This window comes from Ruditapes philippinarum, unplaced genomic scaffold, assembly GCF_026571515.1.
Source record: "Ruditapes philippinarum isolate M1 unplaced genomic scaffold, ASM2657151v2 ctg1272_1_1_1_1, whole genome shotgun sequence".
NCBI classification, from domain to species: Eukaryota; Metazoa; Mollusca; class Bivalvia; order Venerida; family Veneridae; genus Ruditapes; species Ruditapes philippinarum.
The window spans coordinates 2,267-146,445 of NW_026854990.1; the positions used below are offsets into that span (position 1 = coordinate 2,267).

Genomic DNA, 144,179 nt, shown 5'->3' on the forward strand with positions numbered 1-144,179 from the left:
AGAAATAATTCCAGACGAAAATACCCAGATTGCGCAACTACACATGCTGATCAACATTCCTGTAAAGTTTCATGACTTAAGTCAAATTTAACTTTTTTGAGTTACATGCGACCACAAGTTGAAAAATTGCAAAATTTTACTAAGTCAAGGGCCATAACTCTCAAAATACTAAATCCAGACGAAAATATCCAGGTGCACAACTACACATAATGTTCAACATTCCTGTAAAGTTTCATTGCTGTTAGGTCAAATACTTCCTGATAGTTAGCATGCTTACCGACAACCAAGTTGAAAATTGCCAAAAATTCAATGGCAGTAACTCTGATAATACTAAAAATATCCAGATGAAAATACCAAGGTTAAACAAACTACACTTGCTGTGAATCAAACATTACAGTAAAGTTTCATGACTCTTGGTGAAATACGGACGGACAGACAGGGGTAAATTTAAAATGCCCGCCACTAAAGTGGGGGCACCAAAAATAAAATATTTTATCAGCCCACCTAACCTATCTAAACTGGAATGGGTATGAGGGAGTAAATAACAAAGATAATTTTGAGGCTTGCCTTGTTTGATTGAACAAGGATTTTATAATAAAATGCCCCTATGTCATTGGTCTAATAAACTAGACTGGACAACAAAACAATTCCTGGACTAATAACAACTAGATCTCCGCGAATCATGTGTTGCCTTGGGTTAAACAATATAGTTTAGGAGAAATGGCCAAGACAAAAATAAAATATGAAAAATTAACACAGGGCAATGAAGTTAAAGCCACTAATAGCAAATAACAAGCAAAGCCAAAATTTAGACATTTAACCATTGAAGGTCAAAGGTCAATTATGAATGAAGGCCAAGGTTAGGACAATACACCAAGGAACTTTAAAAGTTATGAACAAGGTTTCAAGCTTTTGCAGAAGGCAACGGCAGCAACCTCTATTTTCTTTTTTCAAAAAAAAAAAAAAAAAGCTGAGCTAAAGTGAATGACATAGTACATGTATATCAAAATATATAATTGAATAATACTTTTAACTTTTGTTACTACATTAAAGCTCATAGCAACACTTATAGTTTAATAGATTGGATAATATTTTGCACTTGTATAAAAAGTAGTCATTTTTTTCTGACAAAATATTAAAAAACAGACCTTGAGTCATGACAAATGAATCAAGAGAATTTTTTTCGAAACAAAGATAGATTACAGTGCCATCTCTAAAAAGATATTTCATAAAACTATCATGAATACCAGGTCAATGTCATCTTAAATATGTTTTGAATATTTGGGGCAATCAGTTGTAACACACTATTTATCATTCTTTTCCATAAAAAGTCAATCATATCTTGATTTATGTTCCTCATGAATGGCTCGGGTAGGCTTCGGGCTAACTTTGGGCCAAATATTTTGAAAGTCTGTGGGGGGTCATCTTCCTCTAACTTTCTATTTTATTATATCCCCTCCATGTCACTAATTCTCAGATATAGCATCATGAACAAGAGGGCCATGATGGCCCTGAGGTCGCTCACCTGTATATAGGCCCCCCACCCCCCACCCCCAATGTTGCAGGGCCAATTTAACCCAAGGGCTTTTATTTGCACAAAACTCGGTAGACACCCATAAGAAGATGTTTCCATGCTAAACATCTAAGCTCTAGCTCATTTGGGGCTTTATTGAAAGAAGATTTTTTTTAAGTTTTTACTATACACATATAGTTAAAAACAATGACACCCTGCCCAGTTTTGACCCCAGGGCTTTTATTTGAACAAACTTTGTAGACACTTACTAGAAAGCATTTCATGCTTAATATCTAAACTCTAGCATTTGGGGGTTTTTTCAAAGAAGATTTTTAAGTTTTTGCTATACACAATAAAGAAAATCAATGACCCCCCGGGGCGGGGCCAATTTTGACCCCAGGTCTTTTATTTGAACAAACTTTGTAGACACTCACTAAAAGATGTTTCATGCTTAATATCTTAACTTCTAGCTATTTGGCTTTTTTTCAAAGAAGATTTTTTTAAGTTTTTGCTATACACATATAAGGGGAAAATCAATGACCCCCAGGGCAGCGTGCCAATTTTGACCCCAGAAGCTTTATTTGAACAAAACTTGGTATACACCTATTAGAACATGTATTGATGCTAAATATTCTTAGCCATAGCTCTATTGAGTTTTTTAAAAGTAAGATTTTTTTAAGTTTTTTACTATATGCATAATAGGGAAAATCAATGACTTTCCCCCGGGGCGGGGCCAATTTTGACCCTAGGGCCTTTTATTTTGAACAAACTTGCCGTAGACACTATATTATTAGAACATGTTTCATTTTGCTAAATATCTTAGCTTTAACTCTTTTGGTTCATTTTAAAAGAAGATTTTTTAAGTTTTTACTATCTGCATATAGGGAAAATCAATGACCCCCTGGGGTGGGGCCAATTTTGACCCCAGGGCTTTTATTTGAACAAACTTGGTAGACAACCTATTAGAACATGTTTTGATGCTCAATATCTTAAGCCATAGCTCTTTTTGGTTCTTTTTTAAAAAAAGATTTTTTTAAGTTTTTTACTATATGCATATAGGAAAATCAATGACCCCCTGGGGTGGGGCCAATTTTTGGACCCAGAGTTTTTATTTGAACAAACTTGGTAGACACCCATTAGAACATGTTTCATGCTAAATATCTTAGCTCTAGCCTCTTTTAGTTTCTTTAAAAAGAAGATTTCTTAAGTTTTCACTATATGCATATAGGGAAAAATCAATGACCCCCCCCCGGGCGGGCCAACTTTTGACCCCAGGGCTTTTATTTGCACAAACTTGGTAGACACTTATTTAGAACATGTTTCATGCTAAATATCTTTAGCTTTAACTCTTTTGGTTTTCTTTAAAAGAAGATTTTTTAAGTTTTTACTATATGCATATCGGGAAAATCAAAAAAATGACCCCCTGGGGCGGGGCCAATTTTGACCCCAGGGCTTTTATTTGAACAAAACTTTGGTAGACAACCTATTTAGAAACATGTTTGATGCTAAAATATCTTTAGCCATAGCTCTTTGAGTTCATTTAAAAGAAGATTTTTTAAGTTTTTACTATTATGCATATAGGGAAAAAATCAATGACCCCCCGGTGGGCGGTGCTAATTTTGACCCCAGGGCTTTTTATTTGAACAAACTTGGTAGACACCCATTAGAACATGTTTCATGCTAAAAATATAAGCTCTCTAGCTCTTTTGGTTTTTTAAAAGAAGATTTTTTTAAGTTTTTACTATATGTATATAGGGAAAATCAATGACCCCCCGGGGCGGGGCCAATTTTGACCCCCAGGGCTTTCATTTGAACAAACTTGGTAGACACTCACTAGAAAATGTTTCATGCCAAATATCTAAGCTCTAGCTCTTATGGTTTTTTTAAAAGAAGATATTTAAAGTTTTTTTTTTCGGTTGCCATGGCAACCAGAGTTCTGCATGCGAATTAAATTCTTTGAACAATTTTTAAAGGTGACCACCAAAGGAACATTCCTGTGAAGTTTGGATGAAATTGGCTTAGTGGTTTTTGAGGAGATGTCATTTAAAGTAAAAGTTTACGGACGGCCGGACGGACGGCCGGACGCCGGACGAAAAAGCGATCACAAAAGCTCACCCTGTTCACTTTGTGACAGGTGAGCTAAAAATGGCTTATTTAATGATACTTTTTTCTTCTTCTCTTTAATTCATCCAGACTCGCTGAAGTCTGAAATGGAGATTAACAAGCCTGTTATAACAAAAATCATAAGTGTATACAATTCTCAAAATGCATTACATGTAATTATGTCCTCAAAATTTATTAGTCAGGTTATTCAGAGACTGCAAAATCTCTTTTGATTGAAATTAATATTATATAGGCAATATAAATGCATAGTGATCACACTTTCAATAAAAAATATTCTTATAATTCATAGAGGCAGGAACATTTAATACTAAGATATGCAGCATTTATATTCATATGCAAAAATGACAAAACAAATTGTTGAGAATCTATGTGCCCAAAGAAGATAAAGCTAAAACATTTTATTTAGGTTTTGCCTCTTTATATGTTTGAAGAACTGAAATCTTTTCTATTGAAATAAAACAAAGAAACATGCCTACATCCATATTAGACTCAGTACAGAGGACATCTATGTTGAACATTATTATAGTTCCAAACAATTCACTTTTATTAACACAAAACTGGACACTGTTTTCTTTCATTCTGTAAAATTGTGAAACATTACATGTTGGAGTTTTGTAAGTAGCATACCTAACAGATCCCCCTTGTTGGTGATGTATGGTCTATTTCCATGTATATTATAATCTATGGCTGCAAGAAGATTGTGCATCCTATAAACATGTGGTGTGTAAGCAAATCTTTTGGTACAATACATCAAGATGTGCTGGTTGAAACCCCTCCATGCCAGCTGTACTTCTAAAAATGAATACAAATAATGGAAAGATATTTTCATTTAAATGATTTTAGTAAGGAAAAATCCCTTAAACATTAACATATTCATATGCTAGATATAATCTCTGTATGTAAAAATAATTATCTTTGAAAAGATTTTACACAGCTCTATCCTTCAATTGATAAGTGCAATAAAGGTGCCAATTAATTTACACATAATGGTTGTAGGTCCATTTGCGTTAACATATAAAGGTGCTGTAAACATTGAACATTCTATAATCAATAGACATATGAGCTTTGTATTAATCAGGACACTATACTCCTTTCCAGTTAGGAAAATAAATCCTTTTTAAAAATTTCACTCTAAACTGCTAGCATAATCTTAACAAAGATAGACATATCTCCTTTGCAGAATTAATGCGTTCCAACATTGGAGCCATTGGCTTCAACTTTTTTGATTTGGCCAATCTGGTGGTGCCAAACTAAAATTGCTCCAGGGGAACCCTGTCAATATAAATTTCTTTTATTGTACCTGATGAGAACATACCTGCAGTTGAGATATTATGTTCATCTTATTCAGAACACCAGCCAGATCTTTCAGGACTATGTGCATTCTTTATTTCCTTTGCAAAGCCATGGTTTGTTCTGGTTCCAATGGGCTATGATTAGTTTACTAGGCTTTGGTGTATTTCCATTCATCTGAAAAAAAACAGAATCCATTTCATGCTCAATAACTATTAAGATTGATGCAGACACTAAAATATATTATTCCCTGCAAAATAAAATATCAAGACAAATAAGCATGCATTAAAAAATGGCAAAAGAAGTCAGCCTTCAACAAGTTTTATGAAACATTTACTTAGCATTTCACATTTATTTTACATATAAAATGCTTACCAATAAACCTATGAAGTATTCCACATTATGCCCATCAAAACATCTTGCATGCATTAATATTCTTTGCAACAAATGACAATTTATGTATTGCCTATCTAGAATTTTATCTAAATATTTCTTGAGCAACAGAATAATCATCATATAAAAATATCAAACATTCAAACAAAATCAAATATATACAATGTAATAATTGTTTACTTACCATGAATAGTTTATAGTCTGTATCAGTTTTATAACTAAACCAGAAATGAAATGGTTGTGTCTCAATTCAACTCCAAAAGGATTTAATTGGCTTTCTTTAGTGCGACCTGAAGATTAAACCATAACTTGCTTAAGATTTTGAAGAAAAAAAATCAATTGTGGAATTCCTTTTCATTTTAGCGAAAAATATAATAAATTATTCTACATAAGAATTGTATATATTCAGTCTTCACCAACATTTACTATAGGACATGAATTCTGCCCTTGTTATTAACAACAAATACAGCAGTATTGCATGCAGTGATAACACCAGTCTATTAAAAATTCTTAGTTTAAAAGGGATATAACTTAAAAAAATATTGCTTTCACAGTCATCATTGAATTTAAAATTTTGAATTCACTGGCCCAATTCCCATTTTTGAATTTATTCTACTATATATTTAACTACATTTTCTTAAAAATTTACACTGGGCCCAAACTAATTTTCACTGCCATGGGCCACCAGGCCAGTGCTAAATTCAAATGACTGCTTTCATAAAGAACATGTATGCTCCCCTGTTTAACAATTACACTTTGTCCTGATAAGCAAGTCTTTCAAGTTTCATGTTGATACATTTCAAAATATTTAAATAATGCAATTGCTATGCCAAACATAGCAATCTGACATAGAATGTAATAGCTTTGAAAAAAAAAAAGCTAGAAATAGTTATTTATGATGTTTGATTGTAACTAAGAAAGTATACTCCACTTTTGAGGAATCTGTAACTATTTTGTTGTATTGGTCTGAGAATTGACTATATAACAGAATCCTTTCCAAAAACCATATATGAGCCGCGTCACGACAAAACCAACATAGTGCGTTTGCGACCAGCATGGATATAGACCAGCCTGCGCATCCGCGCAGTCTGATCAGGATCCATGCTGTTCGCTATCAGTTTCTCTACTTGTTATAGGGTTTGTAAGCTAACAACATGGATCCTGATCAGACTGCGCGCGGATGCGCAGGCTGGTCTGGATCCATGCTGTGGTCGCAAAAACCATTATGTTGGTTTTGTCATGACGCGGCTCATAATATATTTTTTCACAAGTGGATTTAAGACCTACAGTATAATGACCTCTATCATTTTTCACCTCAGTGAACAATTACCTATAATAATATTATGGAGTCATACAAAATATCAAACTCATCATTTAAGATGACACCAAAATCTTTCAATTGGACCAAAAATTAACCATGTAATGCAATGTTTTTTTTTCTTCTTCTAATACAGTATTATATGCCACTTAAAAAAATGTCATAATTGTTTAATATTTAAATCATATGAATATCTGATCAATGATATATATGGATCACATTTGACATGTATATATCCATTAATTGGTTCAAAAAAACTAATAAAAAAACATGAATTCAGCAGTATTTAAGATTAATCAGTTTTTATATGAATTATATAAGTAAATTAGTTATGCAAGTATATAGTTATTTATCATGCAACTGCCTATGGTAACTGCCGATAAACACTTTGCCTGATTAATTATTTTTGATATCACGTCAGTAGCCTGATAATCAAAAGTTAGCCCCGTCCATTTTAACGGACTTTTTTTCAATTGCTTATATTCGAGCATTTTCATCAGCATGTGAATTCTACAATGTAATCTCATACCCTTACAAGTCTTCAATCAATATGCGAAATTTATTTATTTATTTATTATTTCGATTTCAATTACGAATAAATTAGATAGCGAATAGTTTTAGCACCAAAACTAAATGAAGTGACGTCATAATTTATATTGCAAATGACAATCATCGATGTTCACGTCATACTATACATGTAATCATAACACAAACAGGACTGACGATTTTATTTTGAGAACTTGTATATGTTTACTTTATTTCGCCGGATTATTATTTAATAAGTGAACAAATTGTTTCGTTTTAAAAAATAAGACGCATGTTTGTGTAGCTTGTGTTGGATTGCCGATTTGACTTTTCTTTGATTGAAATTATCGTGAACTTTTGAATTTGACAATTCAAGACAAAAATTGCAGTAAAGTTTAGTTTATGTGATTCTAAGCGGATTTTTGGTACGAAAATTACAGTGAACGAAAACTTGATACACAGACGTGGATCTGCAAGCTTAATTTCTTTATCATAAGTCAAAACCATCCTAAAAACTATAACACAATATCTGTGTTTATATATTCGTTTGGTGAATTTTTTCTATAAGTAGATCTAAGACCAAGAAAAAATTAAAATGCAAACAAAAAACGATGATCACCTCACCTGTCAATCAGATAACAACTTCACGGTCGCTTTTGGTTTTAATTACCCTTTTTAGAACTTTTCATCGCTTTGAAATCACTACCGGAGTATATCCTTGATTGAATTAAATCACAGTTTCTTCCCACTTTTCGCTTTTTTTCCTTTTTCCAATCTCAAAATTTTTTTCTCGTATACGTGACACACACCTTTCGTATTGTCCCGCCATTATTTTTTGGTTTGGTAAATCATATCACGTGACTCAGATCCGAACATTTACGGAAATAATCGAAGGGCTTCCCGCCAAAATATAAATCCTTATTTGACCTGAAACCCAGTCAAATAAGAAAATGCATTTTTTTTAGAATGGTCAGATAAATTGTTACGGAGAGAGCGTTTCTAAGTTGGGAAAAACTTGTCAATACTAGTTAAATAATGCGCATTTTGATAACAATAAGGCGTTAATTTGACAATCTGTTTTGCATGAATTTGGACCAGGAATATAAACTTTAAAGAAAACATATTGTTACCAGTAACGAAACACTCGAGGTAATTAAGAAAGATGCAAAGAAAAATACTAAATTAAAAGTATATAAACTGTATAAATGATAGTTTCATAGAATTTCAAATTGATCACTTTTCTGTTTTGAATCACATTCTTTATGCTAGAGTTTACGTCAAAGACTTAACGTTTCCCGCTTACATTTCCACATTGACCTCTTTTCGTCGAAATCTAAGCCTTTTAGAAATTTTTTTTTTTTTCATCCTTTAGAAAAACCCGAACTTGACGTTGATTTAAAAATTATTCCGTCATGTATGCATTATGACGTCACGTGGTCTTGAAAAAAAGCCAAGGATAAAACGATCAAAATTTCAGCATGCTGCGAGATACCGCTTTTTACAGCTTACTAGATACCATTTTGTATATTTCATTATTTAAATTTTCATACTGCATACTTGGTCAGTTGAAACTAAATCTTTCTTTCTAAAGGATTATGACCTTTTAAACACTACTGATTTGAAAAAATATTTCAAGTGTTTGTCCGTTTTATTTGAAAAGGTTGGGTATATGACCCAGTGTGCGTATTTATTTTTTCACTGGCAATATAATGTATGTAGGTAGTTAAGTGTAAGTTGATTTGGTCAGTTATTTACTGGACAATTAAACATGAAAAACATTGCTAGTGTTGACACAGAACTGTATAAAAATAACAAAAAAGTAGAACCTTGTAATTGGTGCCCGGGTTTCCTTTGTAGTGTTTATTTTTCTCTTGACCTGCATTTTTTTTCTATTTCTTTTAACATGTATTTCAAGAGTGGCGACGGGGTCGAGTGGTCGACGCGTTGGGCTAGTAATCTAAAGATTGCTGGACCGCGTGGGTTTAAACCCCGCCAGGGACAAGCCATTGATTACTTGGGCAAGAAACTTTACATTCATTTTTTAGTACTGGTTGGTTCCAGGAACGGATTTTAGAGTGTTTCAATAAGCTTACAGCTTCCAACACAATCGAACTAAAATAAATTCGTATAAATTATCTTGTATTTCGTGTAGCAGTCATAGGAGCGATCTTATGTTAGCCTGGTTCTCGGCGTGTACGTTGCACAGCAGTCATAGGGGCAATCCTTTTCGGCGAGTATCCTGCTACTCGGATGTTCGCAGTTACCTCTACGTGCATTATTTAAGGCAAGGGCTGGCACCTAAGTAGAACCGGTCCATGCTCTTACTTCCAGTATATTTCTTATATACAGTCATAAACAGAGCAAAGGTTAGAATATGACAATGCATGTGACGGGGTTATTTAGACAGCCTTATCCAAACATGTATAATAATCATAATATTAAGGCACTTGTGTAAAAACATAAAAAAATAGCGTCGGGAAATGAGTAACCGGTCTAAATACACTAACATATCAATCTTTGTAATGTTTGAAGGGATTGTGGTTCAAGTATAATAATGGCATACCTATGATTTAATATGGTGTAAAAAGTTGACACTTTGACAAATCTTACATCGTATAAACAATTAAGGTTAGAACAAAATCGTCAATTTGCTTTAACATTAAGTGTTGATTATAAAGTAATAATCCCAGATGGAAATTTTATACCGGATTTACATTAGGTAATCTTGGCTACATGTCAAATCAAAACAAGAAAGGTGCGGTGCAAAACATATGTCTACTATGCATTTTTGTCATTTATTTTAACATTGGTTAGGTATTGAAATAATACTAATGTTACATCTTTAAAACAAAAGCCATACTTTACTCAATATACATTGATCATTTTTATAATATTAAAATTTTCAGTTATTAGGTTTGTCTGAAAGTAAGGTCTGCTTTAGAAAAAACAAGAATGTAAAAGTCAAGTTAAGGTTTCATTTCAGGGACTTACTATTGTATCTTCAAAGGGCGACCTAGCTCTTGATTTTAATTTACCAGCCCATAAAGGCTTTGAATGCGCCCAAAAAAATGATTTAAGGGAAAATTTTAAAGCTTTAATATCAGCCCGTTGTGGGTTTTTTTTTAGCGAAAAAATCGTATTTTTTAAAGGGGCAACCCCATGCCCCTTTTTTTTTTGGCAAACGCATGTTTTTTTAAGGGCAACGCATTTTTTAACGGGCATACGCATGTTTTCAAAGGGCAACGCATGTTTTTAAGGCATGCGCTTATGATTTTCAGCCAAAGAGCTTTTGTGCGAACTGTTTTTAATGACTAAAGGCATTGTTTTAAATGTATAAAGGCCTGATTCGTTGGTTTTTGACACGTTCATTAGTTTTCTCTAGATATGAATTTTAAAAGACTGCATGTTGTTTAAGGGCTAATGACATGTATAATCTTGAAAATCTTAAAGCCTGAAGGCGCTAAGGAATTACCTTAAAATGTTAATTAAAAGAAGACATTATGGATAGGAATTTTTAAAAAATACGACTTATATAATTGAAATCATTTAACATTAAAAGAACGCCGTGACATTTGAGGACAACTAGACCTAGCATGTGAAAAGTACTTTACTATTTGTTATTTGTCTTTCGGTCACTTTATACCATTTTTATTAACTTTATCTTACCAAAATAACACTTACTGTATTGTCCAGTCAAACACTGGTAGATGGATATCCATATTTAATTGCAATTTGGTGAAATGATTTTACTTTGATCTAGCATTAATTGATAGGTTTTTATTCGGCAAACAGGTCTGCAAGTTTACCCCCTGCAGACGAGTTAATTAGAAAATAAGATGGCTTAACAGCGACACGTTGCTTTTATCTTAAACGCCATAATGGCCATTTGATCTGTGTGTTTGTAAGTTATAATATTTTGAGATTTTGGTAAAGTGTCGATTTGATAATAATGCCATAAAGAAGGGCCCACATGGACCAGAAGTACAGTTATAAATGAGTCAGTGGAATGACCTCGTTTGTTTCTTTAAACACATAAGAACGTAGTTTAAACAATGACAGATGTATTTTTGTATTTAGTGGTTTTGTAGGATTATCTCTGTTTTCATTGTGTATTATTCTACATTTATTTTTGTAAATATCCGAAGAGAAAATTTTACTATTTAGTAGTTTTATCAAATACAAACATTTCATTTTTTTTATCTTTACCCTGTTTGATAGTCATGATAATTCTTACATAACCTATCTCTAGGGACTAAACAAATTAATATGTTCTCTTTGACAGGTGGTCGGTCAAAGCAAGTGATTTAGCAGTATTATTGTTCATGTGAAAAAATAAAATGTTGGCCTTCAATTACAGGTTCTCGGAGCTACTACAATAGTTCAGCGGTGGTTCTATGGCACAAGTTTGACTGTAATTCCATAAAACCATATACACGTTAAAATTTTGAAATATCAAACGATATTCAAGTCCCTGTGATGATCAACTTCTTTAATCTGAAAATCCTTCAAGGAGTGGTAATCGGCACCTTTCTTAAGGACAATTAAATCATGAAACGATTTTAATCATCTAATCATATATAGGATAGTGGTCATCGATCTGTTTTCTTTGATTAAATTAGACCAAGTTTATACATTGTATAATATAACATAATCATGTTTACCTGATTCATTAAAACCTCTTGATTTTATAAAGCAAAATTTCTGCCACTTCAAAGTCAGTTTTTTGACGGTACGGTTAACGTATAGTATAATGTATGTATGGGCTTTGATTGAAAGAAGTTTAAAAAATGTCTGTTAAGTAACGAAAAAAGTCATCAATCTTAAAAAAGATAACCTGGTTTCACTTTCTTTTTCGAAGGGATAAAAATATACCCTGCTTTGATATAATAGATAACTTGCGGACGATAGTTTCTTCAGATGTTTAAAGTTTTACTAAAAGGTGGCTAGTTAATGCCACTCATGGCTTATCAGTCAACGCTGGCGAGAAAGTAAATTGCAAGATTTCATTTTTTTTTCTAAGATTGATTAGCAGATGTGAGGAGGGTTAAAGAAATCAGTTCCTGTATCGAGAAAAAAAACATATCGTAAAATATTGTAAATCGGTTTTCCTACTGATTTTATCATCCGGGGCACTTTGGTCATGTAAGTCTTTATTTCGGAATACCTCGGAACTCATGGTATCATCAATCACTCATTTATCATAAAAGATAACAGGTTATTGAAAGGAAAACGGTAGTTATCTCTAGCCATTCTGATAATGTAATTAAGCACTCAGCGTGGCTTTCAACACTAGTGATGTAGCCGCGTTAAGATGCCCAGTCTTTGTCTAACAACCACCAACTTCATCTTTTCTAGAACTTTTTATACGAAAGAAAAATATCCAAAAAATACATCTGTGTAAGAAAAAGAAATTTGACGGTATAAATGTTTCCTTTGATACTTTTTTGTACTGAATATAATGTACATATATAGCAAATGGAGCCAAAAGTGGTAAAAATAAAACAACACAAAAAAACCCAAAAAAACACAACATTACAAAAAAAAAAAAAAAAAAACAATAACAAAACCCCGAGTCATACATGCAAAATTGTTTCTTTAAATTCTCCTACTATGATGTTTCCCATTTCTATCGAACTCTCAAACAGTCCTATAAGTACAGGTGATTAAAGGCATTAGCTATATCACAAGTTAATTAAACAGGCGTAAAATGTTGACTAATTTATCATACATGTATTAAAATCTATGATCTAATTGTATTGTTAGGGGTTTAAACACCTGCTGGCGGGAAATGATTCTACCCATGTGACCAGTAAATGATGAATGATGTCCAGATTAAAAGATGGACGAGTCCATTTAAGATATTTGACGTGTTAAGGTTTAACGTGACGTTATAGTTATACCAACATGGTGGTGCAAAAAGGACCACAGTTACATTAGATAAACATTATTTATCTAAACTCGGTTGTGAAGAAAGATTCTAGCTCATCTGAACCATTCTCTTGTCCGCTTCCTTAAACCAATCAGCTCAGGAGCTTTGTCATATTGGGAAACATTGTTGTTACCCCTTGAAGGGCTCGAACCCAATATTCTTTGTTTGAGAGGAAGATCGACGTCTTTACCGCCGCTGCCCTAGTTGGTGCCACTGACCTTCCAATAAAAAGATAGGAGCGGATACATAATGGTTAAAGTGCCTCTTAATCTTGACATCGAGGGTCCAAACGTACCCTGTTTAGGTCAATATCATGTTTCCTTATATGACACCAGTCAAGATTAGTTCGAGGAAGTAAACTTGAGGGTGGTTCTATCTAACTATCACAATCAAGCTACTAAGATAAATACATGTATGTTTAAACTAACACTGCTTTTGCACAAAAGATCTGGCTCTTTATATACAAATGCACGGCTTTAATTAAGCAGTGATAAGTGCAAAGATATGGGTTATAGTTATGAATAACATATTTGACAACGAAATTTACTTTCAGTTTTATTAGCATTTTTTGCACGTATAAAATGTGTTACGTGATTTGTCTATAGCATCATCAGTACCACAATCAAATGACGTACTAATTTAAGTTAATTTATATTTAATGGGCGTTTGGTATAATTGTCTGAAATTGTGTAACCTTTCTTCAAATGCCTATTAAAATAATGTACATACTATAGTGACGATAATTCACTTCTCATTTGGCCTAATTTACAATTTATGACGGGCTTATAATCACAGAAATCTGTCTCTTCCGTGGCCTTACAGTAAATGGCCTAAATTAAAATAAAAACTAGATAATTAGACAGATCTAAGTATAATATAAACACGGACAAAGAGATAGCAATAGTTCGGTAGCCAAGGTCGACCCTTCAAAAATATCCAAGTCATTTGTGATATTTGTTTTCAGATTAAAATTTGTCATTTTCAAAATGTTTAAAATGAGTTTAATTTGAAAATAAGAATAGATAAAGAGTAACTTTAGAGGGTTAAATAGAAAGGTCATAATTCTTTCTATTTAATACGTAATTTAAGTGGAAGGTTGAGTATCTGCAGATTTTAGATTTCTGATATATGATTAAGATAACTTTTAGAGTTGTTGGTGTAACACATGCTATTGTGGGGTTGGTAATTTGTATGCATTTCTCTGTCTGAGCACATCATCATCACTACTACCATCATCACTATCATCATCATCATTATCAACAGCAACAACAGCAACAACAACAGTAGCAATGCGTGGAAACAATATCCTGGCAAATCTCAAGCTAAATGCCAAAACATCCGATTTTGAATTGACTGTTTTTATTTAATTAATTCCTCCTTGGTATAATATATTTTTATAATTCATTTAACTCCTCGTAATTCTGATATTCATAGTACCAGTAGCATAGAAAACAATATAAAACTTAAACACGTGTCAATCTATATCTATTTCCATTCTTTTTCAGCGTAGAGATTCCATAAACTGAAGATTCTGATGGAATAAACGCTTTCTCTGCTATCATGGACGACCTTGAAAGTGTATCTGACAGCGAAATTGAATTAAATAGAGACGTCTTTGAGACTACTACAGTCATTTCAATTCCCCGCCGAGGCTTAAAATGTAGACGATCATCGGTTGGTTGGTTCAGCTCGAGCGATTCAGCCAATCAGAACGCTCCTACTACACCGCTAAAGATTATTGAATTGTTGAGAGCTCCTAGCGTTAAGACATACGCTACTATCAAGAAAAAGTTTGATAAGGCTAAAAACCAACCAGGCTGGATTTCGGATTTTCTTCAAAAAGATGGGTTGGATTTATTGTTTGAAAGTTTGGAGCAGCTATGTAAACATCAACCCGATAATTTTTTAAATGAGATATTACAAGAATCGTGTGCTGAGTGCGTTAAAACAGTTATGGATTCTTCGCTAAGTTTGGATTATATTATAGAAAATAAGGAATTTACCACCAAATTAGCGTCTGGTAAGATACTGTTTCTTTTATATTTCCTCGATAAAATATTTGAAAAAAAAACACAACAACTTGAAAATAAAATACATATATATAAAATTAATGTCCAAATAAAAAAAAATGCGATAATCTTTAAGCAGACGAAAAGTAAATATAGCAATTTCTCAGAGAGTGCAAAAGAAAATTATCTGACATTTCCTAATATAGCTTTTAGTCTGTTCAGACGATGTTTATTAGGGGATTTCCAGGTCTAAGCATCGTCTGGAATCGATTTGTTTCACGTCACATACTGTAGATCATTTATATAGCTCACTTTAAGTTACAGATGCATTAAATTAGTTCTAAATTTGGCGTTCTTTCTTCAATGGTGCCAAAAGCATAACGATTCGCAGTAAAATAAAAGCTAGACAACATTATACGTTTCCAGTGAAACAGAATTCAGAGAAATTCAAATTAAATCGTATTTCGCATTTGACAAAGTTTTATACATAATTAAAAAGCATGGTAACTCTAATATATCAAGAAAACTTTAATGAATGATTTTGAAAAATGTTGAACATGCATAGAAAAGTGGTATATGAACTGTAAGGTCTTTTTATTATAAAAGTGAAAGGAAAATGTTCGACAGAAGCGTTTTATTTGTAAGTAATAACAAGGTATGTTGGTCAGTTAAGTGAATGTATAAATGTTCAGACAGACTGTTGTGAAGTGTTGTTTTATGATGATGTTATTACACGAACGTTGACAACACTATGACAGCATACACATTAGTAATTGTTTCTGTGTGACCAACAGGTCGACTGTCCAGTTACCCATTTATGCAATTAAGGTTTTTTCGTTCTTTCAGTCTGTACCCTAAATTTGCTTAAATACTTTGTATTCACTGGAAATAACCATTTATATATATATGAATTAAACAATGCTTAAGGAACTTAAAGAAAGAAGAGAACATGTTCTTCACGACTTTCATGCGAATATGTAAACTAGTCTAGAAAACAATCCCTAAAAAACACACACAAAAACACTTATTGCTTGGAAACACGAATTGCTTGGCTTTTCTATTTTTCAATCGGTCACAAATTATAAAAGAATCAGTCTTGACCGCGTGCATTTATTTTTAAAATACTTTTCTTCTAAATGAGATAAAATAAAAATTGTCGTCTGTTGTTTTGGTCGCGTTGCAGACGACACCTCATCAGTCAAGATTTCATGTCTTCTATTAATTTGCACAGTTTGCGCTCGTGTTTTATCATTTGCGTGAATTGTGGTAGGAAATGTAGACGTTTTGTTATAAACTTTAACTGCACTCCTCCAGATTTCAAAGTATTCATATTTTGTATTTAAAGTAGAACCTCTTATGTTTCAAACATTGCTAGCTAATAACACAGAAATTAGAGTCGAGCAGGCGTTTTAGGAAATTGTACACTTTTGGGTATAAATTTAACTTCTTTGATAAAAGAACTGTTGGAAAATAAAACCTATACTTTAAGAAAGCAATATGACGGTCAGTGTCGATTAGTCTGAAATTAACTGCCACTTTAGACCACCAAAAAGTCAAAGGGCAATGGACAACGACCCCTCGACGTATCTCCACTTTAATTCACTGAAATATTGTTTATTACTTGCAATTTTAAGCATAACTTTAATAAGATTAACACGACACTAATTCTGATTATAATAATTTCTTCATGAAAAGATTTACAGACCTGTAGGCGCCAAATTAGTGAAGTTATTACGACATAAACAATTAATAAAACACCGTTTTCTTTTACGACAGTGCAAAAAGCGGAAAGAACAAGTGCAATGTAATAATTGCACGAATACACAATTCAGCTTTATCGTTATCGAACTGGAATGATTTGATTAAATTTGATGAAAATCAAGAACACGAGTTAATACCGATCATACAAGCACAATTTTCACAAGCAGATTTAATTTTAACTATTTTTTTTATCTTTGACTAAAAGATTAACTTATATCTATAAAGACTATATACGAGGGCATATATATCTTTGTCGATTGCTACCAGTTTCAGTGCAGAAATTCTGTATCTTCAGCAATTTCGATCAATTAATTACTAAAGCCTTACCCTGATAAATTTAAACTGTTTTTGTCGAAAAATATTTAAAGGAAACAATTTAAAACGCTCAGTTTAATGTGAAAATGCAGCTATTTCTCGGACTATTTTAATGACATCTTTGTGCGAAAAAAAAATGAAATGAGTAATAGGTATACAAGTTTTTCTTTACAAAATATAAGTTGTATATCATATCTCATTCTTTTCATGTTTAATTCATTCTCTACCCACATATTTTGTTGTACAAAAATCCCCTCAAATCAGAGACCATAAGACATGATCACCGAAGCGTTTTTTGATTTGAAAAAAAGCCTTAAGATTTAAATTCATTACTCTACCTTATATACCTATCCTAAACTTCAACAACCCAAGCGTTTACTAAACTGTCTAGCTAGTATATACATAGACAAGACTGACTTTTGGTCGACCATATGATACTCTAGATTAATTTTCAGGGCTTATTTGTTAACAAAATAGGGTGTCACCCCGGGGTTACATTTCCTTATGGGTGAAATTTTAGTTTGCGACATATTTCGTCTTGCTGCCGTTTGTTTAAGATTCTCAGGGCGGCGTTCTTTTTTTTTCTTAAGGACATTGAAATAGTGTACGTCACACGAGAACGTTAAACAGATTTTGTCGTTACTTGTTAAAGAAGAGAAAATAAATTTGAAGACATGGTGCATGTATCTTTTTTTGTCATTTTGTACTTCTTTTCCTACTGTCATCACGCGAATGGATGGTGAAACTGAGAGAGCTGACAACGATTTTGAGGTTAAATGATTCGTAATTTGTAAAGATTTAGGTTAACATGGTGTAGGAATTCGGATTACCTTGTTACTTAACAATAGGCCATGACTGAATGGGAATATTCTAGTTTTATGTAGAATAAGCTAGTAATAAAGTTGTAAGCTGTGGGCGATGATTTTGACCTATCTATTTTGCTGTCATTAAGATGGCGGGTAATATAAAGATTTTCATCGAATTTTTTTTTATCATCATTTCTAATTTCACACCGCCTGATAAATCATTCCTGATTGATAAACAAACTAAAGAAACAAAAATCTATGTAAGCTTATCCGCGTGTCCTAATTCGAGATAAAAAAGATACGATTTTTGTAAAGGGAAGGAAGGTAATTGTTTACGCCCCAAAAGAAACTCTTCCTTATTGCAAATCGCCCCTTAATTATAATAGAACGACTTCTGTCGGGTTTTTTTTCTGTCCTATTTTATTTTTTTGTCTGAGTCACTTTTATGACAAAGACGTGCTACTAATTTCTCTCCTTGTCGTATTAAGGTAGCAAGATCTCGCGAAGTCCAAACAACCTCGACCCCCAGGTCAATACAGCTAATAAAATTCAAACAAAAAGGTATGATCCGACCCCCTTCATAGTAAGAAAACTCTAAAAACTATGACCTATAGATGTTTATGGGTTTCTAACAAGTTTCCAAATATTTACTGACTTGGTTGGGACAATGTAAACAGACATGTGTACTTTGACGTGTTAAATTGTATAGTGGGAGGGGAACAATCAACCCTAAAGGATTAATATTGACCCACAAGAGGTGAAGGGATAACCAAGTTGACTTGACATAATCAATATTTTATTTCACACACTAAAATACAAACAATATTGAAATATAGCTTTTCGTGTTCCTGTTTTTAATTTTTGTTTGGTTTAGTGGAATGGATTTTATCACCCGTTCGTTCATTTCGTTATTATTGCAAAGTTTTCACGGAATGACTTTAAAAGACCGGAAATGAATCTTAAATGTCAGATATCACCAAAAAGTGTAAAAACGCGCTTATCAAATATTTAAGTCTAAAACTATTTACCGAGTAAAGAAACACGTTTTATCACGTTGTACTTTCGTAATTTATCTCATTCGTTAATATAATGCAATGAATAATTTCCTAGACGGCCTACGTCTGCATGTTTTTAGCTGCAAAATATAAATTATGCACAAAGTTAAATTGGTAATATGATTGAAAATGATCGGTTTGGCTATTAATCGATATCACACGATCTGATTCGTGTTTTGTCTCTTTTGTTTGAGTTTATTCCTGCTAAATATTATATATCAATATTTTCTATTGTTTGACTGTTTGAAAACAATGTCTTTTTGTCGAGAGATTTCTAATTTGATTGGTTCAAAACGAATGTATATGAATCATACAAAACAGGTGAACAAAAATATTCATCATGTATTTCATACATTACATTATCTCTCAGAAGTCTTGAATACAAGAAAATGGAGGTGCTTGGTAAGGTTAACCAATTTGCATTGTCTTCAATTTGAGCTTTAGGCAGCTACATGCTCAGATCTAAACTAACAATCATTATCATCATCAGTATCATCATCAACAACAACAATAACTACCACCGACAACAATAACACCAACAACAACACAGGCTATGAGATGAACATTAGCTTTGTTTTTTACTTAAAAATCTACGTAACATTTCGCTTAATTAGACTACACAGAAAACAATTAGACTGTTTAATTAGTGTTAATGGCCAAAGAAAATTGACAACCTATTATAGTTTGGCTGAAGAAAACCATGTGGCCGTTCCGACCATTAGCTGTTTTACATCTTTAATACTTGTCTTACATACATAAAAATCTTTGATGTGCATTTTTATAGAACCATTATTCTCTCGTTATTATTGCATGTTATACTTGTTCATCTTCTGAATTTTTGCTACACCATACATCAAAAACTGTACCCTGCACACTTTATCATTTTCCCTATGTCGTCCTTCAATTTACTTGACATATGTCATTTATTTTCACACTATTTCGCCCCATGAAGAAGACAGTTAATATTTATGTCATAATCCTTATTGTTCTACAAATGACCTTAACAAATGGGGTTAGCGAACTTTAGGGCGAGGCTGTATGTTTCAGTAATGTATGGACCAAATGTACAGACTGAAATTTTGTTGTCGGGTTAAGCCGTGTAAGTATATCGCCAAAGTTATCAAGATTTAAAAGCAGCTTTTCTACTATGATTTTGGTAATTTATTTTTGAAGTTTTATTTTAAATATCAAGATTTGAAATCTTTGCTATCGTCACGGTCAACGGATAGAAGCTATCATGACGTAGACCAAGTCCATAGAGGTTGCTCTTTCTTTATCTTGGCAATTTATCAGTGCATAGCCTGCGGAAGCGGCAAGTAAAACGCTCGATTAAGTTTCAATTTAGTCCTACCCTTTCATGGTCAGTTTAGCCCGATGGTCATTCGAGCAGATATCGATATTGACAAGTGACCGGTTTGATAAGATCAAACGGGTAGACACCTTCTTAACACAACAAAAGGATCGTAATGAGCTAATTATGGTGTCTGTTTCGAATGATAGTGGGTGTTAAGACACTATTTTAACATTATTGAACAATGATTAGGGTCTGATACCTTATATTGTATTCACAAGTGCCCGTCCATATGGGCTACGGTATGGTGGAGACTTAATTGTTAGAGTCGGTGACCGGTAAAGTTTAATCAAAAAGGTGCACCATATCAGCATCGTGAGTTTGAATTAATTTTTCATTAGACTAGTTGTTAATTATATATTTCTAAAAATCGTTAGGTTAAACGGATGCAAATGAGCTTGTGTGACGGGCTTTATACGAATCTACCCGTAAATAACACGTGATCGCTAAGAAACTGCAGTGTAAAGATGTTGACAATATTTAACTGTATTAAATTTTACTTCAAGTCAATTCATGTAGTAATTATTTCAAATTTATACGTAGGTACAGTTATATGCTTTCAATTGAACATTTGTTCTGTGCTTAATATATAGCACTTTTAGGGTTTTTATGGAGTGAGTATTGCACCCATTACCCTTCCAATACTGTTTTTTTCCTTCTGCATTTGAGACCATTTTATAAACAATTTTGTCTTTAATCACTTTAAAAATGCATGTTATAATGTTTTAAAAACCATCAGGCATGTCTTGAAAATCAATTTAAGAATTTTACCTTAGGGAATTTTTGACGCTCTGGGACCAAATAAAACTACCAACCTTCTTGCAAAGAGCACTCATTGACACCTGTTCTGGGATTTAATTTTTTCTGTACTAATTGCTAATCAATTCAGGTGAGTAAGGGTACAGTTAAAGCACGCACTAGGTACCCTCTCATTATCTTAGTACGACCATTCACACCTTCCCTGGAAATGAGAATTCGATTTATCATGCCATTATTTGTATCTATTTTCCTCCATAAATGGAATTCTCAGGAAAACAACCATCAGCATTGCCAATCATGGTGATGAAGGCGAATGGAATGTGAAATATATTGATTCTAATTCTTCCCTGCATTTACTTTTCTCTATGAACTTAATATTACCTGGAAAATGTAAAATAAACACAACAAAATATAAAGCGGTAACAACAAAAATAACAACAACAGCAGCAACAACATCGACAACTCCAATAAAATAACTACATGTAGTTACAATTTCTAACTTTTTCACATTCTGCACGTGAATCTCTGACCTAATAATGTTGGTGGACGACCTTTCTCACGAACACTGCATTTTTTGGGGTTATTTTGGAAATGCGTTTACTTAGTTTTTACGTCTTGTAATGTCAGAGGTGTTTATAATTAAATAAACCCACCCGAATATTACAGTCGTTTACTTTAAAATCTTTATATCAAGAGTCTACAATGGAATGCTTATTTCTTGTTTACATTTGTGTTATCTGCATGCATTAGTCATCCAACCTACCCTCTACCCTGCTGAGACTGACGCAGCTTATATGTCACCTATTTATAAAAGCAACTTAACTTTATTATATACGTACATGGCCTTTTAAAACTGTTTCAGACCTCAATGATTTAGTACATGTTTCACATATTTCTTTTTCTTTCTTTTCAAAAATAAGTACCATTTACAATTGCGTACTAATTTGATAGCCCTGAGCATTTTAAGTGATGAAGCAAAACTGTCCAGATTGTGAGCGAGACTGGTCATTTTGCTACATTCAGAGCTACTTGCGCTATCTCGACTGACTTGCCCACCTGTTGAGGACATCGGTTACTATAGTAATCATTTTATGAATTAATGGCACGTGAAATTATCTAGAGAAATCAAACATTTATCGTTTGCTAAATAAAGTATTAAACACAACGATCGCAACAATTAATCTATTGGAAAGATCCGCTTATAATAGAATTAAGAACTAATGCAAAAGCTCATAAAATTAAATGAAATATTGTTATCGTCTGCTTTAATGATGCACGTGACTAATTCATCCAATCGAAGTTGTCCATCCGTCAATAATACGCTAAATAAAGACAATCGTTCACAATGATTCTCTCAATTAAAAACTCATTCACAGGCGACTTATAAAATGTTTTTATCTTGTCTTTAAAGGGCGCTTCTCTTCCATGCGAATGGTATTTCACAAAAACTAGGGACTATTTGTTGAATGTGTATGCATACGCACAGTTTGATAACATCTAATGCGACAAGATTGCTGAATAAGGCATTTGTCTTCTGCTAATTAGTAGTTGCTATTCGCAACTCTTCACCTGCGAGTTTTTATTTCAATTTTAAACTCTGTAACAAACATACATGGCAATTAAAAATGTCACTAAGTTACTCAATGGAAACTGCCGTAACCTATTCATAAATGGCTTCTTTTTTATAGTATTGCGTTTAAAGATAATCTTAATATTGCTTACTTCATTTTGACAAAAGCAATGATTTATACTGTCTTAAATAGGGTTGAACTCTAAACTTTCTGGATAAAGTTGCACCAAGGGCAAATTTAGAGGTAGACATCGTCTGCAAACGGTTTTATATATATACATTGTATACGAGGTTTTAAGTTGCATCTAATTATTTACGAAACAAGATTGCAGACGACTTTGTTACTTACACGTGAACGATCTGAAACAAATTAAAAGTATAGAAGACATTACTTAGATTTTTGTCTGAAATTTCCAGATAATCGATCTGCTTGGTTACTTTTTTTAAAGGGAGAAAGCTGATTTTCTTATCGTTTTCTCAATATAGAAAAGCAAAGATTGAGTTATACATGTACATTGTATTCTATTACCGGTATCTAAAAATAATGCATTGGAGTTATTCTTAGACGCCTATTCTTAGAGCAGAAACAGCTGACATGTTTTCCATGCAATCATATTAACATAATGATGATTTGAATGACATGGTGGTAAGATAACTACAAAATAAGGCCAGAGTAGATGAACTTTTAAACAATTAAGCAACCACTTCAATATAATAAACCTATGATAACAGCCAGGACAAGCTGTGGTTCAGATACCACTAGTACTTTGATACATCAAAGAGCCGCAGTATCTATGGATTCGTTTGATGTTTTACCAGTTTCCATCTCTTCATTGACAACACGTGAACCTCAGGTCCAGCGTTGTCCAGCGTTTCATGCCGCACGCACTATTTTCTCTTGTCATTTTACCATCTAGACCATCATCTAAAGCGGCGATGTAAGAGCAAAGGTATCTGCTTCACATCAAACTATACTTGTCACAATTGTGTAACCATTTGTTACGTTTCAAACATTTCAAACAGATACACAGACAAGTTGCCTAATTGACAACCGTTGTATAAACACCTGAAGCTAATAATGTGTCAATTTGGATCATTTACTAAATGAATATGAAGCGTTAGCAATTGGTGTCAAATTTAAATGTTTCTGCGGGGAGTAATTACATATCTTTCCTAATTTCTGTCACAGCAAGACCTTTTAAACCGCTGAGACAGCAACATTTAGTGTTTTACAATTTTCAAAAATGAACATTGCTTGTTTAAGTTAAACTTTGGACATACTATGTCCCAGCTTAAACATTTGGGGGCTAAGGGTTAAACATGATTTGGCTTATTTGCACAAAATCTTGCCTACCAGCTTCATTTCCGGTCAATTAATTTGTTTGTGAATTTGTTAACAACTTGTTTACATGAATTAGTCATAATTTGAGTTAGACATAGAATCAGGTTGGCCTTATTACATACAATTATGTTAAACAAGTAGTTCTGAAGTTGTTAACATGTCTTTGGATCATGTTGATACGATTTCGACATTTGTTTGAGGACGTAAAGTTCGAACATAAGATCATGTGCATTCATCAAAAAGATAAATTAATCAAAAAAGATAAATTAGGAAGCTCTTCAAATAAATAAATCAGTAGTGATGTATCTTAAAATCTGAAGAACTAAAAACAACAACAACAAAAACAACTCTTGGTTCTGATATGAGTTTATTTACTATACCATTGTTGGATTGTCAAAGGTCACCGGAAATTGGTTCAAGGCTCTTCTATGTACCATATGACAAGAAAGAAAGCGTTTATACCACCAAGACTGCCAGTTGTCAAGTTTTACGATTATTTACGGGGAGCATGCAATAATATATCAATAAGATTTGGTCAACATCAACACAATTATTATGTCAACGTGCCTTCATAGGTACTGTGGCATTGTACCTTTTTATCTACGGCCATGTATAAAATGACATCTGTACTAAATGACAGAATCGTTGTCATCACGTTGGAATGTGACAATTCACTAATGGACTCCTATAAAAACAATCAAAAGTAGTATTGGGTATCAGAACTACGTAAGAGATGAATTGGATTACAGCAACCTTGGAAAAATGTCAAAAGGTACTTTCATTTCTGACTCGGCCAGTCTAACCCTAATTGAGCATATTACTTACAGTGTGGAATGTAGACAGCATCAATACAGCTTGTTACAACTGTATACGAGGATGCATGTCATCAAAATGTAATTGAGAATCTTTTTAGAATGAATCCCAATCTTACTTAAATTAAAATTAAATTATCTATTTTCGTCGAGTCACAACCGGTGTCAGTGTAAGTTCAACACTCTGTGAATAAAGCAAATGTCATGAGACATCTTTACAATGCATCATTATGTACGGAAATTGCCTCACGAAAACCTCCACTTTATTAAAGAAAGTTTCAAAGTAAACAGTTAAACGAAATAAAATAACCACTTTTGGTGTGGATTTATTGCATGTAAAATCTTGTTGAGCAATGAAAGAATGAGTAAAAGTGGCCGTATTAAGAAAGTCTTCAATGGTCCGGGAGGTTTTAATGAAATATTTTGATATCTTTTCAATATAATAGAGTCATAAAACAGTTTAACAGGCTTTTCATGAAGGGGCCACCTCACAACAACGTGTGACGAGAATCAATCGGACACTGTCTTTAATTTTCGACCAAAAGTTAATATTGGTTTATTTCGGTATTTAAAATTCTTCAAAGCGGAGATGACACAGCTGTATGAGGAAATTCATCAATCTTATACATCTGTTCAATGAAATTGCGTCCTAAATGCAGGATATAATGGTTATATCTTTTATTCTTATTGCAAAGGTCCGATAAACTGCACTGTCTCCTAGCTTTCAAATGAATTGTAAACACATCTGGTCATATGACTTTTACCAAGAATACCTGCTTTTAACCGTCATAATGAAAAAGATAAAGATACAGAATGAGTCATTTATGCAACAAAAACTGTATATAAAAACTCTTGGACTTTGCCAAATTCATAAGGAATTTTGCAGCAATAACATGCTGCATAGATTTGAGGAAGGGCATTTTGCTATGTCAGCACCGGAAGCAGTCTGAGGTCAAGAGGCGCTTGACAAGCGTCCATGCAATCCTCCATTCCTGTCGCTTTTTACCATTATTTACATGTCAATTAATCGACGATCAAATAGCGCATTTGTTAACTGATCGATCCGATCATGACATCGATCTTCTTCTTTTCAATAAACTCTAACTGATGTACAGTCTGTAATTTAAATGTATATCTATGTAATTGAAAACTAAATCGCCGTTATTGTACAATTTATCATCCATTTACTATAGAACCTGCTCATTTTAAAGATTCAATACAAACACTGCAGCACAAAGACCTGGCTCGTATGCAGGCTTACCTGTCACTGAAATAGATTATATTATCTCTTCTTGTAAGCTCTGTATATAATATAAATTCTATACTTGAGCCTATTCTTTTATACTTTGTTGAAAAGATCTTGTTGCCCGGTTTCTATAAGGAGGAATAAAAGAAGAAATAAACGCATATTCGAAATGTGAAGAAACTTGTATCTTACATGTATTTTACGCCAAAGTATACCGATTATGGTAATTGCGATTTTGATGAAATCGATGATTACGATGATGATGATGGCATGTTTCTCTTGTAAAAATAAATGCGGAAATGATGATGATGATGTAGATGAAGATAACTCTACTGCTGTTAAGGACGATAATGATGCGGAAGAAGATAATGAATATTGTTCCTTAGGGCGATGATGTTGATAATGATGATGATCATCATCATGATGTTTTTGTTGTTGATGATGATGATCATGCTATTGATGACGAAAATGATGGAATAATGATGCTAATGACATAATGCGTAAAAGCGTGTCTTCCTGTGAAAACAATCATTTAAAATAATATGATAATAAGAGCAAATCAAATACCTATTTATCGAGTCGTGATCAAATATTAGTGTCCACGTATGTTTTCCGTATTGACAACATCGTTCAAAATATAGTGGAAAAAACTAATTTTCATGTTTACTATATTGCATGGCAACTGCCTTATTTGTTTAACTGTATTTGAATGTTACAATGGTTCCCCACCCGTTATTTTAATTTCCTGTAACTTAATTCAAGCGTGTTTTGTTTTCTGTCAATAATTTGATTTTCATGGACTCTGGGGATTCATAGGCTCTAAAACTGACGGGAAATGAAGGCGTTTGAGGCAGTTCTTGCCTGCTGACTGTCAGGAAACTACACATATTAATCCACACTGCAGTGCATTGAATAATTAACAACGAATGGCTTAATCTTTTGGAAAAAAATCTTAAAAGTGCAACGTTGTTTAAAGGCTCATTATGCCTCTTTTCTTTTTGAATGCCGGTTTAACGAGAAAAAATGAGACAGGGGACCAATGAACACTTCTCGGTGTGCGCATGCGTAATAAAAATTGCCTCGGTATGCGTATACGTATTGTTTGCGAATAAAGTGAAAAAAAAAGAAATGCAACTAAAAAATTGCAGCAGAACACATTGCAGTATTTTCTCATTTCATAATGAGTAGAAACTTGTCATGAAATGGCACAGCCCTTGGTTAAATTCAAGGGTCCCAGTTAACAGGTCGGAGTGGTCCCCTGTTTCAAATATTACAATGATATAAAACGTGCATGTGAAACTTCCATGTCTGGTACCTGTACTGACAGAACGGAATTTCCGTGTTTGTAAATAATACTAAAGTAACACAGCATTAATGAAAATTAAGCATTTCAATTGATAACTGCGGAAAAGGATTGACAAACCTGCACAGAATATCAGGTCCAACCTCGGACAATCCTTTGATATAATCACTACATGGATTTGGCTAATAAAAGAAGTTAACTCAAAGGTCATTCTTGAAAGTGCAGTAATAGGAAAGTATAAACAAACAATACACGACCACCCGGGGTGTCAATTGAATAATTTTTAACCATCATAACATGGGTATCCAATCTTTACAACGGTTGGATACTATACAAGACTCAATTACTCCCGACCTTGTACCACTTGAGTTCCGTGTTGTTACCGAGTGATTTAAGAAAAGCGATCAAAACATTGATAATCTATTTTTTCTAAAAACCTGTAATGAAGTCGAGGTGACGTTAGTCTTTATTCATTTCAGGTGTAAAATTCACCTTTAGAGAATGAAAACATTAAGGTTCACGCCCAAGTCTTTTGTTTCAAGACAAAAACAATCGTTTTGTATAATTGCTTTAAATGCTATTTTTGGACATTATTGAATTGTGCTACAAATTCGTACTGGCGAGCATATATACGGTATAGGAAAAAAACAAGGTTAATAGTTTAAATGACATTTGCAGATCTTACAATGTGATAAGTGGGTACTTTTCTATTTAGGATAATGGTTTAACACGTTTATATATCGTCGTCTCAACAAGTGTGGCCATAGGCCTTTATTGTATGCATTTTATTTCCTAATCTGACCTCCTTAAACCAAAAATCGCAAATCTGGTATTTGCTGTTCATTTAAGAATTAACGTCATATCCTTCAATAAATGATATGTCATTTTTGTATTAATTGATTTTGTTGTTTAAGGAATATCGGCTTATAGTAGGCATATTTGACAGAGATCTTTGCAAGTGTATTAGCGAGACATTACCATGTTCTACATAGCATTATACATGTTTCTTCCATTAATGAATTTAACAGTCTTTAACTCTCTATGAATAGAGATTAATTTTCAGCTTGTTAGCAAAATAAAAATCTTGCTACTTAAGCATTACAAAAAAGTTTCTCACTTTATCCAAATTGCTACGACTTCTTTGTCTTGACCACGATGTCTTTATTCCTTTTACGAGTATCTTCTACCACTCATTTGGAATCCCCAGAGTAGTGAAAAAAACCGTATATAAATGGGACAATTCAAAAGATGTATCGGTAACACTGCAGCCTATTTACGCGTCGGACTAGTAATATAATGATCGCTAGCCGCATGGGTTCAAATCCCATCAGGAGCAAGTCGTTGTTTCCTTGAGCAAAACACTTTCCACTCATTACTCAGTACCGGTTGGTTCCAGGAACGGATTCGAAAATGTGTCTATAAGCTTATAAGTTCCTAAATCCAACTAAAAATAAATTCTGTAGTAGCCAAGAGACGTTTGGACATCGGTAATCGGAAAAAATATATTTGTTATTGTATACTTCGTAAGATTATAGAATCAATGATATACATGTATAAAAACGATGATGATTTTCACTGTCAGATGTCCGTGAAGTATTATTTTAATGCATTTACGTATTTAAGAAGAAAAAATATCCTATATCACATATATAAACAATGTAGTCATTGATATAGGTTGAGGAGAAGTTATATAATTTAGTCAACTGCGAAGATTTAATGGAAAACACATGTGCTTTTTGCTATTTTAGAATATGCTAATTCCGCCTTGAATCATGGGCCATGATAGGCGTATCTTTACTGGTGATTATCTGTCGCTTAATTACGTCTTATAATTCAAGTCGTGACTCGACAGAACTCGTGTATTTTAAGAAAGATATAAAATAATAAAATTATGATGACAAGATATGAGGTGTTTTAATTTATGTTCTCATAGTTTACTTATGAAACATCGTTTATGTATGTTACATACAATACTGGATGACAGAATAATCTTAAAATAGATCTTATTATAATAGTGTCATATTTCGTTAAACATAATACATGTATATATCTTTAAAGATACTTTTTGAACATTAAGGTAAACATTGACGCGGAAATACGCATATATTAAAGAAGCAAATTGTTTAAAGTTTAGTTTCGATGTTTAAACATTTAAAAAGTATAGAGCTTTTGTTGTGTACATGTAATTCTTACTTTATTTTCATTTTTTTCATGGTTAAGACTTTCCTATCAACAAATCGTTATCGAACTTTATGCTTAACAATCGTCCATTAGATTTGGGCAAACGTTCTAATCGAACCTTTAACCTCAATATTCCGAGGCTTATCGGGTCATAGCGAATTGCGACAATGTAATGGACACCCATAAGCCCCAAGGCCATGACAAATCAATTTCGGTATAAGCCTTTCTTTCGTTTTTTTACTACAGATGGTGAAAAATTAGGTTAAAGGATGAAAGTCAACCCAAAAGCAAACAAACTGCACAAAAGTCAATACAAATGAAGAGCTCAAGGACTATTACAAATGATTAACCAAATAACATCGTAACCTTGATATAACAGAAAACCACTTGGGAGAAAAATTCGGGACCATGTTATAACAAAAACAAACAACTATGTAATAGCTGAGTCTAATCTTAACACCTAAAGTCATCTTCGTATGTTAAGAATTCTGTTTTACGTAATATATAAAACGAAACTATCTCGATGAGTCATTAAGTAATTATTATCTTTGTTTATTCTCACAGATTCACCGGTATTTTCTATGTATCCTTCCTGTATAGCAGCTGTTTTGTCCACTTATACCGCCTTGGTTGTCGCTCTAGTATCACAAGTAGCATTAGGATAACCTCTACGGTTATCGTTGTATATAGAAGTTCCGCTGTGAGGTTATCTCCGTTACCTGTTTATTTCCACAACAATTCTCATGGTTGAAAAATATTTCTGTCAACTGAGTCGTGATTATTGTACCTATTAATAGAAACAACTACAATAAATTAACGTCTTAGGTGAATTTTAGACACGGTTTTAAAACAACATTTCACATGATTTGGCTTCTGCTAATTATGGAAGTTGAGTAACCGAAAGTTCGCTTTTAATGTCTAGTTGTAAGCATATATTCAGTGAAGTTCAGTTGAATCAAATAAAAGAAAACATTGTAATTGCCCTTATTTCATCCATCAATTATTTTTAGTCTTTTGTTTTACTTTATGAATTCCTGTAGGTTCTTAACAACAACAACAACAACAACAATAACAGCAGCATAATAAGATATAAGAAATCTAAGCACTTCTTTCTTTTTCAAGTCATCTCTTTTTCATTTGACCTTCATATTTAGGTGGAGTTAAGTTTGCATTTCAAGTTCAAACATTTGCGAAATATTTGAACGCATATCTACAAATTTTGTTCCATGTTAACAGATTTAGGTGACCAAGTATTCATATTATTGTTATCAATGGTCACTCGGGTATAAGTGGACAAATCTCAAGTTGTAATAATGATAGGCGTGTCTGTATTTAAACAGATATCTTATAACATGGTTTTTAATCTCCAAGTCTCTCCGTAGTTTAAACCAATGTTTCTATCTTTGATAAGTAATGAAATACAAACATCACTATACTCGGAATGAGTCATCGTCCTAACTGGGACGAATAGTTTTGAGGACAGATACAAAGACGTTGAAGAAACGTTAAATCTTAGCGTTTCTTTTTTTTTGTTCATTTTGTTAGTGTTACTTTCATATAACTTTTTTTTCAAATGATTCTCTTATAAAGTTGCTATTATAAGTAATATCTTAGTTTTGTAGTAAAGAAAGAGATATGATAATCTAGTCCCTATCCGAAGTTTGACGGAAAGGACCGAAAAGTTACGATTGCTGTGGTTAAGGAGATGATTCCAGTATCAATTCTATCTCTATATGTAATGAATAAAAGAATTATATATATAAAAAAAACCCGAAAATTCCTAGAGGAAGTTATTCTAAAATGTAGCGTTTTTTTTTAAGAAGGTATATCTAAAAGTGAAAATCTGTCTTTTTTATTTAAACAGATCTAGAGAGCATTGACTACCACTGTGTTATATGAAGTGTCTCACTTCACATGTCCTTTTATCTTTCCTTTATTTATACATAATCCGACATTGAATAATGCATTATTTCTTGATTTAAGCTCTGTTAATCCACAATGCATGTTTACTTCACAAACATATCTGGGTATACATGAACATTCAAACAAGAACAAACCACGTGACACCGTCTTCTCTTTGTATGTCTGACAGGTCGTCAAATACAGAATATCAAACTAATCAAATCTTGACAGAATGTATGTGCACTCGTGTAGTTCTCTCTGATGAATAGATAAATATAAATCATATTTTATACTATTTTAAGAAAAACGAATATCTTGTTGTTAGCCCGTATTTGAGCCCAAGATAAAGTTGTGAAAAACCGTCTACTGCGATTTACGAGATATTACGTTATAATTACGGAAAGTCATTTTAAAAAAATAAAAATATTTCCGATCATTAACTGTCTGTTTTATTAGAGATTTAAGGAGTTTTTTTTATTTTGCATTTGTTTATGCATAATCGAATTTAAGATAATTCATTTATAATTGAAAGTTGTAATTGAAAGCAAATAAAAAAGCATTTGACCGTTTTGACAGAAAGAAGAGTTCAATTTAATTCACATGCCCTGACGTTTCATTTTGTGTATACTTAATTGTTTTATTTATCAGGATAACTTTTCTTTAATAACGGGAAAAATGAAGGTCTTAGCTAATTCGGATTGCTTCGTAACTAACGATTCAGGCTTCTCTTAATAAATGAATCTAAATCGTATTTGAAGAAGTGTTTTAGAGGGTAAGATATGTTGTGCATTTACGCAGATAAACTAGAATTACATCTGAAGGTGCATCGAGTCCAATCTTGCATAAGCAGATATTTACGGTGTTCATTTTTTTTTATTCTTAACAATACGTTAGTTTTAAAGTGTCACTTTAATGAAACAGAATGTACCAGTTCAAAACCAAGGTGCATAACAGTACATGCCGACGAGATGAATGTCTTGTGTCTGGCGAAGATGCGTTGAAATCATGTCGGACCTTAACACGGAACGCACGCACGCACGGTGTGCATATCAATGACTGCGTGCATGGTTTCTTCACTGCAGTGAACATCTTTCTAGACTGTGCAACAATGTGAAATCACTATATATAACTCTTTATTTATTTTGTGCAGAAAGCGTTACCTGAAACACGTCAAGTTTTGATAAAATCTTCATTTTTTTACTACATGACGCTTTGACAGCGACGATGAATTCATTGAAATTTTGAAAATTTATGCAAATTAAGTGAACAGGAAAAGTAATGAAGAGCGTATATAGGTATTAATATAATTCCCCAAGTTTTGGTTAATGTTTCTGGCATGTTTTTTGAATGGCTTTTTGCTGGTTGCATTAACTCTGAATTCCTGTGGTAATGTATCACATTAAAATATTAATAAATATGTTCTGAAATAAAAACGCAGAACGTCAAAATTTTCACATACAGCTTTGTTTTAAATTAGGAGAAACATAACCTTACTTTAGTCAGTTTTTTATTTTGGTATATGAAAATATTGCAAAAATCATTTTCAATTTTTGACGCGTCATTTCAGATTTCCTTTTCAAACAGACAAACAAAATTATCATTGTTTTTAAATTTTAGGGTCAAAGGTACTCCACAAAATCCTTGGTATTATAAGATGACGGGAACAAACAAATCTGTATAACAAGATTAAGTTTGAAACAATTCCGTCAAAACCGATGTTCAACAAATAAGGCCAAAGTTTTTATTTACACGAGCTCAGAACACTTTCTCTAGCATTAATCAACGCATCTGCAGTGCAACTCTCAGTTTTTAACTTACGACGATAAATTGCAATTCAATGCTCGTATCATAGGCTCGCATGAAGAGGTCTCTGAACACTAAATCCCAAAATGAAAACAACAACACGATTTCGTGTAGTATGTCATAAACTTAAAGATCTGCGAGTTAAGTGGTTAGGTATTTTATGAATGACTTTCACATGTTTCACTGACTTGGCTTATCGGTTGGCGGGCATTTTTAGAAAGCCCTAGATTGTCTACAGCTCTTCAATCTATCTTACAAATACAGACACCAAGGTGACGAGGACTCTCCGTGGAATGCCACTTTATTACCATTGATTAGCTGTTTCACACCTTTCAATGTTTTCATATTGAGCTTTACAACACACTACAATATTGAAGAGGTCTCGAAATATTTCATGCTTCCATTTTTTACTAAAACAGCATGTTACATGTATTCGTATAAGAACGTTTTACGTTTTAAATTGTTTTCAATCATTTTATAATTGACCAGAGATATATGAATTTCTGTCCAAAGTTTTGTTTTTGTTCAATGAAATTTTCGTTCGTCAACGTCTGGCTCCATTTGAACCAAACAACATGTAAATGTTGTATGTTGATATTTTATCATTTTTAAAGGGTCTTGCCATAAACTGAATTTCAAAAATGGGTTATAAGCGTTCTGCATATTGTTTTGGCGCGAAAAAAACGTGAAAAACGTTCAGTATTTACACGAGTCTTTCGAACGCTTTCATAGTGGAACTGGATTGGTTTATTTGTATATTGATAAAGTGTCTTACCAACAGCAGATATTAGAACAGTAGAAACGTCAATGTTCAGCCTTCGAACAATCTGACCTAAAGCCTTAAACTGTAACTATTACAATCATTGTGGCGTCAGTCATTCAATGAAGTTTGATTTCTAGCCCACCTAAATGTAACAGCACAATTCAATATATAATCAATCAGATTAGGGTAAAAGCATTGCGGTTATTATGATCGCTTTAATGAAACGCTGTGTATGATAATGAAAATAAAGTATTGGTTATATCAATGTAAAATCAGCGAACATTCTTCCATAGTCTAAACACGGATTTTTGATAAGGGAGCAGTAATTATATAATCTTTAAATATGGATATGTAGCGATTAGAAAGGGATATATTTGCCGGGTGATTGACAGAGTGTTAGAAAGTGTTACCTCATATTGGATTGATATATCCCAGCTAGGGTAAAGAAAAATCTAAGATAAAAGAGGTGTTAATATGAAGGTGTATCAGACAGGTGATCTAAAATACCTTAGTCCAGACTTATAACAATATTTGAAAATATTGGCCTTATCTGGTCTTAGAAATGAAATGTAATAATCTATAAAGCAAATTATTTACAAACATAACAGAATCAAAGAGATTGATATCGCAAAGGAAAGAATGTCATATTGAATTGAAAATAAGTTAAAATGACTATAAAAGTTATTGCCATATTGCCATATGACTCGTGCGCGCGTGAGGTTGATATTATTTTTCTTGTGTTTTTATTTATGTTAGCTTTTTTCTCTCTTTTAATTTTGGCACTTTAATAGAACTAAATGAACATAAGTATGATAAAGTACAATTAGTATTAAGATAGAAAATAACAGTTTTATAAAAGGTCGTATTCTAGGACTTGCCATGATATAGCGAAAGATAGGCAACTTGATTGGTAGGACTGCTGAATGTTCATCCTAAGTCCGGTGTTCAAGTCTCAGTCAAGCTATAATTAGATTGTTGTTGTTATCTTTTAGCCATTAAACAAACAAAAAAAAAAACACACAAAGCAAACAAACAACCAAAAAAAAATTTACATTTGAAATGTTGAATGTTGACATTGTTTTATAATTTCTTGTGCAAAAGTGAAAAGTTAATACAATGCGCTTTATTTCCTGCTTTGTTGGAGCTGATAAAAGTAGCTGAAATCATAACCTTCTCTCGTCATAAAACACGAAAAGTTATTATACGAAATGTGCGATTTTAAGACGAAAATCTTTCTGCACGTCTCCAAGCACAACAATCAGTCGCGGAAGTGCGTCTTTCTTTTTCAGAATTTCTTTTCTGAATGGATAATGAAATGTAATTTCAAAAAGAGATGGTTTCTAAAGTGGGGACAAATATCTTTTACAATGAAATTCAGGAATAGAATAAAAAAGAAAGAAAACAATATGTCGTTAATAAGTAATTATTGTTGACGTCTGCTTGCTTGCAGTACAATGTACCTGTGAAAGGGCTTACTAAGCAAGGTCATATTTCCATTTTGAAATTTTATTTTTTAAAACAGAAACAGAATTGTATCGTTTTTTGTAAGTTTTGTAGTTCACAAGAAAGACTTAAATTTAGGGGCCATTAAAAAGCGGTCGGATAGTCCTAAATATCTCAGTGTTAACCTTGAACTTTAATCACTGCAGATCCCTGTGGTTATGCGGCCATTTAAAAGGCGCGTGATTTCAAAATTGAAAAAAATATGAATTTATAAACAGGATATGACATGGTAAATTTTATAACTTGGGAACAATTTGTATATATGAAAATAGAGAAGATTGATGTGTGTTTTTGTAGTTGACAGAATATGAGCGATTAAAATATATAACTTATGAATTCCGGGTTTAAGATTGGGAATTTAAAGGGATGTGTCACAAATACATATTACTTTATTTAATGAATAAAACTATTTGTGATGAAAATAAAGGTTAAGTGTTTCACTAGCGTCGGTAATTTATCAAAGATTTTGCATTCACTACTGTAAAAAGAGCTTCAGTCAGTGAAAAATATAAAATGAATGTACATGTACCGAATTCAGAAGTAGGAACTATATTTTGTTTATATAGTGACTATTTTGGGGAGCCATTTTCTTTTCAGTTTGAAAGTTGTACTTTTTGGTTTTAACTCATAATATAACACATCACCCCACTTCTTATTTCAGAACCTTGTTTAACATTTTACCTCATCAGTTCATATCATTCCATGATATAATATACAATCATATCATATCATATCATATCATATCCTAATGTAATATCATATCAAATCATATCTTAATATAATATATTACCATATCAAATGAATTCATAACAAATCATATCAAATCATATCATATCACATGATTTTATACCAAATCTCACTTTAATCGAATCATATCACTTTATATCAAATCTTATCACTTTCTATCATATTATATCGGTTTATATCAAATCAAATCACCTAAAATCAAATCATATCACTTGATATTAATCATATAATATCATTTAATATTCTTTATTTTATTTACAGCACTCTCCACGGATAATGTAACGGTAAAACAGCAAGTGATCGAGCTTCTTTCTGCCCTCTGTGTTTACTCAAAAGATGGCTACTCGAGGGCTTTGGACGCCCTCGAACATCATAAGGTATGTGTTACCTCTGTGACATATTCTTCTCTTATAAAAACTACCTATATACTTTATATTTTTAATGATGAAATCACACTGTCTTTTATACAGATATATTCCATACCTTACACTTGTTTATTTTAAAAATTGCTATTCGGAACAACTTGCCTATTACCCAAAAGCCTAACCCGAAGTTTGACGGAAATTGCCGAAAAGTAACGATTGGAAAACAATGTTCATATTATCGCAAAAAATGCCTGGGTCAAAATGCTATGAGTAAATTACATAGTTTTCGACATATCGTATGCATTTGAATAATAATTATCAATCAAATAATAAATTTAATGTATTGTTTTAAGTTTTAAAGGGACATCTGGCTTCTATGAAAGCCGAGCGGGCATTTTTTCCCTGACAAAATTTGAATTGATTACGTTTATAAACATGCGAGTAATTTGTTATAACATTGTTTCTTGATAAGTCCATCAATCATGTTTACACATATATTTTTTATTTGTTTTTTTTTTATTTGTACAACACTGCTCATTTCTAGACCACCATGGACATCTATTGAAGTTATTATTTTATGAAATACGTAAAAATATAAATATATTATAAGTTATAATTATGTATATATATTGGGAGATGATATGTTCCTGTTGTAAGGTCAGTTTAGAAACAACAATTTATAAAAGTCTATACAACCCGTCGAAACTCTATATAACAAATTAATAATATCGCACATTTACTTTAATGACGGAAATTAAAAATAAATTCATAAATTTGCGTCAACAAATTAAGAAATTATCAACGCTACGATTGTCCAATGGGAATCGCCGTTACAAACAAATACTCTCTAAAGCCAATAGTACTGTTGCCTTCACTTCTTTTAGATTGTGAGTTAATGTTAAATTACTATAGGAGTTCAATAAGGACCGAAACCATTTTTTATTGATTGTTCCGATTTACCAATCAAAAGCATTTACGATGCTTTCCATAACGCACAAGGTATCCCGTATCCGTTGCAATATCATAATATACCGACGGTCAAAAAATCCTTCCGCAATTAAATAAAAAATATAATAAAAAACCCTTCCGCGATATTTACGAGCCTTTAAACCAAATCTTATCACGATCTTGAAAAAATAATATTGACAAAATTCTATGTTATGACCATACTCAAGTTATGTAAGGATTATTTGAGGAAAATAAATATAAAATCATAAGACGCTCTGCCCGACATTCGCTTTAATTTCAACCAATGTAATAAATTTCCAAAATACAGCTTAAATCATTTTAAAAATCATAGTCAAGTGCGCATGTGCAATTCCCTGTATTGATGTTTTTGAGGAGGAATTTACGAGGTGCAAGAGGACATCTTGTGCAAATAAAACAAACATTAAACTAGGTGTCACCATCGTGGTGGTCTAATCATTTTATGAAAAGACAACTTCATTCAGTTAAAACACTACAATCTACTTAATATAATAATATTATATCTGCTAATTTATTAAGTTGCACTTCTTTTTTTTGCGGATAAAAATGTGTCAATATGCTCCGTGTGATCAAAAATGTGCTCGTTTAATGATAAAATGTAGTCCTGCGCACTGGTACGCGAGGCCCCACTAATAGTATTCCTCCGCGCTTGTACTCAAGTCCCTACTTTTGAACAACCGTTGTGATTGAAGAACCCTCTTACAAATGTAAAAATGCACTTACAATGCTTTATTTAGTCCTCTTCACATTTTTATTGTTTGTTTCTTTTATTGATTTCCTCATTTGTTTCTTTTATTGACTTCTCGAAATCCTGACAGAAAATCTAGTTTTTTTACTTCAACTTGTGAGGAGCATAATTTGGCCTCGTTTTTAACTGCAATATTTGAATTTAAGCGAACAAATTTATTTAATATAGAAACATAGCAAGTAGTCCTCATACTTCCATCTGGACCAGAAATAACCTTTGCTCTCAATGTTGGTTTACTTTGCCTTACAGTTTAACTGTAAAATTGCCAATGTTTGCATTAGGTAAGACAGGAAATTTCCCGCTGATGTTTTTACACAAGCACAAAGTGACTCGTATATAACTTATTGTATATTTTTGGAACAGAATGAAGGCTACCTAATGATCAAGCAAATACTGTTCTATTTTCGTCTAAATGAGTCATTTCGGACTGTAAGCCATACATTCTTTAAGGAACTTTGCGTTGTTGCTACCAAAAGTCAAACCGGCAGTGAAATGGGCTTTAGCCTTTTCAAAAGCGATTAGGTTCTTTTTCAATAGGTTTTATGTCCTTAGATCTTTTACACTTGGTAGAAGCTCTTTTTGTTACATTTTACACTCATTAAAGTACCTTTCAACACAGGAAACGAGATAAAAGACCGTGTAAAATACGTTTATAGTATTGGTTTAATAATAACATGGCTATTAGGGTCATGATCACCCATCCTTACACCTCTATAAAATAAAACATTCGACTGTCTTTTCGAGACAAGTATAACTTGGTGTTCTTAATGAAAAATTGAGTCTCTCTCAGTGACATTATAAGCAAATTTGTATTTATCGTTCTGTATGAAATCACGTGAAGCCAGGCTTATTTTTTTGCGACATTGCCACTTTGATAACTAAATATCTTTATTCTATATTTAGCAAAATTCGGCTGTCTTGTTTCGTTTTCTTTTACCAGTAGCTGGAATACCTTTTACAAGTAATCTATGTGTTTGAGCATGTAAGCTGATAATATTATAGTACTTTATCTTAAACGTTACTTAATCGACGTCTTAAATCACTTGTTGACCGTATTTTTAAGAAGAACTTCGATTACCAGGTAGAAGTTATATGACTTTTATATGGCCTATCTCGCGGCCCAGCTTGACCTCTGATCTGACCCTTTCTCAACATTAAGAGCCCTTTTCCGGATTGCTGTTAGAAAACGTCCCCCGCAGCGTGACCTTGCAAAAAATCTTATCTGAACTTCTTGTTTGCATACAACATTTTTAACTAATCTGACAAAAAACCCGGTCTTTAGGGAATATTTGCATACTATTTATAGACGGCAACGATTTCCAAAAGAATTGGTTATTTTATTAAATATTTTGCTGATGTAATTGTTGTAGATATGGCTATTTCCCGTAATGCTTCCCCGAGCCCAGTTGATCCCGTACAAATATTTTATCTGGCTTTAATGTTTTGGTAACTTCAATTCCAAATTGTGAAAACAGAATGTCTTCCCCTGTCTTCCCAGATAAATCTAAAAAGTACTTAAATATGTTTTTAGATAACACAAGTCCCTTTGATACTTTTGTAACCATTTTTTGCGATGACATTGATCCTGAATCGACCCCCTACCAGACAAATTGTATGACCAGCATGTATATGATAGAGGACTTGAATATCAAATCGTGACCTTACGCCAATCTTGGCCATTTATCAAACGCCGCACGCGATATGGTGATAATATTATGTTTGGACAGGAGATTTAATAAAAGTTGACAGTTTATCTTATAAATTCCATAACATTTGTAAAACTCTGAATATCTTTAACGAGTATGAAAACACAAAAAAATCAGTTTGTGATTGAACGATAAGTTACAAATCTGTCAGGAACAATACAATATATGTTTAAATTGTTAGTAATGCACTATTAAAATGACACATGGTCGGAATACTTCTAAACAAATTTGATGAATAAGAAATATTTTGACATCTTTAACTATTGTCAGAATTCGCTTTGTCTTTGACACAAATGTGAGGTTTCGTATAAAAGTATTTTTTAGAGTTGACCAAGTTATGAGCTAGTTTCTTCTCTTTGTTCAAACTAGTTATTTAAAACTCATAACATTTGCAAAGTTGCAAATGTATCATGTACTTAATATGTAAATGACAAAATATCTTAAACTTAGACTTCCGCATTATATACGTAAATTTATGCTTTTGCACGATTTTCTCTAAACAAATTTATGTGCAATGCAAGACCTTTGTATCTTCTATTCATCTCTTTTTAAGAAGTATATTACATTTTTCATCTTTTTAAGTATTAGTTTTGTTGTATAGATTGATTAGAGATCACACTATGTGTTATTAAAAGCCATAAAAATAGGAAACTCATGACGGTTAGCTGTAACTAAAAGTCACTATCTAATTTAGCCCTGCAAAGAAGGCGGTGCTGGCGTAAGAAGTTATTGTGATAATTATAACAATTACAAAATTTTCAACTACTTAAGTGTTTCATCCGGCTGACTGCTACGCCAGGTTTCATTAAGCCCATATCATTACGGTTACCTTCTGTTATAGCAGCGATCTGCAGAATAGCCTATGTATAGAATTGTTTTCAAACCCATGTATTTTTGTTTGTTACATTTACTTTAAATAACTTTTGGAGGTCCAGGAACGGTTGCAAGCAATATAACCACCGATGAACCATCCATGTGGACTCAATTAAACTTCAAATTTTATTTGGAGATTAACTTAACCGCGGAATTGTAGAGGGTATTCTGAATGAGGTATACAGGTGTATATTTCAAATCTGGCACCTTAACCAGTCTATTTATCGAAGGATTTAAAAATGTTTTGAAAACATTTAAGCACACAATATACGCATGGATGAAGCTTTTCATATAGATAAAATACAATTTTGAAACACAGTATTATCATATTGATAGCGAAGCAGTCTATGTTTAAATCATTTTAAATATTGTAAGGATCATTATTTCTATTCAAGTCAATGCAATTTTATTTGAACCCCGCATAATGTGACAGATAGGTCGTAGAATGGTTCACAATTTCCACTGAAAAGGAAGATGATTTGACAGATATTTAGAAAACTAGTCTTCATGAAAAGACAAGTCAACCTTCCTGCCACTGATAGATAATAGAATTGAATATAATAAATGGAACACTTTGGTATAGAAAAAAAATGAATGAGAAAAGAGAAAAAAATAGGGACAAGATTTCAAATTCAAATTAAAAAAATGAAATGTTTTGTAGCATTATATATATAAGTTCCTTCTGTTGCTTTCTGTCATCTTCACAGTTAAGGTACTTTCTCGAAACATTCTGAACCTGTTACGTATTTAAGATAATATGCGAAACGTTAAACTGCTACATGAACTGAATTTCACATGAACTTATTTCCACCATATTAAACCCAAAGAAGGACGAAATACAGCGATAATCCTCGACAAGATTTTAAACAGCAGGGTATCGGGTTTTTACCTAAAATCGACCCAAAGAACGAAAACTCTTCATAGAGGAGTCTAATTAGTAAGTATTTTGTATACACGTCGTGAAAATCACAAACTTGTCAATTCAACTTTTCCAGAGGCTACAGGAGAAATCTAGACTTTTAAAAGAATTACATCGTATGGATATCAAAGAGCAAATTGGGTTTATATTTCACTTGATACTTCATAAGAAGACTTCCTACTTTAATTTGAAGTGCTGTAAGCTGATAAATATCCATCTGCATGAAAAAAAATCAAATAAATCTAAATTTTAAAAGATATTGCAAAAACAGTCAAACAAAGGAAAATATATGGGTTAAAATGTTCTACATTCAATTCAAAAGCATTTTACATGCCAATTTTAGAATGATAAAGGCATTGAATGTAGGACTTTATAATATTTATTATATTAACAGTAAGATGTGTAATGTCTGACAGTTCTCGTGCATTTGTAGAGAGAAGAAGGGTGTCGTCTATCGGTGTCCTTTCTATAAGACATATTTTATCATAAATTAAATTTTAGAAAGTTATAAGCAGAAACTTTGAAAGTCGGTTGTTCAACACGGCAACAAATTTAAACTTTTGCCGACTCTGTTAGATAAATCATGCACGCTGGTATTAAATGCAGGCTACAGTCCACGCTAAATACCAAAGGAAAATATTGGTCAAATGGAATCCCTGGGTTTTTGTTGAGCATATATGAATGCCGTTTTATATTTTGTTATCAAATAAATGAAATACACACAAATGCATCAAATTTGGATGGCAATATTTCATTTTAAGTCACAAGTAAATCTTCAACACCTTGATAACTAAGTTTGTATTTGGTCTGTAATATATCGTACTTGATGTTTACTAAGGGATTGAAATGTTATATAAACATAAAATCAAATAAGAAGCAGAATAAATCAAATAAATGCACAAGTTGAATTGCAAAAATAAACTGTATACATTATAATCTAGGTCATTTGACTACAGAATTAGGAGACTTGCCCATTTTTTCTTTCAGAATTTTATACAGATACGTAATCAAAATTCTGTTTCACTAGAATGAAATTTGAAATTCATACCTGTCCATAGACCAGATAACATTTTATATGGCTCACTAGAAAATGTTGAATAACTCGCGCTAATTAAATTGAACGTTCCTGTTTATTATATTTCAAATTCAGACATACGAGTCATTAATGACACGTGACCAGACAGTTAATTATAACGCTTGCAATTTTTAATTTATGCGTCAAAGTCTTCAGAGATAGTATTTCATTAAGATTGAAACAGAGCTACATAACCCGTCTGGCTTTTGAGTACTAAATTTGGTGTTGTTCACCAACATCGGTGTAACTCAGGGTGCAATATTACGCCCCCAATTATTAGCTTGCATGCTTCATACTTGTTTTGACATATTTTATTGTAGGCTGTTACAGCATCAATGTTTCCTTTTCATTTACAAAGTAATTTACAGCTGTCATCAAGTGAATATACATTTTGTATTATTGTCATATCCTCATATACATGTAAACTCAATGCGTGGCATGTGAAATATTTTAATTAAACCAGATAAATTTTAGAGATAAGAAAAATATGCAGCCTCAATTTTGTGACGCTACTTTGCATATTAGAAACATCTGTTTTCAAAATATTGTTTTAAATCTTTGCAACAACTTTTACCAATAAATGCCAGCATAGAAATTAGCTAATTGGCTTAATGTCATATTTTAGTGGTAGTGGTATACTCGGTGAAATTAACAAACCCATACAAACATGTTTCTGTTTTGAAAGGCATGTTTTCACTGTCTTAGAAAAAAAATCAAGGGAGTTACTTGCGATTAAGTTGATAAGTCAAAATCTTTGTAGGTCTAATTTATTATGAATGCGTAACAGCGCGAGTCAATCGGCGGTACTTAAAAGGCGGGAAACCAACTTATATCTTCCTAAACTTTGGATTAATTAGAAGAGTATGTTTAAATGATACAAGATTTAATCGATTGCTATTACATGACATGACCTTTGAAAACATTATCTCTTTTAATTTGAATAGGCTTCATCTAAAGACCAAGGTTTACTCTGTCATATAATGTATACAGGCATTGTTTAATATAAAATTAAAGCACACAAATACGCTGGAGCCCAGCCAATGGTTTATTGTGCGTGGATAAGCTCGGCAAATCGTTAATGCAAATTTTGGATCTTTAATTAAGGATAACTAAAGATGATATCGCAGATATTGCATACCGTTGCAATGTTTTTTTTAAAGTTTATTTCATACCTTAAATTTGTTTTAAAGAATGTAACTTGACTGATCAAGATGGGTAAGTCGTGGGCTATAATACAAATGTTAAGATCACGTTTTATAAATTGCATTTTCATGAGGTTAGGTATTACCTTAAGTAAATATTGGAATAGAAAACAAACTCAATTTATAATTTCTTCCCGACATGATATGATGATAATAAATAATTATAGTTTGTCATATATTTAGCACACTAGTATTTATTTTTAAAACAGCACAAAAATTTCTTTAACTCCAGAAAAAATAAAAAAAAAAAAAAAAAATTGAAAAAAAACTTTTTTTTTTTTTTTTCCCCAATTGACAGCGGAAAAAAAAATTAAAAAAGCCCTTTTTAGATTTTAACATTGGGGGTTTTTTAAAAAAAATTAAATAGGTTTTTTTAAATCCATTTTTCCAATTTTTTAAAAATTTTTTAAAAGGTTACCAAAAACGGGTTTAAAAGGGCAGTGTTAATTTTTAAAAATTTGTTTTTAAAGGGGGCTGGGTTTTAAAATTACCAAAATTAAATTTTAATTTTAAAATTAACTGATGAATTTTAAACTTTGGGGTTTTTTGGAAATTTTAAAAAGGTTTTCTTCTTTCTTAAAATTTTAAAATACAAGTAAAAAAATTTTAAATAAAAAAGGGTTTGAATTCAACCCTTTTCCCTTTTACCAAAGTATTTTTCAAATTTTTTGAAATTTTCACCGGGTTACAAAATTAAAAAATATAAAATTTGCCTCACTTTTAAAAAACAAAGTGGGTTTGTCGAAAATAAATTTTTATTTTTTTTAAAAAAATTAGACCCCCTTTCCCAAAAAAAAAAAATTTGGCGTTTTTAAAAAATGTAAAAAACCACCGGGCCCTGGGATTTATTTAAAACATTTGTTTTTTTTCCCCCTGGGTATTTTTTTATTTATAAACAAATTTCAAAAGTAGAAAAATTTAAAATTTGAAAAAAGAAAAGTCCAAAGACGCTTTAAAATAAGAGGGTTAAGTGTGAAAAAGGGTTTTATTGCACAAGGCTGCTTTCCCCTTTTTTTAAAGGCCCGTGGGAAAAAAAATTCAAATTTAGTGGGAACAGCAAATTTTGTTTTTTTATTTTAAAGTCCCCGATCATTGAAACCAAACCCCCCCCAAAAAAAAATGAATGTAAAAAGAAACCCCTCGTTAAAAACAAATATTGGGCCCCTATTTTTTTAAAGAAAAACATCGATCTTATTTGAATAGAGATTATGCATACAAATTAGAATTTCTCAAAATAAGATTCAAAAGATGCAGGTATATTTTAGCGTCGTGGGAGACGTGGGGTATTCAACTGAGTCCAAATCTGCGGAAAACTGCTGATGTTCGTGGTCGGCCGGGCCTGTCCCCACATTCTCTCATTCGTTATACCGCGAACTCTTTTAAATACAAAAAAATAAACGTGCTTCGTGTATCAAAATCAAAAAGTCAGTGCATGCGAGCAAGAAGGCGAACCACAAACAGAATTGATACCAGTATGGCACTTGCGGTTGCTACTTGCAAACAGTTGATGTTATATTCAAATTTCTTATTGGACCATATCTTTATATATTTCATTTTATTTTTTCTTTATTACTGAGATGCATAACTCTCTGAAACATTTGATATGATGTTCATATACATGTTGTCTGTAATTATGTGTATATATTTATAAATCCTGAAACTTTTCACGCATACAATCTTTAGTGATATGAATACTAATTAAGTTTTCAGGGAATGACTCACAATGACAGTGTATATATATAAATATTTCTTTGGTTTAATAGCTATTTAAATGTCTATGCAGAGCGAAATATGATATAATTGAATACATAGATGATAGTGCATCTACGAAAACAGGTTACATGTAGACTATGATTATATTACCGTGTTTGGGTAAAAATAGCAATTTAGAATAGAAACTACGGGAAACATTTTTACAATGTTTTTTCTTCTATCTACTCTCAAAAAGGAATTGAAACAAATAAAATGAAAACAGTGTTAAAATCTAATTACCATCTTTGATATAAATTTAGATTTTTTATCCACAAAAAAAGAAGAAAGCATTTCATTAACTTTTCAAGGAAGCGTTTTTGGATGAATAATTAAGCTACTAGTATGTCAGAAAGAAAGGAAAAAAACAACAACAAAAAAAAACAACATTACTTAAGCTTTAAATCGTACAAAAACGCTTTTATAAAGTAAGACTTGGAAAAAGGAAAGAGGGGAAAAGAATAAAAATTGAAGTAAACGAAGCCTATGACATTTAATGTAATGGACAAAAACATGGTCCAATAATGACTTTAGAAGTTTCTAAATGTAAATATTTATTTGTCAGTTTTATTATCTGTTTTAGAATATACTAAACCATAAAACTTGTTTATGCAAAATGTATGTGAAAATAAATGCATATATACGACTACCGAATACTGTCACGCGCAGATGAATACCCCTTGTGATTTGAGATGATATTTGCTAAAACATTCAAGTACATAACCATACCATGTCAAATATTAACATCATTAACATGCAGCTGTCTACTTAAATCAAATAAATTATTCAGAAAACAGCTTTTTATATTGAAATATAAAATGATATTGTCGAGCGTTCATCTCTTCCTTTTTTGTCATAATATCTCACTTTCAAAAAACAAGAATTGTAAAGGAGAGAATATACCGCCTTGTTTCACGCCTCAACACGTTTTAAATAAATAGATGATGATTTATATATTGTAGCGACCTTATTGACACAAGCTACTGGAGAATTGCATGTAAAAAAATCATATTCCTAAATGGGTTATTTTAATTATATTCAAAACTAAGTTATTGGCCGGCAAGAATATAAAGAAAATGCTTTTCGGATCTTTATCGCTTCGTATATACAAAGAGAGCAGTATTATATTTCGTTTATTTAACACCTTTAGTGCCGTTTTGCATCAATTAGTGTTATCTATTTCAGATAATCTTGCTTGTGCAAATAGACCGACAAAAACTGCTGATTTAATTACTGCCTTTTCTCCAAAAAAAGAAACGGCCTCCTTTTGATTTTATTTTGACAACGTGTCCTTAATAACAAGCCCAAAGAACGCAGGAAAACCCCATCCATAACTTTTAGTTTTTCTCTTGGGAAACGAATATATGCTTTTATACTTTAAAACATAAGACGATTTTGAAGTCATCATGTCCGTTTGGTATGAACTTTATTATTTCAACATCAAACGTTAATCTGCTTTAGTGAGATGATATCGGCAAGATGTTGAACCATATTTCCGTGTATAACTGTACATGAGCGTTCTGCAATAGCCGTTATTAGACATGTTTCATTATTGCCGAAATATCTAGGGAGGAATAAAGCTATATTTCAAAGAAATATTCCGGAATATTAATATTAACCTCGAATGTAAACGATATCTGTAAGAACTACCATCATGGTATCACGTGACTGCTGTAAGTCATCAAACCTTCGTATCTCTCCCTATACACCGAGACTAATGTATTTCTACATCAAAACAAAGCGTCAAAACTGCCTGAAATAAACGAGGACGCGATGTCGGAAGTTTGTTTACCACTTCACACTTCTCTATACTCGAGTTTGGTCAGCGTAGATACCGGTCGTTCATTAATCAATTCCTCCTCTGTCATTAGCAGAAAATTATTGCTTTAACTCGTATACGAAGTCGCTCTGAAAACGAAAATGAATAATCCTCATACAACTAAGTTTACTCCTACATAGTAAAGAACGCTGATTATCTCTGTGATTATCAAAAGTCAAAGCGAATTTCTAAACCTTGAATAAATATTACTTATTAAAATAATCCGGCGACGTTTGTGTTCTGTTCATTCCACTATCTCTACGATATAAGGAAGACTTTCACTGAGTTGGTTACGTCGGGCTGGGAGTAGAGAGGTTGTCAAAGGGCCGCAAAACTATAATAGATAGTGAATATTATCAAATACTCATTAACCGCTTAGCGCTCTAAATTATCTGTTAAAATTTCACCAAAATTTGACCTAAAGAACTCAAGACCAGAGCTTTGACATGTTTTAAACCATGATACAAATTTTGAGAGTAAATAAAGCAATACAAAAACGAAAATGATTATAAGGGGTCAAATATTTTATATTTTGTTCAAAATACGCATAAACGTTACTTATAAGTATATTAAATTTCTTTTATTTTTCAGACTGCGAAGAAGCAGAAGTACCGGTTTAGTTTCCTAGTTGATGAGCTGAGACGGACAGAGAGTCCATCATCATACAAGAACATTCTATTAGAGTTCATCAACTGTATTATCATATATACAGACAAAATCAACGAGAGAATTCGGATCAGAAACGAGTTTTATGGTAAGAGGCCTCTCAGATTTTCGGGCCAGATCCAACGGCCTAGTATATATATTTTAATGTCCCGTGCATAAAAGTTTGGGAGGTTTTTGTCCGATATACGTATATTATTTGTGCCAAAACAGAGACCCAGATAATTCACAGTCTGAAAAGTCAATGGCCAAAGAATTTGAATCAGAACACACCAAAGTTAAGTCAAGTGTTTGCATGGCTCCTTATCATGTAATGATCACTCTCGTCGAATAGATTCAAATTAGAAAGTGGTTATACTACAATATCTTTGATAGCTTCTAGTATTTTAGGCATGTTTTTATTTTGAACAATATGTTTAGAAATCTGGTATTACAAGTCCAGCTGTTGTTCAAAAGTCTTTAGTTAAAAAAAACAACAGTGAAATTGTTTGGATAAAGATTTTATTAAACATCATCATGTTTTCGGACCTATCGATTTCAAGCATAGTTGAAATAAATATTAACGTTGTACAAACTCAACAAAGTTTTTCAACATGGTAATCAGTGCATTGTCAGCTCCATGTTGTTCAAATACTTCAATATTGTTTTCTTAAGTAAATGTCCAGTCATAATGTCAACATGTGATGTTTTCTTTTACTAATGGTCATTTGACTTTTTAACGTGCTCTAAGTGGATAACTACATGTATTAATGTTAAGTGATATTCGTGTAATTGTACTATAGGCTACCCGTGGCGATCATCCGCCAGAGGGTTAAGACAATATTGTCAATTATAGACCATTGGAATCGAAATTAATTGAAAATGCTTGTACAGTCAAAACAACTCTTAGACCTTTATTTTTTCTTGCTATTGAAAAAAAACTTGTTGAACTTGTAAACAGTCCAATTTTTTATGAAAGTGATAGATTATGAATGTAAACAAAACAAAACTAACATGAAGTCGTTATAATCCATTTTGAAGGAATGAGATTGCAATTTTTTACTGGTTTAAATATTAATTTCCTTTGAAGTTTAAATATGCTAATCTAGTCCAGTCATATGAAGCAAGAGATTGTAACAGATCAAATATAAAACGATTGCATGATTAGGGTATTTTTTGTGTAAAAATTGTTTTTCATTGCCACTATGTTATAATAATGTTAAGGACATTTTCTAAAAGGAAGGTTACTCGTGATTTAAGATTTCACACACTCTATGCAATTCCCTGTTTATGATCATTAATAAACTAATGAAACTGTATAAACCACACAAAAATGATGAAAATGAATTGTAATACTTCATCATGTAACTTCAGCGGATGTCAGTTTTGTTTGAACTTTTTAAAACATATTTTGAGATACAACAAGGTCGCACGGCCCTATTTATATCGTTAGATAAATGCTCTTATTCTTTTCAACCAAATGATTTATCATATCTAGTGTAATTCGTCAAACGATTTTGTAAAGATAATAACGTGCGACCGAATTAAGAAAAAAGCGACATTTTAGTGACACGTCCATTGTAATGTGCGACGCGACTGCAGCGCGCGAACTTGTGATCATGTTTGCTCGCCGTGATTTAGACTCTCTTTCAAACGTTAAAATTGATTTCTTTTTTTATTTCAGGTTTGAAGTTGCAGGAAGTTTTGAACTTATTAAGGTGAGTTCTTTTTCCACAGATGATTAATTAAGTTACATTGACAATTTTTATAATATATAACTTTAATTTTCTTCGTGCTTGAAGTTCTAGATTGAAGAATTAAAGGAAGTTTTTGTCGTTAAAACCTTATTACTAAAAGCTTGTTACATACTTTACTGACTGTAATAGTAATAAAATCCGGTTATAGTAATAAAACATAATTAAAGTTATTGTAATTTCACGGGTGAAGTAATGAATTACTAATAAATTCCAGCGTTTACTTATATGGGCATTAAATTGTACCTGACCTTAATTTTACAAAACATTAGGAGCACAGTAATTACTTGGTGATAAATACTATTGTGGTAAAATAACAAGATTTTTATTTCTATAATCGGTTTTGATCTAGGTCAAATGCAATTAAGCAAGTAAAAAAGTTTTAACGTAACTAAACGCTTGCATCCATTTAAGAAGAGAAAAATAGGAGACAGTTTGAGTGTAGCAAAAGTATATATCATCTACAGTAAAAAAAATCGCAAAAAACTTTCCATCTAACAAGCATTAAATAGGCAACTACCTTTTAATATTTACCAAAAAATTGGACACATGAATCATCATCATAATTATCATCATCATCGTCATCATCATCAGCAGCAGCAGCAGCATTACAACAGCAACAAAAAATAAAAATAACAAGAACGAAAAATAAAACTCACACAAACCAAAATAAATACACTTCATTTTTTGTATATGCTACAGATAATGTTTTTTCTTTCAACTCATAAGTGTTGTTGATGCTTACTATTGTATTGGTGAAATAGTTATTTAATGTGGAAAAACACCTATGGTCCTTACTTTCAGTTTTTAGCAGGTTTTGTCACAGTGTAGTGACATATATAACGTTACGAATCATTAATTCCATGTGACTTGCAGATTTATTTTCACTTTCAATTCATTTGCTATACACTTTATGTTTTTTTGTTGCAAAATGATAAAAAAAATGAAAAGAAAAGATTTCCACGCTAAGATAAAGGAAGTGTTTAACATATTTGATATAGTCCAATGATCACTCACTATTTTTCTACCATAATCAGTGTAATATTATAAAAATGTTAGTCAGCATAGTGTAAAAATAGTAGTTATAGTGAAATATCTGATATCAGATATAAATATTATAATCGTTTATGGAATCCACCGACCGTATAGTTTTGTAAATTATTTCCTAAAATAAAACGAAGGTCATTTCTAGAAAGAAGAGGTTGCAACTGCACACTCTTTGCAATGACCTCCGAAACATCAAACTTTTCCTGACAGTTATTTTTAAATCGGACTAAACCACGCTCACTTCTAGTATCTTTGCTTGCACATAATGCGTATGCTGTGTGCATACGTGAAAAGTACACATGGTGTTGACCACGTTATAACGTGATAATTTGATTGGTAAAATATATGAGAACTATCAGGACATGTAATTGTTCTATTTTAAATTCTAATTCAATTTATTCGTATTTATAGACAGCGTTCGTTGCTTCAAGGACATTGTCTCGTCAATTAAAACTTTAGACGATGTCATCTATTAATATCGGATTTTGTTTCCGATAAGAAATGCTGCGACAAGAATTTCTCATTTCTTCGAATAATTTAACATTTTAAAGCCTACAAAAAAATGAAATAATAGAATGAATTTTAGGGAAATGAATTCAAAATCGTAGAAGGAAGGCAAGCCTATAAGATGCCGCCATTTTAAGAATACAAATCAGTGTCTGGTATCGATTTTGCCACGAAGTAGGAAGATTCTCACGCGAGCTGGTGTCTATCAAGAAGTTCTTTTTGATATGTCTGACAGCATAATGGTATAAAGTCACTAAAAGCATATCTACATAAAAAGATATGAATTATGGCCGAAATACGAAACTACCGTATGTCACAAATTCACAATAAACAAGTAAAGCTAGTTTTGCTCCGTAATTTCGTATTTCGAAAAACTGACATTAAATGCATATGTTTAGAATTGATGATATGCACACCGAAAAAAAAAAGATAATAATTTTCTATTCAAAATGCAAGCAATAGATTCTTTTGATATTTGTGTTTTCTTAAATATAAATAGCATTACATTGAATAGAGAATCTCCGAGTGTCGATGTCATTAGCACGTATCTAATTTAATGAGTCGAGACTACATTTATAAATTGAATTTTGATGCGAAATGTTCATGACAGTTATAGTAAGTAACACTGGTTATAATAGATACTTGACAATAAGCTGTTTAATTAATGGCCAAGTAAAAAAAGAAAGAAGATAAAAAGCGTCTATTGCATGAAACAAAAGGTTGATGACTCTTTTTTACATTATGTTATACACGAATTGTTTAAAATTTTGCATCGAAAAAAATGGTATGTTAAGTTTTGACAAAACTTGGTACTATGGTTATTGCGTAAATAATAAGTATCATAAAATTTGATTGAAAGTTGTTAAATACGAGAATGATGCTGGTTTGAAAATATCAAAGAAACCGGAAATACGTTTATCACGTGAACCAATAAAATGTGGAGACGAGAAGTAGAAATGTTGCATAAAATAACAAATATTTACGTTACTAAAAATAACTTGTCTAAATAAAGGTTATTGGCGACGCCGGTGAGCGGCGTCGTCTATTATGGAACGCTTTTTATTTTTGCCTATGGAAGGAGCTGTTATTATTAGCAGTTAATTTCATGTTGTGTAAATTAGTTTTATTTTGATTCGTAAAAATCAAGTAAACAAATGTGTTGTTATATTTGTATTTAATAACTTTATGTAAAAAGCATGTGCATTGTGATATTATTTTCACGAAATTGCGGGTTAAGTTTAACAGCTTGTCCCTTAGTTTTAATGACAATACTAAAACCCGGATTTCGAATATCGTTGTGGTCTAGATTGAGGCCGTATCATTTATACATTTTCAAAATTTTCCTACAAGAAGAAAGTTCACCTGCAATTGAGTATAAGGATAGGTAATGGAACTGTTGTAAACGATTATCCTATTGATTTTATCCTTATTACATTTATCTGTTGCGCAGAATGGTTGTTTTTACAAAGTGTACCAGTATCCGGATGTTGAAAGCTATCCGATTTTCTGCAATTACTGCTGACACATGGCCATCTATTTTTTTATGAATACTTTACCATTAATTTGCATGGCTTGATAAAATTGAACCTGCAACATTTCATAATTTTGCTGTTTATCGTGTTCTTTTGGGTTTCAGGTTTTCTTTATTTTAAGGGGAAGTAACTTATGTTTACTAAATTATCAGGTCTAGGATTTCATGATATTTATGGACTGTCCGTAAATTTATAGACAGTATACAAATTAAAAGATTTTTCAATCCATGAATTAACAGATATTCAATGTGAAATTTGCTGTTTTTAGTTTTACAATAAAATCCGCAGCTTAAGACAAGTTGTTTTATTGATTGTTTATATTTACAAAGGTAATGGGGTGAGTTTCATCTTTGTATGATGATTTTGAAATTTTTGTTAAAAGTGAAAATTGAAAGTCATCAAACTGTTCTGAATCTTAGCATACTGTTACATTTAATCATATAATACCTAACCTTATTCATTTTAACCTGCGGTTTTAAATTTTAATGCAACTTCTACTATTTTCTTACTTATTGTCTGTAAATTTACAGACAAGAAAATCTGTAAAATTATGGATCGTCCAAAAATTTACAGACTGTCCGTAAATATCATGAAATCCTAGACCTGATTATTTGTTCTTTTCTGTCTATCTTAGGTATTACTTATAATACTATTTTTGTTGTATATAATTCACCAGTTGTAAGGTCATCAAAAGCATGTTAATGTTAGGATTTCATATTTATTTAATATAAACTGGGAATTATTAATGTTATGTGCATGTACATGTATATCTTAGACAGTAGTATATTGATATGTTGAGACTTATAATTTTTCTGCATTTAAAGAGATACAGTTATGTCATTATTATTAAAGGGATGAGACTTTCATTTAAAGTTATAAATGATAAAACAGGTATTGATTGAAAATGTCCTTAAACTTGGATCAAGCAATATAATTAATAAAGTCTCAAAAAATCATATTCTGAATAGTTATTCTATTTTTTTTCTAACATGTGCATAGTTTGAAAAGGACAGCTTCTGTCTTATCTATTTGTAATGAAGAGACACCGGTCTCAACCTCCAGGTCTCCTGAGTCAACGCGACAACAGACTGTACATATAGAGTAGATTGTTACTTGCCCTTGAATAAATTTGTGCACTAAATTTATAGTGGGTGATTTGTGCCACATGAAAACCAACATAGTACAAAAAGTAACTGGGCGCCAGATGAAAACATGAAAATACAATCTACCACAAAGTGGTTTGTTTGTTGCATTTTCATGTTTTTGCCCGGTGCCCTTGATGCAAAATACAAATCAGCCTTCATAAAATTTCTTATGTTGGTCACAGGTTAATGAGTTCTGGTCAAGCTCAAAGTTTTTCTCATCCTATGACTGCATATAAGCATGAGTTCAATTTCCTATGCTCTGTAACATAAGAAATTCACCAACACAAATCGATATAGTGGGGAAATATGTTGTGGTTTAGAACTGTTTCATTATTAAAGAGAAAATGTGTAGCAGGACGGATAGCTCAGTTGGTCTTCTGAAAGTCATGGGTTTGAGTCATGGTCTGGCAGTTTCAGTCAGGGTTTAGAAGTGGTTTTTCAATTGACACATGTTTGATTCATTTAACAGATTGCATTATTTGAAATGGACAAAGGCAGTATTGCATGATACTTTTAGATCTACAAAGGGCATTTGATACAGTTGAACACACTATCCTGCACATGAAGAAGTTGTTTTTCTTCTTCTTCATGAAACTTCAAGCATCTGCCATATATAATGACATTCTTACATGGTTTAAGTCTTATCTCTGATAGTAGCTGGTTGATGTGGCTGGTACTTATTCTACTACTGCTCTGAGTACCTATGCTGTCCCCCTGATGTTCATTTTAGGTCCTCTTTTATGTCTAATATATGTCAATTACATGTCTTCAACCCTAAGCAATAAGCTTTTATTATAATGCACAGGCACGAGTATCAGACCTTGGATGAAAAAATATGGCCAGATTGATAAAAAAACCTGTGTTCATCTTAAAAGTGTCAACAACCAAAATAAAATGTAAATAATAACCCCCTTTAAAAATATACTTCAAGTTGATAGTATATTTTTAAAGGGGATCATTATTTACATTTTTTGTTTTGGTTTTTATAAACACAGTTTTTTTTATCAATCTGGTCATCTGGTCATATTATTTCTTCCCAGGTCCGATACTCGTGCCAGTGATTATATGCTTATGACTCAGGAATCCTTGTGTCTCATAAATTAAATCTGAAGAAATTCTTTCTTATAACATGAGTCTTATAAGATTGCTTAATTGACTATAAATTGCCTTTGCATCTTGGCAAGACAGAGTCTATTCTTTTTTGGTTTAAGTTTCAACTTAACCTGGCCCTAGCCTCCAGGTCACATGTAATGGTACTGCTATAAAGTACACATCTTTTGTTAAGTATTTAGGTGCAAATCTGGATCAAATTCTTTTGGCGTCGCCCTTTGATGCTTTGCATCAATGCTTTTCTTGTATTGGTACTGTAAAAGTACTTGTTCATACTAATATATTATATATCATTTCTAAACAGTCATATCTGACAAGGCAGTTTTTTTTTATAAACATAACAAAAATATTTATTCAACCGAAAAATGCAATATCATTTGTTAAAACTGACTTTTAAAAATGTGTCATATTATAGTCTCTAAACACTGTAACAATAGCCGACCATTGATCACTTTTCGGACGTATTGATCCAGCTCTTGACCTCTCCTCAAATTTCAAACACTATTATTACAAAGTTCTGTTATACTTAATATAGTTACCTAACATTTATTACATTTATGGAGAAAAAAAACCTGAAAAAACATAAACAATATGTCCCGCTACCAACAAAAACATTTGTTTAACAGTTTAAACAAAGCTGTTCATAAAATGGTAATTGTCGGTAATTTAGGGGAACGATTTAGTCTGTTATGATCCGAGGTTTATGTTAACACACAGGACAACATTACAACATCGTATACATTAGATGTAAACGTAAGAATAACTAGACAAACTTGGGGCTTAGTTAGTGAAGTCAAAATGACTGATATATTTTGTTTTGGTGTAATCAGCCAGTTTTGAAGTTGGCCCTCCTCACAGTGAACTTAAACTAGTTCACCACATCAAAACACGCACGAGTAGATATTAGAATTCATTAAATAGTTTGAATATATTTCAGATTCGCACGAATCCTCTAGTAACGCAAATTAAGGGGGCATTTAAGTAACATATTAAGTGAAGTTTATATATTTTTGGATTCGACTTGAAGTATCAATTAAACCATACATCATAATATTTCTGGAAAAAAAATGAGACCATTTCGAAGTACGTAATATCTGCAGTCAACAATATGTAGCTATGGTTAGCATGCACGGACATAAATATTGGTCAAGCTCTATACTGGTGACACTAAGGGGCCAGGGCACACAGCGATTAGACGTGATGTAAACATCACTTATACATTTGTTTATAGACCAAATTTCGGTAACATTTATGGTATTGTTTTAAAATTATTTCAGACCTCTTGGTGAAAAAGATTCGAACCTTCAGGTACAATTTGACTTGTTCGACGAGCACAAGGACAATGATGATGAACAACTTCCGGGGGCCAAAGGCATAGACCTGAACAGTCCCCTTGATGTATTTCATACCATTTATAAACAGGTCAGTGAAATTTTAAAACACCACGAGCAAATCGTGCAGAAATGAAAATTTTACAATGACCTTATATAAGGCGTTACTAGTAAAATGTCTATCGTAATTTGGTAGTAAATTGATTATACATAGTGACCTTTCTCCTTTAAAACATACCAAAATGTATTGTACTTTCTTTTAGGATGTTTTTTGCTATGAACTGATTTGTTGATAAGTTGGTTAATGTTTCTTTGTTGTAATTTCCTTTTGTCTCTAAAGTAAACAAAACAAAAACAAAATCGGATAAAAGAAGTAATAAAAGTTGCAATTGTCATCATTATAAAGGTCAGTTTCATGTTATACAATTGATACGGTGTAAAACATAAGTCTTCACGGAAAAGACGACCGAGTTTGTTAAGAAAAGGTCACGTGTCACTGTATATCAGCATCCCTGTCACTCGTGGATACAAACAAAGACCTTACATGGTGTCAAAACTTCCCGCAGACGCTATAGGAACACTTCTAGTCATGATTTGGCAATAAATACATGTATATTACTGATAAGTTTCATAAGAAAACATTGTCGTCTGCCTCTAAATCAAGTAATTTTTGTCATCAAAAATTTCCCGCTCGCGTTTTGTTGCCCACGCGAACCAATCTAAATTTATGCGTCTCCTTGTTAATGAACAGTCTGAGTTGAGTCTAAAATCAGTGGATTTATCAATTACTCAAAAAATGTAATTAAAAAATGATGACAATCCCTTTCTAAAAATATTGATGACATTGTCCTATAAAAAAGAAAGATGAGAAAATACCTCGGGGCAGCAGACTATAATACGGCAGACTATGATTGAATTAATCGAGTATTAAAAGTATTTATGGTAATTATATTTATCAGTTATCTTTCGCTTACTCATTCTCGAAAAATGTTCTTTTTCACTATATACTTGTATGTTGATCTAAATTAAAAAAGCATGAATATTTTACCTTTTTTCGTTTTATCCGCAGGTTGAAAACACGCCTCAGGAGATTCACTTTCTGACAGTTCTTCAACATTTATTGAAAATAGATCCCAGTGAAAAGACAGCTGATGTTATATGGGATACTGTAGAAAATTTAACCAGTAAAGCAACTGTTATAGAAAGTGTTGAAGATTCAAAGAAGTTACTACAGTCTTTCTCTAAGAAACTTGACAATAAGTGTACTTGTTCGTGCCACACGGAAGTTGATAGACATAGATTAACTTCCCCGAGAAGATCTATCCCCGGTGTTCAAGATGGCGGCGAGCAAGCTCCACAAATGACGTCACCTCCGGTTGGAGGACCTCCTCCCCCAGCGCCGCCACCGCCACCTGGTGGCGGCGCTCCTCCCCCTCCCCCACCCCCACCGCCTGGGATTGGAGGTCCTCCAGCTCCACCACCTCCCCCAGGGGCAGGAATTCCACCTCCCCCACCAACAGGCGGTGGGTTTTTAAGTAAACCACAGAAGAAATTACCACAACAAAATATACCAAAGTCCAAGTATAAAATGAGAACTTTACAGTGGCAAAAAATTCCAGTAAATAAAGTCATGGGTAAAAATAACATTTGGACCATGACTGGACAAATGTTCAATGGATATGTATCAAAAATGGACTACGAACAAATTGAAGACTTGTTTGGTGTAAATAAAGTGAAAAAAGATAACCAAGATGTCACCGACGGTTCAAATAACATTGAAAAGAAACGAAAAGAAAACGCTGAGGTAAGGATGGACGCACTCATTTATCTATTTATGTACTAATAGTAAACTTGCAATTTTCTTTCCATTTGCATTGAGATTTTGTGAATTTGTTTAATATATTTTTAGAAGTTATCATTTTTACTGACAGCTAAAAGTGAGCCTAAATAAGCTTAAGTGCTGTTTAATATGGCAACAAAACTTGACTTCAATATGAAATATGAAACACATGTAAAGTTTGTAAAACACTGATATGTTCTCAATCATGGAATAGAATAGTATTTTTTATGATGACCTACTTCCAGGCAGTTTTAGATTTAATGTCCTCAACGATTAAGGTGACATTTTATTGCAGGAAGAATTATGGGAATCATCGTTTCCGGTATGATGTATTATCTCAACTGTATTATACATTATATCATTATATACACAGAATAATGCAAGAATTATATAAACATATAATACAACGTGTAGTTATATGTCATATACTCTTATGTCTTAACATTTTATTTGTGTTAAAAACAACAATACTTGTGTTAACATAACTGTATACATTATTCTGTCTATTGACCTATTTGTTTATAATGGAAGAGCGGTGTGTACTCCTGTCACAATGATAGCTGCATTGCTGTTGTATTGTCAGTAGAAATTAAAGCCGTGGTTTATATACTGTTTAAGCTACAGTCTCACTTACATCCCGGCAGAGCCCCGGCAGAGCCCCGGTAGACGTCCGGGGTGATCCGGGAACGACCGGGGTACGACCGGGAACAACCGGGGTACATCCGTAACTCTGCCGGCAACGTCCTGGATGATCCGGGATGATCCGGGAACATCCGGCATTCGACCCCGGATGGAATAAAATATTTAATATCACCGGGGTGGTCCGGGATGATCCGGGAAGGTATAGCTTTGCCGGCATCATCCTTAGCTCTGCCGGGAACGACCGGGGTGATACCGGGAAAGCACCGTAGCTCTGCCGGCACAAACCGGGAATGATCCGGGGTATGATATAGCCGGTAGAGCTACGGTAGAGCTACGGTAGAGCCCCGGTATATGCCGGCAGAGCCCCGGTAACTACAGGCAGAGCCCCGGAGGAAAAAGGTAGAGCTACGGTTGATCCCGGTAGAGCCCCGGTAAAGCCCCGGCAAAGCCCGGATCATTTAAAAAAAATAAGGACAATTTGTGATTATTGAACTTGTTTGTATTAAAAGCCTTCCCATTTCCCTTTTATCCAGTATGGTATAAGGATTTTTCAGAAAATCATCATGAATTACTATTCTGGAACAATAGATATTATATTAAATAAAAATTATGTATCAAAGTTATCATTTTCGGGCTTTTTCAATCCACCGGGGTTCTACCGGGGCTCTGCCTGGATCGTCCTGGGCTCTGCCGGGGCTCTGCCTGGATCGACCGGGGCTCTGCCTGGGTCAACCGGGGCTCTTCCGGCGTCATCCGGGAACGACCGGGGAAGCACCGGCATGAACCGTAGCTTCACCTGGGCTCTGCCTGGATGATCCGGAGCGCATCCTGGGTGGTTAGTAGGGAAGTACCGTAGTGCTGCCGGGGTAAGTGTGACCGCAACAATAATTTCATCCCGGATCGTCCCGGATCATCCCGGTAACTTACCGGGATGGTCCTGGGCTCTGCCGGGAGTAAGTGAGACCGAGGCTTTATCTAAGTAAAAGACGAGTTACATATCATTTAGAAAATAAATATTTAAGTTTATAAGTTCAACAAAATATGTCAAATCCGCATTATAACAAGCAGTGTGATTGGACAAAAAGATTCTTATTGCGACTTTCAGCCAATCGTTTTTGTTATCTCATTTAGTGGCATTTGACTGTGTGGTAAAATTGACTCAAACTTAGAACAAAGGTGTTCATAATACATGAAAAAATGAATTGTTATTATTATATAAAGATGAAACAAACACGTTTATGTGTGTTTCTTCATCAATATAAAATACAAAGTTTGTGATGTTGGGTGCACGGTGTATACGTATTTTAATGTCTCTTGTAGATTATCCACTTACTTCTGCATGGTGCAAAATTGACAAAAATAAAATATTTCTAATTTTCTTTTCTTTCATAACACACAATTCAATTCTAACATAAAGTTCTAATGTAACCAAACGTACTGTTTTATAACTTAATAATCATGGACAATTAATATATGCACTTGAAATATTTAGTCCACGACCTATTTAGACACTATTTCTCCTTGTTTCAACCTTTGGGGCGGGTATGTCATTAAATTGTAGAAACAAATCGTGCGCGTATTGTGCAAACATTTAACAAATGGCAGCCTGGCGGTACACCCCAATTTATTACAGATTTCAGTCGTGAATTCATAACATTTGATCATTTCTAAAGAAATTACAAGGTACAGTCAGCGCTTTGTTCGACAACGTTTTTGATAAATTTGGAATTTATGTAATAGTGTTTGCTTTGATTTGCAAACTAAATATCATTAAAATGAAGAATTGAGAGTTATTGGCAGTTTCTAAGAGGTGATGATTTAACACACAATTATCAATGGGTGGCTAAATGTGTAAACCTATAAAAAAAGAGGTATTGTATGTTAAAGAAGCACACACATGATTATTCTTCTCACCCGTTTATGTCTATGAAAACATTCAAATGTATAATCGTCATAATATATCTTATATAAAAGAGTGTGACTTGTCAAAAAGTTCAGTTTTTAGACCTAAATATGTAGTATGAAGTTTGGAATATTGTCTTTATAAGTGAATAGAAATCCGTACACAATAATTACCATTGTAAGCACAATTCCTCTCTCTAGTAAAGAATTAAGAAAAGATAACCTATGAATAATATTTGAACGATTCTTTTATTAAAGTTGAGATAAATGACATTATGTAGAATGTCATCCGGCTGAATTACTAAATTTCACTGAATTAAGAGACATAAATCAAAAGTTAATATTTGTAACAGTAGAATATCAGAATAACTCGGTTCCGGTTTACTCACGCCTTTAATAGATTTTACGTCCCGATAATGGTTTCGCTGTTCTGATAATGGTGTCGCTATTCCAATAATGTTTTTACGACAATCGCAAAAATCTCATTTACGACAATCAACATGATTGTTCATTGATTTATCAGATTCTTTTTCTAGAACACAACAGATAAACTAATGTCTTTTAATAGGGACACTTAACTTAATTTACGGAATTTATTGAAGTGATACTGACAAAATTCATTATATCACGATGAATAAGGTCACATCTAAAACAAGTGATAAAAATGTGATGAAAGTATGAGCGACTGAATGTATTTACTTATATGTTTTCTGAACATATTGTCATTAAATAAAGGCCCAGTATGTGACATTGAGATAAGGGTTTGTCCGTTACCTTTCTAATCCCTGTTACAGTATCCTTCTAAACCCTTAAACGTTTTGACTTTATCATTACCTTTACTACAAATAGACAAACTGTTCAAGTCATTATGCTTCATTGAAACAACACATTTCTCTATGAACCACTTTTCTGAATTCTAGAATTTTTTTAAAAAAAAAACCGTGCACGTTATTTTCTAGGTAAACTTGCTGGATGGTAAACGGAGTTTGAATGTGAACATCTTCTTGAAACAGTTTCGTATGCCAAATGAGGACATTGTACAACTGTTGCAGCTAGGACAAAGTGATAAATTCGGTGCTGAAAAACTCAAAAGTCTCCAAAAGATATTACCTTCACAGGAAGAGGTACTCATTCTGTTAAAATAGATAAGAAATAACTCGCATGTCTTTGCATTTCGCGATTGTCAGATGAAGTTATAAAAATTTGCTTGCATGGAAATTTTCTTGTAATGAAGAAGGTCATGAAGTAGAGATGTAAAATTTCATAATTTAGAATTTCATAAAGTGTATCAATAGAAACAATGTCTGTTAACTGTTTAAGTGAATTCTTCAAAGTCAAATCCAATGCATTTTACAATGGTATCCTTTTGAAATATGTTTACAAAAGAATTTAAAAAAGAATCGGTTAATTGTATTGTAAATTATGATGCACCAGATAAATTTTGCTGAAAACGCATTTTACAGTGATTGTGCTAGTTGTTTGTACTCGTTCATAGATTTTAACCGCAAAAATATTTCAAAGTTTTTGAAATCGTTAAAAGAGATTTTCAACCCGCCAAAAGATTTACATATGAACGAAAGTTTCAACATTGAACGTAATGCTGAAAGGAAACGGTGGCAAAAAAACTAAATACAAAACAAGATGTTTGACAATGAGGTTCAAGTGGAATACAATATGCCAGTGTTTGCAAAGGTTTGAAAAAAGGCAAACAAGGTTTATAGAGTGGACTATATATAACAAACGTAAATTATTAAAGCAAACAAGTAAAACACGATTCAGCTCTTCATCCGAGAAGATATAATTGGTTTTATGTTGATTTAATTGATGTTGAAATATGCGTTTTTTCTTTGTCAATTCAGGTGGACTTGTTTCGAAGTTTCGATGGTGACCGAGCCAAGCTGGGAAGTGCAGAAAAATTCTTCATGTGCCTTATGGGTCTGCCTAAGTAAGTTTCGGGTGTCTGAAGTTGTATCAAAATCATTCCATGTTGTTTTACTTGATTTTCATTTCTAACAAGATAAAAAATATACTAGTATTAAAGACCCCTATGTGCTATTTCTGTTCACATGTTTAAGTATACTGTATCATAACTTGACACCATAGTGAATGCCCGACGAGCAAATGAACTTGTCTTGTACTTACATCTGTTTAAATTGAAACACGTATGCTAATTTTATGTAGAAATAAACAGGTGGTTACATTAATTCGTTTTGACGAGACTTGGCTAATTATGCAAACAAATGTCCTAATTTGCATAATATATAATTACAGAGTTAAAACAAACCATACATTTTTCATTTTTGTATTACAAATATTCTCTTATTATTTGAAATTTTACGTTTATACATCACGTAAGTGACACAATAAATTTCCTATGTTGTTAATAATAACCTAACAGTGACAATGTTTATTAATATTATAGTGACACTATTTGAAAATTAGTTAATTAATAGGGTAACGTAGTTTATCTTTATGATAACTTAGTTAATTAATAGGGTAATGTAGTTTATCTTTATGATAAGGTAGTTTAATACAAGGGTAAAGTAGTTTATTACAAGGGTAACGTAGATTATGTTTAGGGTTACTCAGCTATTTAGAAAGAAACAAAGGTTGTTTTAAGTATTATTATTCGTCATTAAATGGTGTAGCTACTTTATAAGATAACTTTCATTGTAACAATGGCATAGTGCAAGGGTTTGTTTCCATTAAATAGTCTATTGCGAGGTTACATAGCTTATTTCTAAGGTAACGTAACAATCAAGTATACCAAAGTAAGATAGTTGTCCTTATATGTTGTGAGTTGTTATACATTTCATGTTGTATTGGTGACATTATTTGTATTTCTTTACAGTTATCGTCTGCGAGTGGAGGGTCTACTCATTAAAGAAGAATTCAATGCCAACATTGAGTATATAAGACCTTCAATTGATTCCGTTATAGAAGCCGCCAAAGGTAATACTACTTAATTTGTAACGTATTGACCCCTTTAAAATTTGTATGTTTGTGTTGTTGCTGTCAGCACAGACGGCTGTAATTCTAAGGCTATGCCACTATATAAGTGAAGCCAGCTAGTTATTTAATTGTCGTAATGAGACCTTGAACTCCCTAAAATAAGCAATGGACTATGTTATTCGTAGAAGGAACAGTCCATTTACACACAACCTAGTGAGAGGGAAACATTTACATGATGAACTGTTGACCATTAGTGTCGGGCATGTTTGAACATCTTTGCAGTCTTAACAGACGCTTTACTAATAGCTAACCAACTTCAATTCATCACATATTGATATCTCCAAAAATGATAATGAACTTTTCCAAAAGCTGGACAAAAAATCTGGAAAAGGGTTTTCCCTTGGAAGCATTAGTCACAACAATATTGCATGAAAATTGCAGACTCGGTTTGATTGAGTCTGTACATGAGGGATAATATAAAAGTGCAACATCCCTCATGCCCCCTCATGTCCATTTAAGTAAGTCAGTAGAGGAAAAAGGTTCCGATATGACACCTGTTATAGATATTGTGTTGATGACATTGTCATATGTTAAAATCTTTCACAAATATTAGATTAACAACAACTTCACTACATTTGTAGACTAATTCCTTAAACAAATTGATTACTATTCTAGCTAGAATATAATTCAATGAGAATGGTTTGTATTGGATAAATATCTGAACTATTACTTATTGACGTGTTTAATTTACAAATATATGCCCCTATTTGAATACAAATATAGAGGTATTGTAGAATATTTGATTCAATTGGTATCAGCTTCAGTGATTTTTGGGCCAAAGTACTTTTAGAGCTGGACGCGTAGAAATTGATTAACAATTGAATTTTTTTAAATAAATGTAAACATTCATATGACGCATAGGAAAGTCTTTAAATATGACTTTTAAACCAAAATAAGGGGTCAATATTAAAGTGCGCTGGCTTTTGAAAACAGATATTTTGGTCCTGTTTTTAATTTTATGTAATTTTAAGATATCGACAAAAGATAAAATATGGAGAATTGAGCGTGCTGGTCTGATATTACATAATTAACGATTCCGAGTCGAGTTTTTGTTTTGGGGTTTTAATCTTTCGAACAATTAAGTTTACTTTAAACAATAACAACAACAACAACAACAACAACAGCAGCAACCATCTGGAAACTGAATTCTTATGAAATGAATAATAAACCCCCAGTTTATACACGAAGTTATCAATAATTAGTAAAGATAAGAAAATTACATAGAAATTAATTGGTCCTTTATAGTTATTTTATTATAAATGTTCTTAATATAAAGTGTAAATTTCATTTAAATGAAGTCGTAAATTTGTCGTGATAAAGTCATAAAATATGACCCAGCAACAGTTCATCGTACTTTTGTTTGTTACATGAAAATGTTTAACATATTTATTAAAATAAACTTTAGATACTAACTAAAGAAGAAAAATGACCTTACATTTTTATTTAATTGTTTTTGAGACATTTTGTCGTAAATGTGCAGCGATTTGTCACCATGGAGTCCAAATAGTTACCCCCGCCTCCCCTTGTCGTTCTGTCTTGGAATAATATTAAATTATTAGAATGTTGTGTTGAAATTAAATGAAAACCCTGCTAAGAACTTTTCTCGTCTGCCAAAACTAGAAAAGATTTCTTTCGACATTTTGACTAGTAAATAGCAACAGGTCTTCATGTGTGTTTCTTGTCATTTGTTTTAGTGTGACTTATTGAACTTTTATTTTTCTTTGTGAACGCTTACTTTATTTTCTCGTTTGATGATAATTTCCGCGTTTTCATCTGCATCATGTAATTGGCAGACCCTTTAAGAGACAATAACAGGTGTAAAACTTTACCGTTTTAAAGATGTAAATTATGATCTATTGCAGACGACATAAAATTCTCTGACGTAACAGTTCAAAGAGTTTTATCAAACAGTAATGATACACAGCATCAATTTTTAGTTTTAAACTATCAATTTAAGCTCTTTATTTATATTTTATTTGTTCTTTAACCTTTAAAATAACGGATAAACTATTTTTGAAATTACATGAAATAGCATTTTTTGTAAAGGAAATTGTAATACGGGATGCATCTACTATTATCGTTTAGAAAATTGTTTTTGTTTAAATTGTCAAAAATGCTCGATGACACAGCACAGAGAAAAAATGCAAATAGAGCTCCACCCATCTAAAAAAATACCCCAAATAATAACAACACCACATTAAGAGTTTTAAGTTAAGAGATTATTTCGTTATCGACTCCCAGGCCAAGCTTATGTTAAATGATATAGCATTGTAACATATGATATACTTTATTAAGATAATAATACACATGAAAGGTTGAAAAGGTCATGCGTATATGTAGATGATACATATAATTCAATGAAAATTACATGTAACTTAGTAAAATTACTTGCAATACAATATATCTTAACAACTGTTTTACTGTGTTATTTCAGACGTGAAAGAAAACAAGAATTTACATGAGTTGTTGTACCTCGTCTTGTTAGCCGGAAACTTCTTGAACGCTGTAAGTATTTGAACTGGGTGGAAAATGTGCATTTGACAATGCAGTGAAATTTGTAATAAAAGAACTTCAGTATAAGAAACCCGAATGTTAACTAGTTGGTTCCTGGCCTTAACTTAAAGGCTAAAATGTTTTACAGTGCTGAATGTGAAAAAATACCTTTTAACTTTGACGTACATTCATGGCTATTTTACATTTACATTTTGGCTTAAATTGACCTCTACACTATTCTTGAGCAAACTTTTATAATTTTTATTGAAGTCTAGATAATGTTTCCCTTTAACTGTGTTCTTATATATTCAATATTTTGCCTCCATTAACGTTTTTATTTCGAAGCTTCCAAATCAGGAATTGTGATATCCACCAATGTTATCGTCTGCCGATTCTTATCATCTCCATCACTCAGACGCTTTCATTGTCAATTGAACATTTAATGGGCGCTTTGTTTTGTCAGATTTATCAATATAAAAAACACACCGTTGTGACATTTACTTTTATCTTGGTTTCTGTTAACTATTCAGGATTTTTGTTTTTGTTTATCTGTTCAATATATTGATGCTTTCAACCTCCAGTGAATGTTTGATGTCGCGTTGTGATACAAAGTATCGTCTGCGATATTTATTGCGCCAGAATCAATTTGTTTGTGCCCCCTGCTTGTGGCTCAAGTTTTGTTTTTAATTCACTTTATTCGTTTGGTGTAAAGTTCGTTCAACAAATCAAGGATTCAATACAGCAGTGCCAATGCCTAATGAAATTGCCAAAAAATTAATGAAAGTTTGATAGGCATACGATGAACGCTGAACATTTTTGTCTCTCGACCACCGACATATATAAATCTATGGTGATCCATTTGCAAAACAGCATAACGCATTTTCGATCTTTTTTATAATTATCTGTTGAAATCAAAATCTATGAACGTCTAACACGGAGTCAAATAAAAGTTTAACAAATTAAGCTGTATCCTTTTTGGTATTTTATAAGTCTTTTTGGTAATTTTAAAAGTATTGGTACTAACTTGTTTTTTAACTGTAGATCGGATGACTTGTGGTTATGAAGACTACTAATTTTAATTCAATTTATCCTCCTGAATTTATTTTTTTGTCATTTTTAGTTTGTAAAAGGGCATAAATTGAATATAAAAATGTCAAGAGAGGACGTATTTTTATCAGTAGTAAACTGTGGGTGATTTACGGATTTTTTTGGTCCATTAAAACAATGGTATTGTTTGAAATGTCATGGTAAACTGTATAAACTAAGCTGACTTTCATTTCCAAGGTTATATATGGCGAAAATATGTACATTTATGGGAGTTACTTGTTAATTAATGGAACAGTTACAATGTTATTTATTGTCATAACAAAGAAATGTAAATGAAATGAATAAAAATTTAGCAAAAAAAAGTGAAAAATGGATTTGTAATTAGGTCTAAATCGTGCGTAAAATGTTCGTTATTGCGACATCTGGTGTAGTAATGTCAAAGTGGCTTGCTTTAGAGATGTTCACTTTCTAAAATATATGACCATTATGATTGATAAGTAAAAATGCCCTAGATCAGAAATTTTTTTTGAAAATTAAATACAAAAAAACAACAACAGCAATTCATTATGATTTTTTACGCTTTTGCTCTTGTATACAAAAGTTGGACTTCGCTTTTATGCTTCTATGTATTTCAAAAAATAGAACTTATTTACTATCTATTTAGAACCACAATCATTTACATTTGAGCCGCGTCACGCCAAAACCAACATAATGGGTTTGCGACCAACATGGCTCCAGACCAGCCTGCGCATGAGGATCCGTGCTGTTCGCTAACAGTTTATTTACTTGTTAAAGGGTCTGTAAGCGAACAGCATGGATTCTGATCAGACTGTGCGGATGCGCAGGCTGGTCTGGATCCATGCTGGTCGCAAACGCACTATGTTTGTTTTGTCATGGCGCGGCTCATTTACATTTTATGTATTATTTTTATGTTTTTGCAGGGAAACTATGCCGGTGACGCTGCGGGTTTCAAACTTTCATCTCTGCTGAAACTTACTGAAATTAGAGCCAATAAACCGCGGATGAATCTGATGCATTATGTTGTTATGGTAACTAACTTTAATGCTCTCATTGTTGAAAATAGATATCAATAAATATTGATATTATAAAAGGAGGGAAATATTTATCGCCTGCTTTTCACTTTGATGTGCATCCGTGAGAATGCACAATTGTGCAAATTACTGTAACTCTAGAAAGTGAGTAAGCGAAAATTTCAAACAAATTGTGTTTGCCTAAGCGGTGTTTTTTCTTGTTTTATCTATTTAAACTTTGCATGATTTGTAGTCGATATGTTTACATAGACCTGCTCTTGTTTATAAAACATTTAAAATCAAAGACCTAAATGCTGAATAAACTTATTATTTATTGTATTTGCTTTGTTTGATTGGACTAACAAAATATAAACACAATAGTATAGTGTATCAATACAAGGTTAGACCAAGGTAAAAATTGTTTCCATTGAAAATCCGGTAATTTGTAAATTGTCTGAAATCTCTGTAAACAAACATATTAAAAGCTATTTATCTAACGAAAATGGTATCAGTGGTTATTGCTGTACATGGTGTCAAATTAATTCTGCAGTTTTGTTAGGGTTATTTGTTTACAAGTGTTTTTATTTGAATTTTTGTATTGCTTTTTTGCAGCAAGCCGAAGAAAAGAATCCGGCACTCCTTAAGTTCCCGGATGAAATGAAATTTCTTAAAGAAGCATCTCAGTAAGTTTTAAACATGTTTTTGTTTACGTATCACAATGAACGCGGTAGTTATGGTAACAAAAGTATTATATATGCTTTTAAGACGCCCCAAATATACTCTAAATACGTCCCAAATATGCCCTTAAGACGCCCAAAATACGTTTAAACAAAAAATAGCATGTCAAGTTAGATCTAGACAATTTATAGATGGTATTCAAAAGTATACATGTATAGTTCATTAGACAGTTCATGTAAACTTGATTAACTTTTGCATCTGATGGTGCCACTTTTCAGTTGTCAATCCTAGGGTAGGATTTCCTTAAAAATCTTTCCTTGTCCCAGTGTTCTGGTAAAATTACATACAGATGGTTGATTTTAAGTATCTGCTTAACAATATATCAATTATAAAACACGTCTGTATGCACTGTTCGTGTAAAATTGAGATTTTTTTTTTGTTGAAGCAAAACTGCATTTCGTCTAAGAAAGGAGGCAATTTAAATTGATAGATACGCCTCGAGCAGAATTGATACGTGTGGGATCTGTTCACACATCGTTAAAGCGACATGTTCAGAGATGGTGTGAACAGTTGTAATATGTTCATGTTTTGCACCTTGTCGCGACTTTCATCTACAATTGAGCCGCGTCACGACAAAACCAACATAATGGGTTTGCGACCAGCATGGATCCAGACCAGCCTGCGCATCCGCGCAGTCTGATCAGGATCCATGATGTTCGCTTACAAACCCTATAACAAGTAGAGAAACTGATAGCGAACAGCATGGATCCTGATCAGACTGCGCGGATGCGCAGGCTGGTCTGGATCCATGCTGGTCGCAAACCAATTATGTTGGTTTTGTCGTGACGCGGCTCAATTTAGTTTTATCATATTTTTTGCATATACAATGTATATACATTAATACATACATACAAACATAAAATTCACAATAATACACAGTTATAACAACATTATCGAGTGTCCTCTACCTATCGGGTGTCGTCAATGTAGAGAAAATGTATAAATGAGTATTAGAACCATTTACATATACATGTGTGTACATTAAAACCAAAGACAAATCTATGAACATTTTAAAATAGTCCTTGCTGACAAAAAAAACAAAATCATATTTTTGATAAAAAAAAAAAGATTTCCTTTTATTTGTCAGGAACTCCAGAAATTATTTTCAAGCGTTCAATCGTCACGATTTTTTGTTTGTTCACTGTGATATCGGCGCTTATTTAATTTATAGTAAAATAAAGAAATTAATGAAATATTACGAATTTTCTCGATTAAATGACAAAAGTAATTCCTTAAGAAATTGAACATATCACCCTGACAAGCTTTAATGCCTATGTATATATTTTAAGGTGAACCAGCTACTAGTAATGAAATGAGCCGCGTCATGACAAAACCAACATAATGGGTTTGCGACCAGCATGGATCAAGACCAGCCTGCGCATCCGCGCAGTCTGAACAGGATCCATGCTGTTCGCTATCAGTTTCTCTCTTTGTTATAGAGTTTGTAAGCGAACAGCATGGATCCTGATCAGACTGCGCGGATGCGCAGGCTGGTCTGGATCCATGCTGGTCGCAAACCGATTATGTTGGTTTTGTCGTGACGCGGCTCAAATATATCTGGATATAAATATTCAAGTTTAATTCAGTGTGTAATGAGACAATTACAGTATTGCCATAATTTTAACTTCTTCACTTAAATGAAAATGCACGGAAGATAAATTTATTGCGCAACGACTGATTCTTAAACGTTTTTAAAATGGAAATTACGATCTGTTGCCCCAACCTTGAAAAATGCCGGGAGAAAGGGGGGTGGGGGAGTTAAAAATGTAAGTCATTCGGGGAAAGCTAGAGACTGGATTTTAGGGAGGAAATCATTACATCTAACAGCCTTTTAAAGTATTTGTATCGTTTTATCGGTTATTAATGTTAAGGGTGAGGTATCCGGTAATAAAAAAATATATGTATCACTTTTTATTTACCGCTTTTGTTCTCGCGCAGTAATTTCCCGTTTTTCTCGTGCGTGCTAAGGCGCCGTAAGGAAGATCAGCCTATTACCTAATTGGTCTGAACAATATTGTCTTATAACACGGAAAGTCACTCTCGCATGGTTAGATGAGAAACTCTTCCGAACAACAGACAAGGAATATGATACTGATTTTACTTGTGTGAGAAAACACGGAACATAATGACATTTATTGGCTACATAAGGTTTCTAAACTATAGTAATGTTTTGTATTGTAATTTAAGCCATAGACGGAGCGGACGTGTACAATATATGATTTTGTTGGTCAGCAATAAGACTTTGTTTCAATAGGTAACAATCAAATACATTGAAGAGACTTCTAAATGAACCTTCCACAGGACAATTGCCATCTTTTCTATACAACCGCAACATATTTTCCTCTTAAAACTTAATATTTTCCTACATGACTTCAAATTCAACATAAGCATTCACAAACCGCGATGTTAAGATATAAGAAAGTATGAAAACAGATATCAAAAAGGAAGGGCGACATTCAATGAACGCATCATTTTTATATCCTTATGTGTACATACACACATACAGACATTCACTTCTTATCGACGTTTTAAATCACTGTCAATCACTTACTAGTATTTGAACTGTCAATCACTTATTTGAATATTAGGTCTGATTCTATTTTCCGGTCTGAACTCTGAACATATGGTTGAGTATAATCCTGATATTATAACTTTTGATAAAAGGTATCTTACTAGCTTAATGTTAAGATGCGTAAAATTTCACAGTTGTGGCGATATAAACTCAGATATGACATGTCATAGTTGTGATCAAAGAGTTACTTAAGTGACATTCTATGACCCACGGAGAAATCTAATTACATGATTGAAATCTGAAAACTAGTAAATTGAAGAAATGTCTCACTCTTGCTCGTTTATGAACACATTAACGCCATGATGTGTATGTACCAAAAATAGTTTATGTGTTGGTACCTAACACATTTTTGAACTTAAGCGAATATTTCTGAAAATATTCAAAAATAAATGTGTTGTTTAAAATGATTAAGTAAACTGCATTATCGTAGTCAATTAAGAAAACATTTTTCATTGTAAAGTTTCTCTTGTTTGGCCATTATTAATATATTTGGAGAAGTTGTTAGAATTGAAGAGCTCGATCAAAGCCGAGCCTGCAAAATTATCAATTTTATATCCAACCAAAATGAAACTTATTATTTGTTTCTGTGCCTTTCGATGATATCCTAAAATAAATCCTATTAACATATGTCATTTAATTTTTTTTTCAGGGCGTCTGTTGACGGTTTAACTTCTGATATCAAATCTCTAGATGAGAAACTGGAAAGGATCAACACGAATATTGACTCAGTAGGTTCAGACTTCAAACGACAAATGGAGGGATTCTTAAAGGTAAATTACAACATTGATTACAATCTGACCGTCAAAGCTGAAGTCAAAAGAAAATTAATTATAACATTTAGTTTGTTGATGATAGTATCATGTACGTGTACTATGAAGTATGAACATGCAAGTGCTATTTTATTTATAGAGTTTTATATATTTAAGGTAGTACACCCCTAATGCCCTGTCTCCACTTTGAAGAGTATTCAAATAGGCTTAAATCACTGTAAAGTGTATTGAAACTGAGAGGGCGTGGGTTCAATCCCCAGAAGGGGCATTTTTTTTTCTTTCTTTTTTTTCTTTTTAACATTTTTTATTAATCTCTCAGACCCCCTATGGAAGAAAAAAGTGTTTTATTTTAATTATATAATTATTGTAGGTATTTATTTACTAAATAATGCCAAATTTAATAGCAAATATGATACCAGATATTTTCAAAGTTTAATAAAATAAAAACTAAACGGTAAAAGTATTTTATATTTTGCAAGACAAACCAATATACATTAAAAAAAATTTAGGCCAACTTTGAAAATAGCCCCTCATTTTGGAAAATTTTAGGGATATTTTAAATAAGGCTTTTTACATAGGGAAATGGTCAAATTAGTGTTAAAAGTGGGTGGGGTAGGGTTACATTTTATTACATATTAAAAACATTTCGTTTAAAAACAATCATTTTGCTTGTTTAATTTGTTACCTATATGTCATTGTTTATTTCTTAACAATGAGCAAAAGGAAAACATTTTTCATAATGATGATATTATAGATTATTTAGAGTTTCCTCATTTCTGAAAAAATGCCTTCTAATGGCAAAGTTTTAGTTCATAAAAATGTCCATAACTCATAAACCACACGGTAAATTTTGTTTAAAATTTTGCATACAGGTGACATTTAAGGCATATAACTGTCCTATGTTGTCAAATTTACAATTCCTTATAGTGCCCATTAGGGGTGTACTACCTTAAAGCTTTAAGCTTTAAAAGCTTCCTATTCGGTGCTACATTAATTCTTTCATCAGCTATACATCATTGTACATCATTTCATGTTTGTACATCAGTGCACGTCATTTCATCGTTGTTTATAATTTTGTCTTGAAACAAACCGTTTTATTTGCATAAACCAATATCATGTTCCTTATTTCAATGTTTCAGGCTGACCTGAGTATTTCAAGTAATTCAAATAAAAAGTCTGTTCACAACACCCTAAAAAGGAATCGGACTGTCCTTTAATAGTTAATTCTTTTAAGCTGCATGCCTAATGTTGAACGCATTATTTCAGACAAAGTTTTTTTATATATTCATTTAACCTTAGAATATGTTATCTCATTGCAGACGGCGAGGACAGAGATGTATAATCTAAAAGAAGACTTGAAAGACATGGAAAGTCTCCGTCTAGAGCTGTCAGACTTCTTCTGTGAGGAGGATAAGACGTTCAAACTTGAGGAATGCTTCAGGACACTGCAGACCTTCTGTGATAGATTTAATAAAGCCATACTGGTAAGTATTATGTTTTAAAGAATTTTAAAGAATTTAAAACATAAACACCTCTCTTTATGAACTACGTCGTAGTAAGTTGCATAACGTAAACAACGTATAAAGTAACAATTTTTGTGCATAATCTAGTTCAGCATATAACATACCAGTTTCTGTCTTATATTCAGTTACTAAAAATAGATATATTTTATTGTCATCCATTATGTAAGTTTCAATATCCTCAGATACTTAGTATATGAGAAAAAGAAATATGCATTGACAGTATATATATATATAAAGCATACCAGGAATGGAAAGGTTTTTACTTAGTGGGTGCAATTTTTAGATACTTTGAATGTATTGGATATTATATACTATGGTATCTTTTACTGATAAGGACTCACTGTCATTTAATAAGACATATACATATACTCAAACGATTCTTCTCTTAACTTTTCAGGAAAACGGACAAAGAAAGGCTTATGAAGCAAAAATGGAAGCAAAACGATTGCAGAAGGAAGCGGAATTGCAAAAGAAAAATGAAGGTAAACACCTTATTCTTTTTTTATATTTTCTGTTTTGCTTTCTTTATTCTTTATACCATAATTGTAATTGCCATTTAGTCAAGAGAATATTTTATGTATATTTTATATCAAAATGTCTTACCTTTGGCTTTTATATCTTCAACAGCAGATGCAGTTGAAACACCGGAAGATCCAGAAGGCAAAGGTTCAATTGTTGAAATGCTTCTTGCTGATGTTAGAAGTGGATTCAAGAAGTTTGGAGAAACAAATTTCTCTGTAACGAAAGTCCAGAAAATCAGTCTAGAAAATTCAGGTGGTCCTTTATCGCCGAGAGATGATGTCAGTCCTGGATTTGTACGAGGAGGAACCGGTCGTAGAAGCATTAGAGGAAAATCATCAAAGAAAACTGAAGCTGAATCCGGAGATAATGATTCTAAACTGAATGGAAATATTGATGAACTTAACCAGACTGGGTCAAGGCGTAGTTATGCTGTTGACACAGATGGCACGTTGTTTGACATTTTAATGCAGCCTGAAAATGAGGCTGGCATATCATCCCCAGCAACTGATGGAAGTTTTGTGAGAACTCAGAGCTTGCGACGAAGAAGTCAAAATAGACGGATGCAGCGTGAAGGTCTTGGTAATGATTTATTCGGTCGTGAAAGGGCTCCGTCACCTAATATAGAAGCACAAAAGAAGGAAGTTATTGAAATTAAAGAAAGACCAAAGTCGGACATTCTTGATGATAATTTCGACTATAGAAAAGGTTCTAATGTGAGAAGAACTAGAAGTATGTACGATAGTACTACGTCATCAACTTCTGATAGTACACCAAAGCGAATGTATGATCCGAATAATAATAAAAGTGAAGATAATCTTTCAATTGACAGAAAACAATCTCAGTTTAAATCTGACGATCCGGCCCGTCGGTCATCGCGTTGGAGAACTGAAGTAACTGATAAAGGACTTCCCATTATTGATGAGAAAGCTCGTTTAGTTACTCCAACAAAAGAACTGGATGTTGTGTCTCGATTTGAAACGAAAAATGTTGAAGACATTCAAATAACTAAGGACGATAGTTTCGCTTTAGTTGAGAAGAAACATAAAGAAAAATTAGCTAGGAGATTTAGTTCTAGCTCTTTAAATCATAGTCAAATTCAGCGCGTGTTAGAAACAGCAGAAGATGTGAAAAATAAAACAGATGAACATTCAGTGGCAGTTTCTGTACGGTCAAAAATAAATAAAAGGTGGCGTAGTGACTTAGGTAAATCTGATATAGACAAAGTTTTAAAAGCAATTGAAGAAACCGGCAAACAAATAGATGAAATGGTTAAAAGTGATCCAGTGGATCAGAGTACAATAGAAACAGTAACCGCAACTGTTAATCCAAAATCTGAAATTGATAATACAGTTTTACCACAGGGTGATCCAAATGAACCAGAACATTTAAAGGTAAAACGTAACAAAAGAAAACAGAGGTCTAATCTATCATTGGACGATATTCATGCAGCTTTCCAAAAAATAGATAAAGCGGACATACCTGAAAGTAACACTGAAAATAATAGTAAAGATGCTAAACCGGTAGAAAACAATGTAACTACACCAAAATCACCAATTGTACCGCCTCGCCGAAATAGGAAAAGTAATGAAAATTCTGTTGAAAAGACTGATCATGACAAGAAAAGTGAAACTGAGAAAGAGGCTATGAGTAAAGCCGCTAAGCTTGCTGGAAAGAAACGGTTTCGTGATCAGAGATTCGGGGACAAAGACAGTCCATCTCAGAAAGCTATGTTAGAACATTCTCAAGGGCGATGGAAAAGTAATGTGGAGAAAGAAAACATTGATGAAGCTTTTAGAGATTATGTTAGTAAAAGCATGAGTCGGTCCAAATCTTATGATGAAGCTGTTGCTAGAAAAGCAATGAGTGATGAAGATTTTAACATGTCAACTGGCGAGAAACGAAACTCTTTAAGAAATAGTGCTGTGAATATGTTTACAGATGGTCGGAGAAATGGTCGTGTCTTCGTAGATGAAGATAGCGATGCCGACACAGCAACAGTAGGTACTTCTTCGCCAAGGCGACCGTCAAGCACGTCGAGTACAAGAAGTGATAGTCCGAGAAATTCAAGTAGTAGGTTATCAATCAAATCTACTAATACGTCGACAGAAACATTGCGGGAAGCATGTAGTGATGGTGAAAATTCACCGGCACAGTCACGGAGAGAATCGGCCGTTCGGAATATTTCAGATAAAGTCCGCGATTCTCAAACACCTTCACCTTCATTTGTTAATAAAATGCCTGATGGGAAAGATAGGCCAATGACTCCTTCCTCACTTCTTCCAGCAAATGTTGATGAGAATTCTTTACATAATTTCGAAGCGAGAGTACCTTTCGATGAACATGACGATCTTCCACAAGCAGCTATGTTGAAATGGAGGAAGAAACGGGACGAAAAACGAAGACAAAGTTTTTATGATAACGTCCACGGTATAGAGTCTGGTAACCTCTCGCCGAGAGCATATCATGTGGATGGTATGAAGGGAGAGATGTCAAACAGCCCACGTTCAGAGGGGTTGCAAATAATTCATAAACCTCAGGGAAGTAACGAACTTCAGAATGAAATAGGTTCACGATGCAGCTATGCCAGCAGCTCTGACAGCGCCAGTCGAGACGAGGGATTCGAGACTATGTCAGGTACCGTTTCTCAAAGAACATCACTAAGCAGTACGCTAGAATCAGAGTTCCAAGTACCAAGCTTTAGTAAAAAGTCTGAGCCTATGAGTAAATTGCAAATTAATGAAAATATAATTGCAGCAGGTGCCCGTACTTCTGTTATTGACACTAAGAAAGAAAGAACCGAATCATGGACCGAAGCCGTTGCAAACAATGTAGGAAATATACACAAAGATTCAACTCTTGATTCTTCTGTAGAGTTTAATGCAACGTCTCCAGATAGCGGTCATGGTACACTTAAGGAAGATTCATGGGCAGAACAGTCTGACCTAGAATCAACAATCAAAAGTCCTGACTCTCGACCAATGTCTCCAGCATCGTCTATGGGTATGCCAAAGAAGGAGAAGAAAGTCCCAAGCTATATGCGTGGAACGGCTAGTAGTTCAAAACGGTTGAGTAAAGATACCCCAGAACAAGAAGATAAACGTCGCAATAACTCGAGTAGCAGCACACCTGTCTCAAGGTCAAATCGTCTCTCAAAAGGTTCAAGTAATCAGAGTCTAAGTAAAGCCAGAACTGGTTCGAATACAAGCATTGCCTCAGTAACTAGCAATGCATCTAATTCAGGTTCTTCACAAGTTGTGAAAAAGAGAGTATCTCAAGGCGGTCCTCGTGAAAGACCATCATCTATTCATTCGTCTATGCCAGGATCAAGATCCACAACACCTTTATCACATACAATTAGGGCTCAAACTCCGACTCACAGAGTTGCATCAAAACCTGCTGCCCATGCTTCATCTACAATCGGTGCAAGAAACCCTACGAGATCATCAAGTGCCACGAATGTTCGATCTCCAGTAAAATCTTCCACTACTACACCAAAAACGTTAAAATCTAAGCCAGCCCCAACGCCTCCGAGTACTGGACGCTCAAAAACACCAACTCCCACAACACCAAGTAGGTCTACATCTTCCACACCAAGTAGGTTGCGTTCAACAACCCCAGTCAGTCATCATACAACACCTACTCATTTGCGGTCCACGACACCTTCAATCGAAGAGGAAGGCGAAATTGATCCAAATGCACCTTCCAGACTCAAACGATCGCAGTCCATGCGTGTAAAATCTACGGAGCCTAGGCCTTCGTTTGGTCATAGCATCCAAAGCAAAGAGGCGCCAGCAAAGGCCACAACACCACGAAGATCATTCATGAGTCCTACTGCTTCGTCTAAAGCTCGAATAGACAAACTTAAAGAAGAAGATGATGGTTCACCGCCACCAACGCCTCCTCCAAGAAGATCTAAGGACACAGATTCTCTTCCGGGCAAAACTGCTGGTACAGCAGTGTCACCGCTGAAACGTGCTGCAAGTCTTAGATTACCTGGGCGGAACGCAAATAAAACAGGAAAGGATCAAGAGAAAACTCACGATAATAAAATCAAAGGTTTTATCTCCAAAATAGGGGGTAGTGGGAGCAAAGTTAGGCCAGAATCAGACGCAAGTGGTAAATTAGCACCAGTTGAAGAATCTTCTGAAGGATCAGAGGAACAAACTAACTCAAAAGAAGGAGGAAAGTCTCCCTCATTGAGAAAAATACTTGGACTTAAAGCTAAAGATAAAACTGTACGGAAATCCACAGATTCGCTCAAAGGAGACTCTCCTGATAAAAAAAGAAAGCCAAGTAAATGACATTAAAATGTAATTAATTTAAATGGTGCAATACACTAGAAACGCGTAGAAGCATTTCGTTGGAACACATGAAGAATGTGTGTTTTCAAACATTGAAAGTAGAAAGTGTCAAATCATTGACAAAAGTAATTGTTGTAAAAGAATCAGAGAAAATACTTCAGAGTCTGATGTGTTTTCGCGAGCTCAATTAAGTCAAAGCTTCTGCGTTTTAAAATGAAGTGACAAACAGGTCACTGGAAGAATGTACAGCAGGTCACTAATACACTTGGTGACCACTGGCCAGACTGGAGAGGAGAGAATTTGTGACTAAATATTAGGAACTTGCGAGTCTATGAGTAGAAGTGCAAAATACCCAGTTCTCACACTGGAAAATTCGAACTATTTAGTAACAATAAGGTTGGAGATGCGAGTAACCCTGTGATTGAAACCAAAGTAGTGTTGTGAATGCCTGATAGACAATTGAATTGAGTGATTTAAGTATTCTGTGATACTGTTAGTTATGTTAAGACAAGACCACTGTGTGGCCTATAACTTCAAAACAAGTGCCAGATATATGGGATATATGTCCCTTTAATTTTAGCGGCTAGTTATAACTTTTCAGGAGTAGAATATTGCTTCAAACCGACTTCATCCATAAATCATTGGATCTGGTAGTTAATTAGTTATCAGTAAAAGTACATTTACAAATTAGATGCTAGTATATGACAATGGTGTTTCAAAACTAACGGGGGATTTTTTAAAAAATAGATTAAAAACAAAGCATCGAATCGATGTTAATCTAATCTCCACTTATGTATTTAATGAAATTTCATTTGTTCGGATACATTTTAGACATATCATATATGGGGTAATTTAAACGTTGGATCTCCTTTGCCGCTATATATTAACATGTTTAACACTGTGAAGATATAGTGATGTAGAAAAATGTTTTTTTATATAAAAATGTACATGATATAGATAAAAACAAGTAACTTAGAACTTACATTTTATATTTACATATGCACATTAATATTCATGTATATTTGTTTAACTGAATCTAACGTGGTTTTAAATTATATATAATCTATATATATTAAATATACGTTGGACTAGTCGGTTTACGTATATGTTATTGTTATGTTTTGTCGATATTTTTCTTGTACACAGTATATGGTACAACTGAGCACATTTGAGAAGAGTCGTGTGAGAGTAATTGGTACCTGGCATAATTGTGTATACTGTATATATATACCCAGATGGTACCATGTTTTTCGAAGATCGGGAATTAGCATAATTTTATTTGTTTACGTAATGTACAGTACAATATAAATTGATAATACATGCATCCAATTTAGCCATATTTTGTACAGATACATTGTAGATGTTTTGTAAAAAAAAGCTTAGATAGTATTTATACGGCTATTTCTATACTTTGTATACAAATTATAATTTTGTAATGATATTAACAGATTTATATTCGTTCACACTTGTAATGTATTTTGATAAAAAGTCATTATCTTTAACTTACATGTTTTTCTTTATCATTTTTGACATATCTGCTTCATGACTTCTGTTATTTTGTCGTTAAACACAAATAAACATTAAACCATCTTATTTTGTGTATTTATTGTACGTTCCTGAAAAACTCAGTCAACTGGCCAGTGTTATCTTACACCCACTATGACAGTACCACTATGACAGCTATTAAGTGTATGCTTATTGATAAATCATGCAGATCAGTGATCACATGTGTCGCCTCATGATAGCCATTTGCATGTTGCAGCTAGTGTGTACCAGGAGACACACAAATCATTAACAGGGTAAAACGTGGTTTTATTCAAAGGCAATAACTCGGCCATAAATCATTAAACCGGAAAACTGTGTAATATGCATAAGTGTTTGAACTGCCAATCGATCCTTTAAAGTTTCATTGAAATTGCATTAGTGGTTTAAGAGGAGTAGTCCGGACTAATTTTAAAAATTAAAACAAATAAAGGGCCATAACTCTGACAAAAATCAATGAACCGAAAAATGCAGAAGAGATGCACAACAAGACATGGTATTGATCATTCCTGTAAACTTTTGATAAAATTGAACCAGTAGTTTCTAAGGAGTAGTCCAGACAAGCCTCTGTGCAGCTGGCCGGCAACGCAAACAAAAACCCTTTTTATAAAAGGGCCAAAACTCGGCCAAAATCATTCAAGCAGAAGCATGCTCAAGTACTTGAGCTTCCAGTCAATCCTGTAAAGTTCAATTGAAATTACATTAGTGGTATATGAGTAGACCAGATAAACTTCATTAAAACCTATTTATTAAAGTGCCATAACTCAATCAAAAATCATTCAAGCAAAACATCCGTGTAATATGCGCAAGTACTTGAGCTACCAATCAATCCTGTAAAGTTTCATTGAAACTGCATTAGAAGTATAAGAGGAGTAGTCCGGACAAACATTAAAAATAAAAATAACTAAAGGGTCATAACTCTGACAAAAATCATTGAACCATAAAAAGCCGATGCTATGCAGAACAACACTTGATACTGATCATTCCTGTAAAGTTTGGATGAAATTGCACCAGTAGTTTCTGAGAAGTAATCCGGACAAGCTTCTGTGTAGCTGACAACACACACAAAAACAACTTTTTTATACATGAGCCATAACTCGGCCAAAAATCATTCAACCGGAAAACTCGTGTGATATGCACAAATACTTGAGCTTTGGATGAAATTACACCAGTAGTTTTTGAGGAGTATATATTTCGGACAAGTTTTGTGACGGGCGGACGGATAGACAGACGACAAAGAAGTGATCCCTATAGGTCGCCACTACACTGTAGAGGCGACACAGATTCGAATGACTTTTGAAAAGTGTGATAAATAGATAAAAAAAGTCTGTTGGGGTGATAGTGGATATTGTCAACCAAGGAACTGGTATATTATAACCCCTAGGCGCTGAAGAATTTAGCCACGCCACCAAAATATTTGCAGTCAGAAGAGATTCGTTTGATTGTTGATTACGATACATCGAAACAGTATAGGTCATATGGCGACGTTCAAGCTTTACTGGTGGAGGAAGAGGTGCCCTTCCGTGCATTATTTCTCACTAGAGTGGAACCACCGACGTTTCGTAAGCTAACTGGATAACTTCCTCACATAAACAAATACAATGTCCTTGTCGGGATTCGAACCCACAGCGGTGGTTTTAAGTCAACGACATAAGTCACTCGGCCACAGACGCCCAAGAAGAGATTCAATACAATTTAAAGAAATTTTTAATAGGAAGCTGACCAAGAAACATTTAATAAGAAACATTAAAACAGATGATGCTACTCGATTAAGCTTGTTTAATGATACAGTGTGCGAATGTGAAATAACTCCTGTCTGGAGACATGTTGCGTATCCGATACTTTGATAAATTTATTTAGTGCACGTATCCTGCTTTGGTTTATTCAGAATTTATTTTAGTTCGATTGTGTAGGAAGCTATAAGCTTATAGACACACTTTCGAATCCGTTCCTGGAACCAACCAATACTGAGCAATGAGTGTAGTTTCTTGCTCAAGGAAACAACGACTTGCCGCTGTCGGGGTTTGAACCCATGTGGCTAGCGATCATTAGATTACTAGTCCGACGCGTTAACCACTCGACCATGCCGCCACTGTATCCAGCTTTGGTTTTGGAAGCTTTTAATATCAAAGATACACGTACTACATATCGCATTCCCAAAAAGACAAATTAAATCGCCAGGAATAAAAAGGATATTTTTGTCACATTTCCGGTTTGAAAGATTCCATTGGTGGGAGATAGTAAGCAGACACTGAAACTCGCTTAAAAAACTTTTATGCAGCCTTTAGCTTTTCTAAAGAGTAAACATGTTATTTTTTAGATAAATTATCAACTCAGAAGAATGAAATTTGCCGGCGGTAAAATACATGAACAATGAGGAAACCACTCGACATCTTTTATCTATCAGTCCGCTTTAGTAAAGAGGACGATTCGTTTCTAGAACTTCTATTTTTTAGAACTTAACGTACAATTTTATTTTAGCTCCCGGGACACAGCTTTGAAGAAAGATTCCACTTTTCCAAAATAAAATTACTGAAATTTGGAACAACATAGAACTGTTTAATAAAAGATGAATGACGCTTTAAAGATCCAAGTAATTTTGGCAACGATTGAAGGGAAAAAACTGCTATAGAATGAAAACCATGCCGTCAAGGTTTGTTTCCCTTACCAAATGTTTGCATTCCATATAATTATAGCGATATAGCCGACACACTAACGATCACATACAATACATCGGTTTTAAATATGTCGGACGTGATAACTTCAGTTGATTTCTATCAAACTTGTTACAAGTGATTAAGTTTCATACAGATCTCTATCTTTTACCGGTACGGTTTTTGTCATTCAGGGAAATATGTGGCGTTCTGTTAAAGGTCTCTGTCTTAACAATGGGATCGTGATTTCAAGCCCAATTCTGGTAATACTTCGGTTTCATAAAACACGAGCTGCCACAGACAGCCAAATTGACTATTCTCAGTGCTTGATAGTAAGAAAGGAGCATGAATAATGTCGAAAGTTCAAAAAGGGCCATAATTCTTTCAAAATCCATGTATAGTGACTTCCTATTATTATATACTCTTAAAGAAGTTGTAACCAATTCCCTTCAATAGTTTTGAAGATACAAAATTGCAAGCAAAAACTAAACCAAAATGTAATGCAAACTGTCCTGGTGACTACTCTTCCAATATCCGAGCTTTAAAAACAGTACCAATTTGTTCAAGAAAGCGAACTTGATCAAGTAAGCTGCAAGCTTCATAATTAGTCTGGACTTACAGTAATATAGACTCCACACTCCAGGGGGGTGGGGGGAAACAACAGTAGTTACAACCATTGCTAATATCATATATATACAAAGAACAAACAATCTGGTCAAGTAACACTTTATTGAATTCAACTTGGGGATTATCTTTATTCAATATTTTCAAGTCGTTTTAAATTAATATAGAAATGTAAGTTTAAATATTGCTATTATATAATACCAATAAAATGAGTTAATTATGCAAATGTTAATGACCTTCAACCCAAAATGACTAAAATGCAGAGTACAGTTTGAGAATTGTTCATATATAACCTTTTAAATAAATTTTCCCCCATTTAGATTTTGTCATGCTGTGCTCTTATGTAATACAATTTCCCCTTCCAACAAAACAGTAATTAAATGTAAGTTTTCTTCACTCCTCAAGTAGACAGAGCATAGCTGATTCAAAATTGAGAACTATTTTAATACTTTTACATAAATGCATAGTTACAGCAAAAATAATATAATAATAAATCTAAGTCTCCAATAAAAAAAAATATGCAAAAATAAATCTGCTCGCACATACATATATAATAAATCTACATCTAGAATATCAATGTCAAATAGCAAAATGTTGAATTTATCTTTTCAAAGCAGAAGTATTTCTATATATTATCCAAAGTCCCTTTGTGCATTATGGAACTTAACGCTTAGATTTAATCAACTTTTAGATGCCATTTTTCTAAATTCACCGATATTAGATCCCCATTTTTTTTCTTCTTCATACATGTGTATTACAGTCATGTTTAACATACAAAGGGTCCCTTTACAATTTATTTTGTTCACACTTTAAAAAAGCACATGCATATAAAGCAAACTTTTATTAAACATATATATTAAACATATATATACCTCCACTTTTCCTCCTTTTTTTTCTTCCTTAAAACAATACACTTACATACATTTAAAGCAAGTTACACTGGTGTACTTTATTATTATTGATCACAAAATAAATGGACATAATTTAGTAAAACAAAATTGATCACAGAACATACCGGATATAATATGACATCACTGTGCATTATGAAAAAAAACAACAACTTCTTTATCGTTACACTATTTTTACAACAATTTATGTGACGTTTTTCACCATTACAGCAAGCATGTGTATATCACAAGTAAAGCTACAAAGGTGTTTAGGATTTTTTAATATGTGAAACTGATTGCCTATATTCGGTGGGCAGTCGAAACTATCTATACAGATTAATCTCAAACAAAAATCTTAAGATCCAAACTTATACAATCGTATAATAAGTGATTGTGGAGAAAAATTCTAATATTCTATTTCACATACAAAAGTTTGTTAGACAAAACATAAAAATAAGGGGGAAAAAAAGAACGAAAACAATATACACAACATGTCTTTTGTACCACGAAAAATATGAAGAGCAAAAATATTAAGTTTGGAATGAAAGGAACTAAAAAAGATTGTATTACAAAAGTCCTATGCACACTTCTAAATATAAATGGCCCCCATTAGATATGGAACAAAATATAATAATGTTGAAAATATGGTATCACAAGAAATGATGTTTTGAAACATTTCTATTTGTTTGATCATTTTTTTTTGAATTTTATAAATAAAAGAACACAGGCCTGAATAAAACATGTTAACACAAGAAATATAACATTAAATTAGAAAGAGCAACAAAAAAATAAAATATAAGAAAAAACATAGTTCATTATCTCTCCGTCCTTCCTATAAATGAAAGCGAGAAACTAGTTTCATGAAATGGAATGCAAAGCTACATAGCCCATTATAAAATGCATGAAAATAAATGACTGAATCAAGTCTAACACTAAAATTTCAAATGCCTTCAATTGTTAGATTAACACTTTAGAAGAAATTATTGCAAAAAAACAAATTTGTACAAGTTAACATTTTTCATTTTCCTCTTAAGGATAATGCAAAAAAACCAAACACTGGAAGCATTGTTTTGTTTTTGTTTCATTGAAATTGTCTAAATCTAGATATTTGATTGGTCATCACCATAAGCCAGAGGATTTACCACCTGGTGGCTGACGAACTTTCTGAAATGGTGCTGGTGTAGTTTCAACAACTGGGGCAGGTGTAGCTTCTTGTTGCTCTGTTGCACTATTGTTTTCATCAGTAGGACTATCAGTAGATTCATCTTTATCTTTTTCAGTTTCTTCATCTTCATTCTTTTCTTGCTCTTCCTTTTCTTCCCCTTTCTGTAAACAAAACAAAGAAGAAAATAAAATTAAACCATCTTCTCAAAGAAAGTTTTACTACTGTTGAGAACCCTATCAATAGTTATCATCTATTATTATCATTGACCATGGGTAGCTTTATGTTTTTATGAAATGTTCCTTGACGCAGTTTGCTTTTTATATAGATCTTTTTCTTATAGAAATTATGGTAAAACATTGATGATCACAAAGATAGCATTTCCAACATCAACGGCATAAAGTGTGGAGTTATTGTAACTATTAAGAGAAATATTCAAAGAAATAAAGCCCCCCATTTCCCTTAATCCAATATGATTGCCCATGTCCTTGATATTTATAATACTGCACATGGACAATAAGAGCTATCAATGCTTAACCATTTTCCAAGATTAATGGAAATCATGGGGGAAGAACTTAACTGCTGCCATACAGCATTTGGGTGACTTCATTTTAAAATTTTGTACACAGCTATATGCAAATAAAAGCAACATGCAACTGAAAATCATGCAAGTAACATGTATACACAAGTTATACTAATGGTAGTGATAAGGTTCTCTTTTTGTATTGTATTTTTTCATAGATCTTTAATTACATGAAAAAATTGTGCAAGAGTCACTTATACTCTAAATATCAGAAAACTTATATCCAATGCTCCTTAGTGCTAATTTGTCTGGCTTGGAAATATAAAATATCATAATACTATACTTTAACTGAAATGCTTTGTTACTGATGAAATTGATAATTTTTATCAATATAGAGTCTAAATTCAATACAAAATATTAACCAGTAAAGGTTTCTTTAAACAATGTTAAAAGTGAACAATTTGGTCAGCTAGGAAAAGACAACTGAACGTTTGCACACACAAATACAAAATTCAGAGTTTATTATCCTCTATGACAATTTACCATGGTGATATTAGTTTTAAACATTTTATACAACAATAACTTATTACATCAACAATTTTAGTCATAAAATGTGTGGTTATTATAACGATGGAACAACATAATTATAACAATATGTACTCCAATAATGTATTACATCAATGTCTTGTACAGTATATAATATCTATATATTATCAAAGTTTAAATGTGACATCCTAACTATATAGATTTTAAAGGTTTGAAGAAATAAATTCTATACTATGAATACTATATTATCTTAAAGCCAGATTTGAAAACTGTTGCAATATTTACTAAAAAGCAAAAGTGAACATTTATCCCTAAAAAATGGCCATGTAAAAGCCAGGAGTCATGAAAAATAGATGAAAAACTGTTCCTTACAAGAGAGGAATATGTTAAAGAGAAACCACTGATACTAGTACCATTTATGTATCACATGACCCTAGCAATATAAATATACTTAACACTGTCTGCGGGCTTGACCCTGCAATGTAAGAGGGGTCAAAACATGTCAATTAGTATGATACATGAGAGCATGATCTCTTTTATTAATGATCCATCCATCACTTCTTCATTAAAATTCTGCACATGTGACTTATTTATTCCATTTTTATCAAGAATTATGAATTAGTCTTAACTGTTTTTAAAACCCTTTCAAGTCCTTGATGATTCCCCCACGTTCTGCTCTTTTGTCCATTTATAGATGACAAATAAGGGCAGATCTATAAGCCCCATGCCCCTAATTAGTAGTGGCATAAAAACCACTCAAGGAATTAACTTTCTGAAGGTATCCATAGCCAAAAGAGTGTGAGAGACATCATGAATATGGAATTACTTTCCAACCATAATTTTCAGCAATCAGTTTGTATATATACATGATAGTGATAAACATCCCATTTTTTTCAACATGAATATCATTAGAAATTATCTTCATGTAGATATTAATTATCCCCGGAGTAATGTTATGGGAATTAAAATGTGCAGAATTATACATGAAGTGTTGCTGGACTGTCAACCTGAAATGATGAACCTGCCAAACACATCTTTTTCTTTATTTAACAGTTGCTTAAATGTAGACAATTCTTTTTTTCCCATTCAACTAAAGTCTAATAAAATCATTAATTTTATCATCTTGTAATTTTCATACATAGTTTATAAAACATCTCAATATTTGTCATGTGCTTTAAGCAACTGATAAGCCAAGACAGCAATATCATATAAAATAGCAAAATAAATGATTAATGACAAATGTTTTATGACACCAATTAAAGCAGTTTTTACATTAACATGCAATTCTCTATAAGCCATTCTTGAGTACATTAACCAAATCTGAATTTCTATAACCATCCCTTTATTCTATTCTGATTTCCTGTGATAGAATGGCCTTACTTTGAATTTAGAATTATCCATTGATAAATCCAGGGATTTCAGGATCATAATATTCAGCAGTAAGCAACTTAATCAGTTACACCCCTACCCTGCTGAATTAAATATTAATGCATGCTGATTCTTACAGTTTACATACAGACCGGACAAATTCTTCCAAGTCAAAGGCTAAAATCTCTTGTGTATTTGTCAATAAAACACCAGCAACATAACATAATTATAAGCCAAGCATACATTATAGACAATTATTACTTGCAAAGATAACTAGAAATGTGTCCATAGGACACGGGTGCCCCCACCGCGCCACTGTTCTGTCAATCTTTTTACTAATTCAAGGGAAATAACTCTACAAATACTGGATAAATCCACAAGCAAAACCCCAGGTGCAAATCTAAAATATGCTGAGCAACCTGCCCATAAGGTTTAATGACTATGTCAAATCCTTTTTGAGAAACTTGCGACACAAGTTGAAAATTGCAAAAATTTTTAAAAGTGAAGGGCAATAACTCTAAAAATACTAAATAAATCCAGACGAAAATACCTGGTGCACAACTGCACATGCTGATCAATATTCCTGTAAAGTTACATGACTGTAGGTCAAATACTTTTGAGTTACGTGCGACACATGTTGAAAATTGCCAAATTTTACTAACTCAAGGGCAATAACTCTGAAAATACTAAAAATATCCAGAAGGAAATACCCAGGTGCACAACTACAAATGCTGATCAACATTCCTGTAAAGTTTCATGACTCTAGGTGAAATACTTTTTGAGTTACGTGCGACACAAGTTGAAAATTGCAAAATTTTACTAAGTCAAGGGCAATAACTCTGAAAATACTAAAAATATCCAGACGAAAATACCCAGGTGCACAACTACACATGCTGATCAACATTCCTGTAAAGTTTCATGACTCTAGGTCAAATACTTTTTGAGTTACATGCGACACAAGTTGAAAATTGCAAAATTTTAATAACTCAAGGGCAAAACTCTAAAAATACTAAAAATATCCAGACGAAAATACCCAGGTGCACAACTACACATGCTGATCAACATTTGTGTAACGTTTCATGACTCTAGGTCAAATACTTTTTGAGTTACATGCGACACAAGTTGAAAATTGCAAAATTTAACTAAGTCAAGGGCACTAACTCTGAAAATACTAAAAATATCCAGACGAAAATACCCAGGTGCACAACTGCACATGCTGATCAACATTCCTATAAAGTTTCATGACTCTAGGTCAAATACTTTTTGAGTTACGTGCGACACAAAAGTGAACAGATGGACGGACGGACGGACGGGGGTAAATCTAAATGCCCGCCACTAACGTGGGGGCACAAAAAGAAATATTAACATGTTGAAGTTGAAAGATATTGCACATTGTTAAAATCTGCATATATCAACACTTCTTTATAACATTATATTATAGATTAATGTTGTAAGTATATTTTTATCTATATGCTTTTAATTCATGAATGATTGTTAATTATAGTCTCCAATGAGGATGAATAGCCTAGAGGTGTAGACCTGTCTTGCAACAAAAAGTCCATAAGTTCAAGCTATATTGGGTTCACAACCATTTCCTCACATTAAACCAAGAAGCATAGCTTGAGAAGTTCAAATAAGCCATTGACTTTCATCACAGAATGGCTTAAATAATAACATATGTTGACACCAAACCAGTTCTTCTTTTAAAGGGATATTATACTAAAGCTATATTCAAAATAGATGTAAAGAAAAACAAAGCTACGTAATGGTACAGTATCATGTAGGGGACACATTTAGCAATTCAATAATTCTTTTCATATATAAGATTGTTCTCCCATGCAACATTTACACTAAGTTTATGTCACAAAATAATAACAGTTTTTAAGTATATTTGTCATATCATAACAGCCTAGAGGAGAAATAAATATATCACTATTTGCATCATTTGTTATTTCATATCATTATCTACTCAACCATAAATGTTTATGTAATGCAAGATAAACATACAAATATTTCCCAACCCATCTATACATCAATGGGATTGGACAGAGAAAAATGTGACCTAGTAATTGTACAAATATTTAGCATAGTTTTCTTTGAACCCCAAAAATATCTTAAAAAGTTTGGTATCAAAAAACAATATTATAGTAATAAATTGATTGAAACAAAACAAAAAACTTTTTATAATTCATTTTAAGTAATTCATGATTCTTAAAAATATAAGCCCCAGATTAGGCAAAAGAGAGCACATGTCAATTTCAACATGTCATAATTATGTGATAGTAATATCTATTAACACCAGCATATGTTTGATACAGGGGCATCATGCCTTACATATATCATAATGCTAAAATAATCAGAGGTAACCTAACTTTTACATCTAAAACATTCAAGCCATTCCATTTCGTCATCTAAACATCATGTATTAACAAATAAAATCAAAATGGTCCATATCCTAAGGGCAAGTAAATAGTTTCTTGTTATCAGACTGGTTAATTTCATTTTGGGGGAAAAACAATGATCCAATGATCTTTATCAAGTATGACCAATACTAAACAACTATGAAGTAACTATGTAAGAATTGCAAAATTATGTACAGAACATTACTGTAGATAATTGTATTAAAGATTTTTAAGATGGTAGTAAATTTTAATTTATGATTAGCATATGAATGGTTAATTTAAACAAGTATTTTTACATTTCTGAATAAATCAGCTTTTATCAAGCATTATAATGAACTCTTCATAAGCATTAATTATTAAGTTTTGCTGTTAGGACCCAATTTACATCATAAAGAAATTTACACTTTAAGTCACCAATTGGTGACTGACCAATATCATCCCCAGATATAACAAGATATTGAAGCAGTTATTTTCTTTCGCTAAATACTCCACCTCACATGCCTGATTAATACTGTCATAGTAATCTCCCTTTGTTATATACCTTATACCACATAAAACAGATTCTTGAATATGAAAACTTTGTGGGGGTGTATATAATGTAGACAAAATTTACCTGTTGTCCATAGTCAGCAGGATATTCTTCACCAGTTATAGGGTTGTATTGAACTGTAAAATATATAAAATATTCATATAATTATCATAATAAAATTATCGTGTAATATTCTTACATATAGAGAGAAAAAACAATCAATGAAAGACTACTGTTCATTCCAGTTAAATCTGCAATACAAATGAAAATCTTTAGTGTTATAATATAAACTATAGACTTTCGTTAATCTCCTTCCAAATGGCTGATTATCTGAAAATGAAATAAAACTTATCAAAATTACCTTTTGTAAAATTTTATCACAAATATAATTGCTTTTTTTTTGTTTATATATCAATATATATATTTTTACTTGTTCATAGAAAGTGGATTTTAGAAAACACAACATTTTCTTCATCATTTTTAAAATCTATTTTTCCCCTCAAATATATGAATTAACTCTAACATAATTTTTTACATACATTATATATATTTATTCTTTCATTTTAAACCATTTTCTACACAAAGACCAATTTATTAAAACTTTAATGTTCTCATCAAGTTTCAAAGCTTCTTTTAGCTTTGTTACAAGTCACAATGCACAGCCATTCATCTCTGAACAACATGTAACTCTAGATTGCTATGTTTTGTATTTAATCGTATAAGCATTTGATCATGTTTCCGTCTTGTATAAAAGAAGCTCAATTAACACTGATTCCTTCAAGTTTTATGGTTCACAATCATGCATGTTAGTCAAACATTTCAACATATCATTGAAGCAAACATAATAAATGATAATTATTCTTACAATAATGTTACACAAGCACAGTCCTCCATTTTGTCAAAAATGCGTAAGATGGTAAATTACAACATTCCTTAAACATTCTTTTGACCAGTATTTTATCTTAAACTTAAGATGCAATAGTACATGTTTATATAATGGAAATTTATATTTTCAATTTAAAATGTGTATCATTTAGATTTTTACTAACACCTATACTGTGAAGTCAAATGGCAACTTTTCAACTTTTTCTTGTGTGAAACAGACCATAAGACTGGTTCCCCTATATATATCATTTTAAGCACAAGAGGAGAACAAAGTGACCTTTTATAAGCTAGCTGGACAACTTCCAGACAGGCTTGGGATTAATGGATAGTCTTATTTTTGTAATAACAAGCTGTGCACAATATCCAAACCAAAGCAGACAATGAAAAGGACAATGAGTACCCCCCAAAAAAGTTTAACAATAGTTTTTTGTCAATATGAAATTATGATTGCAAGACAATTTAGCAATGACCATGGCATGGTCAAAATGTACACCGTGTTGTTACCCAGTCACAATATTACCATGGTAAGTAAATTAATATTCATTATTTTAAAGCCGTCAGAGGGGGGACAAAATTTTCATTGGGTCCAATGTACCAGTATCAGATTTAAGAATATGTTTTAACATTTTAGTATTAAATACATGCAAATTATAGAAATAACATTGCAATAACTAGAAATAACATGATGCAATAATGCAATAGTCATATTAATGTTACAAGCGTACCATTCCCTGCATGCAAGAAATATAACCTCATTAATACCATCATGCAAATATCCATGTTACAAAATACATAACATTACAAACATCTCTCAAAAAGCATTACAAATACCATTAAGTGGTCCTTCATCTGTATACATAGAAATCAATATTTCCACATGTTAAATAAATTTCTTTATTTACAAGTTTAGTTATTTGGTATGGTTATTCTGAATGTATATTGAACTTTATGCAATAATTCACAGGTTTTCCAAAGAAGTACCAGGTACTGATTTAAATTTCTTATTTAATTGCAGATTGGTTGTATACACACTTTGTTTACAAAATTATTTTTTCAATAGTTAACCATATTGTTTACTTGAAAGTAACAAAATTGGCATAAAATGATAAACACATAAAGTTTGTTGTGGTGAAAGATCAAAATCTTTTTTCAACTTATGAGACGAGGAAAATCTTTGCAGTTCAAAAATTGCTGAAGAATGTAAATGTTGATCTTCTCACAAAAACACAACAAACCATGCTTTTGTTTCATTGACAATGTTTTCATCCCATTAACATTCAGTTTTTTATTGGCTTCGTGTAATATCTTAGTGATACGATTGTAAGAATGAGTTAAAAACTTTGTTACAACAAGTTTGTTATGGGGTTGGTTTTCATGTAATTAATATAATTTTCATACCACTTTTGTTAAAAAATATTTTTATTTCAAAAAAAGAGTCTACATTAAATATCATGTCTTAAATATTACCTACATTCAATATATGTATCAGCATTTATTAAACCAAATTTGTGCAATTGATTTATTCCTGTCTTGGAAAGTCCATTATTAATGACAAGGATTTCATAGAATAAAGTATATGAGCAGCCAAAAGTAATATCTCGACAGCCAGCAGTCATGACTGTGCATGCCGATCATACTCTATATAAACCATGCTAAATATTTTAAATGGACGTATCTATCTTTTATCCTATACAAAACATTACATCATTTTTAGGGAAATATTAAAAATATGAATGTAACTAAGTATTGAAGGGTACAGATTATGATCAGATGACACGGATGTGCTGGCTGAACTTGGTCTGCACCGGTCACATGGGTAGATTCAGTTGCCGTCAATAGGCTAACGGTTAAAGATTAAAGAACTGTTAATAAAGAAAGGATCACACTTCTAGTTTCTGGTAATTAAAAGATGGGAATGTACCTTTTCCAGTATTGTTGTTTCCCTGTCCCCTAACCATACGAACAGGTTGTTCTTGATTCTGTTGATTACGTATAACTTGCTGGGGATGAATTTTTCTTTGATCATATTCCTTGCACCCAGAGGACCCCTGGTTCTCTTCATGGGTTATAGGGTTAAAGGCACCAGTAGCTATATATAAAACCTCAATTGTTTAATTTCTAAATTTCATTCTATTTTCACTGTATTGTAATTTCTTAAAATTGTTAAAAAAATTCTTAAAACAGTTTCAATGTATTTGTGGAAATTTTTCTCCTTAAACATTTGAATTAAAAATTGACTTTTCTCAAAAGACTTAATTATAAATGTATTTTCCATTGAATATAAAAAAAGAATTCTTCAATTTTCTTTATAATTCTAGAATGAGCATGAAATTGCTATACTTAAAACAACAATTTTTTTGTTTTTAATTTATAATTGGAATATGTATTTCACCAAATTTAACATTTCTGCTTATTATAAGCCAAGAAAAAGAGGAAAGCAGATCTTGCCAAATGTTTTGCTTTAATATTTGAATTCAAGAATTTTGAAAAGGAAAAAAGAATTATTCAGTACAAGGGAATTAAGATTACACAGCAGAAATCACTGTAACAAGTCATGCAAAAGATGTGCACACTGCAACCAGAAAAAAGAATACAAAACAAAACTAACAAGCTAGCACAATAACTAACATTCTACTTTCAACTGTTGTTAATTTGGTAATAATAATTTAGAAACATACATTAGTTTGTGTAACTGATAACAGAATTTTATTTTTCTCTTATTAATAATTAATTAATTGTTAATTTAATAGAAGTTTTTGAGAGAAGGCTTTATTTTTTTTTATATTTTTTTTACAGATATCATAGGTGTAGGCCATTTCCGGTCGAATTCTGGGGTTTGATTTCCAGTCAGTGACTCAGTGAGTGTCTAAAGATGTTTAACTCTACTTTATTCTAATGTATTGAATCTGATTGTATAAGACAGTCCCGGCACATGTATGAATTTAGGAACAATAAAACTAAACCTTTTGTCTATTAACTCCCTTGACAAATCTTACTTTATTTGAAGCTTGAACAAAGTGTGCCCTAAATTTTATTTCTATTTTTTTTTAAAAACTTGTTCTCACTGCCACTGCATAACAACATGTATATTTTAAAATGGATCACACATACTATGTTAAACCAAGAACAAAACATTGACTGCTAATTTTTGAAAACTTTAAGCACTTCAAAAGTTTTGCAACATGAAATGACACAAGAGATGATATAAAATTTGAAATCAGTTATCAGCTCTTTAAATGATCTTTAACATGTGTAGATAAATGGACAATTTCTAAATGTGGGATTAAGAGTTGATAAACAATACTATTATTAAAGTTTCTAAATATATTATGGTTAAATATGATAAAATTAATAAACTATTTCTAGTTAGAAAGTGATCCTTCTCAGAAATTTAATAATACTAACTTTATCCTACCCCATTAACCCAATTAAAACTAACTAGAAGGGGTTTTTGTCACAAAAACATGTCTCCCATGTATGAACTCTAAGGATGTAACAGTAGCATGTAAATCCCACCAGCGGTTTGACCTGTGAAAGCCAGACAAGATTATTTCTATTTTTAGCTATGGTGGCCATTTTGTGCAGTGAAGCAGAATGTGCATGGATATGCACAACCTTGTTTGGCACTGATCACTCCTGTAAAGTTTCATTAAAATCCCCCAGCAGTTTGACCTGTGAAAACTGGCAAGAATTTTCTATCTCTGGCTCTCTGGTGACAATTTTGTGCAGCGAAGCAGAAGATACCAACAATATGCTCAACTAGGGTTGGTACTGATCACTCCTGTGAACTTTCGTCAAAACCCCACTAACAGTTTGACCTGTGGAAGCCAGACAAGGTGAAGTCGGACGAAGACAAAATTTTAGGAGACATTATTAGTGTATATATGTAAATTAATACAGATTCAGTCTTAAACACCAATGAGAAAATGAAATTACCATGAGATCTGTTTATGTATATGTAAGAATTAATCACATGTAAGAATAGTATTTAGATGACAATCCATCGCTTTGTTTCCATTTTAACAAATATGCTCAAAAATACACATTCCTAATTACACAAATGTAATTGGTTTAAAGGATATCAATTTGTTTGATTGAACCTTTAAATTCCTACATCCCTCCTTCCTTTTAACCCAGACCAACTGTGACCAAAAAGAGTCAGTGCGAGATAATTTACCAAATATGTGAAGCAACTAAAACAACAACAAAGATAACAAGGGGAACAACTCTAGCACAACTGATACCTGCTCCATGCGCCTTTTGTCTGATTGCTGCATTAGTGGCCACAGCATTACGATATTCCGTTACAGAGTAACAACGAAAATCTGCATCATCTATAAGCATAATGCAGTCATTTGCGAAACACAGACTAAGTAAAACCAATCATTATTACCAATTTATATAATTCAGCTTTGTAAGGATATCTTAATGATACTTTTATTTTAAACATTATTGAAAATTGTTTGTAATTCTTCCTTGTTTACAGAACCAATACAGTACATCACTACCAATGTCACATGACTAAGTAGTTACAAGGAAATGATGACTTTAATTTCAAATATATGTGAAGTTTTACTTTACAAAAGTATTTCTTCAAAGAATAGTAAAACAATATAATAAACATCACTATATGTTGAAGTTGGTTTGAAAAAATTAACTTCCAGACAATTGCCTAGCTTATCATTCGACTTTTATTCAAGAATCCTTAAACTTTCAGTCTGTGAAAAATCGGTCCAAATAATGTAATATTTCAAGTAAAAAGAACATAATATAAAGATAAAATATGAGATATTCCTACTTTGAGATTCTGTATCACATTTGTCAAACTGAGATGGGGCGGAATGTTCTGTAAATAGTAATATACATGTACATACATTGTAAATTTTTTTTAACAAAACATGCATTCACATTCATATGAAAGTAACATGCAAATAATATAGATTCAAACAAATAAAACTATCAAGTTAATTCATGCATTTTAATGGTGACTTGAGTTATTTTTATCATTTATCATATTATATTTGATTTTCTTTATCTAAATATATGCTTTATCATTTATAATGTATATGTTTTTATCAATATTTTGATATTATATAAATTGATAACTTTGTATTATAAACTGGGAATATCACTGCATTTTATGTGTGGTTACTGTATAACACATGTACCCAGTTTGATTGATAAAGTATGTATGGTTGTAAAACTTGATTTGTCATCACTGGCTAATGGTACTTTGGGAATAAACAAATTACATTTGTAGTTTAGGTTATTATAATTATCATTAGAATGTTTATGAATTTTTGGCTACATTAATTAACTGATCTTGAATTGAAATTAACATCTTTCGTTTAAGCTTTTCAAAAAACTTCCATTTCAAAAGGTGTAACCGTGTTACAAAACAAAGTATGCTGGAAAATCTAAAATTTCAATTTAATTAACCTAAAAAAAAAATGAAAATATGCTCTTACCTCATTAAAATGAAATCATAAAGCTTAAATGTAACGTTCAAATCAAACTTGTAACAAATATGGGCAAAAAAATCTGATATCTCATTAAGAAATAGTAAACTTTTAATTGTTGTGTCAATTCATTTAGAAAAACAGACTCTACTGTTCATGCTGGTGTCAATAATGGCTATATATCCTTTCATTTTTGTATTTTAAACTTTGGTTAAATGTCTAAATTTAACAAAGAATATACTGTGTTTCGATCATTTATTACATGAAACTGTTCAAGTAAATTAAAGGGACAGGAACAAAACATTTTAGCTAAAGTAAAAACGTATCAATTCACTGAAATTGTGAGTCATCAATGGTGTACTTTATTTGTCTCAAAGTTCTGCACACATGCTTTTATAATGTGCACAACAGAAGTTTAAAACAGTAAAATCCACTGTATGAGACATTAGCTCCTTGATAGCTGTGCATTGGACGTAATCAATAATTAAATCTTCTATAGATGTGAATTGACAGCCAATTACAACATATTTTTTAGTTTTATCCCTTCTTTAACTTGTTTGAATTATGGGTCATTATGTGCTTGGTTTTTTTTCCCCATCATTATTTGTATTTTAAAGAATGAACATGTACATGTATATTTATACTAACTTCCACTTTCTTGGAACATTGCAAATGGTGCTTCAGCTAAAATATATAAACAATATGTATATGAAAATGTGTCATAAATGGTAAACAATGCATTCAATATGAGAGAAAAAACTAGCTGCATACATGTATATACTGTTTGTAACAGGGTGAACTAACTAGACTACTAGGTGCTAGTTACATCATCTACCCAGGGGGTCACATCTGTCACTTGAAATTTAAAAGCCTCTTATTTTTTTTTTCTGTTAAAAAACAACCCTGAGTTTGAGTTTTTGTACTTAAGCTTTCTTAACAGACTGATAGAAATTTCAGTCAGTACAATGGTTTTTCTCACTTAATTGGGAAGTGACCGTAGCCTCAATCTTGATTTTTGAGAAAAAGTTATTGCTAAAATTGCTTATCAACTGCAGTATGACCCCCTGGCTCCACATCATACCTAGCCACAACTAAATTGGTCAAAACCCCATGCTTCTCCATAATATTTTTTATTATTAAATAATTTAATTAATAATCAGATAACTAACATTTTGAATCGTCAAAACTTCATAGACTGCATACGTCCATAAATTAAAAAAACAAATTCAGATATGAAATTATAATAATATTATCTGTTTATTTATTATAACTTCCATCCCCCTGAAGTACAAATAAGACACAGGGAGAAAATGAGAAAAAAAATAAGCCCCAAAAAGTCAAGGCTGGTAAAGGTGGCAGTGATGTACAAGCTACATAATTCAAGCAAAAATATTTGTCTAGAAGTGTATACCAACAAGTACAGTTAGAAAATGATTCAGAGAAAAATCAATGAGTAACTTCTGACTCAAAACAGTGAAAACACAATAATGAATATTGGCTCATGTAATCGATAAATGCTTCTTTATACGCCACTATCATACTATATTTAGATTATTTTTTTTCAACAGACCATTATAATTTAGACAACTGTAATAATCATAAATATTATCAAATAAACATATATTTATCTTATCTATATATAAAATAGATTTTCCCCTGAAACATTCAAATAAATGTACCCTGCCAGTATTTGCACAGTATTTTCAAATATATATATACAACAATAATAGAGAAACTTACAGAAATAATGTATCGGTATAAATATTTTGCATAATGAAAAACAGAATACTGTCGCAACATAAACTTAACCGAATATTTCCGTTTCTCAGCCTGAAATAAATGTACGACAGTTTGTTAACATAATGTTATGTACAAGCAACATGTATACCACACCTTCATATGGCAATAAAACTTAAATTACATGGTGTTATGTAATAAAATTATAACGCATTTGCAACTATATATCCCTGCATGCTTTTCATTAAATGTACAAAATAAGGTCATTACTGGTGATATAAACAACTTAATCTAATCATAAATCAATAATAAATGTAATAACTTTCTTATTTCAATTTAATAGATCAATAACTCTATTATAACATGGGATAATACTAGTTTTGATGTGATATAAATTCATGAATATAATTATTGTTTTACAGCTTTATTCACTCCAAGATCACCAAAAAGTACAAATTTATGACTTTTTAATTTTACAGAAATATCGCAAATGATACCAATGTTTTGAGAAAACAAAATTTTAATCTTCAACAACAAACAACCAAACATTAACGTAAACCCTTTTACCGTCTACTATTCAAAAATGTACCAGGTATGTAATGGAAAATTTCATATTCAATACACTTTGGTTGACTTGCCTACCAGGCCCTTTTACTACAGGCACAGGCCTGACAAGAATGCCTTCAGAAATAAAGGGTTAAGAATCTGTTACTTCAATTATCTCAGACAAGCACCTTGTCAGAAAACTAAATTCTGTCTTACAGATAAATATCTCACATATGTTAATATTCACATAACCATCAATTTCCTACACATACATGTGAACCCCCTTCTTACTCGATAAAATCTATAAAATTAATACACAAACATAACTTACTCCAATGAAATGGAAAAAAAATTAAATGGATGTCTGATAATTTTTGTTATGGTCATAGGTCACTTTTATGTCCACTGTTAAGTATGTATATTTTTTAACATAGTATGTTCTAATCACTGTTTACATATGTTGATTTTCATAAAACATTAACATACTTGTATATCAAAATAAAATGGTAAACACAAAACAGTTTATCCATCCACTCATTTAATATTGACAGGAAAATTGCTAAATATATGCTTTGTATTGATAGGCAAGAGTGTGAAAATGAAGCCATTAGTACAGATAGAACTTAATTGAACTTGCCTTTTTATGTTAACGTTATACGAACAGACTGTTAAAAAATTAAATGCCTTGGGGCATAAAAAACACAACATTTAAACAAAGTTAATGAAGCAATTTACAAACTCACAGTATACCCCCATTCTTAAATCTCCAGGAACAATGCATTTAAATGGATCAATCAAATATATCGACTACATGCATCTATTCTGACTGTATATGACTCATTATTCTAAAGCTCATCAATTTCAAGTGCATTCATGCACTTTTCATGACTTTTTTCCTCTGGTAATTTCAGTAAAACTTTAAAAGACATACCTTTGCCTTTAGGCTTATTTTTCTGGTACTCATTATTAGCATCAGTAGTTGGGTTTGAAGGTGACTGGGTTTGTGTTGCAGGTGACTGCTGTGCCATTTCTCGTCGGACTTGTTCTCTGGGTGCCTCTGGCTCTGCACCACCAAAAATGTTACTTGACCCACCACCAGGTGGTCTCAATACTCTAAAAAAAACAATTTTAATCCAATAAAACCCTTTGTTGCGTTTTAACTTTAAAAGTAAAAATTCTTGTATTCCCAATAATGTATAACCGGATCAAAGCAATATTGTTAGTTGTGGGATGATGCACGCAGCTGAATATCTGCTTTCTGTGTGTCTAAACCAGTAATGGTACGAGAATGGATTGAGAAAGCAGATAGAGATTGGACTCCAGGATTAGAAGCATGTGTTTTAACCTGTAAATTGTTCGGAGTCTGTTCCTCTTAAACTTGACCTAAAGTCACTTTTTCAATTTATTGGAGTTAAGACAAAATACATATGTAGGTATTATTTTTAACAAGAGCTGTTGGTAGGACATCGTTCTTGGCTTTTTTTTAGTGCTTGATAGCAAAACAAGAGCCAGAATAATGTAGAATTTTCCAAGTTCAAAATGGGCCAAAATTCTGTCAAAACCATGTAAGTCATAGGCGCTGGACAATGATCTTATATTATGCCAGGCTTCGCGAAAGTTGCCGGACCGTCAGACATGTCCGGCAAAAATCAGGCCGGTCCGATATTGTTTTTCCGAGTTCCGGACCTTATGTTCGGTACGAATACCGGAATATAATCCAAGACCGATCAAGACCGAGTTTTCTCCCTTGAATAAAAAATGTAAAACGAGTTCATTTGATTCGCCGTTTCATTATAAGTGTCCAATCAAATTCTAGATACATACGACTTTCAATGACCTTGTACTCTGAAGCAAAATGTTGGTTACTGTATTATTACACGATATGGCGCTACGCCAGGCAAAAAACGTAAATTATCTAACGAAGAAAAAAAGCAAAAGAAAAGGAATACGAGTCCAGGCGCCCGCAGAGAAAATTTGACAGAGTCCATCAATCTGGATTAAACTGATGTTTTATTTAAGAGAATAAAATTGAGTTGCAAATCTTTAAAAGTTGCTATGTCTTTAAAAAAAACACAAAGGTATTACCATATACATATATTTGGAAAAAAATTCGGTCAGAAAAATATTCTTTCGGTCAGACAAGACTTAAAAAAATTTGAAAAAACTTGACCGATTGTCAGGCAAATTTTTCAGCAGTTTCGCGAAGCCTGTTATGCTCTCAAATTAGTGTGTGAAGTTTCAAACCATTCCCTTTGGCACTTTAGGAGATACCAATTTGCACAAAAAACTTAACCAAAATGTGATGCCGACTCTGGTAGTGTACAATAGCTGTCCCTACAGTTTGAATAGTCAAGCTGAAGTAAGCAAGTATCTGGATATCATTACTCAACTCTTCCTTTTAAAATGGAAAGCTTTCCCTAATGGAAGATCATTGTAAGCCATTATTTTCTGTCAAACCCCTGTCAACAAGAGGACCTATACAGTCTATATTGTTCTGTGTTAGCCTGTGAAGATATGAAAATATGTCCTATGTTAAATAATTGTGCAAAATGTCGACTTTACCGGAAAAAAAGGATATGGAAAGTTTATATGTAGTATATAAATGATGCGAATGCTTGTGAAATCTACTTGCAAGGCACAAGCAGTGTACAACCTAGATAGACTTTTAGTGCCATTGACCCCCTAAATAGACTGTTTGCGCTAAACAACTTCAACTGTGGGCTGACAGGTGCACTCACGTAGAATGTACCCTTATTTCATTTGCAGTAAATATTCATCCTCGCACCATTGACCAATCGTTTGCTATAGCCTTATATCTGCAGCTTCAGTCCTAAATTTAGCTGCATGACTAAATTTCCGATGCAAAAAATAAGTCTGCTGAAAAAGAGCCAACTAAAAATGCTGATCATGAATCGACTTTAAAGCAAGATTTAAAAAAATGAGGTTTTTACTTTCTAGTGAGATTGTTCCAACAACTGATATAGATTCTTTCTAGTATATGGAACAATCTTACTAGAATTTTAGAAAGTTAAAAAAGTTCGATTATTTTTGAGTACGAAATCATAAATTTGTGAAATCCTTGCAGTGCCTCATTTTTTTTACATCGTAGAACTATTATTCAGAAACTATTTACAAAGATTAATTAAAATTTGTTTCAAACAAATCAATCTATAAGATATAAATGCCTCAAAAATATCTAACATGCCATATTGATAATGGTGTGGAATGCAAATGAAACGAGCCAAGACGAGAAAATAAATGACATTCTTTTCCGCTTCAGCAAATAAATTATGCGAATATTTCTGTATTTTCATATGAAATAAATTGAACAAACAAACCTTGACGATGGCTTTCCATCAGCAGTATAGCCAGAATACAAGTCTGTGGTCGTCATTTTTTAAGGTTACAAGGAAAGTTCTCAAAATATTAAGGAATGCTTTCTCGTTCCCACACCGGCTAGTGATTCGGAATACTCGCTCACCTGGTGACGTCACGTTTAAGGTCGCTATGGGGCATAGCGCGTGAAAGCACCTGCTATGAAAGAGATTAAATGACTAATTTGAGATAAACTATAAAAGTTTGTTTTATTTATGATACATTTTGTTAAAAAATTTCAGAGTGCATCCCTGATGAAAAGTGAATCATTTCTTCTATAAATATGTTTAACAAATTTACTTTTTATGTATTCCCATAAGTTGCCTCAAAAGTAAGCCAATGAACTTCCACGATGACTTAGTCACAATTTTATGTTTTTCGATCATATTTTAGTTTATTTAAAATTGATAAGATATTAAATTTGATAACATTACTGCGAAAATAGTGCTATATTTATTTTTTAATATTGGTTTTAGCTTTAGAGATTATTTTCATTCATATCCACTTAAATCTGTTTTCATAGGTTGCTATTTTAAACTTAGTGTGATTTCCACACATGTGCAGGAATAGACCAATGAAAAACGAGAGATTCCATGTTTGGTTCCCGCCAGGTTGTACACACAACATACATGTACACAATGGTTTTGACAGCTGCAAACAGGCGCATCTTTGAAGCTTAGTTTGCAGACTAAATATGCCACCCTTAAACATTTCTTTGGGCAGAACTTTAAAGTAATGAACATACTTGATTTTAAATATATTTTCTTTTGGTAATTTACAATAGATTTAGAATGAATAAGAATATAATATCGATAAAGTTAGAGGGAATAATATCCTTTCCATATATTTGAAATAGATTCCAACCTTTTTTTTTATTTTAGTCATTGAAATTGATAATTGTGAATTCCTTTCTTTAACAAAATGTCTAAAATATAGTTATTTTTCGGGAAAAGTTGTTGTCTTATATGGAATTTATAAATAAAAGCATTTAAATATTAATGTTGACAGCCTTATACTCCATAGTAGAGATAGTAACTGATAATTGAAGCCGGTATATGATCCCATAAGTCACGTTCTGTCGAAAAATAGCAATTGGAAAACTGTTTTAAATGGTAGATCGACATCTTTTATGAACAACTCATGCATAAATTAGGACTAATTAGATAAATAAACAATTTACTTTGATGACTGAAAATTGTGCAACGCTACTGGACAGCTCTGATCACATGACCTAGATTTTTGGTTAGGCAGTTGGAAAGAGATGAATTCAGGGTGGAACAGTTGTTATTCTACTTTATCATAAAGTTTATTATCTGTTTAGATATTTTCTTTATAGTTTACATTGTGAACGAATAATTTACACTTGTTTGTTCAATGTTATGAATTATTTTGCGAAATGATATGTGAAAGAACGCAAACTAATTTTCACGTTCTGTTGCTCTCTTTTTGTAACTGACGGCGCTACAAGGATATTTTATTTCAAGGAAAATGGAAGGAAACGACTTTCATATGACGAACCATTCCAGCATACACTTCTAAATGCCTCCTAGAAAAAGAAGACAGAGCGCTCAAGGCGAGGAAATCTTGAAAGAAAACGTCGAAGGGTAAGAAAATAAACATCAAATGATCAATTTCTATAACCGCCATTTTGGAAATATTTTGTGCGATAAATGAAGTGTTTTAACTGCAATCGTGCACACAGTTTGCCTTTTCTAGATTAATAAACAATATCAATTATTTGCTTTTATTACATATCACAATGTTACAGAGCAATTCATGCTGTAAGCATCAAATTTTTGACGTAAAGTGCACGCATGTTTGTTTTGTTACTAGCATCAGAAAATAAAAATGGCTGCCAATAAATATGCTTTTATTTTGATAACAATTAATCATTGATCTTATTTATTTAATATGACATCTAGGGCTGTGTCACCAGTCGGGGTTGCACCAGAAAGTGGAAAGCAAGCAAAGAACTTGCAAAAAACATCAGATACAAACAATCCACCAGAGAGACGACTGACTGCGAGGCAACAGTCTAAACAAGATGCTTTGCAAGAAAGTCAGATTGCAGGAAAATCCAAGGATTTGCCCACACCATCGACATCTGCAGTCGAGACAACAGCAAAACAGCCCACCAGATTTAGTACACGTATAGTGAAAAGGCCAAGAAGGGATTTAAGTCCTCCAGAATCTCCAGTTAAGAAAGGTTCGGAAATTTGATGACAAGGAGCTGGGATATACTTATCGTATGTCCCAGCAAGGAGCGATTCTTATGATAGATAATATTATAAACATTTTAAACTCATGGATTAGTTCAGCTTTTGAAAAATGTTGTTAAGTTATTTAGATAAAGAGGTTGTATGGTAAATTGTCATTTTAAGCAAAAATGTATTTAAAAAAAAAAAAAAAAATAGATTTTTTTTAAAAATAAATCTTAAAATTTACAATATTTTTAATGAAAAGTCAGTTAGTTAATCATGAACTAATTGATTCAACTTGTACTATAACAATGTTACTTAATTTGACAGGATACACAATTAAAACTTCATTTAAGTTAAGTAAGGTTAATTAAAATATTCAAATTTAATTAATTATACATTACCTGAATTATAATTAATTGATTGCCGCTTTTTTGTATTTCCATTGAATGACAAATTGTTGTCTTTTATAGGGTCTTGTAATAATTATGTTATTCTGAAAAGGAGACCAGTACCATTGGCATTAATAGAAAATCTATACCTTAAAAAAGTATATTAACATGTCATTAACAGTAACGGAACTGTCTGTACTTTCAATATTTGTTGTAGGAAAGAAGGTTGCGGCGACGCCCCCTGTAACAACTACCCCAGAAACTAAAGGCAAGAGACAGTGGGAGCTATGGAGTGTGGAGGACAAAGATAGCTTTTTTGAGGGCCTTTGTGAGGTATTAAAGCGACTTTAAGAAAACTTAAACAATACAATATAGTGTATCAGTACAAGTAAAATGAAAGTATTAACCTGTTTTACAGTAGGAATGTTATTGATTTATTAAAGCTGCACGCCTCCAGATGAGCCAAAATATTTCAAGAAAATCAGTCTTTAAAAAAATGTATTAAGATCTTGAGAAAAGTAAAAAGATTCAATATTTAATAAATTATTTACATGTTATGTGCGATTAATGTCTGATTTTGCAGTATCTATCACTGTAATTCTACTGCTTTACTAATGCAGTAAGATGTATTTATGTATATTTTGACCTCTTTTTGGTAATTTATGTGGAATATAAGTGCCTTTTGCAATGGTTAAATTACTTTCTTTGTTCACTTTACTGTATTTTACTTTTAAATACATTTTCAAAATTTTCATGTAAATTAGCATAAATCTGGAGGCATGCTGCTTTAACCTTTAAATTAAGTTATCAACAATCTGTGTCTGTTTTTACAAATGATCAGCTTCTGAAGTTATCTTATTATTTAATATGTTGTTGTTAATTGGAGCATGAAAAATCAATTTTTGGTGTTCATTTATTGATATTCTCTCATTAACAATTGATCAGAAAACATGAAATTTTAAGATGACTAAGTTTCTCTAAATAAAGGCTATAGATGAATGTAATTTTAAAAATGATTTAATCCTATTTAAAAATAAATTTGAGAAGCTGTAAAACATTGTTTCTTCAGATGCTAAAGGTTTAATTGAGAAATGCTGCAGAATTTTTTAATATTTTTTTAATAAAAACAGTTTAGTTATGAAACATTGCTATTTTATTTGGCATGCATAGCTAAGCTCAAATGTCTTTCTCTTTGTGGCATGTGGGTCAGAATCCCCTTTATGAGTAAATTGTGACTCTATTCTTGCACATGAGGAGCCTGTTATGCCATCTTGTGGAGGTTGGAGCATGAAAAATCAATTTTTGGTGTTCATTTATTGTATATTCCAAACAATACATTACTCAATACTATAGAAACATATTGTCACCTTAGTGCAATAACGGGGTAACTCCTTATGTTATTCAATAGGAGTTAACCTGTTAATGCACCAAGGTGACAATATGTGTCCTTTTGTTTTATAAGTTAGAATAAGAACTGGTATATAACCTTAGTTTCAAGTGGGAGAAACTTTTGTTTTTCATATGGGATATCTGTTCATATTTTTTTATGTTATTTCAATTTCAGTTTGGAAAGGACTTTGAGAGTATACACAATTTGATTGTAAACAAATGTAAAAAGAAGGGAGGAGTGTTGCCTATCACTGTGAAGAACAAGGAACAAGTGCGACATTTCTACTACAGGACATGGCATAAGATTTCCAAACTTATACAACCTGTTGAAGGTATAGCTTATTAGTGTAAACTGAAAGTTGTTTGATCCTTGGGCAAAATGTAATTTCTTCGTAAGAATTTATCTTGGACATGGACTCTGATGTTCATTTGTGTTTAACCACCAATTCCATGTGGTATTTGTGCAGTTGACTGGAGGCCGAGATATGACAAAAAGTGTGTTTAAATGTTTAAATCAATTAAACTTTGATTTTTAAATGTCAGATATTTGAAATATTATGAAGCTTTCCTGAACAAGTAGCTAGTTTGTCTGGGTTGATACTCAGATTTTGTTAAAAGATGTTTCTAAAGTTTTCTAAACAAACCATTTTCGATACATAATTTTGAAAATTGGTATTTTATGTAGTTGGGTTAAAGCAACATGCCTCATGATTCATGTTAATTTTAAAAATGTATCTAAAGGCAAAATATTGTAAAGTGAATAATGAAAATAATTTACACATTGCAAATGGCACTTACAATCTACATGTACATGATTTACCAAAAAAGAGATAAAAAATATGCAAAAAAGCACTTACTGCTATAGTCACATAGTAGAAATATGGTAATAAATACTGTAAAATCAGCCATTAATCACACATAACACAAAATTATTTTTTTGAATCTTTTTACTTTCTTGAAATCCTTTCTTGAAATATTTTGATTCATCTGGAGTCATATGTCACATGTATTAAAACACACCTTAGAAACATAATTATATATCATTTGTTAACAGTGTATCTATAATTAATGAACAAATGTATGATTGACATATGACATATACAAATAAATTGATTTGTTAGGTAATTACTTTGATTTTGAATTTATTTTTTTGTTTCTTTTAATTTGATAAACCAATACTAGTTATCATGTGAGATTGGGTAACATGTCAAATTTACTGAAAAATGTTCATGTTTCTATTTTTAGATTTGAAGAAAGACATTCAGGAGTTATATGGGTTAATTAGTTACAGTGTTCTCAGAAAGAAGCTAAGAGGAGGTAACATAATGTCAAGATATAAAAAAAATTAAAGTTATGTCAAGTTTTATGACACAATTTCGAAATTTTTTATTTAACATTTTATAATGCAATTTCAAGAGTTTAAAATGCAGTGTCAATATACAGTGTGTGTTACGTGTTGATTCTACAATAATATGTCAAGATTTTACAAAATTCAATATAATTGGAAGATTTTGTAATGTTATAGTCCGTGTTTATAGTGAAATGTCAAGGTTATAGTATATGTTATTTTGGTTTTGGAGTGATATATGTGGATATATTACCTGCTAAGATTTTATATCACCCGAGCCGTTAGGCGAGGGTGATATTTTATCTTGGCAGGTAATATATCCACATATATCACTCCAAAACCAAAATAATAATTTTATTACCCTTCCCCTGCCGAGTTTAGACGATTTTTTAAAGTCATTGCTGTTTCAAATGAAACGTCGAAATAAGATTCCCTTTAGGGTACCTCTTCATCACAACATGACGTCACATAAATACATGACGTATTTTTCCCGTACCTAAAGAATGTAAACAAGAGAAAAGGAGTAGTCTATTGAAAGCACTTTTTTGTAATTAATATCAAGCTTTCACAAGGTCATATTTGTTTTCAATACTGATGGGAATTTGTATCATTACTCTACTTTGGTAAATATTTATCATTTGACAGTTAAAAAGTGATTGTAAATCGGAATTTACACCTCGTAAAATCGAACTGTACGCGCATCACCTCAGCGCATGTCATTTACAACGTGGGTACCCAACGGGGAAATTCAGTGTGTATATTACCCGTCTGGCTCGGTTATATCAATTTCTTTCGGGTGATCAATATCCAATCAAAAAGGCGGAAAAAATCTGGAAGGGTAATAAAAATTTATGCCAATATTTCACTATAATATATGTCAAGGTTTTGCAATGTTATGTTAAGATTAACAATGTAATGTCAACATTTTTTTATACTTCTGAGTTTACAGTGTGATGTCATGACTAAAATCCTTTCATGAATCATGATGTCGCAATTAAAACTTACAGACAACATCTTACAGATGAATTATGTGTAATGTGATATCAGTTTATTAACACTCTATAAGTGGTGGAAAAATGTATCTATCACCATAAACATATTGTAATGTTAATTAATGAAACATCTGTTATATGTTTCAGGTGTTAATCCAAATGACAAAAACTGGCAGAAATTAAATGACTTGGTGCATCAAGGGTATGTTTACATAATGTTTTCAAACTCAGAAAATGATTAATTATTGATACAGTTTGTACTTATAAATTATTGATTTAATGCCAAATAATTTGATGAACTGAATAGACAATTTCGAGAAAAATATATTGTATATAGTTAGTTATATAGGGCAAAAAGGCAAATAGAATAATTGAGTGAAGAATTGTCCAGGAAGGTAAATTGTCAAGGATTCCCATTCATACAATCATCCTTGGACCAAAAATATCTTTGTTTAAGTGAACTTAAGAGTTTAGCGTGGCCAAGTGGTTTATGTGTCAGACTAGTAATTTCAGAATTGCTGGACATGTGGGTAATAACGCAGTCGGGAAGCTGTTATTTCCTTGAGCAAGAACCTTTAAATTCATTGTTAAGTAATGATTGGTTTCAGGAACGGATTAGAGAGTATTTCAATAAGCTTATACCTTCCAACACAAAATAAAATTAATTTGTATAAACTAAATCTGTTTGTAAAGTATACTTACTAAAATAGTTTTGCCTGACAAAGACTTCAAGTAGAAAAAATTTATTATTTTGATTTTAGAATGTGTCATAAAATATGTTATTTTTTCTTTTGAACTGCTAAAATGTGAAATTCTCTATTTTGTCTTTCAGAGTTGCTACTATCAAAGTTAAAGGGAAAAGGATACGGTAAGTGGGGAGTAGTTTTTCAAACTGATTTATCACAAGAATAATACATGTATGTGGCTGTTGGAGAATATTTTTACGAAGGATACAAACTGTGAATTTTCCACCAGGGACTTTTGATTCTTTCATGTGACGAAGCTATCCAGCTAGCATACGGAAGGTCGGTGGTACGGTACTACTTAGGTGCCTGCTTGTGCCTGAAATAATATACAGATGGGACCCCTGAGGTCCTCCTCTAGTAAAGCTGGAAAAATCTTGTTACCATACTGATGCATGGTTAAAACCCACCAAAAAAGAAATAAATCTATCAACATTTATGCTCTATAAGCATCATGTAATAATGCATTTTTGCTGTACAATGTACTGAATAAATAATTATAATGTCACATTTCCATATTGATTCCTCACAGTTAAAACGCCATTGCGTCTTTTAGTAGTCATATTTACTGGCAATATCATTTATTGTTTTCAGAGTGAAGACTCCAGTGTGTAATGCCTTGAAGAAATTGAACAGCTATGAAGGTAAGACTTTAGACTAAATTGAAACAGGGTGAGAAAATGTGCAGCTAGAACGAGGCTTTAACCTGAAACCTTCAAAATACCATTCAATAGCTCTTAAACCTGCACACTTTCCTCACCCTGTTACATGATTAATTAGCCAGTATACGGTACCCACATCAAAGAATGAATAAAGAATTGTTTTGAAACATTAGTGTATTTCGCTTGGTGAATGAAATATTTTTTATATGCCCCTATAAACTTCAACGAAAGATTAAATATTCTACAGTGATGGCCACATTTAGGTTAAACTTATTCATTGCAATAAAAGACTTATTTGTACCAATATTGATTCTGCTTCATGTAAGTTATTAGTAGTGATTAAATATGAGGAAACATGGTTGTGATCAAGTAGTACCCACAATGCCTGGGTTGTGAGGTAAAGCACCTTCCTCATCAATACTGCTTTTGTATTTGATTTGCTATACACCTGTGACAGTCATACAGGAAGATGTTACTTGTATATTAATTATTATAGGAAGGTTTATTGGTGTATAGATATTATTTTAAATTTAATTATGAAACCAATTTTTTTCAAGTTCTACTTAACCAATTTAGATAAGTGGAACATTTAAAAATTTCATACATTTACATATAGTGATACATATGTTAGAAATGAATATGAAAAGTGAATTATTTTTTTCAGAACCTAAAAGAGACCCTAGTTCAAAGGTGCCTGAAAAAATCAGAGTGGAGTTCCGTCCAAAGACAAACTCGGCATGGCAGCATGTGCAGGATGTATCCCATAATCCTCGTGTGAGAGTGACTGTTCGTTCAGACCGACATTTACAATCTCTCGTGAAATATCTCGAACAAAAATGGAAACCACCAAGATTAAAAACTGTATCCTTTATACATTATGTTATATAGAAGTGCCCATGCTTTCAATAGCGTGATTTGACGAATAGTTTTCTTTGTTCACCTTAGCTTAGCATTGGTGTAACATTTGGTAACAGTTTTTTGCAAGTTAATTATCCACATTCACTGAAGCTTGCTATTTTGGTGATGATAACAGTTCACTGCCTCTGACCAATAATATTAGCATGGATTGTTTCTGTATTAATTTTCATTGAATTATCCTTTAGATTTCATTGAATTTATACATGTTACCTGCAAACACAAATGTAACTTGCATCATATCATGAATAATTTGCTACAAAAAGGAAAATGACTCTAGTGCGTCTCAAATATTTTATGCCAATTAGACCCTGTCAGATAATTAAGTAATTAAAATTAATTTTCACCGCAAATATTTGCAGGATAGATTTTTGAGTTTCTTTTTTCGTAAAATTTGTTATAGATTTTAGTGTGAAATCTTTTATAAATGTGATGATCCTTGACTTTCATCTTAGAGGGAGAAGTTGAAGGAGGGTGATGGAGGGCAGGAGGAGTTCCGAGTTTACCCTCATCGTGACAGTACTTTGAGGAACATCAGTATAGAGGCTATAGATGAACCAGTGCTCCAGTTCTGTCTAAATAAACATTGTAAAGACAGCACATCTAGTATGTAACTTGTTTCAACCCATTCAAATTGTATTGACTTATGTATGTATTGTTTTAAACTATACAAGTAGTAATAACTAATCTTTGCCAGAAGTGTTTAATTTGACCAGGCTCTCTTTTGTTGGCCCATACCTTTTCTCAGCATGCCACTATGGGTCAGATTACAAGACCCATTCCCCAGAGGCAAATATGCTTTTTTTTTACCAATCTTTAGAAATATTCCAAATCATACTGAAATTCCCGATATCCAAACTGACCCATGTTTTATACACCCGTTCGAAAAATGGGTTGCATTATAGTTTCCCCCCTGGCGGGCGGCTGGACGGTCGGTGTCAGATTTTTGTCCGGAGCATATCTCCTACACCCATGGAGGAATTTTAATGAAACTTATAAAATTTCACCAAAAAAAATTTAAACCTGCGTGCACATAAAGCGGGGGTCTATGTAAAATCAAGGGACACTGGTGGTCAGTTAAAACCCACTCTGTCAAAAACTTCTGTGACAGGCGTATGTTGTGGCAATGTTGCCCTTGTTGTGCGTTTAAGACAAATGTGTAATTATAGAAAATCCAGGAGCATGCACATGTCATTTTGCCAAATTTCTAGTTATTAAGTCCCTATATGATCTAGACAAAGTCATAGTGACTTCAAATACAATAAAGAATGAACAAAATTGTTTTACCTTAATTAATTGTGTCATATACTATTGTTGGATCAGTGCAGGAAAAAATGATTGTAATAGGCATGCATACTAATTAATTCTGTGTATCACAAGTGTCTGTTTTTCTTATCAACAAACTAATTTTTAGATGAAAAGCAAATTGGTGATGAGGCCTAGTCCAGAAAAATGTATTGGGATTTAATGAAAGCTTTAATCGAACTGCACAGTTGTAGTTACACCACATTATCTTATCAGGGTAATAAAACATGCATCATTTTCCATATTTAAAGAAACTTTTCCGTTTGATTTCAGGCCCAAGTACAAATAAGAAAAAGAAAGATAAGGAATCAACAGTTCCTGTAAAATCATCAACAAGTGTTTATGTAAATACTGAAAACTCACCAGACTCAAGCAAAGCTGTGATAACAGAACATTTTTGTGCATGTGATGATGCGTGTAACAATTGTTCTAAAAGAAATTTGAAGAGTTGTGGCCCTTTAAATGATCTCGTTAAATCCGGTCTATGTAAAGACGCTTCAAAGTTGTGTTCTTGTATGTGCAATAAAAACAAAAAGCTTTTGAAGGCTTCAAAAAAATTCTATGGGTAAAACTGGTTGTGGGAGTTTGGCCTGTTTCAGAAAGGGGGGAGTTTCAAGGTCAGAAAGCCCCCCTGCTTTGAAGCTTGTTGTGGCCCCTTTAATAAACAAACAAAGGGTTTAAAATAACCCCGTTTATGTTAGTGATAAAAGAATTTTATACTCGCACAAAATGAAACTTTTAAAATTTTTGATCGGATAGCAGTCCCCGGCCTCGTTCGCCCAAAGTTCAAAAGGGCAAATTTTTGTTTTCCCGACCCTTTGTGGAAAAAGGTCGATTTTGGGGGAAAAACAATGTTTTCCAGACCCCCCATTTGTTTTAAAATTTTCAGTGAATCATTTTTTAAAAAAAATGAATTAGAAAAATCACTAAAATTTAAAGTTTAACAAGAAAATAGTGTTGGAACTGGAAAGAAAATTTTAAAAGGGGTTTCAAAAATATTACCCAATGGCCAAATGAGAAAAAACTGCGATAAAAAAATAATGGCAATGTAAAAATTTTAGTCACAAACCCGAATTTGAGAAAAATGTTTTTTGGGTATGTTAGACAAAGGCTTTGGGGTGGAAAGAAAGGGATCAAAATTTAAAATATTGCAGAGCCGTAAACTAATTTCGGGGGGACGGGGTTTAAGTGGAAAATTCGAGTATGAGTGGGTCAATTTGGGGGAAAAAAAACAGCATTTTGCAAAGGGTAAATTACTGACTAAAATTAAACAATAAAAGTTTTAGGAAGGGTTTTCTCATTTTTGCCCCTGATTAATTTAAAAATTTTAAAACCCAAGGTTTTAAATTTTTTAGTTTTTTAAATTTTTTTTTTTTTTTTTAAAAATTTTTTTCCCTTTATTATATAGGCCCGGAATTTTCTTTGTGTTCGCATCAGTGAAAGTGAATTGTTGTTTTAACTACGAAATGTATTTCCTTAAAATTTGAAAAATGATTGTATTTCGAAAATTTGATTTGATTGTGATAATTGCCTTCATTGAATTTCGTTAAATTAATGATAAAAATTGAAATGGGTTTTGCTCCAATGCGGCAAAGCCCGTTTTTTTAGTTTTTGTACCGACAGCCAGTGTAAAATTCTTACAAATTCATATATTTCTACAACTGACAGAAATAGAAGAGTGTTTTTTTCTGTTTTATATATACATTAAATGGGCTGTGTCATGACAAAACCAACATAATGGGTTTGCGACCAGCATGGATCCAGACCAGCCTGCGCATCCGTGCAGTCTGATCAGGATCCATGCTGTTCGCTTACAAACTCTATTACAAATAGAGAAACTGATAGCGAACAGCATGGATCCTGATCAGACTGCGCGGAGGCGCAGGCTGGTCTGGATCCATGCTGGTCGCAAATGCACTATGTTGGTTTTGTCGTGACGCGGCTCATTTGTATTTACTGTTACAGCTTTCAAACATGTTTATCTTTAACAATATTTTTCTCTTTCAAAAGAGTACTGGGGTCAATACTACTTGTCAACTGTGCGGACAGTCCCCAGTCCCTAAGAAGGCAGCTGGACGTGGGAAGGATAAGAGTCCTACAGGGCCCCCAGCCTCCAAGGCTGCAAAGCCAGGAAGGGATGCCTCCACTCAGACTCAAGGTTTACGGATTAATCCAGTAAGTTTGAGAATACAAGTTTGCCCTTTCTAAATAAGTAAAAATCAATTTGTTTCTGAGGCATAATGTGCCTTTAATATCAAAGGAAAGAAAAAAGAAGATAAGAAATTATTTGATTACCAAACACACATGCATAATTTTAATCACATAAAGTGCAATGTAGCTGTCTTTGTATATTTCCAACATTTATGTTTATTCATTTAAAAATACCTATGATTCAATGCAGTCTGAAACAAAATAGCATTTGAATATATTAGTCAGATGAATTTTAAAGGCCTATTTTGCCTCTGAAATACTTTAATTTCTCAAAAACAGTTTATTTTTTGCATCTTGTTAAAGTTTCTATAAAAATACTTGTATGCAAAACAGATGAACTATCTTTGGTCCTTTTGCTTTTTGGAAATTGGTATAATTATAGTAAATAAGTATTATGTATGGATGTCAAAATATTACTTTGTTTACATTTTGCTACCTTTATGACACATTACTGCACATTCAGCACTACTTTCCTCTGCTTTTTAACATCTTACATACTGAAAATCCATTATTAAAACATTATTAAACACATGTTTGACATTTCTAAAGAATTTAATAAATATGGATTTTCGAGGTATATTCATTTATGTGCCTTTAAATGAAAAAATGGCTATATCTCCAATTTTTCACCAGGTCCCAATTGGCCCTGGAATAACAACAACCTGTCAGAATGGTTTGTTTCGGATACCAGTTTTACCTGCATCAAACAACGCTCACAATAAAGCTACTACAAACATTGTGACTCAGCCCAGTATAGAACAGTTGGCAATATACAACCCTACCCACAATACAGTAAGTTTTATATATTACCCATGATACAGTTACTTTAATATCTTGCTGATAATATTATGAGGTTATTATTCATTGCTGAAAACAATTCTATTGATGAGTACACAGCTATGAAACCTGTTATAGAGGAGGCGCTAGCCGAATTCAATATAGGTTTGCAGCTGTGTAAGAGTCCAATAAAATTAGTATAGTACTCAAAAATGTATAATGAGCGCTACAGTTCATTTCACAAATTCTGAAGGAGAAAACACAATTAATTAAAGAAAATACTTAAATTAGCAGTGTTTTTGTATTAAAGATTCTTCTAGTACAATATGGATTTTGATATGGGAAGTTATGGACTTGGAAAAATAAAAAAAAAGAGTCTAGATTGACTACAATATGTATTTTGATACAGATTTTTTGACTCGGGGGGGGGGGGGGGGGGGGTGTGGGGGTTTGATGTTTTGTTATCTAAAGCCTCCAGAGATTACCGTACAGTATTCTTTATATTTTTCTATCAAATAAATATGGAAAAGAAAAGCAAAAAAAACCTATTAATACTCTTTTCAGACACAGAAGCAGTTGATGCGACCCAGAAAATTAAAACCAATATCTCGGCCTCGACCTGGTGCAGCCGGAAGTCTGGTTCAGAGAACAATTTTACCTAAAAATTCTGAATACATTACAATCATTCCAATGATGCCTGGAACTCAGATTCCGAATCCGTCCCCAGAGAAAACTACGGAAACCATCGTGGGACATCCCATAAATGGTATACAGAAACATCCAATCTCTGTCATGTCCTCGTCACCGGGTGTGAACGTCACTGTCAGAAATCCATTGCTTTTAGGTGAGGTTGCTTATGTTTTGTACTGAGATAAATTATTCATTTCCATTTCATTTTATACAAAACTGATATAATTTCTACCATCATGCTTAGCTAGTTTAATAAAGCTATATAGACAGATAGCAAAGGATAATCTGAATAATGTAGACAACACCTACTTAAGCAGGAAAATCACTGCGGTCGCCGATGCATGGTAAAGGATGCAGATATTTATAATTTGAAATCGCCTTCCTTTGATATTTTGTAAATTTGGGTTATTTAATATTAAGTGACATGGACACTGTAAAATTTATATGGTAACTCTAACTTTACTGGTGAAGGAAGGGCTTCATGTGTGCATGCACATGAGTAAAAATCAGCCTTTCGTTATCTAGTTAGATAACTTCCTAATGTGAAAGAGTCCCTAGTCTTAAGTAAAATTCAAACCTGTAGTGATAAAAGGAAAGTAACCTTAACCACTCTGTCATAGTATATCCTTTGATTTTAATAACATTTTCTACATGTAACTTTTGTCATAATTTGTGAAAAGTTAGAATCTTTGCTTTTTTTGTCAGAGCTATAGATGCTTATGCTGAACGTAAGATTTCATATTTAATATATTTTTTTAATGAGGGATTGATGATATAATCTTCAGTCTCGCATTATATACGGAAATATTTTATTTATGAAATATGTATATTTACAGGTTCGCCATCAATCACATCTTCTCCGCCCGCGAATACGTCGGGACTAATGGAGATGTCGTTGTCACCAGAGGGCGACCAAACATTACTGAGAATACCTGCATCACATGTAAGCTATACTTTATTCTAAAACTGTTCAAAAGTTTGAACTCTTAATTACCAATTTTATCAACACTTACAGATTCACACTTTGTAGAAATTCTATCAGTTAGAAGATCTTGAAGCCATTTCTTGATAATATTAAAATTAATGTTTCATTTAAGCTATTATTTTGTTGAAATAGGCCCAAGAGATAACTTAGATGAAAAAAACAACAAAAAAACTCACTACTTTTCGAAATCTCACTTATGAGTCATCTCGTATGGAAGATTGAATGTTGATAAAGTCATGTCATGCTAAAGTATCAAGAGGATTTCATCATTTTTTCTGTTAGAGAAAGTTTAATTCATAACTCGGTTAAATGGATAAAAATACTTACTATTTTTTGTTACTATTTTTTTGAATTTCTTTCAACTTTTATTTATATCAGTATTTTTTTACTATTTCATTAAGAGTACCTCACTATTACCTGTGTCTATTAATTGTTCTGTTTCAGCTGGGCTCTATGTCACAAGAAACTTTGAAAGCAGCTGGTCTTTCAGCTATTCCTGGTACCCCCATCTCAACTAATGAAGACTCGTACAGTTCCCTAGCAACATCAACTCCGGTTGCTAATGTCAAGGGGTCACTAAGTCCACCAAATCTTTCCAGTTTGTTAGATATTTCATTACCTACAGGTGAGTGCTTGATAAAATTTCAGGGTCATACAGGTCCCTAGCAACATCAACTGTGGTTGCTACGGGGAAGGGGTCACTCAGTCCACCAAATATTTTTCTGCTTTGTTAAATATTTCTTTACCGACAGGTGAGTGCTTCATAAAGAAAGATAGTTTAAATCAACTTTTAACAAGTTCAAGGTTGTTCAATACCCTAGCAATATCAAATGTGTTGCTAAGGGCAATGGGGTGGCTTATTGTCCACTTTGTTGAAAATTTCATGAACTTCAGGCAAGTGTTTGATAAACATAGATTTTTTTTTATATAAGATTTTGAAGGAATTGTTAGTATTCTTTACTGTCTAGATTTGTGGAAAAGATTCTATACAACAGAAGTTCAATAATTATATAATCTTATAAACATTTGATATAAAAATTATAAGCAAGATTACAAGTTCATAGTAATTCAACACATATTTGAAAAACATCTGTTTCTACATTGCTTCAATAAAAAGATATCAAATCAACTTGCAAACATAACAAATTGACATATAATTGACATTTTATTGGATGCAGTTAATATCGATTATAGAAACAGCAACTTTCCTATTTGTTTATTTTTAGGCATCAATCTAGCTTGCTGAAAGAGAAAGATTTTACATATGTCCACTTTTAGGTCTTTCTGAGCTTTCAGATTTAAAATGTTGTTACCTCGTATGACATAAATAGTTTTAATTAGTTAAAACTAAACAAACTTCAAAAATATTTTATTTAATATAATATTATATTATCTGTTACCTAGGTGAGATAGAATCTGAAACAACGTTTAGTGGATTGCTTGAAGAAAACAAGACTTTGACCCTTGACCCTGGTTTGACGACACCACCCATCCGTGCCATCACAGACAACCAGTCACAGAAAAGGCTGCACAGTCCCCCAGTTCAATCCCTGTTCCAGACTTCACCGACACCTGAACAACAGTGGGATGTAAGTTCCTGTATATTTCATAACAAACATAATTTAACTAAAGTAAAACCTGCAATATGAAGTCCAGAATAAAATATTTGTAACTCTCCTGCACTGATAACAGACAGTTTTGTGCACTGTCCTACAGACAGCTCTTGTGCTTGCTTCCTTAGGTTGGTTTGACCGTAAATTAAAGTTCATCCACTTGAGAGACCACTTTTCAACAAAGATTTAGGTCCTCAGGATTTACTGTATATGACTTATGCAGGGTTTTCATTTTTATCTGAGACGAACAGATGCTCCAAAGATAAAAACCGATTTTGCCACGGGTCAAGGGTGATACTTTTATATACAGATTGAAAATACAACCAATTTTAACAGCATTCTAACCGATGGTTTGGATCGCAAATCGTTTTATAATGAAAACCCTGCTATGTCACTTATCTTGGTCAACTCTTACACAATAGTGGGCTTTTAATTTATATACAGTCAAACATATGATCACACAAACCTTTACTGACAAATATGACATTTAATCTGAATCATTGGTTAGTTTGCTTCAATAAGCATTGACATTTTTTTTAAAGAATGGCCTATATTCACAGCCTTTAACAATACATGGTACTGTAATTATACAATACCGGTAGTTGAAATATTCAGACATGTACATAGGGGAAGGCTTAATTTTCTGCGATATCGTGATGAACTGCAGAATAGCAGAAATAAAATTCTCGCAGAAAAAAATACTTAAATAGTATTTGAATGAAACAGCAAACTCGGGATTGACTGTACAAGAATATTTGAAATGTCACTGAAAATAATTTTAAGATGTATTTATATATTGATGATTTCACATGTTTATACTGTATTTATATGTATAACAGGTACAGGATTATACTGTATTTATATGTATTGCAGGTACAGGATTATACTGTATTTATATGTATTACAGGTACAGGATAGTACTGTATTTATATGTATTGCAGGTACAGGATAGTACTGTATTTATATGTATTGCAGGTACAGGATTATACTGTATTTATATGTATAACAGGTACAGGATTATACTGTATTTATATGTATTGCAGGTACAGGATTGTACTGTATTTATATGTATTGCAGGTACAGGATTGTACTGTATTTATATGTATTGCAGGTACAGGATTGTACTGTATTTATATGTATTACAGGTACAGGATTATACTGTATTTATATGTATTGCAGGTACAGGATTATACTGTATTTATATGTATTGCAGGTACAGGATTATACTGTATTTATATGTATAACAGGTACAGGATAGTACTGTATTTATATGTATTGCAGGTACAGGATAGTACTGTATTTATTATGTATTGCAGGTACAGGATTATACTGTATTTATATGTATTGCAGGTACAGGATTATACTGTATTTATATGTATAACAGGTACAGGATTATACTGTATTTATATGTATTGCAGTACAGGATTATACTGTATTTATATGTATTGCAGGTACAGGATTATACTGTATTTATATGTATTGCAGGTACAGGATAGTACTGTATTTATATGTATTACAGGTACAGGATTGTACTGTATTTATATGTATTACAGGTACAGGATTATACTGTATTTATATGTATTACAGGTACAGGATAGTACTGTATTTATATGTATTACAGGTACAGGATAGTACTGTATTTATATGTATTGCAGGTACAGGATTATACTGTATTTATATGTATTACATGTACAGGATAGTACTGTATTTATATGTATTACAGGTACAGGATAGTACTGTATTTATATGTATTACAGGTACAGGATTGTACTGTATTTATATGTATTACAGGTACAGGATTGTACTGTATTTATATGTATTACAGGTACAGGATTATACTGTATTTATATGTATTACAGGTACAGGATAGTACTGTATTTATATGTATTGCAGGTACAGGATAGTACTGTATTTATATGTATTGCAGGTACAGGATTATACTGTATTTATATGTATTACAGGTACAGGATAGTACTGTATTTATATGTATTACAGGTACAGGATAGTACTGTATTTATATGTATTACAGGTACAGGATTATACTGTATTTATATGTATTGCAGTACAGGATTATACTGTATTTATATGTATTGCAGGTACAGGATTATACTGTATTTATATGTATTGCAGGTACAGGATAGTACTGTATTTATATGTATTACAGGTACAGGATAGTACTGTATTTATATGTATTACAGGTACAGGATAGTACTGTTTTATATGTATTACAGGTACAGGACTGTACTGTATTTATATGTATTACAGGTACAGGATTATACTGTATTTATTATGTATTACAGGTACAGGATAGTACTGTATTTATATGTATTACAGGTACAGGAATAGTACTGTATTTATATGTATTGCAGGTACAGGATTATACTGTATTTATATGTATTACATGTACAGGATAGTACTTATTTATATGTATTACAGGTACAGGATAGTACTGTATTTATATGTATTACAGGTACAGGATTGTACTGTATTTATATGTATTACAGGTACAGGATAGTACTGTATTTTATGTATAAACAGGTACAGGATTATACTGTATTTATATGTATTACAGGTACAGGATAGTACTGTATTTATATGTATTGCAGTACAGGATAGTACTGTTATTTTATATGTATTGCAGGTACAGGATTATACTGTATTTATATGTATTACAGGTACAGGATAGTACTGTATTTATATGTATTACAGGTACAGGATAGTACTGTATTTATTTGTATTACAGGTACAGGATTGTACTGTATTTATATGTATTACAGGTACAGGATTGTACTGTATTTATATGTATTGCAGGTACAGGATAGTACTGTATTTATATGTATTACAGGTACAGGATAGTACTGTATTTATATGTATTGCAGGTACAGGATAGTACTGTATTTATATGTATTACAGGTACAGGATAGTACTGTATTTATATGTATTACAGGTACAGGATAGTACTGTATTTATATGTATTGCAGGTACAGGATTATACTGTATTTATATGTATTACAGGTACAGGATAGTACTGTATTTATATGTATTACAGGTACAGGATAGTACTGTATTTATTTGTATTACAGGTACAGGATTGTACTGTATTTATATGTATTACAGGTACAGGATTGTACTGTATTTATATGTATTACAGGTGCAGGATAGTACTGTATTTATATGTATTACAGGTACAGGATTGTACTGTATTTATATGTATTACAGGTACAGGATTTATCATTGTCCAGTTTTCTCGATACACCGTCCAGACCAGCGACGTCCAGTTCCAATTCCATTTTCAATCCACACATGCCTATGTCCCTGTTTAATGAGAATTCCAGAGATTTTCAGTCACATAGACTGGATGTAAGTAATTACAATATTGCACATTTGTAATGCCACTTTTCAATGGATATTTGTGACAATAATAAAATTCATATATACAACTGCTGTAAATTTGTGATGAAATTTGCATTTTTACCTCAAATAAAGGAATTGTGCTTATTTTTTAACTTATGATGAAACTTTAACCACCAGAGACTTTGGATTCTTTAATGTGTGAAGGCTATTCAGTTAGCCTATAGGAGGATGGTAGTTTTACTTTGGTGCCCGCTTGTAACAACATGATGCATTTAGAGGAAACCTGAACTCTTGAAATACTCCATATGACTGTGTAACAATATTTATGTGATTAAAAAACGATACAAAAAGCAAAAAAAACAAAACAAAGAAAAAAAAAAATATGAATGTTTGACAACTAAATGATGTAATAATGTATATATGCATTTTAGAATGATGTAATGTTGTATATTTGTGAACATGTATATATATTTTAGAATGAATTTAATTGTTGTATACTACTTGTACAATGTTAATGTAATGATATGGTGTACACAACTTTAACAGAGTAAATGATGAACGGAGCAGCAAAGTAATGGATTATCGTGAAAAATTGCCGAACCTACGGAACAGAATTGTGCAAAATGACGCCTCCACAGACCATAGCAAAAAACCGGGCTGAAATATATAATACGCCATAGGATTTTAATGTGATCTTAACTATTTTTAGAACAATTTCTCTATTATGAAAAGTGGGCGTATTGTTGTAAATGATTAATGATTAGGCTTATTACCCTTCATAAAAGATGTGTATGTATTTTGATAAAAACTCAATTATTACAGATGGTATTGTTTTTAAAAAAAATATTTTGAATGAATATCGCGATTGGCCGAGAAGTGAGATATTTTGCATATTCTAGTATGTAGCCAAGCGAAATATAATAAGATTAATATCGGAACCAGATTTACTTCATATTTACATTTACAAAGTACAAGCAAACTATCATATTCATTCAATGCTAATTTATTGAACAAGCATTATTTACAGTGACTGTGGGTGATATCCTTTTAAGTGATATGAAATATATTTCATTGAAAAAATGCAGTATTACATTAATTAGAATAAAATGACATGTTTCATTTAACAAGAAATCATTTTAACTTTGCAGATGTAGCATGTTCACATATTTGTCCAATTTACATCTGCTACCTTAATAGTAAACCAATTTTTGTGCAGAAGGTAAATTTTACTTTTGAAGACTATAAACTTTAACTGTAATATTTCTAGAATTTCTTCATCAATTGCTCAGGATTTGTTTTTAATATATCTTTGCCATAATTCTTTTGAAATAATTACTAATGTTAAATGGGCAATTCATATAGTTTATCTGGAAACTTATCCAATCAAAAGGTTTAATAATTAAATATGCAAATCTGAAAATAAATGAAAATCTATTGACCAAAAGAATTAAATATATTTTTCTCCTCTTTGACTTGAGTGATTGCAATTTGTAATTGATTATTCATTTTGCATTTTGTCAATTTAATTTTTATTTTGCAATTTTTGAAAATTTTAGTGTAATTAATTTTTCATTTCGCAGTTTGTCAAAATATAGGTTCTTTTCATATTTAATGCTCTTTAAAGATAAGATTTAAGTCTGTATTTCTGTGACTGCGGCACTTTTCACTCATAGACCACACCAACTCATAAACCATACCTGCCACTAGACCACAAATGAGCTGTGTCATGACAAAACAAACGTTATGCGTTTGCGACCAGCATGGATCTAGACCAGCCTGCGCTTCCGCACAGTCTGATCAGAATCCATGCTGTTCGCTATCATTTTCTCTACTTGTTATAGGTTTTATAAGCGAACAGCATGGATCCTGATCAGACTGCGCGGATGCGCAGGCTGGTCTGGATCCATGCTGGTCGCAAACCCACTATGTTGGTTTTGTCGTGACGCGGCTCAAATCTCTCTGAAATATACTCCATATACTTTACAGTAGTTTTAATTGGACATAGCTGTTAATTATTTCATACTTCTTTAATGCTTACAAATTACAGAATTAAAATCTTTATTTTGTTGTTAAATGATTGTAAGTTGTGGATTTTGATTAAATGGTTGTATACCATGATAAAGTTTATGATAACAATGTTTAAGCTTGTTAGGTTTTACTGTATAGCATTTATTTGTTTTTCTTGGCCTAGAAGTACAGTTATACTGCCATTTTGAAGTCCTTTCAGTTGTTTCTGATTTGATGCAGTTACATCAATTATATTTACCATGCTAAATTTGTATAAAGGTCTTGACATGCTTTCAATTTTGTGACATTTCCATTGTTTGTCAGTCGACACCTGGTGTCGACTCCAGTCAGTCTGCATAGGGTGTACGGTCAATCTACAGTTGATATAATCTGGTCCGTCTACACAGATATGCATATAGGTAATAAGCAATGATTTGTCCAACATTTTTTTCTTACTTCCAATGTTATTTTGTTTTTCTGTATTATTTGATTAATGCCTTTCTGTAAACCATGTTTTTTTTCTGTTCTATTCTATTAAGGAAAACAGTAATTCTTCAACATTTAAAAAACAATCTCTTGATTATTGTAATGAGAGTATCTCATTAAACAATTTGAACAGAGCTCCAGATATTTTTTTTGGCCAAGGGGTTTAATACCCCTCAAAATCTAGAGTGAGGGGTAAAATGCAAATTCTGAAAAACTTAAGGGGTAAAATCTGTCAAAAAAGCATTTTGCATTTTTTATAAACAAATTAATCTTACAATATTGTTTTTGTTTGTTTGTTTTCTTTTTTTTTAGAAAAACTTTTACAAATATTTATAAGATACTGATTTAATGTGAAACAGTACAAAACATGCTCTGTAAAGTCAGACTTCCAGTGTAATTACACAGCAAAATTATCAGGGCTTCCATTTTCAAAATTTGGAAGTCAGACTTCAAAATCTCTGATATTGGAAGTCACATTTTATAGGTAAAGAAGGAAAAGTATTAGATTTTGGAAGTCACAAGCCAAAATGAAGAGTAAATGACTCCAAACTTCCACTAGTGGAAGCCCTGAAATTATTTTATATTCTAGGAGTCAATATTTTCTTTCTTTATTTCTGCTGGCATGTACCTTATCATGTACTCCAGTTTGAACAATTATAGTTGAAATTAGAATTAAAAAAAAATAAACAAGATTTTTTTATCTTTCCATTGGTCTGAGAGAAAATTGTTCGTAACTGTGTACTGGGTACGAAAATATTGAGTACAAAACTGCAGGTGAAAAAACATGTCTTTTTTTGTTCCAACAACAAAAGTGAAAAAAATTAAAATATATTTTTGTTATAATATTGAGGCATAAGCATGTCAATAGATGCCTAAACAAACAATACTATGTTAAATCCTAAGATGATTAGCTGGCTAATTTCACAGGTTGATCTACGAGACTTATCTCCCTTCTGTACTTCCTGTTACTTTCGTTTTTAAAATGCGATGTTGACAACAGAATTTTTAGTTTTCAAAGCAATAAAATGGAAATATATTGATTTTTATGCTAAAATTATCCTCTTTCTAAATATCAAATGTTTCCACTTCTTTTCTTTCACGCTTAAATTTTGACATACAAGCGTATTTTCATTTTGTTATGCGTAACTTTGACGCATGGATTTTGAAAGTGATGCGTATTTTAGATTTTCTATGCGTATTTTACGCAGATACGCACGCTATCTGGAGCTCTGATTTGAAGTGGAACCACTTCTTTAATTTTTACAGAACTTGTTTTTTCTAGGTCAAAGGTCAAGGTGACATGATTGTTTTGTTTTTTTTATGTATCAAAGACTTGGGATTTCCATGAAATGATAGTTTTGTGATCAAATGTCAAGGGCACAAAAAATTGTTAAAATTGACGGGCAAATTAAATAATATCCCTTTGTAGCATTTATTTACATGTATCTTTTCCTTCTGAAATATGAAATCAAACCATGGCACCTTATCATATCATACTCATATCAACTATTTTGTTTTTTATAGAGAAAACTTTTTTTATGCTTTGTTAACTCTAGTATTAAAAATCAAATATAAAGAGGTTTTCATTAAGAAGATGAACTGGCACTGTACTAAGTATTTCTTTCCAATTAAAAGTGCTTTGTAAAAGAAGTGGAAACTTTATGATGATTTCAAGATTAAAAGGTTTATTTAGTTTACTTTTTAGCTTCAATATGGGCAGTTAGCATGTATATGGATTAATCATTGTTTTACACATATGCCTAAATGTAAATGGTTTACACATATGCCTAGATTAAATGGTTTGATGTAGATGGTTTACTCATATGTTATACATAAATGGTCAACATATGCTAAGATGTAAAAGATTTACACATACTGGTATGTGCCTGTATTGAACGGTTTACATCGTATTATATGCGTAGATGTAAATGGTTTACATATATGCCTAGATGTAAATGGTTTACACATATGCCTAGATGTATTTAGTTTACGCAGGTTCATAGATGTTAATGATTTACACATATGCGTAGTTGTATCTATTTTACACTGGTGTATAGATGTAAATGATAAACACATACTTACACTTGTACATGTATGCCTAGATGTAATGCATAGATAACTGGTTAAGACATTTGCATTTATAAATTGGGTAAACTCTGTGTCAGAAAGGTTGGCAGCTTATAGTTTTCTTGTTTTTGTTACATCTGAAAGATTTATATAAAAATCAGAAATACCATATCGATTGTTTGTTGTGTTTCAAAATTGTAGGTTCCATAGTGCATTACCATAATTTAATGTAAAATACTATCACCACTTAAAAAATGGCCGTGATTCTACAGAGCATTTAAACAATCGGGGACTGTCTCAAACTCAAAATGCAGGGGCTGTTGCGTAATAAAATTTGCAGGGGCTGTCTCAGAATGGTTATACTCTTATTGTTTCCAGGGGATGTCTCAAAATTTTGTTTCCAGGGGCTGTCTCGGAATTCTGTTCCCTGGCCGTATAGGAAGATAGTAGGCATTAAAATACTTTTGCCAAGCAGGCCTTAAATTACTTACTCTGCATTGAAATGAGTTTCAATTTCTCAAAAAGAATTCTTTCAGTCAGGTCAGAAATACACAAAGGGTTATGAAGATTCAAAGCAGAAAAGTCTCTGTAGTGATATATGACTTAAAACAGGAACTGTTCCTGTACAACAGTTCAAACTAAAACCATTTCCCATAAAATGGTACAAAACTAAAATTGTTCCCATAAAACAGACCATTAAAACCCTTTCCCCATATTAAAGTCCTGACCCTATAAAAATGACCAAAACTAAAACACTTTCCCTATAAATCAGTCCAAAACCAAAACCCTTGCCCCATAAAGCAGACCAAAACTAAAACCTTTTGCCGATAAAACAGACCATAACTGAAACCCTTCTCCCATAAAACAGTCCAGAACTAAAACCCTTCCCACAAAACAGCCCAATACTAAACTCCCCCCCCCCCCCCAAAAAAAAAAAAACAACCAGCAAGGAATTTCAATGTGTGTCATGTGCGAGACCAAATACATAAAACAACTTATGGGTTCCAAACCTTGCAATATTTTCCTCAAAAATATATACAGCAAGGGTTTGGTGCAAGGATATTATGTTGTCAATTTCACAGAGATCTTAGATTATACAATCACTAGTCAATGCAACTGGATATTGCACTGTCAAAAAATAATATAAAAGAATAATATTTGAAAAAAGTTTATTTCTACAAAATCAATTGCATAGACATTTTGTCCGATACGTTTTTTCTCAAATGACAGTAAAAAGTATGAAACAACCTACTAGTTTAAACTATACAAAACTTTATAATATCATATGTACATGTAAATTATATATGTATAATATTTATATATGAACAACCATGCAAAACTTTTGGTACATATTAAGTAATATAGATAATAAACATGAGTTAACTATAATACATAAACTAAATCTTAATATTTTTTTTTTCTTATGTTAAAATCTACAACAACAAAGGCCCAACAAACAAAACATGAAATGCCTGTCAACATGGGGGCTCGGGGGTGTCATTTAGCAATTCACCTGATAAGTAAGAAGGGTAAGAAAAGGGTGGTGTTGGGGGGGGGGGGGGTTTAAGTTTAAACAATAATTTATTTGCAATCTTCTTCAACATAATAAATTACATAAATGAAATTTTTATGGATCAAGAAGAAAGCTTTAAACTCTCCCCCGGGATGGGGGTCGAGAACAACACCTCAAAATTCCAATTCTGTTACTGGTTTTTAATTAAACTATTGGTCGGAGACTACCATAACCTAATGACCACCAACCGGGATGGCCCCCCCAAAACACTTAATATACTAGTAGTTGGTTTTTTGTTTGTTTATTGGTCGTCGATCAATCAGTTGCTTTTTTTTTTCATGTTTGTCCATAATCAATCAACTAAATCAATCTTAACTTTTCCTTACGTTAATAGCTTCATGTCTATTACAACAAGCAATTATCATAGTATTGCAAGCAATCCATAAGTCCCCTACCGGATAGAACCCCATCAGCATTCTGAAGGGCCAATGGCCATTCACTGATGTGTAAATTTTTCTCTATTTTAAGTAAATTTGTTGGAAATGTTCTTAAAAAGTGATCACAGGAAAAAGTTTTTATGAACAGACAGACAGACGAACTGAAGGACACTCTAAAGTTAATATTTGAAACATCCCTGTTACCAAAATATAACATTTTAAAAAGGAAAATTCTTAAAGAGGAGATAACTCTGGAATTAAAGATGCAATTTCATAAAAAGTTTCAGCTCTTTTTGACTAGTCACAAATATTGTTATATTTGCCATGTTTTAAGCCTATTTGTTGCCAAGGCAACCAATATTTTTTCAAAATAGGGGGAACTGATAAGCCCTGCATAATCTCAAGATTGCCATCTACCCATATGTCAAGTTTCATAAAAATATTTCCAGTACTTTTTGAGTTACCACTGGATTCAGTTTATGTGTAAAATTTGCCATATTTTCAGTCTATGTGTTGCCATAGCAACCAGAATTTTCAACATAGGAAGAAAAGAAAAAGACGTGTATAATCTCAAGACTGCCATCTACACATATTACAAATTTCATAAAAATATTTCTATTACTTTTTGCGTTAACACTGGGTCCAGTTAATGTGTAAAAATTGCCATATTTTCAGTCTATTTGTTGCCATAGCAACCAGAATTTTCAACATAGGAAGGAAAGAAAAAGACGTGCATAATCTCCATACTGCCATCTATCCATATATCCAGTTTCATAAAAATATTTCCAGTACTTTTTGCGTTATCACTGGATCCAGTTTATGTGTAAAATTTGCCATATTTTCAGCCTATTTGTTGCCATAGCAACCAGAATTTTGAACATAGGAAGAAAAGAAAAGACGTGCATAATCTCCATACTGCCATCTATCCATATATCAAGTTTCAATAAAAATATTCCCAGTACTTTTTGCGTTATCACTTGATCCAGTTTATGTGTAAAATTTGCCATATTTTCAGTCTATTTGTTGCCATAGCAACCAGAATTTTCAACATAGGAAGAAAAGAAAAAGACGTGCATAATCTCCATACTGCCATCTATCCATATATCAAGTTTCATAAAAATATTTTCAGTACTTTTCAAGTTATCGCGGGATCCAGTTTTGTGGACGGACGGACTGACAGACAGACGGACGGACGGACAGACGGACGGACAGACGGACAGACGGACGGAGGGTAAACCTAAAGTCCCCTCCGGTAAACCGGCAGGGGACTAAAAATGTTGTATAATCATCAAAGCTATAATCATTTGCAGAGTAAACGATAGAACACTCAAAAATTTCATCATATGCTGCTGAAATATTGTAAATATGTAAAAAAATGAAAATTTAAAGTCATTTCCTAGATTAAATTTACATTAAAAGTTATACACATCTGTTCGGACACATGGTATTGTAGTGAGAACTATTTATGCTATTTTGACAATCCCCTGCCTGGGCCTCAAATATAAGTGTCTACTTAGTCGGAAATATAACAAGCTCTTCAGTTTGAAGAAGAACCTAGTTGTACTGGGTCAATTTTCAGGTATCTAGCTTAAAAATTGTGAAATCTGTATGGGAAAATGCACACAAAGTATCATAGCAAGTCATTTAACTAGTGAAGGATTAAGTTGAAAATCATCTTTTGTCATTCCATTTGTTAAAAAAACTTTCATGAGAAAACAATTAAATTCTTACATTGACAGAAATAGTTTATAAATCTCAACTTGTAAGGTAAAGGAAAACATCATTATCTTTGACTGTTAAGGTACTTTCGAAATTCATAAAAGTGTTAAAAAGCAATTTACAAAACAAATCAACAAACTGATACTTCAATATTAATATAAAATACACTGTAAGCACTGAGTAAACAACACAATTTGTAATGTAAATATTGCTGTTCTTGTCTAAAGACTTTCTAGCAAAAAAAAAAGAATCAAACACATTCTAATACTGGCTAAGCAACCAAATACATGTAGTGAGGTAAAAATAATATACACCAGAGAATCATATTGTAAAATGACACGTCCCAATATTTCATGGCAAGGTTCTTAAAGACTGATCACTGATAAGATATTTTGTAATACATTACCAAAATGTACATAAATGGTCCAGATAAAAAACAAGAGGGCCATGATGGCCCTGAGGTCGCTCACCTGTATATAGCCCCCCCAAAACCCCCACCCCCCAACGTTGCAGGGCCAATTTAACCCAAGGGCTTTTATTTGCACAATCTTGGTAGACACCCATAAGAAGATGTTTCATGCTAAACATCTAAGCTCTAGCTCATTGGGCTTTTTAAAAGAAGATTTTTTTTAAAGTTTTTACTATACACATATAGTTAAAAGCAATGACACCCCTGGGGCCGGGCCAGTTTTGACCCCAGGGCTTTTATTGAACAAACTTTGTAGACACTTACTAGAAGATGTTTCATGCTTAATATCTAAACTCTAGCTATTTGGGTTTTTTCAAAGAAGATTTTAAGTTTTTGCTATACACATATAAAGAAAATCAATGACCCCCGGGGTGGGGCCAATTTTGACCCCAGGTCTTTTATTTGAACAAACTTTGTAGACACTCACTAAAAGATGTTTCATGCTTAATATCTTAACTCTAGCTATTTGGGTTTTTTCAGAGAAGGTATTTTAACTTTTTGCTATACACATATAAGGAAAATCAATGACCCCCGGGTGGTGCCAATTTTGACCCCAGGGCTTTTTTTTTTTTTTTTTTTTAAAAACTTGGTAGACACCTATTAGAACATGTTTGATGGTAAATATCTTAGCCATAGCTCTTTGATTTCTTTAAAAGAAGATTTTTTAAGTTTTTACTATATGAATATAGGGAAAATCAATGACCCCCTGGGGCGGGCCAATTTTGACCCCAGGGCTTTTATTTGAACAAACTTGATAGACACTTATTAGAACATGTTTCATGCTAAATATCTTAGCTCTAACTCTTTTGGATCTTTAAAAGAAGATTTTTTAAGTTTTTACTATATGCATATAGGGAAAATCAATGACCCCCCGGGGCGGGGCCAATTTTGACCCCAGGGCTTTAATTTGAACAAACTTGGTAGACACCTATTAGAACATGTTTCATGCTCAATATCTTAGCCATAGCTCTTTGAGTTCTTTAAAAGCAGATTTTTTAAGTTTTTACTATATGCATATAGGGAAAATCAATGACCCCCCCAGGGCGGGGCCAATTTTGACCCCAGGGCTTTTATTTGAACAAACTTGGTAGACACCCATTAGAACATGTTTCATGCTAAATATCTTAGCTCTAGCTCTTTGGGTTCTTTAAAAGAAGATTTTTTAAGTTTTTACTATATGCATATAGGGAAAATCAATGACCCCCGGGGCGGGGCCAATTTTGACCCCAGGACTTTTATTTGAACAAACTTGGTAGACACTCACTAGAAGATGTTTCATGCCAAATATCTAAGCTCTACCTCTTATGGTTTTTGAAAAGAAGATATTTAAAGTTTTTTCTTTCGGTTGCCATGGCAACCAGAGTTCTGCATGGAATTAAATTCTTTGAACAATTTTTAAAGGTGACCACCAAAGGAACATTCCTGTGAAGTTTGGATGAAATTGGCTTAGTGGTTTATGAGGAGATGTCATTTAAAGTAAAAGTTTACGGACGGACGGACGGGCGACGGACGGACGACGGACGGACGCCGGACGAAAAGCGATCACAAAAGCTCACCCTGTCACTTTGTGACAGGTGAGCTAAAAAACCTATTCTCTGAGTCAAAAGAGTTCAAGTTACCTTATTGATTCCAAACTTCACTTCAATTTTTGATAAAATATTGTTTAGAAATTATAAGGGAAAACTGAGTTATGACAATTTTGTTGACCTGAAAATTTGATTGAAAGACTGCTTTACTCACTTACGATCATAAATATCTTTAATCATAAATATCTTAAATGGCCATGTGTATCTTTCAATTTAGGCAATCATTAATAATTTTTGGGGAAAGTTACCACATATTTACTGAATGAACAGCAAGTAGTTCAAATTAGGATCAGAAAGAGATGGATGTGTTGATCAATCTTGGATGGCAAAGGTCACATGGGTTTACCAAGTCACCAGCACCAGGTTTAAGAGTTAATAACAGTTTTATCTGCTAATCTGCAACCAGACAGTTAATAACAAATGTGAACTACCTGGTGCCTGACAATGAAAATATAGACTAGCACAGAGTTTCTATTCACTTTGACCGTGAATCATGTAAATAAAGATGCATGTGACATAAAAATATACCCCAAAACTCTTGTTAAAATATTCAATCCATTCCCCTGTCAGTACTTATTCTCCGGTCTTTCAACTACAATATTTCAAAACCATTCAAACAAACAAACAAAAATAATCAATAACACAATTTCTTAGCATGATTTTGCAGATGATAACTTTGTTAGACATCAAATTAATATACGTAATAAATGATTCATTGTTTCAAGAAACAGAATAAATATCAGCATTAACAGAACAACACCCTGCTTCCTCCATAAAAGTAACAGTATTTAAAAGGACTCCACTGAGGTTTTTTGACACAACGGCACAGGAAAAATAATTAAGACATGAATGTTCCATTTGATGTAGGTCTAGAACAATAACTTGTGTGCAAAATTTCATCATTCATTCATTCCTTCACTCAGTTTTCCCAAAATAATTATTATGTGAATAATAACCACAACCCTGACTAAAAATCACACAAAAATAGGATATCAAATTATTTCTTAATTATCTTTTGCATATCTTTCTGTTTTAAGTGCCCAGTTGATCTATGTAAGAAATTTGAAATTTTAAGTTTTTTTTTATTATACTTTTGGACCTCAGTGGAGTCCCTTAAAATGTTAATGCAAGTTTCCAAAAATTCCCAGGAAAATCTTTACTTTCCAAAACCATTGTAAACATGATATGTTTGTAAACATATATGCACCCGTCAACTTTGTAAATTAACAGCAATGTTAAAGTTGAAATTTCCTGAATTTTATCATAAAAGGTCAATGTTTATTAAGGTGTCAATGTCATACATGTATATGAAAATAAAGTTCTTATCTGTCGATAAGTCTTGACTAACTATGTTAACTTATAGAATGAAAATGTTTATGTCTAAAATTAACACTGTCTATAAACATGTTAACTGATAGAACAAAAACAATATAACACTTGATCAATGCAGGGACATACGAAAAGCCATTTATTTTCTGCTTTTGATTTTTTAATTCTGTTTGAATTTATTATAATTCTGACTATTTGGAAACATTTCATGTGTTAAATACAGGATTTGGTATTTCTTGTCCTCTAAATACTGGGGGAATTGCACACTTGGTTAATTTTGTAAAAAGCAACATACAACAGAAGTCTTATCAGCAGTACAATGTATATATAAGGCCACATCAAAACCATTGTCCATCAGATTATTTTTGAGTTAAGGAATTTATTGTAAGTTTCAGTATTTCTCCTACAAAAACTACAAAAATGGAAAGCACAGAGAACATTTTTGTTCATTTACAACTTTCAATTAAAAGAATAAAATCATTTAAAGACATAAACTGATAAATTAACTGATAAAAGGGATGTTTTTGAAATAAAATGAACAAAAAGATATTTTGATATGGCCTTAAAGGTTTTGTTACACATAAAGAAAAGAACTGTTTTTTCCCCTGCTCTATCTTCTCTGAGGAGGGGGTTGGTAATATTGCTGTTGGCCCCGCCCATCTTTCCGGGAATAAGCAGCCCCACCCCCTCCTCTCCGAAACTCCATTCCTCCAAATGCCTGAATGACATCCTCTACCCCGGAGACACCAGGCTGGGGAGGTGCAGAATAGAACACTTGTGGAGGCGGTACACTCATGTCTGTATGTATGAGGGGCCCTTGCTGGGGAATCTGCAAGGTAATAAAATATAAAATAACTTCTTTTTTTGGTAAAGAGCCAACATGCCAACATATAATACAGTAGATCTTCTATGTGTCAAACTCTGCTTAGTCGATTTTCTTAAAGTGTTGAAGTAAAACAAAATTCCTGATCTTCATCCTCTATAAAAAAACTGTGTAAAGTTTGGATGGAATTGCACCAGAATTTTTTTGAGGAGTACTCTGAACAAGTTTTGTGACGGATGGACAGATAAACATTCTAATGAGACAGCACTTTTGTGCTGATCGATTGCTATTTTTATTGTTCTTTTTAGCCACATAAAAGCCTTACTGAATGCACGACATCAAAGAGAAAGTACAGTTACCTATTGTTTCTCTAGCCACATAAGTATCAAAATGTAAACTTGGACAGACGACGGAAAAGTGATCCCTATAGGCTGCCGTTACTCTGCAGCAGGCCACACAAATATGAGGACTGAATATTGTTTTAAGGAGGTGGTTAGAGGGTTCATTAGTCATAAGTCATAAATGATCTCCCCTTTTTCATCAACTTTCATACTTACAACTTGTGGTATATAAGGACGGATATCTGTCAGAAGAACTTCCTCCGAGTTACCATATTCCGTGAAGGACACGATTGCTGTGGGCATGTTAGGTGTCATCATTTCAATGCATGCCTCGTAAAACTGTAAAACATCAATGTATAAAATATTTACTAAAGATTCAAAAACATTTAATTTATAGATAAATTAATCAATTTGATGCACAAATCAATTGTAGCCAGGCCATCCATGTGTCCTGGGAATAATGGAACTACCAAAGTCTCAGTAAAGCTTCTGCACATTGAGGATACACCATTAATAATATCCCCCATCATACTACTGGAGAGAGATTGCACTTATTGTTCACTTCTTCACACAGTATTTCTGTACAATATCAAATATAATCTGTATCAAAACACATTCAGATTATCAGTAGCCAGATATAAACAGTTTTATCATACAGCATGTTTGTAATGTCCCTTTGCATTGGAGAACTGTGACGTTTATATATATATATTCTATATCCACTGCTCTGTCAATTTAATATGAAGTTATTTTCAAATTTACCTCAAATAAAGTTATTCTGCTGTTATTAATTTGTTACATGTTATATGACCATGTATTAACAATTGAATCCTAACCCTCGCCTGTTGGCTTGGGTTATGTAAGCTTCTAACCATATAAAATAAGTCATATAACCTGTCAAGAACTCATTATAAATTACAATGGATATAACTTACCAGATTATCTTCCCAGTACTTGGCCATCACCTTGTCTCCAACTTTAATATTAAACTGAACTGGTTGCTGTGAAACCAATAAAATGATGAAAATATTAATTCAATTTGTTTGACCAATAATTACATCTATAATACATTATTTCATTCATGTATATAGAAAAGGAAAGCAATTTAAAACACACTTGAAAAAGCCACTCATATATTTTAGAAACATAAATGCTTTACATTAAAATCAATAAAAGTAGTATAAAGTTGTAAATTTGTGCAAAATGAAACATTAAAGGCCCGTTCATTTTATTTCTCAAAAGTTTGTAATTTTGTTGTACTTTAATAGTTACTGAAAGGTTACTCATTGGGAGTGTAAATAAAAGTAACTGGCATTTTTAAATTTTGATTTGCATTTGTGAGATTTTGAGTGCTAAATTAGAGCCTCATATGCAGTTTTAATATTTCATCCTTAACAAATGTCATTACCTATTATTGGCCAATCACCATTATAAAATTCAATCTTTTGAAATATAGCTTATTCAGTTAAACCAATTAAAACTAGAACTATCACTAAATGTGATTAATACCCCCACAAGACTGCTTCGGAAATGAGGATGTTGCTAGTAACAGAATACCTTGTAAAAGAATTGAAATATAGAGTTATGGTTGTGGGCAATTAAAGATAGTTCATTAGTTGTGGTTCTTATATGTTGCATTTCCTTTCAATGTGGTTGGCCATTGATGAAGTTTAATTGAATTACTCTGTAATAAGTCCAGAAAGACAAAGAAAAGGAACAAAGGGCAATGAAGATAGAGTTATAATTCTTGTGCACTGCACTTCCTCTTATTGTGCTTGACCATTGTATGAAGTTGTTTTGAATTCCAACCAGTATGTTTTAAGTTATGCTCCTGACAAGGAAAATTATCAAAGGGCAGTAACTCTGTATTTTGTCAAAATGGAGTTATGGCTCTTGTGCACTGCACTTCCTTTTAATGTCCTTGACAACTGTATGAAGTTGTATTTAATTCTAAACAGTAGTTTTCAAGTTATGCTCTGGTCAAGGAAAAGTAACAAAGGGCAATAACTCTGTAATTAGTCAAGATGGAGTTATGGTTCTTGTGCACTGCACTTTCTCTCAATGTGCTTGACCATTGTATGAAGTTATAATGAATTCCGACCATTAGTCTTCAAGTTATGGTCTGGACAAAAAAGGCAATGGAAAAGTAACAAAGGGCAATAACTCTGTAATTACTTTAGATAGAGTTATGGTTCTTGTGCACTGCACTTCCCCTTATTGTGTTTGACAATTGTATGAAGTTGTTTTGAATTCCAACCAGTAGTTTTCAAGTTATGCCCCGGACAAGGAAAAGTAACAAAGGGCAATAACTCTGTAATTAGTCAAGATAGAGTTATGGTTCTTGTGCACTGCACTTCCTCTCAATGTGCTTGACCATTGTATGTAGTTACATGTATATTGAATTCCAACCATTAGTTTTCAAGTTATGCTCCGGACAAGGAAAATGCAACGGACGTCTGGACCGACCGCCCGACCAACCGACCACCGGGTGACTCCTATATACCCCCCCAAACTTTGTTATTGGGGGTATAATTATGATGAATGTGAGGGCATGACACTGTGATTTTGAATCACTACATGACAAACAGACTTAAGAATTGCTTGCCGCCTGGATTTGGACCCTATCAGGGCCAAGATGCTGTTTCCTTGAGCATTCATTGCTTAGTAGTGATGGGTTCCAGGAACGATTTCAAGAATGTTTCAATAAGCTTAAAGCTTCCAGCATAAACAAACTAAAATAAGTTTGTATAAACTAAACTGACTTACCTCGGAGTACATGTATTCTGGTGTTTGTTGATATTGGCCTCCACTCGTGCTCATTGGTGGATAATTATTATAGTTTCTATAATTACTAGACTGCGTCTGCTGATTTTGAACATAATTATCACCCCCAGAATTGTAATTTTGAGAGTTACCTCCCCTATTATTAGCACTATAATTAGACTGTGACTTCTGGGAGTTTCCTCCCTTTGAGTATGAGTCTGATTTGTATGAATTATTGGCACTGGACTGGTTTTGGGACTGTGAACTTTGACCTTGCTGGTTCCGTGATCTACCCTGTTCACCCCTTTCATTAGAATAAGAAGTCCTTGATGATGATGATGAGTTATTAGTATTACTTTCACTTGGTTTTGGTCGATTATCTGAAGAAGGTGGGCCATCTCTATTTCCACCTTTTTCTTGTCTGTAATTCCCTCGGGAATTTTCCCTATTGTCGGACTGTCTTTGATAATTATTTGAATTTGACTTAGAATCATAATTTGCTGTTTTCCTATCATTTTGTTTAAAGTTTCTGTCGTCAGTTTTACCCCCACCTCTTTTGTAGTCCCTATTATCATTATAATTTCTATCGTTATAGTTTCTGTTCCTTTCACTAGTATTTCTGTCTCTTTCACTTGTATTTCTATCATTCTGTGTCCGGTTTTCATATCTGCGGTTTTCTGACGGAGCTGTTTTAGGCCTGTCCTCCCTTGACCTTTGTGACCTCTCATCTTGGTAATAACCTTGACCCCTGTTCTGACCTTGATCATATTTTGGTTTGTTCACAAATCTAGGAGGTACAGATTGTTTTGCACGATTTGACTGGTCAGAACTTCCACTGGACGTTCTAGGACGTTCTCGGTTATCATAATGGTTTCTATTTGAGGTATCTTTTCCAGAGGATGGTTTTGGTTTTGTATCTACATATTATAATAAAATATGTTAAATTACAAGTTTCATTAATATAGAAGCTATACAAGCAGTACAGTAATATAACTGAATCAAATTAAATCAAATCAAATTAAGATAAAACCAACATTGACCTTAATCCTCAAGGAGAAATATTGACCTTTGAGATTTCACCTTAAAGAGTGAAGACTCAAAGATGTAAACAAAATTTACATATGTCCAGGTGACTAAATTCTGAATTTCAGTGATCTTTTGTTTATGTTTATTTTTTCAACCATATTCAAACACATTTTTAGTCATATCTTGACGGTGGGTCCACCTAACAGGCTTTCCTGTATTAATGATCAGTAATATCCAATATCACCACAGGAGATAAGCTATTAATCCCTCATGATGTCAATCTCTTACGCAGTGATCTCCCCTTATCAGCACAGAGACAATATGCCAAGGGAGGTAATCATTGTGAGGAGTTTATCATGATGTGCTAACCATTTGTGAGGGACAAATGACTAGTAAGATTTCAATGTCATGGAAAATTTTCCCCTCGCCAATGGATCAAACCAGATGAAACTTAAAATGTAGTTAGCACACCATGAAATAATGCATTAATTTCATCATGAAAGGTTTACCCTGTTACTTAAAATGAAATGTCTGCATGTTTTGCCTACTTACAGGTAATTTCTGTAGATATTAAGTGTTTTAGGCTAGGTCAAATCACCTAACCATAATACCCCACATCAACATTTTTACCATAATAACATTTTTTTCCTTTTCACCACATTAAACCAAAATCTGCAGTCATGCAGCTATTTAATTATGTAGTAATAAATGTTAAAATGTTAACCTTTAGCCTCGGGTATTTTATTTGAAACAGCAAGGAAATCAAACAAGGTGGCTGGACCGGACGGTTTACTACTGACTTCATCACCTTCTTCTGTGTCCCTTCCACGCCGACCTCTTGGTGGACCTGTTAATATAAACCAAGCAGAGCTTTATACATGATTATTTAACGCATACATTTGTGATTCTGTAAAATCAACGATATGTTTTTGTATTCAAGTTTTTACTATATATGTATTTAGTAAAGAAAACACATTTTAATTGCCTTAGTTTAATGATACAGTTATATTACACTATTTAATAGTTTTACACCTCATCATATGGCTAATCACCTATACAAGCCGTCTATTAATCTACCTAAGGAAGTATGTATTATTCTGCCATCTTGTGTTTACTATTAACGTCTTGGTGAAGTGAAAAAAATGTAGAGTAAATCTTTTGCTCAATACAATGTGCAGGGTCCTCACAAGGACTCAAGCCTGGGACCTTTCTATCCAATAGTGTATGTTGCTGAATGCTCCCTAGTAACTGAGCTAACCATGATAAAAAATCTGTTGTCAGTATATGTGTATCTCTTGCCCCTGTGAAACACATTTCTTTTATAGTTATGATAAAATTGTTCATACTCCACAAAAATTAGTTCCAATCTATGCATATTCAAGAAAAATATTAATGACTTTTTACAGTGAAAAGTATCATTGATATGGATTATATCTCATCAGTACAATGTTTGCGTTTTTTAACCAGTAACCAATCATATACCTGTATCATCATCTCTCCGATCCCTCCTCCCCCGTCCTCTATCTGAATCATTGTTTGACTGTCTGTTCATTACACCCTGCGGCTTTCTATCCTCGTAACTCGATTGTCTATTCGGACCACCTTGACCCCTCCGATCCCCAGATTCGTAACTTGACTGTCTGTTAGGGCCACCTTGGGAACGCCGATCCATTGATCCCCCACCTTTTAAGAGGTAGTCTAATGCTTGTTGAACATTACCATTACTGATTCGGAGAGCATTGTTCGCTTCCTCAGCTTTAAAACCCATTTCTGTTATTTTGGCCACATCATGGTCATTAGACACCTTTAAGCAAAAAGAGAATGATACATGATTAATTTGTGTTTATTAATGTTCACACACAAGGCTTAGAAATAATACAAAATAGCAACAGCGGTAAAAATCTGCTAGTTATCTTTCATTCACCCTGTTGAGATAAAACTTGTCCTGGCTTCAGGAAGATTTTCAGCTTTACCCCGGTGATGACCATATACAAAATTAATAAAAAATAAAAAGAGGCACACAGAAGTCTTCAATGTCCACAGGCTTTAATAAATACTAATGTATATTTATATTGCAATATAAACCTAGTCAAACTAACTGCACTTCATGACGTTAAGAAACATTTTAGATGGTGTCTAGAGCATCCCAAACAATAGGTAGATCCCAACAGTATTTAACAGATATGCAGTTTACTATCCTAAAATTCAATGACTCTGGGGATTTTACTCTGAGTGCATATACACCCTGCCTTTAAATTTTTACTACATGTAGAATTTTGTGAGTGAATCATGCACCGTCATGTATGAATCGGCATGCTGACAGATGAAGCTGAAAAAGGATCTTGACAATCTTTACACCAGAGCGAACTTTGTTAAAATGAAACCCACCTGTTTTTGTCCACCTCCAAACTTTTTTGACTGAACATCTTCTTTGGCTTGCATGGCCTCAGCTATGGTGGCTTTTCTTTGTTGTTCAAACTCATTGTCCTCTGCCTTCTTCTCAGCTTTGTTGGCGTCCAGAGACTTGAAATTATCTGAGGACATAATATGATAACTCTTGTATAATCAAAACTGAATACTCATACTAGTTCTACATTCTCAAATCTTCAAACAATGTATTGTGAATTCAATTTATTTCATTGGCATGAAATTCCTTGGTTTTGTCACAAAGACCATTCTAGAGTGTTCCTAAATTTGTAGACTGTCTATTTTTGCAAAAAAATAAAATGCAAATAATGTATTGCAAAATGCATGCAAAATAATCTTAAAGAAGAAGAAATGATATTTTGATGGATCTTAAATTTATGTATTGACTAAACCACAAAAATCAGTGCCCTACAAATAACACTTATTTAACATTAAACAACAAATCAATTAGCTCCCATTTAATACAAGTTATAAATTTGGGTTTTCTGAACTATTTCTGGGATTTCAATGAACTGTAAAGTTATTTCCCCTTAATGTTTTAAGCTTGAGAAAAACAAATGTACATAACCCCTGATAGAGACAAAGTAGAGAACATTGCCTCTTCACATCTACAAAGTTTTAATTTATTCTATGCCTTCTATCCAAGAGTTTTAAGACCTTTTAACTGATGAATTTCTTAAATGACACTGTCCACTTAATTTTTTGGAAATGCCCATTATCAATGGTCAGACTGTAGGGATATGCAAACTGGCCTGGCTCTATATTAGAGGCAAAAGGAAGTTACTTTCCAGTCCAGCAGGGCCAAAGATTAGGTGATTTCTACATGTCAAAATGCTCAAACTGTACACCCAGTAGTACAATATCTGGTTCCCAGTAGTACAATATCTGGTTCCCAGTAGTACAATATCTGGTTAGACTACAAGGAAGTGCATGCTAGTCTACCTTAATCAAAAATAAACCTCAGAGTAAAATTCATAAAATCTTTTATTTGTAATATCATTTATGTTGTACAAAAGCAAACATGACCAACCTCGTCTCGTTGTGGTCTTATAAGCATCGTTACCTATCCTCTGACCAAACGGTACAAACGGCGGAGGTCCACCTTCTGTAGTATAGCTACCTCGCTGTTGTTTTGCCAACTTCTGTAAAACGAACAAAAGTACAACATACAATCTTTTTTTTTTAAACCTCACATCCTACCTTTTCCCCTGTTTTAACTTTATCTTTAACTATTCCCAAATAAAGAAGTATACAATTTATCTCTATTTATTATTATTATCACAATAAATCAGCATCAAACATATTTCTGTTCACAAAGAAAACTAAATATTTTTGTTTATCTATCATCAGTTAAAAAGTACAAGTAACACTTTTTATATAATCAAGGTGATTTGTTCCCATTATATAAGTATTAAGATTATTACCTTTTTCAGTTCCCAGCCCTCGGCCATTTTCTCAACACGCCCACCAAGGTGTTTCATGTTTTTGTTATTTAATAACAAGAAACCATGTTCCACACCAACTGTCATCTTCTTCAACAGAATCTTGCTACCCGGCGCAGTTTTTGACCTATATGTGCAATTCGAAATAAACCAAATTAATATTATCTTCAGCATATTATAAATGTCAACACAAGATAATATATAATAACAATATATATATAATAACATAGCATAACTTAATGAAATCACATCCAATGTTACACTGGTGAAAATATTTCTGTATCGACAGCTTTCTGATCTCCATAACTTACGACTTGATAATGAACAAAGAAATATAACTTAAGTAAAGATTTATGAATTAATTAAGTAAATGACAATGATTACAATGCCAACAAGAGCTGTCTGTAGGACAGCATGCTCGACTTTTCTAAGAGCTTGATAGTAAAACTAAAAGAGCCTTGATAATATTTCACCAAAGGACCAAATTTTTTTCAAAATCCATGTTACAGTTACAGGCCTTTGAGAGAGTCCTTTTATGCTCTCAAAGAAGTGAATAAAATTTCATCTTGTTTCAAAGCCAGATGTCCATGAAATATGAAAATATTTAAGGTGGTATACAAACATTAAAATAAGTGGTTACACCGACGCCTGTGTGACTAAGATAGCTCTACTTATTCTTATCAAATAGTAGAGCTAAAAATATATGT

The 144,179-nt window shown here is 32.6% G+C and overlaps 5 protein-coding genes across 9 annotated transcripts in view; 3 read left to right on the forward strand and 2 right to left on the reverse strand.

The window, feature by feature from the left end:
- The first annotated feature begins 14,582 nt into the window (after window positions 1-14,582).
- Window positions 14,583-80,817, forward strand: LOC132741724 (formin-J-like). Its single transcript, XM_060729974.1, has 16 exons — window positions 14,583-15,112; window positions 36,582-36,697; window positions 48,355-48,517; window positions 50,090-50,123; window positions 56,778-56,922; window positions 57,901-58,635; window positions 62,175-62,339; window positions 63,075-63,160; window positions 64,067-64,167; window positions 66,662-66,732; window positions 68,709-68,816; window positions 69,411-69,481; window positions 72,758-72,878; window positions 74,198-74,362; window positions 74,799-74,883; window positions 75,029-80,817. Exons 1-16 carry the CDS (start codon window positions 14,653-14,655, stop codon window positions 79,222-79,224), a joined length of 6,822 nt encoding a protein of 2,273 aa, XP_060585957.1. The 5' UTR covers window positions 14,583-14,652; the 3' UTR covers window positions 79,225-80,817.
- A 3,313-nt stretch (window positions 80,818-84,130) lies between these two features.
- LOC132741726 (microtubule-associated protein Jupiter-like) lies at window positions 84,131-103,588 on the reverse strand. Of its 5 annotated transcripts, XM_060729979.1 has the most exons (10): window positions 103,427-103,588; window positions 101,020-101,201; window positions 98,454-98,489; window positions 97,145-97,192; window positions 96,591-96,680; window positions 94,268-94,435; window positions 93,178-93,195; window positions 91,546-91,598; window positions 87,618-87,637; window positions 86,140-86,257 (listed from the first exon to the last, which is right to left on the reverse strand). In XM_060729979.1, coding segments are annotated over exons 1-10 (672 nt in total). In that variant the 5' UTR covers window positions 103,483-103,588; the 3' UTR covers window positions 86,140-86,256. The 5 variants fall into 5 exon arrangements, with proteins under 5 accessions (XP_060585959.1, XP_060585961.1, XP_060585960.1 ...); XM_060729976.1 differs by lacking the exon at window positions 87,618-87,637 and having other exon boundaries at window positions 84,131-86,257; XM_060729978.1 differs by lacking the exons at window positions 87,618-87,637; window positions 97,145-97,192 and having other exon boundaries at window positions 84,131-86,257.
- Window positions 103,589-104,680: 1,092 nt separating this feature from the next.
- Window positions 104,681-113,986, forward strand: LOC132741725 (protein cramped-like). Its single transcript, XM_060729975.1, has 11 exons — window positions 104,681-105,067; window positions 105,386-105,669; window positions 106,271-106,386; window positions 107,618-107,774; window positions 108,688-108,759; window positions 109,930-109,984; window positions 110,615-110,650; window positions 111,120-111,169; window positions 111,852-112,048; window positions 112,558-112,708; window positions 113,681-113,986. The coding sequence occupies exons 1-11, from the start codon at window positions 105,003-105,005 to the stop codon at window positions 113,974-113,976; spliced, it is 1,479 nt and encodes a 492-aa protein (XP_060585958.1). The 5' UTR covers window positions 104,681-105,002; the 3' UTR covers window positions 113,977-113,986.
- A 1,380-nt stretch (window positions 113,987-115,366) lies between these two features.
- Window positions 115,367-123,085, forward strand: LOC132741723 (uncharacterized). The gene is made up of 7 exons (XM_060729972.1): window positions 115,367-115,582; window positions 116,252-116,410; window positions 116,960-117,239; window positions 117,922-118,028; window positions 118,515-118,695; window positions 119,475-119,659; window positions 122,903-123,085. The coding sequence occupies exons 1-7, from the start codon at window positions 115,382-115,384 to the stop codon at window positions 123,071-123,073; spliced, it is 1,284 nt and encodes a 427-aa protein (XP_060585955.1). The 5' UTR covers window positions 115,367-115,381; the 3' UTR covers window positions 123,074-123,085.
- An 11,801-nt stretch (window positions 123,086-134,886) lies between these two features.
- The window catches only part of LOC132741727 (tudor domain-containing protein 3-like), a 12,524-nt gene continuing 3,231 nt past the window's right edge, over window positions 134,887-144,179 (reverse strand). The window contains exons 5-13 of the mRNA XM_060729981.1: window positions 143,455-143,599; window positions 143,061-143,172; window positions 141,992-142,137; window positions 141,086-141,407; window positions 140,328-140,450; window positions 138,581-139,494; window positions 136,750-136,815; window positions 136,031-136,153; window positions 134,887-135,479 (exon numbers count right to left, since the gene is read on the reverse strand). Of these exons, the coding sequence (XP_060585964.1) occupies window positions 135,261-135,479; window positions 136,031-136,153; window positions 136,750-136,815; window positions 138,581-139,494; window positions 140,328-140,450; window positions 141,086-141,407; window positions 141,992-142,137; window positions 143,061-143,172; window positions 143,455-143,599 (2,170 nt within the window). The 3' untranslated portion in view covers window positions 134,887-135,260. The remainder of the gene's footprint in view (window positions 135,480-136,030; window positions 136,154-136,749; window positions 136,816-138,580; window positions 139,495-140,327; window positions 140,451-141,085; window positions 141,408-141,991; window positions 142,138-143,060; window positions 143,173-143,454; window positions 143,600-144,179) is intronic.

Excerpts from the sequence above, each read along its gene's own strand:
- LOC132741724 (XM_060729974.1), top strand. The coding sequence starts at position 14,653 with ATGGACGACCTTGAAAGTGTATCTGACAGCGAAATTGAATTAAATAGA. Across the intron at positions 50,124-56,777 it reads GAAGTTTTGAACTTATTAAG|ACCTCTTGGTGAAAAAGATT; the intron begins GTGAGTTCTTTT and ends AAATTATTTCAG. Across the intron at positions 62,340-63,074 it reads TATTACCTTCACAGGAAGAG|GTGGACTTGTTTCGAAGTTT; the intron begins GTACTCATTCTG and ends TTGTCAATTCAG.
- LOC132741726 (XM_060729976.1), bottom strand. The coding sequence starts at position 103,482 with ATGACGACCACAGACTTGTATTCTGGCTATACTGCTGATGGAAAGCCA. Across the intron at positions 101,202-103,426 it reads GATGGAAAGCCATCGTCAAG|AGTATTGAGACCACCTGGTG; the intron begins GTTTGTTTGTTC and ends TGTTTTTTTTAG. Across the intron at positions 94,436-96,590 it reads ACAAAAGGCGCATGGAGCAG|CTACTGGTGCCTTTAACCCT; the intron begins GTATCAGTTGTG and ends TTTTATATATAG.
- LOC132741725 (XM_060729975.1), top strand. The coding sequence starts at position 105,003 with ATGCCTCCTAGAAAAAGAAGACAGAGCGCTCAAGGCGAGGAAATCTTG. Across the intron at positions 107,775-108,687 it reads ACTTATACAACCTGTTGAAG|ATTTGAAGAAAGACATTCAG; the intron begins GTATAGCTTATT and ends TTCTATTTTTAG. Across the intron at positions 112,049-112,557 it reads AACCACCAAGATTAAAAACT|AGGGAGAAGTTGAAGGAGGG; the intron begins GTATCCTTTATA and ends CTTTCATCTTAG.
- LOC132741723 (XM_060729972.1), top strand. The coding sequence starts at position 115,382 with ATGTTTATCTTTAACAATATTTTTCTCTTTCAAAAGAGTACTGGGGTC. Across the intron at positions 117,240-117,921 it reads CAGAAATCCATTGCTTTTAG|GTTCGCCATCAATCACATCT; the intron begins GTGAGGTTGCTT and ends GTATATTTACAG. Across the intron at positions 118,029-118,514 it reads TGAGAATACCTGCATCACAT|CTGGGCTCTATGTCACAAGA; the intron begins GTAAGCTATACT and ends GTTCTGTTTCAG.